A 144,179-nucleotide genomic window follows, 5' to 3' on the forward strand; every position below is an offset into this window, starting at 1 on the left:
AAAAAGGTGTATTAGTAGAGCTTCTTGTTAAAAATAAAATATTGTGAAATGTTTATACTTTTGACATACTCTTAAATTATTTTACCAGAAATTTCCTTCGCTTTGAAAAAAAATATTTTTAATTATTGTTACTTACTGCTTTTACATTATCAACTTGCAAAAATTCCTTACATTTAAATACTTCTTACTTATGTTTACATTTTGTCTCTGTTAAGTGTTCTTTGTTTGGCCTTTCCCAATTTGAGAATAATAAAACTGCCCATGTGTCTTTTACAACTAAAAGTTCTTTGGATTATCTTGGAATGGTTACAGTGTAACCTGTGATTTGCTTCTTCATCTTATAAAAAGAACGGAAACAACTGAATATGTTTGGTACATCAAATTTTAACTAACTTAAAACTATTATGAGAGATCTTTTTCATTTCCCAAACGTGGGCTAAAAGAACAAAAACTGACCAATCCTAAGAGAAATTTTAAGAAGCGATTTGTTGGCAGAGAAAAACTACCTTTGTGTCTTGATGAAATAGACCCTTCCCAGGAGATCTTAAGCTCTTCACTCTTAACAATCCTCTGGGAGATGATCTTCAGATGAAGATTGCTAACTGCAGGCCCTCAGACCAAAGAGACGGTGGCACAAAGCAGACAGCTTCTACCCAACATGGCAGAACAAGATTAAATTTTTCATAGCACAGATTTTCTTTTTCCTGCCTCACTGGGAATCTTATTTGTTATCACACTTTGGTGCCCCCTAGCAATCACTAATGGTTGCACAGAATGCTTTTACATATTTTCAATGGTGTATTTTCATTTCATTCTCCGGTCTTTTTTGATGTAAGAAAAGGCAATACTCTCATGTTTTTCTCAGTCCACTGCTACTGCTCTAAATCTGACTGACTACTAGGTTAGTTTCACCCCCTACCTGACCTCACCAACGCAAAATTAACAACTATTACTTTACATACATAAAAGGGCAGGTCCCTTCTGATATCTAAATTTTCCTCACATTAACCCCAACCTTGTCTTTTAAAACTTGGAACCTAACCTCAAGTCTACAAAATACTCTGCTGAAATCATTACAGTGCAGATATTACAAACTCACTAGGAGTGGGAACAAATACCTGGGATATCCTTGTGGCAATGGCCAGTCTGTTCTTTTTGGAGACTCTCCAGCCTAATTTGGGTTCCCGTCTCTTAGGGAATCTGCCTCCTCCAGGGACAAGCGGCCGGCTCATATCTAATGTGATAAATGTTATTTACACACCCATATGGTCTATCCCCATCCTTGTTTACAACCAACTTTGTTTTCACCCTTCTTTTTAACCACTTATCACGATTTGTAGGATACAGCTAAAGCAATACAGAGGAAAATTTATGGCACTCTGTATAAACTCTTTCAGAAAACAAAAGAGGAAAGAACAGTTCCCAATCCTTTCAACGAGCCCTCTATTACACTGATACCAAAACCAAAGTTATTACAAAAAAACCCACAATCTGAATCCAAAAATATATAAAAGATTGGTTCAACATTTAAAAATCAATCAATGAAATTCATCATAACAGCAGATGAAAGAAGAAAAACCATATGGTCATTTTAGTAGATAGAAAAAAAGCATTTCACAAAATTCAACATCTATTCATGATAAATCCTTTTAGGAAACAGGAACAGAAGGCGATTTCCTCAGTTTTATAAAGGATGTCTAAAAAAACCCACAGCTTACAGAAACTTTATGGCAAAGACTGGATGCCTTCCCTTTAAGTTCAAGAATAACCAAGGTTTTCAGCTTTCACACTTCCATTCACATCATAGTGGAGATCCTAGCCCATGTAACAAGAAAGAAGAAAGAAGGTAGAAAGGGAAGGAGGGAAGATGAGAGGAGGGGAGAGAGGGAAAGAGAAGGGGGAAGGAAGGAAAGAAGGAAGGAGGAAGGATGAGAGGAGCAAAAAAATAAAAGAAAAAAGAAAACCAAGTAAATAAAAGAAACACAGACTAGAAAGGAAGAAATAAATGACCTATTTGTGGACAGTATGATTGTCTAAGCAGAAAATTACAATCTACAAAAAAAGCAACTAGAATAAGTGAGCTTAAGGGGATTATGGGGCTAGCTCCAAGATGGCATTGTAGATAAAACATTGTGCCTGCTTCTTTCCATGACCACAGTAAAATGACAACTAAATTACAGAACAATCAACCTGGAGAACCATCTGAAGTCTAGCCGAACAGAACTCCTATAACTAAAAACATAAAGAAGCCACTTTGAAACAGGTAGGAGGGGCGGAGAAGCAGAATGGGCCCCAAACCTCCGTGCGGCGGCGGAGAATCAGGAGGGATATCTCGGCCGCCGAGTTTCCCCCAGAGAAGCGAGGCTCCCCAGCTTAGAGTACTGGTGCAGGGAGGAGGAGCCCCCACAACATCTGGCTGTGAAAGACAGTGGGGATTCCGAAAGTCTGGACTGGACAGAAGGCTGTGGGAAACCCAGGTGAACCCTTGAATGGCCTGTGCACAGACTGACTTGCTCGCAGCACTCACCTGGGGCTCCAGCATTGGGACTGTGACTCGGGGGGGCCTTGCAGACATACGGAGGCCAGACTGAGGAGTGTGGTGTCAGCAGGAGACCTGGAGGACAGTTGGCATTTTCCCAGCATCTTCCTGGTGAGGTCTTCTGAGTAGTTGGCAGGCAGGCGGCATCTTCCTGTGTTGAGCCCGCCCCCCACAGGCCAAATCTGAATCTGATTGGCCTGGTGAGCTCCGAGGCTCTGCCCTGCTGACTCTGCTGGGACCCCCGCCCCACCCACCTCCCCTAACCCCAGAGCCACTATCTCCCAGAACAGCCAGTCCCGTCCACATTACTCTGTTTCTTGGAAAACTACTGGAGTTCATGGGCCCCAGGCAGGTAATGACCGGCCTTGGTGTGCTCTGAGACTTTTGCTGAGTAGCTCCAGGCTCAGCACTGGCACTAAACCAGAGTCTGCATTAACCAGGTGACTACAACTCTTCCCACTCTAGTGACTTTCTGAGACCCTGTGTCACTGGGGGGACAGAGGCCCAGAGAGCAGTTTCCAGGTTCTCGGCCTCACATGGAAAGGTGCTGGCTCGGTTATTAGATGGCCATCAGGTGCTGGCTCGGTTATTAGATGGCCATCAGGTGCTGGCTCAGTTATTAGATGGCTGAGTGGCCATCAGCTGTAACCGGTTAGCCATTAGCCACTGATATAACTGCCTGGCTGAGTGGGGTTGGTTGGTTGGCAGAGAAGTGAACGGCAGGTTGCAGATCGTGTGGTTCCTGCTTCCTGTGTCTCTAACCCAGCCGCCAGTGAGAAATAGTGGTATGAACCCCTTATCCATGGCTCCGTTGGTGTTCCTTTTTGGCCTCGCCATAGCCTGAGTTCTTATGCGGGGAGCAGGACCAGAGATCCTGCATGACACTCACCCAACACACATAGTATTAACAGGAAAAGAATAAATGAATAAATCAGACTTCATCAAAATTCAAATTTTGCTTTCAAAGACCCATTTAAGAAAGTGAAAAGGCAAGCCACAGACTGGAAGTATTTGCAAATTATATATCTGATAAAAAATTTATATGCAGAATACATGAAACATGCTTATGGCTAAATAATATGCTGCACAACCCAATTTGAAAATGAGCAGCCCCATGAGACATCAGGAATAACTGGGGAAGGAGTATGGCACATTTTCTCCCCCAAAAAGGAATGATAAAATTGGACAAAACTATCAAAACAATCATTTCAGAAACATTTACCCAAGAAAACCTACTGAGCCTTGGGATGTGGCGTCTCAGCCTGCAGCATCTGCCCCCGCACCCCCCACCACCTCTGCGGCACTGTAGTTCTACCAGAGAGGAGCAGACTGTGCGGGCCTACAGCCTCCCTGCTGGAGGGGGTCCAAGGGATCTTGGGGAACGTGGGAAAAACACATGCTCGGGGTATTGGAAACGAAATCGATCTCAGTAGCAATCGGGGAAGACCCACGCTTCGCAAACCTGCGGCGGAGACGCGGGTTGTGGTCACCCACCGAAGGGCAGGACAGCAGAACTTTAACACAGGGGATCAAGGGAAGAGACAATGGTGAGTGAGCCTCCAATGCATCCCAGGATGGGACGGGATGTAAGGCTGCGTGCACATAACCCGGCCATTCCACGTCTAGGTACTGACCCAAGACGAATGGGAATCACAGGTCCACACAGACTTGAAGGCAAACGTGCACAGCAGCGTTACCGTAATAGTCTAACAAGTACAGACAATCCAAATGTCCAGCAACTGGTGGGTGAACAAATGTGCTACAGTCATACAATAAAATACTATTTGGCAAAAATAAGTAAACAATTACTAATACATGCTCAGCATGGGTGAACCTCAGAAACATTATGTTAGGTGAAAGAAGCCGGGTGCAAAAGACCCTATTTTTTTTGTAAAATGAAACCTCCAGGAAAGGGAAATTATGGAGATGCAATATAGATTAGTGGTTGCCTAAGGCTGGAGGGGGAAATGGGGTGTGTGATTGCTAATGGGTATGACGTTTCTTTACAGCGATGAAAAATTTCCAAAATTAGATTACGTTGAGGACTGCACAACTTTGTACATAGATTAGGTGGGTGCAAAAGTAATTGCAGTTTTTGCAATTATTTTTAACCTTTTAAACCGCAATTACTTTTGTACCCACCTAATATTAAACGCCACGGCACCGTACACTTTAAATGGTTGAATTGTATGCTACGAAAATATACCTCAACAAAACTGTTCAAAGTAATGGGATAAAGATTTGAACAGACTCTTTTCCAAAGATATAGGAATGACCAGAGAGTACATAAAAAGATGCTTAACATTATTAGTGGCTACATAAATTCTAACTAAACGAGATACACACCAGTAGAATTTAAAAATTTAAAAAGGCCAAAATTTAAGACTGACCACAGCGTGTGTTGGCAATAATGTGGAGGAACCTTCACACAAAGCTGGTGGGAATATAAGACGGTACAGCCACAATGGAAAACAATTTGGCAGTATCTTATACAGTTAAACAAATATTTACCATACGACTCAGTAATTCCACTCCTAGGTAGGTATTTATTCAAAAAGAAATGAAATCACACATTCACATAAAGATTTATATATAAATGTTCACACACTTTATTCACAACAGCCCCAAATTAGAAATAGCCCCGGTGTCCACCAATAGGAGAATGGATAACAAACTGGAGAATGTTCATACAATGGAATACCACTCAGCAGTAAAAAAACACTGATTCAAGCACAATGCTGATACCTATCACAGATAGGCTGAGCGAAACCAGCCTTCCACAAATAAAGCACATCCTGGATGTTTCCATCTAATCTGCAGTGACGCAAAGCTCCTCAATGGCTGCCTGGGGCTGAGGCTGGAAGGATGGTAATTGGCTGGAAAGAGGCTTGAGGTAACTTTTGAGGGGTGACGGCAATGCCCCTATCTCGGTTGTGGTTATTGTTATAAAAGTATATATATGTATCTAAACTCATCCGATTGTTCACTTACAATGGATGCTTTTGTGGGATGTAAATTATAACTTCAGCTAGAGTGGCTTTTAAAAAGCTGTGAAGAGAAAAATTTGGTGAGAAATGTAACAGTTCTTATTGAGGAAACAGGCCTCTAAAGATGAAACCAAGCGAATACATCCATGTCTGGACGTCTCTGCTGCAGTCCTAGTGCTTACAGTGCTTTGTTTCATCTGTTTCCCACTTTTTTTGAGCAGCATGCACACACACCAGGGTCTAGCAGAAGTCATAAAACTCTTACCAGATGCACAAATAAACTTTTCCAATGACTTCAGTCATCTTACGCCTTGACAGATGACACGAGAACTAGGTTCCACACAGCCGTTCACTTATGTTTGCTATGTTGTATCTGAAGGAATACTGAGCCATAAGCTCCATTAGGGCACGAACTCTTTTTCCCCCATCAGTGTACGTGCAGTGCCTCAGACAGTAGCTTACACACCTATCAAACATTCAATAAATACGTGCTCAATGAATGAACCAACACTTCAGTTCACCCTGCGTTCTCGTTCAAGCAACTCCCACCTTCTCCTTCTGCGTGAGGAGACCTCTGAAAATTACCAACATAAAGAATGAAAATCAGACGCCAGTAACTCACATCTCAGCCGCGGTGGCTTCTCTAGTGACTGATGGGAAGGTGGTAGAATGCTATTTCTGAATTAATGGCTCCATTTTTCATTCCTTGCGTTCCTGGTTGCTTACGGCAACTTACTCAGTGACTCACTGGCAGTTGCCGCTTCAGTAGGGAGAAAATGAGGATAAAACATAGACCTCGCGGCTCGATTCTGAGAGTCCAAGTCGAGTTTCTGAAAGCTAAAGGAAGAGACAGGAATCTGAAAGTCAAAGGGCTTTTGATTTGTCGGAGCCACATTCTGGAGGCAGAAGGGGTGTTTAGGAAGCCACACATCCAGCTGTGCAAATCAAGGATCTGAGTCTGGCTCAATCGGGCCATTTAGTCTTCCAACTCTGCGGTTCAGAGTTTAGGAGAATGCATAATGATATAGGAGCAGTTTTTTCATTCAGAAAGAGCCAAGAGTTCGATCAAGCAGGAAAGAGAATTGGAGGGGCTGTAGCTAGTGCTTAGCTGCAGAGGTATGAAATGTGCTTAGCACGCTTCCCCTCCAGGGCTGACACTCTTTTCTGCGAGGTGTGAGAAAACCCTAGATAAAGGTTATATCCTGGCTACAGAACAGGATCGCACCAGAACAATTAACCCAGATGCTGGGGTGGGGACAAGGCCATCATAGCTTGAAAAAGCTGCCTCTGCCCTTCCCTTTCTACCTCCTGAGTTGGTCTGATTTAGCCAAGTGTTGAGAATCACTGGCTTCTGAGGACCCCCAAGCAGAAGAGTGTAATATCTGTCTTCGCAGGGTATTGCCCATCCTTGTGGACAAATTCCCTGGCAATCCCACCTGACTCTTTCTTCAGGGCTCTTGAGCACAGAATTCCCACAAACTACGGAGCATTTTACTGAAGGCAGCTTACATTTGACCACTGGTGAATGACTCAAGCCAGATTTGAAGAGTCTCAGTTTTGGGAATGAGAGTCTGGCGGACACATTTAGCAGTTTCAGCATGGATGTGCTAAAAAGTCAAGTACTTTACAAAGGCCTGGAACTCATGAAACTGTCCCCACAGAGCTCCACATAGGGGACAGCTTAGACCAGGGCAATTCATTAGCACAACTCACCATTCCTGCTGGTCGTTTGGCTAAAACCACACAAAGACCACCCACTCCTAACTGACAAGTCATTCAGAATGTGCGTCTCTTTACCCAAAAACTCCAAACACAACAAAAGCCAGTGACATCTGTGACAGCACATGGAGAGGATTCATTAGACTATCCACCTTCTCAAGATATTTCCAGCCCTTTTCATTGAAAAAAATTAGGAAACTGCCTCAATGTAGTAACAACATAGGGCCAGTTCTTCTCATGCATAGTAGTTAATTAACTCTGAGAGACTCAGGTCTTCACAAAGTTCGAATTGTAAGACCTTCAAAAAAATTCAGGTAAGGATAGTTAGGAGTGGAAAAACCAACCTCCCAGAGTCACCTAGACCTGTATCCCAAAAGGTAGCTACTGGTCACGTAAGGCTCCTGAGCAGTGAGTATGTGGTGAGTTCTGAATACAAAGGTGATCTAAATATAAAATATATACCGGATTTCCAGGACTGAAAACAAAGAATGTAAAAAAGTTCATTGATAATTTTTATACTTAGTATGTGCTAACATGGTAACAGTTTGGCTATTTACATGCCTTGCAGTGCTTGAGTTCCAAAAAAACAGATGAACTGTTTGACTTCCTTGACGGATATCCTCTGAATATTTCGATAATAAATTTATTTAATATTTACAGATTTATTAACATTTCAATTATTAATGAGCTACTCTGAACAGTTCGTGACATACAATTATTTGATACTTTTCTGAAATATAAATTTACATTGCTAACACTACAGTTTGTTTTCAGTTCCACAGCTACTAAAAGATCGAGCCAATCAAAAAGCATTTAAATCTTAAACTTACTTAGTTGGGGAACTATTTTTTGGTCATGCACTTTTTAAATCTTACAAAATAACGAATACTGAATTCAAAAGTCCATGGAAAAGAACCCTAGGAATAAGGCACTACATGGCAGAATTTAACAATTCTGTCTTAATAATTACAGCCTCGTTAACATATTGCAGAAAAATTGTTTTACTGTATTTTATGTGGGAACTCAAATTTTAAATCATGCAATGATTTTTATGAATATGAAGGGTTTTTTTGTTTTTATAGTTTAGGACCGTTCCATTAGGTGTTACGTTTCTATTATTCTCACAGGCCTTGCTTTGTTAGAATTCCTGGTCTAGAAAGTTCCAAGTTATCTACAGGAGCACCTTTGAACCAATTTGGAGAAACTTGTGAAAGCTTGAATTGGTGTCCCCATGGATATGTTGTATGAGATTACGTGATTTGTGGGGAGAAGTAACTCCTTGATCTAATCTAACACAAGGATATCCCCGTTTCTCCTGCTTCTCCACGAACAGGAGAGTTTACCAGTCCTCGTTTTCCATCCTTCGCTAAACAATGAAGTTCATGAGGCAGCCATCGGCAACCTTCCGTCTTCCAGGGACTCACAAAGCTCGTCGGTCCTCCTCTTGCCTAGCCTAGCACACCCATCCCAACTGCAGCTCCCACCAGGCCTCATCCTTCCTGTCTGTCTACCTCTACGAAATCTCTGCTGCCAAGAGTAGCTTTCTTCTGTTCTGAAGGTCTCTATTGTCACTGCTTTAGATTTGCCTCTCATCATCTGCGAAGGCTGGTATGATAGGAAGGGTATGGGACAAATGAACCGGAGAGAATCTCAAGAATGTTTCAGAGGGCATCTCAGCATTTCACTGAGCAAAAATGGGAAAGCATGGCCCTACTGCCACAGGCATCTGAAGAGAAGGGGCGCGGGGAGGTGAGGGGGTTCCTGGCAGAGGTCCAACTCAACCAAGCTAGACGTCATTAAACTAACTCTGCTCTCTACTTATCATGCACTTACTAACTCTTCTAACAGTGTCGACAACAATTGTGTTTAGACACCTCCCTGAACCCTAACAGCCACGCACACATACACACATACACACACTTTACTTTCTCCCAACTTGTCAACCATTTCTGTCTGGTTTCTCTCTGAAGGCTCCGCCTCCCATTTAAGATCCAATTCCTTCATGTCAGAATTGGTACTCTTTATCTCTGGTTCTCCAGCAGATACTTCTGGCATAATCAGTTTTCCCCAGGTAAAGATATTCTGTCTTTAAGATCTAACCCTTCAAAATGTGGAAAAGGTATAACTGGGAGTTGTCCTGATATTGTCTTTCATCTCTTAACATCTAAATAACTACCAAGATGGGTAAATTCTTCTCCTAAAGCTCTTCCATCTTTGCTTTCTCTATAGTCATTGCTTTAGTTTTGCCCCCTCATCATCTTGCCTGAATTACTATAAATTTCCTAACAGGCATCTCTGCCTGTAGTCTCATCCCTCTCTACACTGAAGGGTAAATTTGATTGTCTTTTTCCTGCTTAAAATCCTTCAATCATAGTTTAGCACATACATCTCTTCCTAATTTTGTCACTTGCTTACCTCTCTAGATATAGCAAATCTCCAAGAGTGGCATGCTTTATGAGCTATGCTTTCTGCCTGGGGAATACCTTCCCCAAACTTCCCACTCCACATGCCCTTTTATCACTATCTCCTAGAACTAGGATCTATTTGTTCTTGAGGACTTACTCATTCTCTTGCCTCGTGAGTTTTACAGCCCCCCTTACCACCTCCGCAACCCCCTGCGTATGTCTATCACAGTATTTGTCACTTTCTTATATGCTCGTTTAGTTATGTGCTTCACCCACTAAAGATCAGGTTCTTAGAGGTCAGCTACCTTTGATTTACATATTCTTGGTCCCTAACAGTCCATAGGATCAAGTAGGGCTTCATATATAATTGTCGAACTAGTAAATCTCTAGATTTTAGCAAGAGGGAAGATCAGAACCTGTTCTGTTATATTTAGGCTTCTTTAACACATCAGTTAAGGTCTAAGGCATAGTCCTAACCTCATGACTGGAGAGAATAACCAAAATTATTTATTCAGAGATGGGCACACATATTCTTATTATGATAACCATTAACATTAGTAGGTGTTTACTCTGTGTCTGGTGCACACATGCACCTTCCCATCCAATCCTCACGACAACCCGGAGGTTGGCAGCAGTATTACCTCTTTTTATAGGCGAGGGCGAGGCACAGAGAAGTGAAGCATGTCGCCTAGTGTCACAGAGATGGCGAAACTGGGCAGTCTGAGTCCTGACAGAATCCGCATTCTTATTGACCTCTATGCAACAACACGTAACACCTCTTACATCATGAAAATTGTGCTTCAAATATGAATTATTCCACTTTTTAAAATATAACGGAAAGTTAATAAATACAACCTACATTTTAAGTTATGATGACGCACCGACAGACCAGCTCTCCCCAAAATGTAATAGCTCTCCAATCATATTTCAATTACAAAATTTACAAGTAGGTTTTACATTAGAAATTTCAAAGTATATCTTTACATATGGTTAAAGTAATGAAGAAAGAGCTCTTTTATCCATTAATAACACAAACAGTCATCTCTTATGCAATTACAAAATTTGAACTAATACTTTTGGATTCAATTTTGTGGTAATGGGTATACAAAAATAGATAAAGAAGCTGTGACATCAGTTAATTCATGGCAACCTTTCAGCACTTAGGTAATTCCGTTTCACTGTAATGTACTGTCAACTTCTAGACATAAGGGTAGAAATGACAAATTTCCTTGAAAGCATTCATCTCTTATATTCTACTTCTAAATAATGGGATAATTTGGCAAGATCATTTGGAAGTTTTATTTATTAAAAATATCAATCATGAATTGTTCCATTTTAGTTAAGAACATACTGATACAAGTTGTTCCTAATACATTTTCTGTATTTCTTGTGATTGATGCTTTTGAGACCTTATTGAACAGAAAAATACTTTCTAATAGAGGAAATTAAGAGGCATTACAGACGAGTTGTGGAAACTGTGAGCAAAGCAATAGAGGCAAATATCTATTATTACCTTGATTTTCAAACAATGAAATTCACATAGTCATTGCAAAGAAATAAAATGTAATGGACTGCTGTAATAATAAAGGTCAGTAGCATCATAAAATTCCACAACTTCTTTTCTATCTCCCTATAGAGCCCGCTAACTGTATTATATGCACACAGGTACTCAAAATGCCACTGACTAATAATGAAACCTTTTCAAGATGCTGGCACCAGGTTCACTGGGAACAGGGCACCAGCAGAACTGTAAGTTTATACACATAAGTCATCAGTACAGATCAATCTAAGCATACCAAATCAAAAAGGCAGGCACGAAATGTAGGAATAGGAGAAATCAGTCACTCCAATTCTATTCTGACAGGTGCCTCACCGTCCAGGGCAGAGCTAAGAGTTACAATGTTGGTTAATAGATACTACAATACCACTTTTAAAAATTTATTTCTGGGATGTGAGTTTATGCATGCTGCTCTTTGCCTCTCTAGAAACAACCAACAGTCTATCTTATTATTAGCCACTGTTCTAACATTAATGATGGCTTAAATATCTGAAAATATACAAACTCCCTAAGGATTTTCAACTAAAATTAAGTATTAACATATCTGGTTTTCTTCAATGCATTTTACTTTCCATAGAAAATCACCTGACTTAAAAATGCAGGTATTTCCCATTCAATACAGGAATTCTGTGACTTAAAAAGGACGTTCAGTTTCCTACCTTAAGCACAGCATTCACAGAATATGGTACTCAAAGTTTTATCTGGGCAAGACATTACCAAAAAAGTTTTCCCAGCAGTTCCTGAATCAGAATCACTACTAGGAGTATGTAACAAGTAGCAACTTCCTCTAAAGAAAACTAAGCAGCAATTTAGTTTCAGGATGAAAAAAATCTCAGTAGAGATGAAAAGTAGACAATAAAACAGATAACTACTGTTATTCACAAAATAGCAAAGAAAACATTAGATGTTACATATTTCAGAAAAAAAGGGGAACAGGCCAAAGACAGAATATTGGCATGCTAGAATTTTTTTTTTTTAACTTAGAAAACATCTGTACAAGACAAGGGACACCTCACGTTTAACCACTCATTGTCATGACGTACTGAGTTTACCTCAGGATAAATCAAATTGCAAGAAAATGGCCCAGATGAACTAGACTTCCTGTAACTAACAAACTATACTCATATTTAATCAGCAACATTTACCTCTATAGTTTTACAAAGTTCCCAATAACTGGGTTTATATGGAAACTTCCTCTGAGAAAGAATAAGATGATTTAGCTATTATTATCAATGCAGAATGTAGATGTCAATCACGTGGTAAATTCAATTATTGTTGAATTTCAAAAGAGTTTCATGCTTTGTTCAAATGTAGCTTATTGTTAGGAAATTTCCCTTCTTCCACTATCCAACTTAGCAAATAAAATCAGGTACTATTTACATTTAATTTACAATCTTTTTCATGTAAAGGAATATCCCTCGGCCTTGCTATATTAATTTAAATGACTGCTCTCAAAAGTCACTAAACCCAAATTTAGAAAGTAAAATAAGCTCTGAAAAGAAACCTGCCATTGTCATTAAGTCATTTACACTGAAATCTTTTCAAAATACATACTGCAATTATGCTGAGGTGCTCCTTAGGCATGTTTGGGCTATATTCCAGTAATGTTTTGTGGGTGAAAACTGATATAATTGTGTAACATTGAAAAGAAATATAAGACTTGTACTAAGAAACCAAAACCATTATATAGAGTGTCAAAAAAATGTATACAAATTTTAAGGAAAAAACTATTGAAATTATAATACTCAATAAAAACCGATAACAAAAGATGAATACAAGTATGTTTGACTTCTGCAATTGCAAGAGGTGCTCAAAGTACCATCAGCGTCCAGACACTTCTGACTACCGCAAACTACAGCTTGAGCAACATTGACTAAAGTGTCCTCTTGTATACATTTTTTTGGCACCCCCGATAGTATGCAACAGTTAACATGACTTTTTAAATGCTGTTTCAGCTACCACAAAAAAATCAGTTATAGAAACCATTATTTATATTTCAATCACAGACAGTGCTCTTAGAATCTATATCTGATTTATAACCAGATCTGAAGAACATAGATTAGGACTATGCTTACTTAGTCTATTTCTCTGGTAAAGAGTCAAAAGTAAGACAAAATGATTTTGCTATTTCTTGTATATTCTGGGGGGAAAAAGCCACATCAAAGTAAGATGAGGAGTCAAAATTGGCAATAAATCCATCATGAAGAAAAGAGTGGCACAAAAGTGAAATTTCAGAACATATTGCTTTCTATATTTGCAAACGTGATCTTATTTGAAAACAAGTATTTACAAAGATTCTAGAAAGCTGTAACCAACCTGATAACTTAGGCTTTCAATCTTTTGTCTCCATATTCAGTTGTCAGTAGTTCCAGCTATCTAGTTAAACATCTAACATGATTTTATGTCCTACTTACATTATTCAGTGTCCACACAGAGATTTACAAATATTTTAAGTGATATTACGCAGAATATTACTTATAATATTCCCCAGAATGGCAATTTTGAATAAAAACTGGAGCATCTGGGCTTTAAAAGCATTTTTCCCCAATGTTTCAGTTCTTCTTTTTAGGAAATCATTGGTGGAGACTGAATTTAAAGTAAAAAAATGCTAACGGTTGTAAATTTTAATAAAAAAGGGATTGCTATAAACACAATTAAGTAAATACTCTCCTAGACAAATATAATAATTAAATAGCACTCGACACTGACAAACACTGAACTTTCTTTTAAACCACAGGAGCTTCTATTGCAGCAGCTGCAGCACAGAACCTTATGACAAAGAATAAGACTGAGGATAAAGAAGGAAAAGTGAACTTAAGCCAATACATTGTAAAAGTCAATGAGTATATCATAGCAGAAAATCAACTTCCAGCTATACATTTCTTCCTTTAAGAATGGAAGACAACAAAATAACATTATACCAGTAGTAGAAAAAAAATGAATTATTCACATTTTAAGGTTTTTCCTGGGGTTGGTGGGGGTGTTGTATGTTTGAAAGCTTACAAAATTGAAAATGTGAAATAAAATTAATTCATGTTAAGATTTCAGGATAACATAAGAAATTTAAGGAAACGGTCTTTTCCTTGAGGGAAAAATATTTTCCATAAATGGTTTAAGCACCCATGAAACTGTGCTGTCAGCTGTCACAATGGAGGTTTGGGATTTTTTTATCAATTGCAGCATAACAAAAGGCATTTCACAGCATAACTTTAGGGAAAATGTTATCTGGTCTAGAATCACACAGAAAGCAACTAAAAACTATTTTAATTGTTTATAACACACAAATTTTTTCCGGTAGCAGCAGTTGCTCCTGTACGTGCCCTTTAAAAAAACAAACAAACAAACAAACAAAAACAAAACCAGAAGCAATAGAGAAAAAATTTGAGAAGAACAAGAGTAGCAGCATTAAACAGGAAAGCAAATACTTAAATACATGATAGTAGAAAGCTTAAAATAAGGAAACAGTACTTTGCAACTTTCAATTATACTGAGTAAAGTGCACTGTTTAAACGTTCACTGATAACATTTTTCCCTGTGTTGAAAACATGAATCTACTTATTGGTATTTTTGATATTAATAAAAAGAGGGCACTCACTATTGTAGCCCTGATAGCTCTCTTCCAGTATTTTTTAACCATTCAGATATATTTTGTGGGAATATTTATTCACATAATTTTGCTTAATACATTTCTTTCTACACGAGACTGAATTTAAAAGTTTTATAACATTTTCAATTACAGTAATAACACAATAAATTATAATTAACAAAATCTTCATATCTGCTTTAAAAAATCATTTATCAAACGCTAACCTCCAGATTATCTGGAAAATTAAAGATGCGAGTTACTATAAATCTGGCATCCTAATTAAATTCTGATTTTTAAAAGTATATAAAAGTCCCTCAAATGATTCCAAGTTCCATTCAAGAAAATTTTATTTTACCCTTTTCATAAGTTATTAAGTTTACAACCTGCTAAAGCATTTTACCCAAATATGGGAAACTGCCTGGAGACGCAAAGCACAATAAAATAATTACATGAAAAGAACAAACAAAAATACCCGTTAAAACAAAGTTATTGTAGCTGGCAGCACTTAAAATTGGTAATTCGTATTTTTTTTAAAAGTTGCATAGCTGCAAGATGACTCATTGCTGATTAACTGTTGAGCAGTTTATTTAAGAGGAAACAATATACTTAACAAATTGTAATTCAGTGGACAATCCTAGATTTAATTAATTAGAATGTAATTATGTAACCTGATTTACTCTGGATTGCATTCTGATGTTAAAACCTTTAATTTAAAATACTAACATAGTTAAGTTTTCCTATGTAAAAATCAACTTTCCACTGTTGGAAAAAAAATGGAAGAACTTGAGATCATGGTCTACATTCAGAGAATGTTTTACTGCTTGATTACATTTCTTGGTTTCACATTTAAGACTTTAATTTATAAGAATTAAATTATGTGATCTTCAATTTAAGAATAGATGAAAGCAGAAACATCATGTTGGGGAAAATAAAGAAACCCCAAACTAAAAAACAAAACAAATCAAAATACTAGTTGTGCAGCTCTAGAGAACTTAATAAAAAGTAAATCAACTTTTAAATCAGTTACTTTGGCTTCTGCATACAGAATGTTTACCAGTATTACCTACGTGGATGACTAGTAAGGGATGTGCAGCATTTTCAAAATCCCTGTGTGTCCTTATGTGCATGTTTGGTACACTGAGTTCTGTGGCAAATGTCCTTGCTCCAGCAGGATTCTTTTCCCTGTATGATTGTCCATCTCTGCACTGACTGAGTCTCATAGATCTCAGATTTCTGGCTGAGTAATGCCTGTATTTTTTTTGTTTTTCCAGAGACAGATCCTCACATCCTCTTGATTTTTCAAGCATCTTGAAAATAGAAGAAAACCTGTGTAAAAGCAGATACATTTTATTTAAGCAGTGGTCCATAATAGTAATACAAACCAAAACACAACACCCATTTCCCCATGAACAGTGTTTTAGTTACTGTAAATTTTCATACACTTATTATTCTAAAAACTCGTAAAATTAGTGTTCTGCAGGAGAATAGATCAAGGACACAGGACCAATAAAAGCTTAAAATAGTCAAAAAATAGTCACTACATAACAATTACATTTTGATGTAACTGTTTTGGGGCACCACCAAATCATTCCCCCGTCACAATCAAGACTATACCAGAGTACAGAACACACATACCCAACACCCCAATTTACTAATCTCTCCCCAAATAATTCAAGACCTCAAATTAAAAATAGTAAACAATCTTGTAACTAATCGAGACCTTAGATATTCATGGATCTCTATTTACTTGGGACTACTAAACATGTATGCTGAAAAATATGAGAAATGCTGCATTTGCTGCTACATGTTGCCTTTAAAAAAAGTTTTAACACACTGAATCCTCTTGAAACCCATATCCGGTTAATCTGATACAGCAAGAGAGATAAGAGGAATTTATCATATGACATACAAGAGCAGTAAAACAGAAGCAAATATGTAAAAAGTCAAGATATTTTGTGTCTATACATTCTTAAATTCATTCAAGAACCATAGAAACTGATTTTCATTTACATTTCTGAGGGCAGCTGCCACCAAACTCAGACCCTATATACAAAAATACAGAAAAAGGTAACACTGATATAGCAGGTAAGAAAACTGAAATGCTCTTTAAGATCAACAGACATGCATATTGCCTATGAAAGGAGCTGCATGTTCCATACCCATCTCATAAGCTCACTGTGACACTAAAGGAAAAATTTAGCTGATTAGACCCAGAAATCAAAAATTTTATATCCTAAAATCCCAACTCACACACAAAAAAGTTTATTGACTCTAAAAAAATCTTTTACCTACAGGTGAAGGATTTTGACATATTACTCTGGTACGCAAAAATGCTAAGATAAAAATTTTGTTTTATTTGCATTGGTTCTTATTCACATCGTTTATTCGCAGAGTACTTCTCTTAAAACACTTCTGTAACTTTAGCCAGTTTTACTTTATTGGCCCAGACATAAGGTGATGTTGAAGACATTCCAAAGCATTCTCCCTTTTAAAAAACCTTTTCACAGTGAAATAAAAACATATGTACACATCTGCTCAAAGTTCTACTCCATCACCACTTTTCACTTACACAGCAGTATTACCCCAGTTCATACTGCACATGTGTCAAGGTCTGATCTGAACACTCTCCCAGTAAAAGGTGCATAAGCTGACAGCCCTAGTGCTCCACAAGCCTACTCTTATTATGACAGAGGCCTCATTTAATGTTGCATTTCTTATTTCAGTTGCCATAGCTGCTATGAAGTTACAGGCAGACCTCATTTTATTGCGCTCCGCTTTAGTGCATTTCAGATATTGTCTTTTACAAACTGACGGTTCGTGGCAACCCTTCATGGAGCAAGTCTATCAGAGCCCTATTTTCCAACAGCATTTGCTCACCACTTGTCTCTATGTCACATTTTGGTAATTCTTGCAATATTTCAAATTTTTTCTTTATTATTGTATTTGTTATGGTGATCTGTCATCAGTGACCTTTGATGGCACTATTGTATCGTTTTGGGGCATCACCAACTGCGCTCCTATGAAGACAATGAACTTCATCTATAGATGTGTGTGTTCTTACTGCTCCACCAACTGGTTGTTCCCCGGTCTCTCTTCCTCTCCTAGGGCCTTGCTATTCCCTCAGACACAACAATATTGCAATTCGGCCCATTAATAACCCCTACAGTGGCCTCTACGTGTTCAAGTGAGAAGATGGAGCACATCTCACTTTAAATCAAAAGCTGGAAATGATTAGGTTTAGTGGGAAAGGCATGTTGAAAGCTGATAGGCTGAAAGCTAGGCTTTTGTGCCAAACAGCTGAGTTGTGAACGCAAAAGGAAAGTTCTTGAGGACATTAAAAGTGCTACACTAGTGAACATATAAATGACAAGAAAGTGAAACAGCCTTATTGTTGATATGGAGAAAGTTTTGTTGGTCTGGATAGAAGATCAAACGAGCCACAATATTCCTTTACGCCAAAGCCTAATCCACAGCAAGGCCCTAACTCTCTTCAACTCTATGAAGGCTGAGAGGAAAGGAAGCTGCAGAAGTTGGAAGCTAGCAGAGTTTGGTTCATGAGGTTCAAGGAAATAAACTGTAACATAAAAGTGCAAGGTGAAGCAGCAAGTGCTGATGTAGAAGCTGCAGCAATTTATCCAGAAGCCCTAGCTAAGATAATTAATGAAGGTGGCTGCAATGTAGACGAAATAGCCTTCTATTGGAAGAAGTTGACATCTAGGACTTTCACAGACAGAGAGGAGTCAAGACTTGGCTTCAAAGCTTCAGAGAACAGGCTAACTCTCTTATTAGGGGCTAAAATAACTGGTGACTTTAAGTTCCAGCCAAGGCTCGGTTACCATTCTGAAAATCTTAAGGCCGTTAAGAATCATGCTAAATCTACTATGCATGTGCTCTATAGACATAAAGCCTGGATGACAGCACATCTGTTTACAATATGGTTAACTGAGTATTTTAAGCCCACTATTGAGACGTACTGCTCAGGAAAAAAACGTTCCTTTCAAAATATTACTGCTCACTGACAATGAGCCTGGTCACCCAAGAGCTCTGATGGAGATGGACAAGATCAATCTTGTTTTCATGCCTGCCAACAACATCCGTTCTGCAACCCAAGGATCAAGGAGTAAGTCTGACTTTCAGGTCTCATTATTGAAGAAATACATTTCGTAAGGCCACAGCTGCCATCATCATTTCTCTGATGAATCTGGGCAAAATGAATTGAAAACCTTCTGGAAAGGATTCACCATTCTAGATGCCCCTAAGAACATTTGTGATTCGTGGGAAGAGCTCAAAATATCAACATTCACAGGAGTTTGTAAGGAGTTGATCCCAACCCTCATGGATGACTTTGAGGGGTTCACGACTTCAGTGGAGGAAGTTACTGCAGATGTGGGGGAAATAGCCAGAGAACTAGAATTGGAAGCGGGGCCTGAAGGCGTGACTGACTTGCTGCAATCTCAGGATAAAACTCTAATGGATGAGGAGTTGCTGCTCATGGATGAGCAAAGAAAGTGGTTTCTAGAGACGGAATCTACTGCTGGTGAGGAAGCTGTGAAGACTGTGGAAATGACAACAAAGGATGGAGAATGGTACATAATTTAGTTGATAAGGCGGTGGCGGGGTTTGAGAGGACTGACTCCAATTTTGAAGGAAGTTCTACTGTGGGGAAAATGCTATCAAATAGCGTCGCATGCTGCAGAGAAACTGTTCATGGAAGGACAGTCAATCGAAGCAGCAAACTTCACTGTTTTAAGAAATTGCCACAGCCACCCAGCCTTCAGCAACCACCGCCCTGATCAGTCAGCAGCCATCAACGTGGAGGCGAGACCCTCCAGCAGCATAAAGATTGTTATGACTCACTGAAGGCTCAGATGATGGTCAGCAATGTTTGGCAATACAGTGTTTTTTAATTACGGTATGTACATTGTTTTATAGACATAATTCTATTGTACAGTTAATAGACTACAGAATGTGTGAACATCACTTTTACGTGCACTGCGAAACCAAAAGTTCCTTGCGACTGCTTTATTGCGACATTCGTCTTACTGTGGTGGTCTGGAGCCGAGCCTGCGCAATCTCCGGAGTACACCTGTATCTCAAATCTCCTTTGTCAACATTCTAACCGGCTGCGACCAAATGGTCCTTATTAAGAGTAACAGAATCCCTTGAATGTATTTATCACCTCAACACTGATTTAAGACCAGGATTTACTGAAATAAAAGGAAATCGGAGGACAGCTCAGGACTAGACCTCAGTTCCCTGTCTCCAGTCTTAGCCATTCAGAAGATTGTTTTCCGTAACTGTCTTGAGTCTCTGAACATAGAGATTCTAACTCCTTCTGAAACAATTGCAAGATTGGCTAAAATGTTCTGTCTTGATGTAAAACCTCAATGTTTTATTTCATTTCTGCAAGTCTTCTCATAAGAAAGCTTTTCATATATATAAGATAACAATCAACTATTTTTTCAAAGCTAAATGATGCCAATTAATTCACTTCATGGAATACGGAAAAAGGCAAGACTCAAGCGAGGTTACCATTCAATTCAATTCACTAAACGTTTTCAGATAATGCAGAATCATGAATAAACTAAATCAGCACAGCAAATTCTGTATTTGGTTTAAAATTTAATTTATTATTATTATTTTTTGGCCTCCTACAGAGGTTGCCAAAAAAAAGCGTACACATTTTAAGCGATGTTAACACTGATCAGCGTTGCTCAAGCAGTAGTTCGCTGTCATCAGAAGTGATGACGACGATGGGAACCACTCTGAGCACCTCTTGTCATTGCAGAAGTCAACGTGACTTGTATTCATCTTTTGTTATCGCTATATATTAATAGATTTTTCCTTTCTTAAAATGTGTATACATTTTTTTGGCACCCTCTGTATACAGATAGGGACTATATTATATTATATCATATGCTAAGAAAACAAAGATAAAAGATTAAGTTGAATGAATGAATCAATGATGTAACTTTTTGAAGAAAATGCTCCTGCCTAATAACAACAAAATAGCTAAGAACACCATCTTTGGAACCAGAAGGCCTGGGTTCAAATCCCAGATCTACCAAGGAACTAGCTATGTGACCTTGACAAGTCAGGTGTCTTAACCTTTCTATAACCTAATTTCCTCATCTGCATATTGAGAATAGTAAGCATACTGAGCTCAAGGGGTTGTTACAACACTTATGAGAATTATAATGTTATACTGCATGATCTAAAAACATACCTGGAAAGTTATGGATAAGAGTATGGAACTTGATTCTGTTCCTTTACTGCATGACCTCGGACTGCTGGTGCAACCTGCTTCTTGAAGTCATGGAATTTAATTACTCTGACCCTCAGGTTACTCGATGGTAAAATGGGGTCATGATGTGTACTCCATGGTGTTTAAGTATTAAACTAAAATTAAATAAGCTAATGTGTTTTAAAGTACCAAGAACACAGAAATTACTCAATATATGATTCTTTTCAGGAATCAAGAAAGTTGTTTTTATGTATCTTAACATGAGTTTAATATATATAGTAGCCTAACACAGAGTCTGGAACACAAACGCCTCCATGAATAAACGAATGAATAAAAATGGTGGGTGACAATGTATAATTCAGACAACACTTTAAAAAGCAGTTAAAACGGAAAAATGGAGAATTACCTACAAAACAGGAAGCTGATGCTTAATCTGAAGGGTGCTCAGGGCAAGATCTATTTACTTCAAACCATTCATCTATGCAGCTAGAAAAGAATAAAACCAGAAAAAGTGAAACACCTCTGTTTAATTATTTATATCATGACAACCATAATAAAAATGCTTACTTCCTGACTTTAATATATCTTTGCAAAAGAAAAATTAAATATTTTAAATGATAATATTTGGCACACATAAGTAAAAGATAAAGATAAGTGTTTATTATATTCTGATTATTCTAAGCAGTTAAGGAAATAATCTTTGCAAAATTATCCTGTAAAGTACTTTCAAGTTTAAACAACAATCATCACCACAAGAGAATCTAAAGAACTACCACTTTATCAATATTCAAAATTAAATGACAAATCTGGAAAGATATGTCTCTCTTTAAAATAGTTATTCACTTATGCAAATATCAACCTGTTCATGCCACCTGTCAATCAAAAACAGCTTTTAAATTTTAATTCTTGATAATATTGCATCACACTTTAAAAGACCACACTTATGAATATTAAATACATATTTGAATTCTATGCCATCCTGCAATACATATAGATACACATAGGTATAACATTGTCCATTTCCATTTATAAAGTATTTCATGATTTTATTAGAAGTTAAATATTAGGGTGCATCTAATTAGCCTCATGTAGATCTGTACTGTTCCATGCAGTAGCTACGTGCCACGTGTGGTTATCTGAATTTAAATTCACTCATTTAAAATAAAGGAAAAATGCAGTTCGTTCCTCAGTCACACAAGCCACATTTCAAGTGCTCAACAGCCACATGGCTAATGGCTGCTCTGCTAGATAGTCCAGACACAGAACATTTCCACCACTGCAGAAAGCTCTGTCTCACTGTGATAAATGATAAACTCAAGGCCTTGAAAAGGTTAAGTAACTTTCCCAACAGCTAGGAAGTTGCCCAAGCAGGATTCAAACTGTTCCACATTCTCACTGTTGACACGTCAAGTTTGCATGTACCACAGAGCAAGAAGGCTTGGCTAACATGCTGAAGGGCAAAGTTCATATTCATCATTCTCGGGTCCTGACAGGATGGTTTGGTAGGTAAAAATGACAGACAAAATTAAACGGAAAAAAGGTAAAATGTCTCATACACATGATATTCTTTCAAATATGTGAAACAATTTTTGTTGCCATTAGGACTTTTGTTGTCTAAATAAACATGTCCAAATTGGCTTATGATGTTTTCAGCCGGCTCTCTGCTACCCACTTGGCTCTAGAGGTCCCCTGGTCTGCCAGAACACCTCTGAAAACAAAGTACTGAGAACTCAACAAAACACTCCAGATACTTTAACAATTCACAGTAGATCAAATAGTACCTATATGACCTAAACTGGGTGCATCTTATTTTACAGCCAGGTAATTTTGGCTCATCTTGAGAAAGTAATCACTTAAAACCCCAGGTTCGTCTTGCATAAATTACTATGCAGCAACCCACATTATTTAAATATTGTATTTCCTTCTCCTAACTCCAGCAGGAAATCACTATCCTGAATTTGGTGCCTTTCATTCTTAGGCATTTTCTTACTCTGTAACTATATGTGTACATATTCCAAACAAGATATAGTATTGTTTTGATCTTTTCAATTTTATATCAACACCACTGTAATGTATGCTTTTTCTAACTGCTTTTTCAAAATCAATTTAAGATTTGCAATTGTTAATAAGTAAGGCTCTGGTTTTTACATCTGCGTTGTGTACAATATTCTATTATATAAGCATATTGGCCTCTCCTTTGTTTTGTTGTCCCCTAAAATAAAAAAATACAATTTATGTATCCATTCTTTTACTAATGGACACTTTCAAGGATGCTATAAACACTCTCGTACATGCTATACATGCCTTCGTGTGGCGTTACCCAGAGTGTGGTCCACAGACAGAGCTAATCCACGAGCTGTTCGTCACCAGTCCTCAATGAGACAAGGGGTTTGAGCCAAAATACACAGTAACTTTGCCATTAAACACACTGTTTTAATTGACTTTTTTAAATCATTGTAGAACTTTCTCAGTGAAGACAGCATTGTAGTGATTTCCAGTCTGACGCAAGCTTCTTTATCTCGCCCTGGCCCTGCACGTTGAGCGACTGCACTGTCCTAGAACACAAGACCAAGGACGCCCCCAAGGCATACACCTAGGAGTGGAATTACTGAGCTGTAGGACATGTACAGTTGTAGAATAGCTGTACAGAGCTATTTGCCAAGTATACCAACTTTTATTCTTATGTTTACTGGCCATTTGGGGTTCCTTTTTTCTGAACTATTAACAATTTTTGCCAAATTTTCTATTTTGATTTCTTTTTAAAAATAGATTTGTAGGAAGTTATTATCCAGATATTTCAGCTGTAATATAATATGTATTTTTTTGATAAACATTTTTTCCTACAAAATCGTACACTGAAAGTAACAGGGCTTATGGGAGAAAACAGGGTAAAGGCAGAGCAATGAAACAATACAACCTGGAACTAGAACCTGGAACTAGAACAAAGATGTGTTTGTTCTAAATAAATAAAGTACCACTGTAAATATAGGATTTGTTTTAAAAGGGTGAAGTTAGCTTGACATCAAGAGGATTAAGAAAGAATTGATAAACTGAGTCATGAAGACAAAAGCCAATGCACAAAATTTGAGGACAGCTATGAAGTAAGCAAGCCCTTGCCAAAGAGCCCAGAGCCTAACTGAGCTGGGTGTAAGGATGTTAGACCATCTTTCCATGCCTTGTTTCCGTTCGTTTGAGGGAACAAAACATTGTGCTGAGAAATACTCTGTATGAACCAGGAAGACCGTGTCATTCTTTATATTGTCAACACGCTCCCAATTACCAATTGCAATGAACTAACTGCATTCTAGAAAGTTGCTGAAGAAGAGTGTTGTTTCAGATACCAAACCTTTGCTGATAATGAGTATTGGAAAAAACTCTCAGTCTACTTTTCTAGCTTTTCATAGTATTATGATGCAAGAAAGTTCTATATTTTAATATAGTCAAATTTATCAACTTTTTAGGTTTTTATGGGGGAGCGGGAGTGTACTTTATCTCCTTCCCCTCCAAATTCCTTACTAAGAAGTCAAGAACATTTTGCTATATTTTTTCCAACACTTTCGATTTTGGTTTCTGTAGGCAAATGTTTAGTCAATCTGGAATTGATCCTCATTTCAAATGTCAGATAGGGATTCGATTGTTTTTTCTTATCAATAACCAATTGATCCCAGTACCATTCAATGAACAGTTCATCATTCTTTTTGTACTATACTGTAATACCACCTCTGGCAAATCAATTTTTTCATTTATTCATTTATTTACTAAACACTAATATACACATTATGTGCCCGTACTTTCTAAAATTTAACCCATTTAAAATTCTTAATAACTCTATGAGGTTGGTATTTTTGCCTCATTTTGTAGACAGAGGGAGAGAAAAACAAAGTAACTTGACCAAGATCGTACAGTGACATCAGAGTGGGGCTGGGATTCGAATCTTGGGAGTCTCGACCCCTGCAGCCCATCCTCTTACCCGTGATCTGCCTCTCCACAGGTCTCAGCAAGCGTGTTACGGACTCTATTCTGTCCCACTGGCCCCCCTCTGTCCTTTCTCCTCTGTCTTAATATTCATAGTTTTGTAATCAATCGTGCAGGACAAGTCCCACCAGCATGGTATTCTTCGGCGTGAGTGTCTTGACTGTTCTTGGCCTTTTACTCTTCGGTCACATGTATTTTAGAATCCACTTGTCAAGTTACACTAAAAAAACTGGTTGCGACCTGACTGGGGTAGCCTGAACTATACAGACCCATTTGGGGGAGCGACATTTTCTGACATCAGTCTTCCTGTCCACTATATGGTATGCCTCCACATTTATTTTAGATCTTTCAATAAGTTTTAAAATTCTGAATATCTTTTGTAGCATTTATTTTTAATATACCTTATTACCGTTGTAGTTTCTGTTGTTAATGTTATCGTCCTACCAAAAAAAAGTTACATTTTCTTTTTTTCTTACTTGGATATGAATGCAACTGATCTTCATAAGGTGAGCTCATATCTGGCAATCCTGTTAAATTCTTATTAATTTTAATAATTTATCTAATATTTATTCTTCACCCTTGTTTTAAAATCATTAATATGTTATTACAGAATTTTACTGAAAGTTTTCTCACATTTATTGAGCAATTATGGACTTGCTCCTTTGTTAATGTGAGTCACATATATAAACTTTCCAATTTTACAGTCTTTGCATTCTTAGCACAGATATAATTGGGCCATGAGGCATTATTTTAGATAGACGAGGGATTAATTTGATTTGGTGATGTTTCTGGATTTTTGCACTGGTGTTCATAAGTGACTCTAATTTTCTTTCTTATACTGCTCTTATCTGATTTTGGCATCGTATATCCTATTCTCATAAAATAAGCGGGAGAAACTTCCATCTTTTTCTACTTTTGGGGGAATTTATGATTGTTAACATGGTGTTCTTTGGAAGTTAACCAAGTTAACTTTTGGTTAACTTCTTTGGAAGTCTAGTAGAACTTGCTGTCAAGCTGTCTTTGTAGGCCTGTTTTTAGGTTGTTGTTTTTAATATTTGTTGTTTTTCAAAGTTAGTCTTAATAACTACTTGTAATTGTTATTAGTTGATTCAGGTTTTCTATTTCCTTTTGAATCACTTTTTGATAACATTTTTAAGGAAACTGCCCATAATTTTTTTAAATTAGAGATTACAAAATTTTTCACAGAATTTCCCAACTATTTTTAATTTCTGTCATGTTTGAAGTTATGTGTTCCTTTTCATTCTTACGCTGTTATTTTTTTCTTCTGGGGACAATTCTGCCAGAGATTTTCCTGTTTTACTAGTCATTTCAAAGAACCAATTTTTGACTGTTGGTCTCAAGGTCAGAATTTTTTCATTTCATTATTTTCTTCTCTGATCCGTATTATTTTCTTTCATTTTCATTGTGGTTTTTTGTGCTGTGATTTTCCTAATTTCTAAGTAAAAACTTGGCTTATTGATTGCCAGTGTTTCTTTACACTCTAACACAAACCTTCTGAGGATAACTCTAGAAAAATATCAAAAAGGTTTTAATTATTATACAGTTCCAACGACGAGTATTTTCTAAGTTCCACTATAATTTCTTCTTTGATCTACAAGTTACTTACAAGCATATGTTAAGATTATTTATCTTTCATTACTGACATCTAATAGTGGTCCAGAACAGTTTTCTGTGTGGTAACAATTCTCTGTGGTTTGCTAAGACTTCATTTATGGCCTAGTACACAATCCGTTTTTATAATACTTCACGTGTGCCTGAAAATAAAACGTACTCTCTAATTGCTGGTTACACACACACACACACACACACACACACACACACACACACACACACACACACTAGATAAAACCTGTTAACTACACTCAATTTTTCTAGGTCCTGACTCATTTTGGGTGTCTGCTTGACTGAATGAGAAATGGGCTGAAATTTCCCATTATGATGAATTTGCAATTTTTCTGACACTTCTATAAATATTTTACTTTGAGACTATGTTTTTATGTACATAAATATTTGAATTTTATATACTTTTATCATATCATACTAATAAAACCTTTTGAAACAAAGTTTATTTTGTCTGATACTAATTTAGCTTTGTCAGTTTTCCTTTAGTTACAATTTGCCTGGATATAGTTTTCTACCCCTTTACTTTCATATTTTTCCATATCCTTATGTTTAAGTGTGTTGCTAATTATTAATAGCCTATCCCAATCTTTCAATCTGTTTTTGACTAGTGAGTTTGTTCTATTTAGCATTATTATAATTACTGATACTGGATTTATTTTTCTTTCTTTATTTTGTACTATTTCCTGTTTTTCTCTATGCTTTCTCCCACCCGTCTCCTGCTTTCAAATGAAGTTCCACCTTATTCCTTTTATTGGTTTGAAAGTTATAGTTTTCTATTCTTTTTTGGTTAACTTAAATTTTTTTTTTTTTTTTTTTATTTAAAATTTTTCCTCTGTTGCTTTGAAACCAAGAATGCTTTATGAGAAACCAGATGGGCTTCACAGTTAAACAGCACCGGCCGGAATGTCAGCTCTTCCGTTTACTAGCCATGGGATGTTGGAGCGATTTCCTATGGTCCCTCAGCTTATTTGCCCAATTGTGAGATGAGATTATTACAACGCTTACATGACATAACCTACGGAAGAAGCCATGGACAACACCTGGGTCGTAGTGAATTCTGAACAAACCAATTTTTGGATGCAAACAGATGTGGGCTTAAATCTTAGTTCTAGCAGGAAAAAAAGGCATATTTTTTAAGATACGGGGAGAGGGAGTTTCAGTGAAGAAGAAACTTTTCAGCCCTAACTACAATGTCTGAAACTTTGAGAAAGACCTTCAACTCTAATACCAACTTGATGAACAGAACAACAAACTTACCCTTTATGATATATGCATAGACAAGGCAGTCGTGCTATCGTATCTCCCTGCTGCAGTTCTTCAAGGCATATTGCACATTCCCCAGCATCTTTACTCAGGACATCCTCTGAGGAAAGAGAAAATGAATTCAGGACAATAAACCTGAACGGAGAATTATGTGAATGCTAATTTGTAAAGAGTGGTGACTAGCATATTTTGTCAGAAACACATAAAATTCAGCACCTGTATTTGAAATACTATTCATCAATCAATGAGTAATGTTTACCTTTACTTATAAATAGTGTCTCTCATTTCCATTTCACTGAGGTATTACAATAAGCAACAATAGTACAGAATCCTCCAACTTGCACAGATTTTGCTATGAAACTTTACCAGTAAGTCAGTTATTTGTCTTTTGGAATTCACTTTCTCCTACTAATCAATATTAATTTGGTTCCCAAGATAGTTAAACAAAGTTTAGAGTGCATGTGGCTGAAAAGACATGAAATTACTATTATAATTTTAAAAATCCTAAAATAACAAAATTGGTAAGTTAAAGAAATCACCTTGAATATGGGACTTTAAAAATGTACTTAACTCAAGAAAATACAAAGGTTGACAGATCAAAGCTTTTGTGTAGTTTCTGAAAGGGACTTTGGAATCATGAGGATTTCTGACACCAATTCTTCTGAATTCTGTTTTATGCCAATGCTAAGCGAGGTAGCAATTAGAGTAGCTTCCAGAGCCCCTCTAGCAGTGTTTAAAATACTAATCTTTCTAAAGTAAAAATTCCTTTTCCTTTTAGAAAAACAAAGGTTTCTCAATTTATGTTTTATACTGAAATATTAAATTATACTTTATTCATGTTAAATTCACATTTTTAAAAGGATCTTGCCTACACGGAATCAATAGCCAGATATGCTATGTTGACTCTTTTAAATGAGAAGTAACTAAAAACATGCTATTACTGAAGAGTATGGGAAAACTAAAGGAGATACATTCTCAGTAAGTTTACAGAACGGAAAGCTAAAGCAGGAACATGCGATATGAACTTATACCACAAATAAATAATGTTTCCGGAAGTAAAAATCAAATAAGCGAAAGGGGAAAGACATACCAATCTCTACCTAAATGCTAAAAGACAGAACAAGACAGTTTCCAAAAATTAAGTGTTTGGTAGTCCCTTACCTACTATAAAAAACAATAAATTTAGTTGTGCACATAACTATAACAGTTCCTTGTAGAAAAATTCATTCTATAAGTAATAGATCCTCTTTCAGTTATTCTTTTGAGGCAGCATACTAAGGGGAAATACAGACTCTATCTGGTCTATAAAAGAGAAGGTACCAGCAAACGATTTACCTGTAAGGCTGTAGGGGGTAACAAGGCAACTTCCACAAAAAGGAACGGCCTTCTCAAGAAGGGTTTATGCTTTTGGAATCTAGGGAATATGGCTGACGTGATTTTTAGCTAACTATTGGGTAGCTCACAAGCTAATATATCACAATCAGAGACTTAACCAGAGAAAGATTTCTGGACAAGTAAAGCTGGGTAAATGGAAAATGCTATTAATGCTCCCCTGCCCCCCACCCTACACACACACACACACACACACACACACACACACACACACACACGTGTCCTTCCCCCATTTTTCTTTTCTAACCCTGAAGGTCCCACCCATTTCCCCCACTCCATCCTATCCTCCACCCCAAGTCTTATCTCCTTCTCTTGATCTCCATTTTTCTTTTATTATTCTAGATAGCTTTCCACAGATAGGAACCAGTTTAATGTAAAATACCAAACTAGTGATAAAGTTAACTGGAGTACAGGGGCCCACAAAATGGAGGCCACCCAGTAGCACCTGCCCCTGTCACAAATCTCAACTCAATTCAACCTTTACTTATGGGGAACACCTCACTGCCAAGGAAACCTAAATCCAATCACAATCCTCCCACTCAGCGTTAGCTAGCTTAGCTTATCCTACAAAATAGGACCTGCTAGCCTTAGGAAAGGCCCAACCTCCTAGCCAATCATGCCCTTTCAATGTTGCCTCTTCCAGCACTGTAAAATTCGCTCTTGCCCCAAATCTCTCAGGAAGTGCTTGTCAGTACTCCCCCAATCCCTGGACTGGTTTCTCGTGAGTAAAGAACACCAAACTCATTACTGAATTGTTTTAGTTTTGTCATTTGACACTAGGATGACAGATAGTACTGAGTACAAAAAGAAAAGCATCTGAAGGAAGCACTAAAAGATCTTAGTAAAGGTCTATAATTCCAAATAGTATAGTATATTCTCACCACTTAGATTTTTTTCACAACAAAGGCATACCACATCATAATAAACTTCAAAAAAAAAACCATCACTTTTTACCAAGCCTTTATCAGACAGTTCACTCTCACTGCAAAAGCTCAGATACTGCCTCAAATAGCAAATGCTTAATTTTCCAGTTTGAAAGTCTTATTTCCAATGGAATTTGTCTTTGTATGGTTAAAAACATTTTTAATTTTTGAAAATTCACTATGCAATGAGATTGTTGTCTATACGGGGGTTTCTTAGAGGATTCACCTATCCCACCCCATATGACACTGTCTTTTCATCGGTGATTATCCATTCGTTTTATATACCACCAAATAAGAAAAAAAATGCCTCCATTACACTATGATACAATCAATTTTAAGACGCATATCATTTTTCATAGCTGTCAAAGTATGAAAAAGAAGTGAGTCTTAGAATTGATGAACTAGGATATCACATTTTCCAGGTTTTGGAATATATTAACAATGCATCTAGATTTAAGTATTAATGAACCATAAAAATCTCGATTATCAAAAATTAAGAAAATGAGATAGACCAGCTTTTAAAAAATGAAGAAAAAGTATTGTCACATTTTTGCCATATAAGTCTATGTGAGATTTTTCAACACAAAATGAACTTAAGTGGAAATCCACTAAATACAGGCTCCTGAATCCATTGTTCACACACACACAAAATAGCTGTCTTACAATACTTTTTATGTTGACCTATGACTACCAAGTCTCATTTCTTTATAGCAATAGGTTTTTAAAAATCTTTGAGTTGGGAAAACTTGAATGTCTTAAAACGTCTTGGTTTTATCCTGTTTATAAGAAAATTTATTTATTGTACAATAAAGATAAACACAATCTCCACATAATTAACAGAATGATATTTACTTTAAGACTATAATGTTACCCTTTGTAGGTACTTAGTTTAAAAAAATCTTTTTAGTTGAATCTAGAATTACCCTGTTTCCCCGAAAATAAGACCTAGATGGACAATCAGCTCTAATGCATCTTTTGAAGCAAAAATTAATAAAGATCCAGTCTTATATTATATGGATCTAATATAAGACCGGGTCTTTATTATTTGCTTCAAAAGATGCATTAGAGCTGATTGTCTGGCCTGGTCTTATTTTCAGGGAAACACGGTAAAGTCAGTCATTTTAATCATAAATTCCCTAAACCTTATTAATGAAAAATAATCAGAACTGTATTTTCTATTATTAAGAAAGGTACACCTATATACAAGAACTTCCTAAACACATTAATTTCAATGTAGAAGCAGCCCAATATCCATTGTAAATAGCTTCTAGTGAAATGATCTTAGCTCAGAAGATCTAAAGCTAATGTTAGCATATTACCACAGTTCAGCTCCATTTTGAAAAGCAACCCTGAATTTAAGACAGTTCACTCTCACTGCAAAACCTCAGTTAATGCCTAATTTTAAAAATCAAATGCTTAATTTTCCAATTTGAAAGTCTTATTTCCAATAGAATCTGTCTTTGTATGTTTAAAAATATTTTTTATTTTTGAAAACTCTCTATGCAATGTGATTGTTGCCTAGCTGGGGGATTCCTAGAGTATTCACCTCTCTCACCCCACATGACACTGTCTTTTCATTGAGTTTTGAGCTTAGTAACGTGATACATTCAGAATTAAAGAGGGCCTGGAAATACCACCACACTGAAGCATCTTAAGATAACTGCGAAAAGATTGTTAAAAGCTTTTAGCCAATCAATGGGAAACATTCAGACGTTATTACCTACAGGCAATGAGGTGTCCACGCTGTAGGACCTGTCAACATTGAGAGCAGACTGCTAATGGCCAAAACAGATGCTAGGGAAGCAGAAAAGGGAACACTAATAGATTTAACTACCATAGGTGGCTAGTCTGGAATCCCCCATTGCCACCAGCATGGTCAAATGGAGAGACACTCGAGATTGAGAACAGGAAACTAAACTGCATTGCTTTTTCAAACCTGTTGCTGATGATCTACCTAAATATCTGGAACAGTAAAGGTTAAATGAGTACGTTATTTATCAGTCTAATTCTTTGTTTTATTCACATGGTCTATGCATTAATTTATATGTAGTGATACAGGAAAAGAAGAATTAAACCTGGATGAGAGCAATACTTTTTAAGCGAAGGTTGGCACCAGACTCACTTAGGTATACATTCTGTCTCAACACAGGGGAAAAAAAATGACATAAACTTGGGCCCCATCCCTAGAGATTCTGCAATATACACCTGCCTCAGAAACAACTGCTTTCAAGGGAACAGCGCACTGAAGGAGACAGAGCGTAAGATTCAAGTTGGAAATGTAGTATGAGTTTCCATTCTCACTGTTAGCTATGCACCTCAATATGTTGGTCATATCCTGGAATTTCCTTTCATTCTTTTAAAATATTAGTATAATAATGGCATTCGAAATATTATGGAGCATAAATTTTAAATAATTATATAAAAGACTTTATGTTAGAAAAACACTATATACAATACTAGTTTTTATTATCATCATTATCAGAAAGTACTTCATGGACTTCCCCAAAAACAAAGTTAGTCATTTTTCTATTTCTTTTTCTGTCCCTTCTGGTTTTCTAGTTCCAACTTTACACAATGTGATAAATAATTCCTTAGCTACCAGAAACTTCCACAGAATACTCCTGACCTAGCCATTTCTAGAGACCTATTAGAATTTCCAGGTTGGCAACAAGTCCACACAAATGCAACTGCCTAATTAATTTTTAAATGTTTTGGCTTTATTCTATATTTAAAAGTATTATAAATGTCCACTCTGTTACATGCTTTTAGATGTATTTATGTCTTTTATTAATCTTATGAGGTAACTGATGTTACGTCCATTTTACAGATAAGAAAACAAGGCCTCAAAAAAGTTAAGTAATTTACCAGAAATTACTAAACTAGTAAGTCCTGGGGTCAGGATTCATATTTAGGCTAAGCCCTTGGCCTTTTTACTACTGTATGAATTTTGATATAAGAAACAAATTCACTCTTAATAAGATAGCATAAATACCGAAACAAATGAATGGTTTTAAGGCAACTTCAAGTTTGAAATATTCAAGGTGGAGGTGGCTATCTTACTTAAGAGGAAATAGCTCAAGACTGGTCATAGGCTTTATGTTCTGGAGTTATTAGACTGTTATAAAAACTGGTATCAGAAATGAGCTTGCACTTTACTACTTACTTCCTTCTATTGGATAGGACAATGGCCCTGTCCAGTAGAATTTTCTGTGATGACAGAAACAGTCTCTTATCTGTGCTGGCCAAAATGGTAGCTATTAGTCACTTATGGTCTGCAAAGCACACTTGAAATGTGCCTACTGCAATTGAGGAACTATAAACATTATACATTTTAAATTTTATTTAATTTTAGTAAAATATGAAGCCTTAAAATATAAGTAGATAAGGAACATACATTCATAAACTAATTAAAAACTTCTGTAAATTGATTTCACACATAGCCTCAAGCTCTTACTTTGCATTACCCAAAGAAATTATTTAAAATCCGAGCAGCCAAATATGCAAAATTAAAATATTTAGCAAGTACAAGCACATATTCATATAGTTATTACAAATCAAGACAACATGAGAAAAAGCAGACAGCCAAAATCCTTTTCGAAAAAAAAAAAGAAAAACAACAAATAAAACCAAATTTGTTAGAGGCAGCCAGAAAAACTCCATGCGAAAATTTCATAATCATCACAACTTTATTTTTAGATCAAGCATCCAAACAGATGATCTTTTCAGCAAAATACAATGCCAAGCACTATTATGGATCAGGCATTTTACCTGAAGACTTATTTTTTGTTCTTGAACCCTCAATGATAGCAGTAGAAAACAAAAGCAGCTGAAATGTGAAATAATCCCTAGAAAAATCAAGAATTAAAAGAATTCCAACATTAGTAAGAAGCAATCACTCAAAGAATGGAAAATCGGGACTCACAAGGTTTGTTAATAAATACTTTCAGATGTAAAGTTCTCTCTAATGGACTTAAAAGAAATGAACATTAATATTCTAGATTATAGGTCCATGAGCTGTTACTGTACTCAAATATTTTAAAAGGAATTAGAAATGATACTTAACAAGAGGAAATTGCCATTTTTACTATAAGACAAATATCAACAAAAACATGGGAACATCCTTTATTAAACTGTCTAAAACTCAAAGTTCCTAGTCGGTGTCAGCTTTTATCTTTTTAGACACTTATTCTGGTTTGACCAGGAATTACTGGCTTCCTCTGCCCAGATGCCACTCATAATTACTGCATCAGCACTTTCTGTAGTTTAAATATAACTGAAAATTGACTAAACACATAGCCACCTTTCATCTGCATTGTTAGAAACTTGATTTAAAATTAAGACTAATTTTTCAAAAGGAGATAGAAGTTGTGATGCTTCTGATGACTTTTAAGGAAAAATGTGTACTCTTGGGAATATTATATTAATAGAAATCAACATTTGTGCCTTCTCTAAGAAAATATAAGTAAAGTAAAATGGAACCCAAACTATAAACTCTAAAGGGTAAAATATACAAAAGGAACACTTAATACTTATAAATTTAGCTTCCTTGGACCTTTTTGTTCCTAACTTGCCTAAAAAAAAGTTAGCTCAGGGTTAAGTATTTTATAAAATTAGGTATCTGACAAGCTGCCAAAAGTCATACAAATTACCTAAGACATTATTACATTACCAAATTAGTCCCCATCTTCAAACCAAATTAAGATAACTCTCCTATGCCCCCTCCCTGTCATAAATCAACAATAAACCAAAATTTAAAACCAATTATGCACACTGATTTGCTACACCCTACACAAGTATTTTCCTAAATGAGTTGTCCACATTAAAAGGTAAAAAAATATATATATTTTGAAACTGCTGAATATATACAAAAATAGAATAAGACATACTCTGAACTAAACTTAAGTTTCAGGTACATTTTTGTTTTGAATAACTGCTGAGAGAATAACATCAGTCCTAAAAAAACCCACAAAAGCTGAATGACTCTTAACAGCAACAAAAAAATGAGCCAAGCAATCTGGATAATATAATGTAGCAAACATAAACAAACAAAGAAACAAAAAAGTATCACTTATATAGACAGTTCTAGGTTCAAATTTCAACTCTTCAATTTATTTAGGAATGTAACAGGGATAACAATAGCTACACTTCATACTGTAGTGGTAAAAATTAAATAAGATAATACTTGTTAAATGTCTAGCACCATACATGGCAAGGAGCAGGTATGTTCTGGTGACCAGATATGTAATTTTGTCAAGAAAGGACTCTTCCCCTGAGTTTGTTTTCTCCAATCTAAAGAAATGATGAAACCTGCTCTACCTGTCTCTGAAGATCGCTGTGAAGATGTAACGAGATAATGTGAACGGAAGGCAGTCTCGTGGCAAAAGAACTTTGGACCACGCACAAACCTCTTTGCGCCTCATTTTCTTCAAATAAAATGTAGATCATAATACCTGTATCTCACATGGTCTTTAATATTGATAATTAAAAATGCAAGAGCTAATGAATGTAAAAATACTAAAAAGGCTCTAAATAAATGTTAGCTGAATACAAACAAAATTTTACTATAGCATTATTGAAGTAAACCAAAAAACATCAACTCGTGGCATTATAGCATGCAACAATATATATTATGTTATGTCAGAACTATCATCAGATTTATGAACTAGGATGCTATCATTTTGTATGAATAAATTTGAGGAGTAGTACAATGTGTATGCCCTACGGCTTTTGTTGATTAAGGTTGAAGTGTAATGGTCCTTCCCTTTCGCTTTCTCTTCATCTGTAAGAAAATTAAAGGCTGACTGATTAATAGTGTACCAGGGTCACAAACTCAAATGCCTAACGGGACATAGCCAAAAAACATTCAAGAAGTAGCTTATCTTTCAGAAACTATTTTATAAGAAAAAAGGACAGCACAATTGTGATAATAAATGCCAAGTGATTTTGGCCCTGGTTTTAGGGATTAATAGATAATTGTGACAAATTGGGCTTTACATATTTAAAGCAGCTGCAAAGTTAGGTTTTTAGGTGAATTTCTCATTTTCAAAACATTGCCTCAAAAAGACATTTTTGATACTCTGTAGACCAAACAAAAAAATATCTGTGAGTCAGATGTAGCCAACACTTTGTACCCTCTGTATTAAAAAAAACAGAGTAAATTCTATGAGGGCAGGGAACCTAATAGGTTTTGCTTACTCCAGTGAGTAGCACAGTGTTTTACACACAGTAAGTGCTTGATAAATATTTTTTGAACAGCTAATGATGTAAAAGATGTCAGGAGACTGGAGAAGATGCCAAATAACAAATGAACAGCCAAAGGATACAGAAAATGCCCCAAAGCTATGGGGTTGCTGCTTCCGGGACCTGGGAAGTTTGGTGGCAGTCTGGTGACTCAGCTGAGCTCAGACCTATTTTATTTTTTAACTGAATTAACTTCTTTATCCAAGACGTTCATATCAGCCAATCAACCAGAAAGCACTGACTATATGCCGAGTTTGCCAACAAATACTTACAGGTTGATTCGCATGTATGGATAAAGTATTACAAGTATATATGCACAGGAAAGATATTTAACATGTCTGCTCTTGAGATAATAAAGCAAAGTGTGAAACACAAACGCATCTGGAAAAAGCAAGCTGAAAACCAGTAGCTCTGCATGAACAGTCATGTAACATGAACGACTGAGGGTGGTTTCTTGATTCCCTTTCACCCAGCTATTAAATTACTAAAATAACTGACTAATTGCTGGATCCTGGAGACTCTAAGTCTTGATTCATCTGAAACCTCATGTAATGGAACCACATGAAAATAAAGAAAGTGCAATTGTGAAATGGATTTTTTAAAATATTGTTCTAAGGAGAAGGAAAAGAGACTGACTTGGGAAGAGTTTCTTTCTTTTCAATGGGCCTGCTCAAAGCCTACCAATCCTTAAGTTGCCCCAGAGAGGCAGCAGTAGCAGAGCGAATCCCACCGGAAAAAGGGAAGAAGGCTGCTCTGACAGTGAAAGAACGAGACAGAAGTTCCGTGAGGGGCTGAGGATAGAACTCTCTCTGCATCCGCGAACAGGTAACTATCTTTCCCCAAAGAGGGAACTGTCTTTCCTCACACCTTCAAACAAAAAGGCCTTAGTGTGTGCCAACCTAATGACCACTGGGCTCACAAAAAATATCTTGCATTTTACCTTCTTCTATTTGAGAAAGAGATAACAGTATGATATAAACGTGTTGTGAGATTCTACAACTCCTAACATTATGCAACAGAGAATGGCCAGAACCTATTTAAGTATCCACAGCCATGTGAATGAAGGTGAACCAGGCTGAAAAACTAAAACAGACATCTACTACCATGTCACAAAGACTGGAAGGGAGGGAGGGAAGGAGAGAGGGATAACTTTACAAGTAAAAGTTTCTAGAACCAAAAAACATAATTTTTAATTTAATATTTCAGAGAAAGGTAAAAAGAAAGATCACTGCAGAAAACTAAATTAGTAATCTAGAATAAATAACACCCCCAGCCCTGAAGTCATGAATGAAAATATAAGACACAGAAGAACTTAACAATGTAGAATGTAAAGTCTGCATTATTTCATATTATCCAAGAGTTGGAGGTAGAGGAAAGGGGAGTGGAGGTGAGGGAAGAAAGTAAGAATAATATATTGGGGGAAGAGCACAAAGAAAACCTCCAATATAACAGGTAGTTAAAAGGATATATATTTAAGTAACAGTTTCAAAGAAGCAATAGAGTTATAAATAAAATCACTAATTTATTAGTATTAAATAAAGCTACTTAATTTCTTTTCAGTCTTTTGATTTTGATAATAAAAGTACTTTAGAAATAGAATATTTTCTAGCAAAATACAAATTTGCAAAATTGACTCAGGAAGTGGAAGAACATAAATTCACTAATAATCGCAGAAGTTAAAAAGACAGTCAAAGATCTACCTAAAAAATGGTAGGTGGTTTTATAGTCGAATTCTACTTGATATGAAAAGAACAGTACTTCCTGGGTTATTCATATTATTCCAGAGCAGAGAAAAGATGGAAAGCTTTCCAATTCATTTTACTAGCAGGATCTTTAGCGAGTATAAATTTGGTAGCAATGTTTTAAAAGAATTACAACCCCTGATTAAACAGAGTTAAATCTAACACCGTTAGAAATCAACACAGTTCAACTAAAACATTAAAAAATCTATCAACATAATTTATCAACAAATAAAAAGGGAGAAAAAGCATGTAACAAAGTTTTTTTTTTTTGCTTTAAGTGAAAGAGAAAGAGAAATGACATATTACAATACAGATGATTTACCAAAACAAAGCAAGCATATTAAACAGTGAAACATTAAAGCCAAAACAGGCACGCCACGCCCACTGGCACCAGATGAACAAAACAAGCGTAGACTCTAGAAGACATTATCTTCATTTGCACACGAGTTATATATTTAGAAAACTCAAGGACTCACATACAACCAATAGGTTCTCTTTATACCAGCAAAACCAGTTTGAAGATGAAATGGTAAAAATAAATGCGATTCGTAACAGTAACAAAACTATAAAATACCACACATAAACTTTAAAACAAATGTAGAGACAAACCACGTTCCTTGATGGGTAAACTGAAAATCTTAAAAAAACAGCACTGAGCAAAAGACAGTATACACCCTTCTTAGAGATGTAAACACATGAAGCCCAGTTGGGTCTTATGTTAAGGAATAATCAACTATATATTCCCTCATCTGTACTCTGTATATAAAAAACATAAAAAATCTAAAGTTAGAGAGGAAGACTTCACAATAGGAACCCTCACTATGAGAATTCCACCATATAAAACCTAACAAATTTAACTGACCATTTCCCTCTAAAACCTGGGGAAGAGAAAACTATCAAGTCTTTTGTTGCTGAGGCTAATAAACTAGCTCTCATCACCCTAAATCCCTTTCATCCACTATGGTAACGTTGATAATAAACTAAGATTATGTATTTCAAATTATACATGTGCCACATATAGTAGTGTGTTTTAGTGTGTCCTGGGGGTATTGAAAATCAGAGCACACATAGGGCACATTAGAAAATTTTGGAAGGAAATTCTTTTACATCACAACAAATGGGAATGCTAACATTAAAAAAAAAAATTGAAGAAATGAATGGTCTGGCTCCTAAGGATTAAGTCTCCAGGTTAAACTTTTATTCTTCTGTCTGATTTACTGATTGACTGATGCACTCAGATCTCTTTACTTTATACTTCGGGTTGTAACCCAGTACTGTGCTTCAGTAATTCTGACGCTCACATTGCTCCCCAGGAGCACTTTAAGGTTGACTCCGGTGTCCCCCTGACATAGACTCATCTTCTTTGTTTCTGAGCAGCACCACCTGACTTTCAGATAATACAAGACCTCGGGGCTCTTCTCTGTTGTCTCTGCTCCAGCCCTAGAAGCCATCATTTCTCCAAGGAGCCCTGGTTCTCTCTACTGGAGAATGGTATTTGGAAACCAAAGATATGGGTGTCTCTCATACTAAAACAGCATTACAAGGGAAGACTTTGAAACTGAGGAGTACAGTTTAGAGTAACTAAGATAAAAGGAGATCCAAGTAACAATAATCTAGGAGGTGCTGAGGGTCAAGAAGCCTGCAGACTCCAAAATCAGTCTAGTGGTGAATAGAAGAAACCAAGCAAGTTATAAATACTACAAATATTCAGATGGCAAAGCAGAGGGGCTGTCTAGAATATTTTTCTTTATTACGTTTAATCTTATATTACCTTATACACTATTAAAATGTTAAGAGTTAAATACAACTCCCCAAAAGGCAGAGAGCTACTGTGTTCCTATTGCTATTCTGAAACCAAACCACTCCGTGGCTGGGAAGACACTTCCCAAAGCCACCTCTGAGGCAAATCCAGGGCAGTGTTTTGAATTATCAGGGCCAAGATGACTTAAAGTGTGTGTGTGTGTGGAGGGGGGAGGGAAATATTTTTAAAAATGGTCATTGAAAAAATAGTCACAAGCCATTTCTTTAACAATCCTCTCTAAAATCTTTCTTGAATTCAACAAAATAGTCAATGACCCTCTGTAAAAACCCTTACTCCTCTCTTTTGGAAAAATCTTTTTAAAAAGAAAAATCACATTTCCTAATTTTTCACACTTTAAAGATCAACATCCCGGCTACTGTTTGGAGCACCCAGGTCCTCTCTTACACTCTTTACGCTAAATTGAGTCACTCCGTTGTCAACCCTCAAGTCACCTGTGACTTCTCCTTCCCCATTTCCACCAAAACTAAACCAATTCATCTTTTATAACGCCTCTCTGTGATATCTATCTCTTTCTCCTCATGTCATGTAACCACTTCCCACAGAAAGTTCCAAACTATTCTCCAAACTGGTCGTTGAAGAAATTCTTTCCCTTACAAGCCTTTTTGCATATGGATGCAAGATTAATCTTCCAAGTTCCAAATAATTTATTTTAAAAACCCTTCATTATAAAAGCCCTAATTTACCTTCTCACCTTCAATTCTCTTTTATCATTCTCCCTTGCCCCAAGCTATACCTGCCTAGTTGTTATTTCTAAACACACTCTCTATTTCTCTCCAAATCTTATTACTCCTTTCAAGGTCTAGATTAAGTGTCTAAATAGACTAATTTATCTTTTACTATGTACATATGAAATGTGTTGTGAAAGGGCAAAACTGTTGACAGATGTGGGCTGAGTCCTAGCTTTGCTTACATAGAGGAAACATAAAATGAGGTAAACTTGGAAATGCACTTTATAAATATCAGTATTAGAATTCCTTTAAAGTGAGAGTTTATCAGTTTCACATCTTAGCCAAAATAAGAACTGTGACTGGGGAAAAAATGCTTTTTCCTCTGAGGGCAGAGGTTCACGTGGATTTTTTTTTGCACTCAGAGCCTTTTTAAGGTCTGTTTTATTTCTTTTTCTGATTTATTAAAACCAAGAAAGCTTACTTTGAATGTTGGAATGAAAAAAAAGTTATTGAAAGTGATAGAAGGATAAGGAGAACACAAGAAAAGTCAAAGCTTATTATAAAGATCTATGAAATGATGAGACAAATTAAGAATCAGTAAATAAAGAAAAAAGATGTCATGTCCCTTCTCAAATTTTATTAATGCAATCAGAAATGCAATCTGAAACCTACTTCATGCTTTAGAGATTAGATCTGTCTTCCTTCTTGCTGAACTATATATTTTTATTTCAATTTCTGTTCTATGTATCTTTTTATAATAAGCCACAGGACAAAATGGACCTCAAGATAAACATTTATCTATGTACAGTAATCTTTTTACAATATTTCTATTTCTATACAGAATATGAAAGGATCTGTGTTTTTATAAAGATTAAGCAATGTGCCTATCATCAAATTTAGACTCCAGATTTTACCTGCATAGGTAGGTCACCATGTTGCTTATTTTAAAAAGAAAATATTCTTTCATAAATTGCACTTTTAAATCGTCACATCATGAGAGCACGTTGTTTTCTAATTATCCTCCCACCTCCCATCTATAATATTATAGAAATTATCATTGCCATGTAAGATTTTTAGATATTTAATTTGGAGTTAAATTATGGGCTTTTAGAATATCAAAAATATTTTAGACTTATTCGCATGTTAAATATGGCACCTACTATATGTTTACCTCTCACAGTCAGAGGTGAAATTTCTTAGCAATATCAACAGGTTTTGTTATTTAGCACTCACCACCTACAAAGAGCTACGTATGATTTCTCATTCGAGTCTTATAATAACTCTGTGGAGATAGGCACTACTTCTAGTCCTAAATTTACACAAAAGAAAACCAAGATTACACAGCCATTAAGTGACAGAACAGGGATCTGAACTCAGCAAGCTGATTCAAAGTTTGTACTTTGTACAACGTACTATTATTCTTTATAAAGCTTTAAATGCAAGTTGGTGCTTTTGAGCAGCTCTATGTTAACAGAAGGGCAGTAAAATTGATTTCAGCGCCATATAAAAGAGGTGTACAATTCTGGTAACTGGGTAAGAATGTAACTATGGTAAAGTTTTTTGTATGATCATTTCTGATCCATTACCTTTACAAAGTAAATACATACTATATTTTACTTATTTCCTGTTCATCCTTTTATGATTTTAATGATTTCAAAATAAACATATTTACAGTTTTACAGTTCTTGGGGTGGTAATTCTAATCACATCTGCTGACTCTCACTCCTCATATATTTTTTATTTTTCATCACAAGTTCACTTTTATTTATTTTTTATTTTTTTACAAGTTCACTTTTAAATAGAAGGTGACTGTATTTTCCTATAGGAATCCCATGGGCGTTTTAGAACAGTTTTGCTTTTGTTTTGCTAACCTCTTCTGTGATATCACCTACTTTGAAATTTCTATAACATAGGATAAGGGATTTTGACACTTTCCACTGCATTTAATTTCACCAAAGGCCTCAGGGTCGATTTATGGATTTATGGTACAAAAAACAACTTCACTTCAATGCCATCGCATAATGTATCTTTATGAGGTCATTTAAAACTACAATCAGGAATCACACTTAAGTTAAAACTCAATCACACGAATCATCAATGCAAATAAATGAACAAGGACATCAAATCAGACTAACAGAAATCTTCCAGAGAAGGCCAAGTTCACAGAATCTCAGGCAATAACTACCTCCTTACTTAAAATTCTGCTTGGTAGTTGTTGGCAACTTTTTTTTTTTTTTTTTAACCTCAATTGTAAGAGACGTGCCTATTCGGAAAGCATCCTGAATTCAGAAAAATTAAAAGGTGGGAGCAAAATCTTAAAACCAAGAAAATGTATTATGGAAGGCAGAAAGCAAGTTTATAACTTCAAATGAGACCCACAACTGGCTGAAAAGCCAAACAGTATCCATAGGGAAAAAATATGTTCTTTCCTGCAAACACACTACCTGGAAAGCCCGGTCATCAGAAGGCCGCACATGCACACTGGAATGAAGTGCTGACTGCCTGCTGAAATCTATCTTCAGTGTTTGAGTGAATATGATATTCTCCTGCAGACAGCACACAAGTTGGGATCCTTTTCCTCATTTTCATTACAGAACAAGTTCCCTTCCGACTGACACTATTTCTTCCAATATGTTTACTTTAGCAGAGTAAGAGTCACATCTTACTCTGCCCACAATTCTTTCTGACTCTGCAAAGGCTCCGCTTTGATTCACCACAGGGGTTTACAATAAACTCTCAGAAGACCCACTTATTTCAAGTTACAGCTCCTCCAGATAACTACAGACACGAATAGTACCAGCTACAAATCAAACACAGGTCTCTCAAATACAAATCCTACTGTCCTTCATCACAGAGTCTAAACTAAACACTGAGCTTCATAGGATACAAAACATGCTGTGATCCAGGGAAGTTTAAAGACCAATAAAACCAAGACTAAGAATTTGCTAACAATCATTTTATTTCATTTTTTGGTTCTGAAACATTTAGAAGATAGGGAACAAGGAAATGAAGAGACTCTAAGCTCATAAAATTTATATTAGGTTCACAGACTACACAACGAATTACTAGGTCCATAAACTAACAATGAAGCACATGAAAGAGGGGAAGTATATAAAGTAGGCCGTCCCTGACGTAGGGCAAACTCATTGTGGCATTGTGAATTTTCTTTCATCCTGCCAAAACACCACCTGCAACAGATAACGACTCACATCATTCTGAATCATTCCCCGCCACCATCATCTGGGCCTCCTACCTGATCCTCTGCTGAGCCAGCTGCCTAACCCCTGACAGCTTCCACCTAGCCAGTTCATTTTCTTCTTCAGTTTCTAGGACGTGGGTACGTAGATATATTACTTTTTTTTAAAAAAAAAAAGGAAAACAAAAGTTGTTGTGGACTAGTCTGGAAACCAAACCAACATTTATAATACCATCTCTGTGATATGAATTTGAAACTCCAAATCACCAACTTATATTCAAATTTCAATAGGAGTTCATCCTATTCTGGAATTTGACTATAAATAGATCCAGACTGAAAAACAATTCCAACTATTCTTGCTAACTATGAAATGTTTATAGACAGTTAAATTAATATACATTTAACAAAATTCCAAATTTCAGATCCACTTTAGAAAAGACTGCAAAAAGCATAAATTAATAAGCCCTGTGCTGAATAAAACTCTCTTGATAGATGTTAAAAAAGAGGCAACAGGCTGCTGAAAATGGAGTCACATGTGTTAAGCCCCAAATCAGCAAACCAAGACTTAATACCCAACCTAAATGCAGTTTCAGCCTCTCCCGGGAATGTAACCTTTTACCAGTCAGTGTGGAATTATCTGGTTAACACTAGTGTCATGCAGGGTCTCTGGTCCCGCTCCCCACATAAGAGCGCAGGACATGGTGAGGCCAAAAAGGAACACCCACGGAGCCATAGATAGAGGAGTCAAACAAATATATTCTCGCTGGCGGCTGGATTGGAGACACAGGAAACAGGAGCCACACGATCGCAACCCTCACTCCGCCGCTTGCTAGCTCAGTCCCCATCTTCTTGCTACCCCCATTTGCTGCTAGTGTAGCCACGCAGTTATATTAGTGGCCAATGACTCACTGGTTACAGCTGACGGCCAACTAGCCACAGCTGCTGGTCAGACAATCACATGTGATGGCCATTTACTACCTGAGACAGCATCTTTCTATGTGAGGGCGAGAGCCTGGAAACTGCTTTCTGGGGTTCTGTCCCCACACTAGTGAGATGATCTACCAGACAGACCCTGCCTTCCCCTAAAGGAAGGTGACCAGCCTGAAACTGCCGGCTATTTATTAACGACTTCCTTGTCTAGACCCCTTCTGCCTATAAAAGCCTTCCCGTCTGCACAGCCCTTCCCAGCTCCTTTCTATCTGCTAGATGGACTGGTGCCCGACTCCCGAACTCACTGAACAAAGCCAATTAGATCTTCAGATTTATTCAGTTCAATTTTGTTTTCTCAAACATATTATTAACACAATTTAGAGGCCCAATCTCTCTGATGCAAATCTCTCCGTGAAATCAACTTCTAGGAATTCAAATGTGAGGACTCCAGGTGACTAAAAAGATTGTTTCAGAGATCCTCTTATTCACCTTGTTTTAAATGTTATAATAATCCCAGATGCCTTACCTAGGCATTAAAGAGGCCAGTTTTCACAGCCTCAACACTTGTGATAGATGATATGTGGGGGTGAAGGATAGCAGAATATGTAACCTAAGATATGCCTCTTTGGCATAAAATAATAAAGATTATTTTAAGATGACTGAGAAAGAAAAGACACAGGAGAGGCTCTGACAACAGAGTAGGAGTTACCCTTCTGTAAGGGAAATTTACATACATTTATGAAGGAAATCTTCGTACATGAGCATGTCTCCCCTCTGTATCAGTCAGAGAAGGAAGACTCTAAATCACAAGAAAGTATTTCAAGAGGATCTTACTCAATGAAAAAGGCACCAACTTAAATCAGCATAACAAACCCCTTGTTTACTGTGATTTCCCTGGCAATCTCCCACAACTGGCCTCCCCACCTTTTATCCCCACCCTCATTTTCTTTGTCTTTAGGTGAAGATGATATTAAACCCACATTCTAAACCACCTCAGAGATTTGCTTATTTTTCCCTGGGTATCTCTCATGTATGCAGCAGGTATACATGTTAATAAACATTTGCTTGTTTTTCTTTTGTTAATCTTGTCTTTTCTCACAGGGGTCTTAGCCCAAAATTCAGAAAGGTGGAGGATGATTTTTTCTTCCCCTATAGGGGTCTGCCTTTAAAACAGAGTGGTGTTAGAATTCCCATAAACACGTAATGGGGAAGCACAGTACTGATATGTCACCTCTCTAACCTAAATCAGCCAATCAAAGGTCCTCCTCCTTTCACCTATAGTTGGTCCTGTCCAAGTTCTAAAAGTTCAAGAACTATATATAATTTTTATGAGGAAGCTGTTTTTGCTTCTTGTGAATATTTATAGAAAGTTAATATACACTTAAGTTACAAATTACGTATCTACCTACCTTAAAGTAGGTAGCCATTCTTAAAAATGACTGCAACTTAACTTTTTGCATTAAGTTTACTAACTTCTGAGTTAGAATACTGTCAAGTATTTAAACCCTAAATCCTTGGTTTACAGTATTCCCAAGCAGAAGGTACATATTAAATCTTTAAGATACCAAGTAAGTGATTTAGTAGAAAACTTTAATGACTTGAGCACAGTTAAATCAGGAAATAAAAAACTGCCAAAACACAGAGAGACTATATTCTGTACATTCAGCATGCAAATATATTATATGGTCAAAGGAGATACATTTCTGCTTTTAAAATTCAAGGCCACAGTATTAAGATGTAAGGATATTTATTTTAAAGACACCTGTGTAAACATAATAATTATGGGGGGAGGTAATGATAAGATAATGGAATATACGTATATGAAACAAGCCCAATCATTTTTACCTCCAGTTTTGAACCTGAATTTGAACACTTTTTATTACTTAAGTAACTGAATTCCAACTAGATTATATAAAGTAGCCAGTTCAATTTCATAATGCAAAAAAGGTTTGGCTATAATCAACAGGTATAGTTAGCAGGTCCATTTACTGAAAGCCACTTTTATTTATTCACTGGAAAACATGCTCTACTGTCACTAATTTGTATAAATACGGTGGGTGAAGCACTACCTTATTAGACAGATTCCTAGATCAATTTTCCAAAAAAGCTATTCAAAGTAACATGTTCGTTTCAGTGTAAATTCTCCCCCCACAACATTTTTTTTTGAAATCTGAGGAGCAACCTCAGATTGTTAACTAAATGCTACTACATGAATTAAACTTTTGGATGATCCTAGGCTTGCAGGATCCATCTCTGTTTTATTCATTGTTAGATCCCAAATTCCTAACCCGGTACCTCATATCTGAGAGGTACTCAGGACACTTGTTGCCTGAAGTCAGTCTTTCAATCGGCTTCATTGTTTACTGGTATTTCTCCAACTTATTCTATTTCAAACTAAATCTTACATTTGAAAAATCTGAAATTTTTCATAGGCTTTTGAAGTCTGTCTTTTTATTTATGAAATTTTGAGAGAAAACAAGCTCTCATTTTTTCCTTTATTTTATTCTATTTATTTCAAGTCAGGAATGAACTATTTCTTTCTTTTTTTTTTTCAAAACAGAGTTTTCAAATCTATTTCAAAATGTACCAAAACATCCTTGAAAATCTCTCCTAGGGTTTTGAATATCTAGAGACTGTGGTCAGGAAATAACAGCACGGCCAAAGCACCAGACCTAACTGCGATACCAGCTGGCCTCTAGGGCTCAGAGATGATCCTTCCTTGCCTTTTACATTCTACCTGAAACATGAAATTCATAACATCCAAGGTAATTCTCATTTAAAATGGTATTTGAAAGCACCAGACTTACCATTATAGGTTATTCTTGGCTTTGTTAAACACATCACAAGATGCAAATCCATTTCATCGGAGGGTACAAATTTTGAGCATACAGGGCACTTAAATCCTAAAAAGTAAAAGAAAATCATGTTACTTAACTATTCTGAATATCCAATTATATATATTTTTGAAGCATTGAAGACAAAAAGCATTTCAAACTTCAATATTATACTTCCAATAATATACTACTTATGTGCAACTTAAAGTTGCGGAAGACTTTGTGACTGGGACATCTGACGTCAATCAGACTGTGTATCATCTCATTTCAAATAAAACAAGTTCAAATGAGGAAAACAGGCTTCACTACAAAACTCCCATCTCTTTTTCTAATATATGGGTCCAATCATTCTCGTTTCTAATTTTTCACATTCATCTGAACTTACGATTTCGTTATAACAGCTTTGTATTCTGTCCATCCTTGTGGAAATGACCTTCCCTGGCTCAGTATCCTACAATTTGAGTTTTATAGCTGGACAATACAGTACCTTAGAAACTATTCTACTCCGCTGACCTTTTAAAAATGTATCTGATGAAGAAAGTGAAACCTTTCAGCACAGCAAAGTCAGGTTCAGAATCTAAGACACCTGACTTCTAGTGAAGTGGTCATTCGGCCATATCATGCTTCTAAAGTCACAATGCAAATAGAAAACATCACAGAACAGGGCAAATTTCTCCATTTTTGACACTGAAATACTAGCTAGTTTCCTACAATATTCAACCTGCTCTAAGTCTGTGCTAAGTACTCTATTAAACATAAACTGGTACACTGAAGGGGAGAATATGTTATGTATTCAGCTCTATCCTGCCGCTCACTTACTGAGGGGACTGTTCCATCCATGGGTCCTTGCTGTCTCCCTGTCACTCTGCGGCTCCCTCCCGGGACATCCCTAAGCTGCTTACTTAACCCCTGATCCAAGAAAGCCAATTTATAGTTTGGCTAGGAACAACAATCAGAAGCAGCACATAAAGATGGTCTGAGCCAATTCGTGTTTCTTAGAAATGCAACTAGAAAACAGCAGGAAAGTACACTAGTCAGCTGGGAAGCGCTGAAGCAGAAAGTCAACATGTAGGTAAGATAGGCTGCAGTATCCATCCTGGCTCATTTGTAAGCCAGACTTAGAGAACAGAAACTATCAGCAAACAGAGGGAAATGGTTCACATGGAGATCTAGAAGCAGATGTGCAGAGAGCGGAAGTGCCACGAGACAACAGCTAATAAGAAGGGTGGTGAAAGAAACCAGCCTCTAAAGTGGCCTCAGATTCTGGCAGCTCGCTACAACCAGTACACAGGTGTTCGTACAGACACTCGCCTCCCTTTGTTGTGACATGAAGCTCCCAGGAAACAAATGAGTCAGAGTAGAAAACCTGAGGCAGAACTTTATACAAATTAGGACGGGGTTTTGGCATGGGTACTTAATCCAGGTATTTAACTTCCTAAATGAAACATATGATTTTGAACACTGTTTTTTACACTGTATTAAATGCATTTTTAAAAACTAAAATTTCAGGTGGTTCTTTGTATATACTGTTTTCTCTCCCTAGGCTTTCCTTTATCTCTACATTAAGCTATCATTACTCATCCCAGACTGGCAAAAACTGAAAAGCTTCACAATGCATTGGTGGTGAGGCTGTCGGGAAACAGGTACTTACACACGTTGCTAGTGAGAGTGCAACACTGGACAACTTCACAGAGAGTAATTTGACAGTATCTAACTAGATTATGTATGTATTTATCTTAGCAATACCTTTACTAGGATCTCACCCTGAAGGTAGGTCCCAGACAATACCAAAAGACAAACACACAGATCGAAGATTCTGGGAAGATGGCCGAGTAGAAAGCACTGGAGAAATCTGTCTCCCCATCTAGACAACTGCACTGGCGGAATCTAACTGAGATGACTATTTTGGAATTCTGAAGTCTATTGCAGGCTCACCACTTCCAGGGGAAGACTTGGACAGTACGATGTAGTTAATTTCAGCTCTTAGCACTGTAGCAACTACCCTTCCTCCATCCCCCGCCACCTGACAGGCAATGCTACACTTGTTACAGGAGCAGCTTACACATAGCTTGCAGGAGCCAGGGTGGGCAAAAAGACACTGTTCTCCAAATACTGGGAATCTGTGCTCTGATCACTGATTGCTGCTTCTGATCCAGGAGGCACAAAGAGTAGGGCAGTCACTGTTGTTGGACCTCCCCACTATTGTTTTAAGCTCCTACCACTTTAGCTGAAGAGACTTCAAGGGGATTTAAAGGGCCTGCACTCTTTTTTCCCCATTCACTTTTCTCTTTTTCCCTTTTTGGAGCCAAACTTTAAAGACTAAGACATTCAAAAACAACTGCATATAAGGAAAACATGAAAAAGTAACTGTGTATGTCCAGAGGAAGACTCAGAAAAGATCTTAGAAGACTTCCAGTTTGTATGTCAGGCTGATGATCCTCGGCACAGGGACAGCTTACAACACCCCAAAAAACAGTAATAAAAAAACCCAGCAGACCCTGGGCAAGAGGATTAATCTGATTTCCAGAGTTACTACTGTATTAAAATTCAAATGTCCAGTTTTCAACAACAGAAAAACACAAAGCATACAAAGAAACAGGAAAGTATGGCCCATTCAAAGGAAGAAAAAAATCAACAGAAACTGTTTCTGAAAAAGACCTAATGGCAGATGTACCAAACGAAGACTTTTAAATGCCCGTCTTAAAAATGCTCAAAGAACTAAAGGAAAATGTGGAGAAAGCCAAGGAAATAATGTATGAAGAAAATAAAAATATCAACAGATAAAAAACCTAAAAGATTTCTGGAGCTGAAAAGTATAACTAAATTGGAAGAATTCAAAGGCAGGCTTGAGCAGGCAGAAGAAAGAAATCAGTGAACTTGACGATAGGACAATGGAAATTATGTCTGAAGAATAGAAAGAAAAAAGACTGAAGAAAAGTTAACAGAGCCTAATGGACCTGTGGGACACCAATAAGTACACCAATATATGCATTGTGGGAGTCCCATGAGGAGAAGAGAGAAAGGGGCAAAGAGAATATTTGAACAAATAATGGCTGAAAACTTCCTAAATTTGATGAAAGACATGAATATAAACATGTAAGAAGCTCAACGAACTTCATGTAAGATGAGCTCAAAGAAAGCCATACCAGGATACATTATAATTAAACGTTCAATGGACAAAGACAAAGAGTGAATCTTGAAAGCAGCAAGAGAGAAGTGAATCATCACATACAAGTGATCCTTACTAAGATTATAAGCAGATTTCTCACAAGAAACTTTGGAGTCCAGAAGGCAATGGGCTAATATATTTAAAGTGCTCAAAGAAAAACAAACAAACAAACAACTAAGAATCCTATATTCACCAAAATTTTCAAAGTGAAGGAGAAATTCCCAGATAAACAAAAGCTGAAGGAGTTCAATAGCACTAAACCTGCCCTAGAAGAGATGCTCAGTGTAGTCCTATCAGATTAAATGAAAGAACACTCGACAGTAACTCAAAGCCATATGGAGAAATATAGATCTCAAAAAGGTATTCAGCTCAAGGGGAACTGTTCTCGAGGAGCTGTGCTGGAGGAATTGTACCTGAGAGGCTTCACCCATATCTGGACCTGACTTAGATAAAATATCCTGGACTTCAAACTGATGCCTAATGGGATGATACTGTGTGGGTCTTGGGAAGAAAAATTCCTTTTTACAAATGGAAGGGATGTGAATTGTGGCTGCTATAAGGCAGACGATGGTATAGGTCTCCAAAGATGGTTGCTGCCAATTTCATGCATCCTGCTCCTCACATTAAGAAGCCTAATTCTCCTCCCCTTGAATCTGGGCCAGGATTAATGACTTGCTTGATCAACAGAACGCAGAAGTGATACTCTGAGATTTTTGAGATAAATCTTAAGAAGCCTTGCAGCTCTCATTTGGACCGCTTGAGAGACTCACTTTTGGGACACTCCCTCTCAGAACCCAGCTGACATGCTCTGGGAAGCCCCAGCCACATCGTGAAGCCATGAGTAGGCATTCCAGCTGAGAGCCTGAACTCAGAACTCAGAACTAGCATCGATTGCCAGCCATACTGAGAAAGCTACCCTAGATGCTGAGTTACTTTGGACATTCAGATGACTCCAACTCTAACTTCCATCTGCAAATGCTTGAGAGACTCCAAGTAAGAACTCCAGAACCCCATCAGCGGATCCCAGTCTACTCATAGAACCCTGAGAGATAATAAATTTATGTCTTAATTAAAATATACACACACCATAACTTACTGTGGCACTCTGAAATAGCACAATATTGGAAACACATAACAGATCTAGTGAATAAACCATTATGCATCTATGCAATGGAGTACTTACACAGCTATAAAAAAAGTAACGAGGAAAGTCTCTATAAACAGATACAGAGGGGTATCCAGGCTTTATTAAGTGAAAAAGAAATATGAAAAAGAATGCATGTTATGCTGGCTATTATGCAAGAAAGAAGAGTAAATAAGAATACATGTATACACTTGTATCTGCAAAAAGAAAAACAGGGATAAACTAAGGATAAACTAAGGTTTACATACATGTTACCTACAGGTGGTGAAAATCATTAGGAAGAAGGTACCCTGAGTAGACCTTTTAATCAAGTTTTTGACTTTTGAACAATACTGAAGATATATGAATTCAAAAACAAAAAAATAAACAAGGATTGGGGGAAATCCCTACTGAAATTAAACATAAATGAAAACAAGTGAACTTAAGTATGTATCAAACAGATACCCCACCACGCAGCGTGGGTGCGTGTGCACACACACCCACAGCACAGTCCACTAACAGGGCCTGGAAGCAATAACACCTCAGTAGCTAAAAGCAGACGCAACCCCCAGATCCTGGGTTTCTAAATATCATTACCCCCCAAAAAGCTACCACGGCTCCTTGGAAAAATGGCTGGTTCCCGGTCTGGGGCAGGGACAGTACAAGGTGACCTTAGAATACTTTGTTGTGCCAGACAAAGGAAGTGCTCAAACATCCACAAACACATAAAAAGAAGTCAGCTTGAAAGGACTTCTCCTGGTTTAATGTGGACAATCTGAGAATCAAAATGGATAATGACAAGATAGACTTTACTACTGTACATTTAAGAAGAATGCAAAAGTGCATATGAATAAATAACACACTCTGAAAGTTATCAACCCAAGACCACTTACTAACAAATATAAAGAGGTACTTTGAAAACGAAGACACTGGCTGCGGTCACCTTAAACAAATGCTCAAACTTAGTATCACCAACAATTGGGCAAAGTGACATCTGTGCTCCCTGCTTTGACTCACTGAGGACATGATACTTACATACATTCCTTGAAAATATAATTTGAACCTAATTGTGAGGAATTTTTTAAAAGCCTCAAACATACAGGATACACACCAAAACAAATTAATAGAAAAGAGGTACTATGATAAAATAGTCAATGTGGGAAACAGAAGAAAACTTCAGCACTGCCAACCCCCCAAAATCTTAATAAGATTTCTATACTTTTTCTATTTACTTGCTTTTGTTTCTATTTATTTGTTTTGGTGTCCACTTTAAATGTTGAAGGTTTTTCCCCCAAATTTCTTCAATTGTCCCAACAATTCAAGATGACATTGTATCCATCAAACAACAGAAGGCTATAAATTAGGAACAGAGAAGCAAACAAAAAGATCTTGAAAATTAAACTTGTGACAGAAATCAAGACTTCAAATAGACAAAATATTAACTTGAGGTTAATGATACCAAATGATAAAAAATAATAATTAACATTTAATATGTACCAGAAAATCAAGCACTTTGGCTAAATTAACTCATTTATCCCCACATCTTTGAGTTAGGTACTAATATGAACCTTATTTTACCGATGAAAAACAGAAAGGGCAAGTAACTCCTCACATAGCTAAAACCTGGCAGGGCCAGAATTCAAGCAGACCTTCTGGCTCCAGAGCCTGAGTTCATAATGATTCCCCTACACATCTTTTTTAATCTTCCAGGAAGGAGAACCAAAAGTCAAATGGGAAAGTAAGTCATAAAATCAGAAGATCAACCCAGGTGGTTTAACATTCCAACCAACCAGAAACAAACTTGAGAGGAAGAAACTGCAATATCAAGGACAGAATTTCCCAAACTGAAGTGCATGAGTACTATGGGCCTAAAAGAGGGTGTATAATAAAGCTGACAAGTCCAGTGCCGGTAAGTGAGCTCACAGGTGATCTGATCACAAATGCCTACCTGGGCAGGTCATGGTGGTCGTGGTCACGCCGCAGCCTATCAGCTAATCTTTGCCTTAAGCAGCCCTGTCCATTGTTTCTGTGCATCTATGTTAACAACACCTTTGAAATGCCAGAGGGATCTTCATTTTCCAGACCCCTGAAGTATAACCACCCTCAAGGGAGCACACAATATTCTTGTTATCTTGCAATCCAATCCCCACCTGGCTTTCTCCCACCTTCATGTAATCTTCCTTACTTTCCCTTCTTAAATCCAATGGTATAAAAGAAACTGCAAACTGTCATTCTCTGGAGCATCTGGGATCTTGTTTCCTGGCAACTGTCGTTGGCTCAAATAAACTCATAAAAATTCTCTACAGATTTCGCGATTTCTTACATCAACAGTATAGAGAATGTGCCGATACAAAAAATGAAAATAAATAGCCACACCAAAGATACCACTATGAAATAACAGATCATAAAGAATAAAGAATGAATCTAGTGTTCTCAAAAAGCAAAAAGATCAATGTAAAGTATCTAGACTTTTAAATTGTTCTGTGTTTCATGATTTTAATATTTCTGTCTAGTTCTGTTCAGAATCAGAATGGCATCAGCCTTCTCAACAGCAACACTTGAAAGGAGAAGGCAAATGAAGCAGTAACTTCAAAATTATGAAAGAAAATTATTTCACTTAGACTATATACCCAAATGATTATATATTCATTCATTTATCAATCAAATGATTGATAAATACACTCTCCCCCCAATAGGCAACACATTCAACTTTCCTTTCTGGGCACACTCTTGAGAAATTTTTAGGACGTGTGCTCCACTAAAATAAAGGAGCAAAGAGAGAAGAGGAAAACAGAAAGACACCAAGATCAAGGAAAAAGGATCTCTTATAGGAGAGAGGTGAAAGAAGTCCTTGGATAATTGTGTAGTGGGTCTAGAAGGTATTAGTTCAGATTGGAAGAGGAGAGTAGAGGGTTCAAGAAGGGAGAGAAAGACAGAGGAAGACAGGGAAAGGGAGGGGAAAGAAAAGGGGTAGAGGGGAAGGGGTGACGAGAGGTAATATGGAGTGAACTGATAAGTATTTAATCATGTGGAAAACAGTATTACATTAAGACAGTTTTATAATTCTTCAACAAGTTTGGGGAAGAACTGATAGGAACTCAGACAATTAAGTGAGCAAAACAACGAGGCAATTATTAACTGAAAATATGAGACAAATACAAAAAAGGAAATGTAATCTACAGTCATAAACAATGAGTATCGATTGAAGCAAATCATTTAAAAAGTCACTCAAAAGGTGGAAGGATAAAAATGAAAACAGTGGAATACATAAATTCTCATCTCCTGTAATAGGCAGATAACAGTTAACGTCTAAAATAATTAGAAACAGGAATACAAGCATATTATTTATAAATATGGAAGTAAATGTTATAATTAACAGCTACAGGTGTTGAAAAGTTATCTCAGGAAAATAAAAACTGGTTAAAGAAAGGGAATAATAATTTTTATTAGAAGATTGGAAGTACTTTGGTTCCCCCCCCCCAAAATATATACATATATTCACTTGCTTTAATTTTAAAAACTATTTTCAAGGAAGAAGTGCCTAGAGAGCATAGGGAACATTAGCTTACTGGACAAGTATTCTGTGAGAACGTCTCTCAAGGGAAGTTGTTGGCTGCCCCATCCAGATCACTTCCTCTGCCCTTCCCCCCAAACCGTTCTTTGCTGACAGGAGGCCCAACTAGAATTGGTCCCACTCCTCGATGGATGCTAAGAAAGGATTCACTATGGAATCTAAGCATTGAATCTACTGCATAAGGAAGACAAAAGCATGACAAAGGCAGATGAAGCAGACAATTAAAAAAATTAACTCAGAAACAGAGCTGACGTAGTTCAGCAAATAGATTAAATACGACAATAAATTTATTATAACAGAAATAAAGTTTCCACAGAATTTATGTAACAGAAATAAAAACCACAGAAGAATCAGAAAGAAATAGAAAAAGCTAGTGATAACATCACTGACATGGAACGCAGACTGGCAAAAATCAAAACAGAGATGACAATGATTTGAAAAAAGATTAAATTTATGGAAAACAAAAGGCCAACTGGTCCTCTCAAAATAAGAGAATGGAATCAAAAGAACAGAAAATTATCAAAAATAGTAAAAAAAAAAAGTCTCAGTAAACATCTAGACAGAAAATGTAAGGCATGTACAATTGAGGGGTGAGGGTGGCAGAAATTTTACTATCTGAAAATTATCCACAAAATAATAGATATTATTTGGGACACACTTCTTGTGTGCGCCACAGTGGGGGTATCTTCAGAACGCTTAGAAGGGAAAAAAAGTGGGTCTCAAAAAATTTATACCCTTAAATATTAAAGACTCAAGCCCCAACCAAAAGATTAATCAAAATAAAGAATTCAGGAATGGACAAGCTGTGGTGTTATACAACACACACACACACATTTAATTGAAATCAGTGTAAATAACTGTAGAAATTATTGCTACAGTATAGCATATAAATATCACAAATGTCAACAATGTGAATATGATGTAACTAACAAATAGGGAAGACTGTGTTTGCTTATCAGAAGGGAGTCTGTGATGGAAGAGAATGAAGAGTAGAAATGAGCCAGATCACTGTTTTTTTAAAGCAAAGCAAAAAGGTACTAAAACACCATCGTATTACCCCCTCTTCCATCCTAAAGAACTCTTAGACTGTCATCAAAACCCCATTCATGTGTCACCCTTCTCTAGGAATCTTTCTCTATATGTTCCATCTCAAAGTTGATTTAATTGTTCCCCTCCCTTTTGTATTTCTTCTGTTTGTCCATGATATTTCCAATACTGCAATGTAGCACATGGTATTGTAATTACTTATTTACGTGTCTATCTTCCTTAGTAGTTTTAATTGTTTAGTGAAAATACAGACTTTGAAATCCGAAAGACCTGGGTACAAATCCCGTTCTACTACATACAAACTGAATGATACCGAGGAAGACACTGAAGCGCTCCAGCACTGATTTCTTCCCTGTCAAATGCTGATAATATCACTTACATGTTGGCAATCGGGTGCTGGCTGCTGTAAAGATACTTTTGGACCCCCACTGCCATACTTCAGGACTCGTCTATTTCAACCTGTATAATAACCCAATCTGCTGAGCATAATATATGTAAAGTGCTTGAAACACAGTATTCAATAAACAGTGGCTATTTATTGACATTGTCCCTTTTTCAATTTTCAGACAATTCCCTTATTCTTTATAAGTTCTTAAAACAGTAGTTCGACATTCTTTAGTGATAAACTCCAGGCCCTTTAAAGGAAAACTTCCTGTAACAATTCCATGAGAAGTACCTGCTGATCAAAGTTACTTTGTATAGTAAAATAAATACCCTCAGCACCAGAACATGTGACTACCTTGTCCTTTTTCACTGCGGATGACTAAGGCAAAAAGATTCTTCTTTATATCTCCAGGGGCCAACCTGACTTTTACTCACTATTTGTACATTGTTTCCTTCTACCACTTGAATCTGGTAAATACACCTACTGGCAGGAACAATTTTTCCTGCAATCAGTCAGAATCTGTTGGGCAAGACAGAAGGTGAAAGTACCAGGCCCTATCATGAGATTTACCTACCAGATCGTCACTGTACACCTGCAAACAAGTCACCTAAAAGCACTTGCTTAGTTGATATAAAGCGTCACACTGCAGAAGCTACCCTGTCAACTACCCCAGGGTCCAGAGAGAGAACAGAAAGAACCTGTGCTGCCTGCTGGGGAGATACAATAGATGTCAGACTTTAGGGCTGTTCTATTTCAGCCTTTATAATAACCCAAAGAGTCTGCCCCTTTCCCAGATGTCAACCTTCAATTATCCTGTTACCAATGTTCTCTACCCAAAGCTGGCACTCCAAGTTTCCCCCAAATCAAAACTATTTCTCTACACCTTACCTTAAACAAAGCTCTATTCCTTTTGATCTCAATTAGGTAATTTAATTGACTAATATAAGTAATTTCTAGAGGAAAGTGAACAATAGGCTTGAAACTCCCGTAAGTAGGTATATGTGCACTGAATACAACAATAGAATGAATCAATCATAGAGGAAGGAGTTCAGATTTTTACAAGTGACCTCTACCAGCTACCCCAAACTCCCCATCCAAGAAATACAAAACAGAAGTTGCCATTCCCTATCTTCAATGACGGGGCTGAAGAATACTCCTATTAGGGAAAAGGAGTCTACAGCCTCTTGGTTGAAACTGCTCACTTAAAAAGAACAGCAGTCTAAGCGCGAAGAAATCAGAAGTGACAGAGCCCAGCTCTTCCGATTTCTAAGCTATCAAGCTTTCTCCCACAGTAGCTGGCTCTTGATCATGTTATATTACTATACACACAAACCCTATTTTCCCCTGTACTCAGCTTTTCACAAAAGCTCTAATGCAAATTTGGTACAGCCAGTTTCACCTTTTTCTTCCCATAGAACATAATCATTCACAGTTCTATGCCTCTGCTCTTAAGCCAATATGCCTTGCTTTTCTCTATTTTATTAAAAATCTACTCCCATTCCTTCAAGCCCAGATCAAGTCTCACCATAAGGAAAACTTTCAAGAGAATTCAAAACCATAATGTCTTTCCCTGTCCTACTATCTTCCCTTTATTGATAACACCCCTCATCATTTCTTCTGTGTAGATTTTATCTCCCAAATGTGATGGTATCTGTGGCGTAGAAATTGTATATTCTTCTTAGTATCCCGTTCAATCACCCTGCCCCAGCATCCAGCCGGGCCTGTAGTCAAAACTCAATAAACAATATAAATGCATGCGCGAATGAATCATATCGTTGGCCTGTGTTGTATAGAGGCAAGAGTGGCACAAGGAAGGGCAGATTAGAAAATTCTAATTACTGGTAATTCTAACTGCAATTAATAGTCTTAAGCATTGCTTAATGTAACTCTAGTACCCATCTGACACCATACATGGTTATTACAATATTATTGACTCTATTTCTTTGCTATACCCTACATCCCCATGACTATTGTGTAACTATTTAAAAGAACTATTTCCGATGAGAATGGAAATGAAAAAAGCAATTTAAAGTGAAAATTAGGAATTTTTTTTTGTAGTCACAAAGCCATTAGTACACCTATTACGACACATACCCTGTTTCCCCAAAAATCAGACCTACCCGGATCATCAGCTCTAATGTGTCTTTTGGAGCAAAAATTAATATATGACCCAGTATATATTATATCATATTATATTATATTATATTATACCCAGTTTTATATTATAGTATAAGACCAGGTCTTATATTAATCTTTGCTCCAAAAGACATATTAGAGCTGATGGTCCGGCTACGTCTTATTTTCAGGGAAACACGGTAGTAGGCACTCAAATATTGGAATGAATGAAAGGCGATCCAAGGAAGTGTGGTTAACATTAAATATCAGTATACTAAAATGATTCACAAAATGTTCTACAAGGGTTTCTTTAAATATGCCTTAAAGGTTTCTTTGTAATTTTTTAAAAAAGATGTGTGGTAGGGTAATTTCTTTTCCCCTCTTTTGTTTATTGACTTAAAAAAGCAAAAATACTTACGGGATTGGACATTTTTATATCTTTACACTAGGTGCACCTAGCAATGTCCTCAGTGTCATTTAAAAAGAGCTACTTCTCTATGATCACTGTCATTAACTCCCACACCGTTTAGGTGTGAGTTGATAAGAATGTGAATGGGACCTAAGGGAGTATCTACTCTCATCCCCTTTTACAGATAAGAAAACCTCACTGAAGTAAAAATTTTTGCCCAAAGTCATAAAACAAGGCTCTTCATTGCACTCTGCAGTCCACTCACCTACCAGACCTCTCTCATAAGCATTTGTAACCAATTAAACTAACAATTTACAGTATCTTATACACAAAAATGTTACAACCATGCAACCAGTATAGGGGATCTATTTTGAGAACTATTTGTTTTCAAGAAATAATATTCCTTGGGAACAGCAACAAAATTCTACAAAATGAATGGTCACGATTGAGAACATATATCAGCAAGCACTTCAAAATCCATACTGGTGTCAAATCCTGGACAAATGTAATTCTTATATCTGGGAAACAATCTAGGAACCCACAGAGATTAAATACTGGAGATTCAATAATTTCCCTCCACCCAGTTGGAAAAAGAATTACAGCCATTTTTAGTCATAAAACGCAGTAACATGCATAAATGTTTGTCTGGCATATTCACAATCTTAAAGACAACCCTGCAAAGATGCCCATTACTTTGCTTTTGTCTAAGTATTGCTACCCAGTTTTTTTTGTTTCCATTTGCATGAGGTAACTTTTTCCATCCTTTTACTTTCAGTCTCTGTGTATCTTTGGATCTGAAGTGAGTCTCTTGTAGGCAGCATATGTTAGGGTCTTGTTTACTTATCCATTCAGCCACCTTATGTCTTTCGATTGGAGCATTTAATCCACTTACATTTACAGTAATTATTGATAGGCATGTAGTTATTGCTATTTTATTATTCCTATCTTTGATCTTCTTCTTCTTAAAGAAGTCCCGTTAACATTTCTCATAATACTAGTTTGATGGTGATAAACTTCAGCTTTTTCTTGTCTGGAAAACTCTTTATCTGTTCTTCAATTCTAAATGATAGCCTTGCTGGTCATATATATATATGTACATATATACATATACACATATATATGTATATGTATGTATATATATATATATATACATATATATATATATATATATATATAGAGAGAGAGAGAGAGAGAGAGAGAGAGAGAGAGAGAGAGAGAGGGAGAAATCTTGGTTGTAAGTCCCTGCTTTTCATAACTTTGAATATTTTTGAATATTTCCTGCCACTCCCTTCTGGCCTGCGAAGTTTCTGATGAGAAGTCAGCTGACTGTCTTATGGCGGCTCCCTTGTAGTTAACTGCTTTTCTCTGGCTGCTTTTAAGATTCTCTCTGTCTTTAACCTTTGCAATTTTAACTGTGATGTGTCTTGGTGTGAGTCTCTTCAGGTTCACCTTGTTTGGGACTCTGCGCTTCCTAGACTTGTATTATCTATTTCCTTTACCATGTTAGGGAAGTTTCCATCATTATTTCTTGAAGTGGGTTTTCAATTCCTTGCATTCTCTCTTCTCCTTCTGGTACCCTGATGATGGGAATATTGGCACGCTTCATGTTTTCCCAGAGGCCCCTTAAAACTGTCCACACTTTTTTATTCTTTTTGCTGTTCTGACTGGGTGTTTTCTGCTACCTTGTCTTCCAAATCACTGATTTGATCTTCTGCTTCATCTAATTGTTCATCAATAGATGAATGGATAAAGATGATATACACACACACACACACACATACACATATACAATGGATATATATATATATATATATATATATATATATATATATATATATATACATATACACACACACAATGGAATATTACTCAGCCATAATAAAGAATGAAGTCCTGCCATTTGCTATAACATGGATGGACCTGGATGGTACTATGCTAAGTGAAATAGTTCAGACAGAGAAAAGGACAAATATCCTATGATTTCATTTTTATGAGGAATTAAAAAAACAAAATAAATAAAACAAACAGAAACAGATTCATAGATACAGAGAACATTTTGACGGTTGCCAGATGGGAGGGGGGATGGGGGGATGGGTGAAAAGGGGGAAAGGATTAAAATGTGCAAACTGCCAGCTTTAAAAACAGTCACGGGATGTAAAGTACAGCATAGGGAATATAATCAATAATACCGTAATAACTATATATGGTGTCAGATGGGTACTAGATTTATTGGGGTGATCACTTTATAGGTTATACAAATGTCTATCTAATAACTAACAATCATTATGTTGTACACCTGAAACTAATATTGTATTTCAACTGTAATTGAAAAAAATATATTTAAAAAACCCAAAACACTAGGTTAAAAAATAAAGTATATAATTGAAATACTTTGTTTTCCACTGAAAGTAATATGGCTTTGATGTTGTAGAAATTTGTTATCAACAATAAATGTTAATATAGTAAATCACAAGTGTGTGTATTTAACATAAATCTATGTATCAAAAATACTACATCTTTTACCAAATAACTATTTTTAGATACTCAACCAAATGCAAAATGTACCTAACAAAATTTGACAGGATTTTAAAAAATGCTCTTTTGGAAATTGGGACTTTAAAATCTTAAATATATTTGGCTAAAAATGTTTTCTGTTATTGTAAATAATTTAATTTTTTTATGGCTACCATGACAAATAAAGAGGTAACTATGAAGGCTAAACAAACATTAGTTTAATATCACAATTAAAATAATGTTAATTGTAGCAGCTGGGCACCTGACTATAATCGTATTGCTTTTAAGTAGATAAAACTTTTGCCACTACATTTGTATTCAAATAATCGGACCAAATGTTGCCAGCATTTCCTAATCCCATGCATACATAATTTAATCCTTAGGATTTACCATGCCAAATTTGAGTTATAATTAAAGGGCTGGTTCTGTACGTTTTTAAGTTTAGCAGAAGATGTAAAATCACTAGTATGATATTCCAAGAGCCATAGCTCCCAAGTACAAATCAAGTTCCCAACTCCTACATTATAACCCAACTCCTTGTTTTTCACAGTTCACTGATGACGATTTATTATAACCTGTTGGCAGCACATACAGTATTAATTAGAACAGAACTCTCTCCATAGAAGTGGACAATGACATGCAGCCCTTACACGGGACTGTGTGCACTTCATCAGCACCATGCTGTTTTAGTTTCTCGAGGGTCTGCTTGTGCCACTCTCTTTCTGCAGAAGCTCAATCTCCTTTATACGATGGACAATCGTATCTTCATGGTGTTTCTTCAAGGCTGCAGTAGTTTTCCAGTCTGCGCTGGTAAGTATTGTTCCTCTTCAGGCTGCTGTCTTTCCGAAGGTCCCATCCGAGCCTGGGCAATTGAGCTCTCTGACCTTTAGGAGCGAGCAGAGCTGAAGCCTCGGGCTTGCACGGCCATTGAGCCCCGCACAACGATGGCGTCTGAGCCGCATCCCGGCGGCCAGACCGGTGACTGCCATGGTTGTCAGAGCCACACCTCCCCACCAAGGGCAGTGCAGCCTCTCTGTCCCAACTCCACTTTCTTAACACATCTGTATTTAGTCTGACAAAACTTACTGACTTCCTTTCCTGCAGGGGAGGACCTCTAGAAACTACTTCTCATTGGTAGGTGTTAATTACCTTCTTAAAGATACAGTTCTTCCGGGAATTCACTCTGCATTAAGTATTTCCCTACAGCAAGCTCATTTCCCTGAGCTTGCTGGTAGTTCCTTGTTTCTATCTGTATTCCTGTCTCTTAGGTCTCCCGAAACTCACAAAATAGAAGGATCAAACAACAGCATTACAGACTTAACGATTTATAACTCCATAGGAATGTAAGAAATTATAACTCACAACCTATTTGCTATTTATCTTGAAAGTTTTTTGTAAAAAAACTGTATTTGGGGTAACTGGCGAACTACTGGCCCCTGGGCTAAATGCAGACCACCGCCTGCTTTTGTACAGCACTTGAGTCATGATCAGTTTTATATTTTTAAATAGCTGGGGAAAAAAGAAACAGAATAATATTTTGTGATACACAAAAATTTATGAAATTCAAATTTCAGTGTCCACTAATAAAGTTTTATTGGAACAGTCATGTGCATACACCTACACATTTTCTATGGCTTCACACTACAAAAGAGATGAGATCAAATGGCCTGCAAAAACTTAAAATATTTGCTGTCTGTCGCTTCACTGAAAGTTTGCTGATCCCTGGAATAAGTCACTAAAAGTTATTCAAAATGTCTGAATATTTGTTTCAAAAGGGGGAACTAGGAAAACCCCTTTGAAAAAAAATTGGTTATGACAAAAATTGTTTGTAAGCTACCAGTGAACTTGGTTTTAAAAATTTAACTCTATGAAAGAGTGGAGGAATAATGATGATGTTCCAATCAGGCCAGTATTATCACTGCTTCCCTGAAGCCACACCTGTTTATTCTCAATCTATTACCAACCCGGTAGATTTCACCTCCCAAGTAGCTGTCAAATTCAACCATTTCTCTAGACATCCATCACGCATTCATCACCACTCTGTATCTAGCTACTGTATTTTTTTCTTGGACCTGTAGTAACCTCTATACACATATGCTCTAGCCCTCCCCCTTTCCAAACTGTATCTTCAAAACACAAATCTGATCTTGTCACTCTTCTAAATACACAGAGACGCGTGCAAAAACACATGCAAATACGCGTGTGCGCATGCGCGCGCGCACACACACACATACACACACACACACACACTTTCTATTCATTATACAAAGCCTTCCATTGTCTGTTCCCTCTCACCTCCAGCCTCATTTCTTTTCCAACCACTAATCGACATTTAAAAAAAAAAAAGATACATTACACGCTATGTATCTGTAGTTTCCTGATCAGCACGTTCAGTATTTAATTGAATCATTATAATGAAAGTCAACCAACAGCTACTGAGCTCCTTTTGTACGGCAGTTACGAGTACACGCCAGGTTAGAGTATGTCATCTCTGTCTTCCCATCTACCCTGAAATTCACCTGTACTTTCACTTTTATCCAACAATGACCAACATCATAGACCCACTCAAAGATACGCACTGCTGGATTCCTTATAAAACCTTGGCTGTTCTGAATTCTGCTGGAAGTGTATTGAGACTGCGATATGCTGAGTCCAGCAGTGACCACAGCACACTCAACAGCAAGCCGGTGGCAGGCGTGAAAGGCTGTGCGCTGGGACTTGCAGGTTATTTCTAAGAACAAAGAGTCAGAATAAAGTCTCATTTAACTGTCTACTCTAATCATCACCTGGACATCATCATACATGTTGAGTTTTATCAGAGAATTGCTGAGTACTCAAAACGTTTTACCTCTAAATGACAAACCCAGGTTAATCAATCAAGCCAAGAAACCTCAATCTGGGCTCTGTTGGTGAAATGCATTACATCCAGTATGATTACCTAACTGACTGCGTTAGAAGAGTGCAGACAATGTTGAAATATTTCACTCAAAATCTCACTCACAGTATCCCAAACGATAAGTTTATAAACTGTGCTCTGTCATTATTTTAGAATTTTTAATGTTTTAAATACGTTGCTCTAACTTTTTTTATAACTCACAAAATAAAAAAGGCCCTCAGTAACAAAGACATCATCATGTAGAGAAATAATATGTACTTCTGATGTGCACATTTAAATATACGGGTAAAAGGATAGGGAATTTGCAATAGGCTTAAAGTATTTCAGGGAAAAGAGAGATGAAGCAAAATGTAATTAACTGGTAAATGTGGGTAGTAGGTGTATAAACTTTGTTAGTTCACTGTACTCTTTTTCTCTACTTCTGAGTACGTTTGAAAATTTTTCTAATAAAATTTTTTAAAGGCTTCAGTCACCCTAAGTAGTCACTTTTGTTTTTCAATAGATCTGAATAGGCAAAATTCAACTGCTGTGAAAAGTGAACTCAGGCAATAATGAAATTCTAATTTTAAAAAAACACACAAAACTTTAACCGTACTAATTGTCACAGAGAATGCAGGGCCACAAACACCTGGAACACCACCAGCTTAAGTGCAAGGTGATATAGCCACATTCGAAACTCGAAAGAAAGCGGAAGGCATGTATAACCTAGTGTTCAACAATTCCCCTTCAAGGTGTATATCCTAGGACAGTGATTCTCACATTTTAACGGGCCTCAGATTCTTCTGGAGAGCTTGTTTCAGTTCCCTGGACCGGAGATGCTGATTCAGTAGGTGAGAGCGTGGCCCACGATTCTGCATTGCTAACAAGCTCGTGGTCAGAGGCGCACCCTAAGTTAATAAAGAACTCTGTGCACATGCGCACCAGAACACGTTAACAAAACAGTGACATCAGCAGTGTTCTTAATAGTGAAATGGAAACAAATATCCAACAATCGAATGGTTAAATGAATTGTGGTGTATTCATAAAATGGAATTATAAAAATTAAACACAGATGAGGAAGGGTAGCAGAATGTGCCGCCCAGAATGTGCCGCTTTGGTGTACTGATTATTTTTAACTGTAAAGCACTTGAAAAACAACAAATGCTCACAGAGGCTTTCTCTGAACTCCTCTTATCTGCCTAAAGACAGATCCTCGAGAAGGAACTCAATTGTCATAAATTTCCTCCTTGGGAGTTTCATCAACCAGGGAAGACGACTCATCACAGGAGAGGAGACTAGCACTTGACACCCTATCTAGACAAACTTGGTCACAAACTAGCATAACTCCCCCATCTATTCTTCTACGGGCCCATTCATCTTTCCTAAAAATCATTTCCTCTCCCCTGAGAGGTCTACATCCCCTCTCTCCTTTCCCTATGAAGGTGGAATTCTCAGCCATCTTGGAGAGTTACTCACTTTCCCCTGGGAATCTCCCACATACACATCAAGTATATATGTTAATAAATATACATATTGTTTTTCTCCTGTTAATATCTTTTATTACAGGAATCTGTAAATGATAAATGTAAATGACACAAGAAAAGGAAAATTATCATAAAAGATTATGATGACTTTAAGAGAAAGAGAAGGTTTAATAATCTGGAAGACGCAGAGGAGGGTATCTGAGGAACTGCCAATGTTCTGTCTACTTCTAGACACAGGCGACAGTTACATTGGTATTCATTTTGTAAAACTGTATTGTTTTATGCATTTTTCTAATGTATAACAAAAAGAACTTTTTAAAGATATTTTCTTTGATAGACTTTTATGAAAATGACTTCCCAAAGTTTACTAATTGAACCTCAGTGCTTTAAATCTAGCCTCATCCTTTTAATCAATTAAATTACATTTCATAATCTAAGTTCAAAATATTAAATCCTAGGCTTGCTGTTAAGTGCAAATTTCATGAAATGAAAGTACAGTTTTGAAGCAACAGCATGACCAACAGACACTGCTATGATAAAGCATAAAACATTTCTACCTTTTAAAAACTATGTAAAAGGCTCAACTATCTTTAGATTTGAAGCAAGAAATAAAGTAACAGAATCTGAAAATTTAGCAGTTAAGAGTCAATGGGTGAAAACAAGTATTAAGAATTATTTAATAAACTCGAACTCGATCTATAATTCTGCCCAAAGATGACAGTAATTATGCTTTTAATGTGTGTAGAACAAACATCTCACAGATGTGTAACTGGAAAAATTTGGAAAGATTCCAAATACTGCAGGAAAAATAAAAGTGCGGGTGTGAGGAAGATTTGTCTCCTTCCCACCCTAATGATATCCCCACCCGACCCCAAAAAACAAAGAAAAAACAAAACAAACAAAAAAAACCAGCAGCAAGAAAAGGAAAAAGAAGAGTGCAAGCTCCAAGAAAAACATCACTATGAAACACACAAATGATGGATGCCATTTGACACAGCATGCACAGACAGGATACCTCAAACTAAGTTTTATCAGTCTACACACATAGAAGGCAACAATGAAAACCTGGGAAACCACAGAGATCATCTAGAGTCTACAAAGTTTTCACCAGGACCGGTGAGGGTAAAAAATTCCTCACTAGGTCAAAAACTTTGTAAATTTTGTTTACATACTTACCATTAAACTACTGGTTCCAGAAGGAATAGAGGTAGCAGAGTAGAAAAAAGAGGGAAAACCCAATCAATACTAGGAATAAAAAGTGGCAATACAATATCAACTCTAGGCACTAAGAATAAAATAGCAAATAAATACAAAATAGTTTAAGCAGCCAACTTTCTAGTAGCATTGAGACGTGGGTTAGCAAAACCCCCTTCTGACTCTTATTCCTGTTTTGCTTATTCTTTGGACAAAAAACAGACTTGGGAAGGCAAAGAAGGTAAAGTCTGTAATTTTTATTATGACCAACAAGTCAGTATGCACCTTATATTACTAAAGGAACCAAGAATCTTTTTCGTACTTAAATTCTATTCTATAGTAATTGGACTATCCAGAACCTTAGGAAAATCACCTATTTTTATTCAACATCTAGACAACTGAAGTAGCCGTTAAGCATTTCAGTGAATAAAACAGATGGGTTTATTATTCCCTGGTGTGGTTGATACCTAACCATCATCCTGAACCAGTGAAAGGTGACAACAATCACCTTACTCATATACATCTAATATGCCAAAAATATTGATTTTTACTCTTCATGACTTTACTTCAACAGCTTTTATTATTTTAAGTAGCTCATGTAATCTTTTACTTACTACAAGCTTTCATATGCACCATTTATGGTAACGTGCAGACAGGAGAATTTATTGTTTTAATAAGAAGGATGTTAGCTCACATTGGCAGAGCACTTTACTATGAGCCAAGCAATTTGCTGCGTGCTTACATTACCTCATCTAATCTTCAAAACCACTCCATGGGGTAGGTACCACTATTACCACCACTTTAATATTGAAGAAACGAGACTTAGAGAATTTAAATGATTTTGCCAAAGTCACAAAGACCCAACTGTAGATCCAAAAATTTGAGTCACTATATTATTATACAGATACTAATAAACAACTTAGAATAATATTTTCACAGTGTTTCAATCTTGTTTCCTTATTCCTGTAAGTGCTGAAAATAACATGAATCACAAGTCTCGTGGAAAATTTCCAAATTCACTGATTTTCTAAAGTACCAGAACATAGACACCTAATATACAAATGGGAAGTAAAACAACAACACTCTAATCTTACAAAAATCAAATTCTAGTCATAAGTAAAAATATTTAGAAAGTGATGTTTCTCAGTGTTAACTGTCAACCTGATCTATAAAGCTGCTGTAAGAATTAAATCTCACACACACGAGTCCCATTTTAAAAAGAACAAAAAAATTATACAGTCCTTCTTGATACAAGGAACTCTCAGTAAATGAAACCAATAGCTTACAAGAAAGATAAATTCTGTGTGGTTATTTGTTATACTCATAAAGAAAGATTTTTCAAAGATACCCTTAAGTAACAATGTTTTAAAAGACCCGGAGAAGAAATTTGCAAAAATACAGTCTACATACAAGTAAAAGCTAAATAAAAGAAGATATATCTTCCTTCAAGTTTAAGATACTCTTTAAAACATTTGAGTGGAACTAGGATTTCCCTGTTTCCCATTTGAGTGGACTAGTAAAGTCCCCACTTTCCTAAGAACAATCAAAGCTTTATACATAAGATCAAAAGCCTAAAACTTCAGAAATAAGTACAGTTACAGAGATGGAAGGCAATGGGTCTCTCAAACAGCAAAATGTTATGCCCAGTGGTGTTCTGGTAGATAGATGTTTAACAACTGTTCTGGCGGGAGGGGGTGGAAATCCAGAGTTTTTAACTATCTGCTGATTTCCATAGTACAAACTGTAATAAAATAACTTAGGAAGTGGTGAGTTTGAATATTACCTTTTTAAAAATATAATTTAACTGTAAGTTTATATAACTTAAGTGATGGTTGTTAAAACAATGAATTCAACAATCGACTCCAAGAGCTGGTTCTAGCACACTACTGGCATAGAGTTCCTTTAACCCCAGTCCTTTACTTCCCTCATTTTCCATTCCATTTTGGTGGATTAGCTTGGAAGAAAGCTGTAATACTTTAATCAGTCAGCTCCCTCAATATTTCTTCTCAGCCTATGTGAATGTCCCCTAAGTCCACCTCTTCCTGCTCTTCAGTTAAGCAAGGGCTACCCTCCGTGCCCCCTAAATTAAGAGGCCGGTAACATTCATATTTTTCTTCAGTCCTCACCACAGAAAATGAAAGCAATGAATGGCCAGCTGCATTTGCTGCAAACATCCTTTCCCAAACCCATTCCTTTGACACGACAGTTTTCGCCTGCCATAAGCTGTTTTTAAGTTTCCTAAAAGTCCAGAACAATTTAAACTTACACCAGTATCATTTACAAGCCATATCATCTCCAAAGGTATGTTATTACTTTACTTTCTGCCAATCTGACAGGCATCAAGTGCTATCACATTACTACTTCAGCTGAGATTTCCCTAGAAAGCAGTCTAGCAAAATCTATTGAATTCAGTAATAGAGAATGCTGTTCATGGAGTATAGTGGAATAGGTACTTAGACCTCCTAATAGAAACAACTCAAAATCCAGATTAAAAAAAAAAAATCGTAAAAAATTAAGCTGGCAAGAAAACTACAAATTCTTAGACCAACAAACAAGAGAAGGCTAGAAACCCAAAGCAGGAAAGTGAATAGCAGCACAGGCGTGTGCCTGCAGCTAGCATGCCCACAAAGGGCTATGATTTCAGTATTAGGGTAAATTAGAAATAACCCACCTCTCCTTACCACCACCCCCAGGCAACTTCAAGGAAGATCCACTGAACCTTGACACGGGGAGGGGAGAGGTGGAAAAATCACCACTAAGAATATGAAACCACAAATACAACTCTTGCTGCTTTTGGCATCTGAATTCCTAATTCCTAGGTGGTCTAAAAACACTAAGCTGAAATTCTCACACTTTAGCAAGCACCAGAATCACCTAGAGGGCAATTTAAACACAGATTGCTGCTGCCCCCACCCCCTTCCAAGTTTTGAGTAGGTCTGGTGTGGGCCCAAGAATCCGTGTAACTATGCCCAGGTGGTGCTGATAGAGCCGGCCCAGGATAACACCCCTCCAGAACTACTGATGCGCAGGCCCCAGGCCCTGCGAGGAAGTGAACACTTTCTAAGGGCGGCAGTGCAGCTCGGAGGAAGTCATACACGGTGCTGGGTCAAAGGGTATCCACACGAGCATCCAAAAATTGTACCCTTACCTTACATCATATGCAAAAATCAAATCCTGGAGGAGTGAAGTGTTCATATAAAAGGCAAAAGACCTGGGAGAAGGGAAGAGTTAAAAAAATAGGAAAAGACTGATAAGTGTGACACGAAATAAAATGACTTCTGTTCATCAAAAGTCTCCATTAGAAATGACATGTCTGGAAATTGCTTTAAAATATTCCAGGGGAAAAAAGGGGCTATAGATATATTTAATAAAGTATAGCAACAATCTTGATAAATGCTGAAAATGAGCGAGGAAGGTTTATTATACTATTTTTCTCAACCTAAGAGAAGAAATTTGGAACTTAAAAAAAGTAACATATAGCATATATGAAGAACTCCTACAAATCACTAACAAAAATACAATAACTCAACAGAAAAATAAGCAAAAGACACAGACACTCGATTAGAAGAAATGCTTATGAACAATAAATAGGCATCATGGAAAAGAAACAGTGAAATACCATTTCTTACCCCCCAAACTGGCAAAAACTAGAAGTCTGACAAAAGTAAAAGACAGTGAGGATATGGAATAACTGAACTATTTATTCACTGCTAGAAGGGATGTAAAGTGGTTTAGTCTCTTCAGGAATCATGAAATTCTCCAGTAAAATGAAGACCTGTCTAGCATACAACTCAGCAGTTCCTTATGTTAGAATTCTCTTAAAAAAAAGAGCTATCCAAAGATGTCTTCCCAAGACATCAATTTTCACATACCCAAGTTCAGAATGTATCTTTCCTTATATTGACTTGAAAGTGGTACAGGTTCTCCTTTCCCATGTCCCATTTCACATGTGCCTTTCTCCCATTTTATAAAAGGAAGCCATATTCGCTCATTCCAAATCTTACTATGATGCACTGAACTATAATATCATAATATGAAAACCTCCTGGCACCACAGGGAAGTATGTGACAATTACTTTAATCAAAGCAACCTAAAATAACCACCCCATCCTCGGTCCGCCTCATTATTTCCAATAAAATACTCCCAGTGCTAAATACATAGGACATTTTTATGTCAGTTACTTTTGATCAATTATGTATTAGAAACTACAAAAAGTGTTTAATATATCTAGAGCTTGATGACAACATAAAATACAATTTAAAGTGTATTTAAAATACATGAAATTGTATGTATAAATACTACAAAATATACATGTATGCCTATCTATACACATACACGAAGGGGAGTATGATGAAGTGATCAACGAACTTTTACGCATAAAAGTGTGCTCCTTTGGGATAAAATTCTGTGAAGGAATAGAATAGAAATCTGATTTCAAGGTGAAAAAGGAACAATGTAAAATTTCCAACAATTACAGACTAGCCGATTCATGGGTGTTTTAAAGGATGCTGGCAAATCTTAAGACACTGGGGTATTTATATTCTTTTGGATACATTTAAAGAAGTGATATAAGTATTTTAAAACACGAAATTACACCCTTTGCAACTATTTAAACATTATGATAAAAAAAATTAAATGTCAACTTAAAAATGTACAAGGAGGTAGATAGTTAAAAAAATTACCTTGGGTATAAAAAAGCAAAAATGTTTCCAAACCACTGCCCCAGAGTACTGGTGCACATGCTCACCAGGAGTCGAGTATAAAAATGTTCATGACATTGTCTATAATAATGCAAAACTGGAAACAATACCAATTTCCACCAATAAAAATTGATAAATTGTGATATAGTTATTTAATAGATGATGTCAACGAAGATGAATACACTACAGCTATAGACAATAACTTGGATGAAATGTACAAATAACGCTGTTGTGTATTTAGAATGACTCTGTTTATATACTATTCAAAGCCTATGGTTTGAGGATGTTTACTGTTTAGGGATTCATAGCAGGATGGCAAAGCTCTAAAGAAAGATAAGGAAAAGAGTAGTTGGTTATCCCATGAGCGGGGAGACTAAAAGGGCACAAGGGAGATTCTAAGAAACCGTGAATGTTCTATTTCTTAGCATGGATAGTGGGACAGGAGGATTCACGTGGTTAGTCTTTATGAGGTATATGTGTTTTATATACTTCTCTGTAAACCGTATTTCATTATAAAAATGATTTTTAAAAATTACCCTTTGATCCAGCAATCCCCAGCTGGTAATTTATCCTAGGGATAAAGACCTCAGTATACAAAGAACATAAGAACAAAGAATTTTTGTTTGTGGTAGCCAAAATGGACCGTCAATAAAAACATCTCAATAATGTGTCCAACATCCCTACCAGGGATTACCACGTAGTCATCAGAAAGAATCTGAAGTGTACTACTTGAGGAATTTTCACAATACCTTCAGTGAGAAAAGAAAATACAGACAAGTATCCATAATTTAATCTCATTTTTGTAAAACAGTGACCACAAGATCCCTATAAATGTCTATTATTATACCCATGCACAGCACAAAGGTTCTCAAGATGAACACCAGGCTAGTTTATCAGGCAGGTGGAAGTGTGAGGGATAAAGAGGAGGAAAAGCCAAAAATAACGAGGGTGCACATATTAAACGTATAAAGAGGAGCAGCGACTAATGTACCACAGTCTCAGTGCTATTTACTCCAGGGAGTGGGTTTCAGATCATTTTTCTTTTCTTTGTGTTGGTATTGGTAACATCCATACAGAAACAGCCCTGGGTGGGCGTTTTACAAAGTGGAGAATCAGGCCCGTACCACAGAGGGGTGGGTGCTACCATTAGCGCTTCTCACACAATGTGCATACAAATCACCCGGGCATTTAAAAAATGCAGATTCTGTACTCCAGTAAGTCTGGGATGGTGCCTGAGAGTCGGCATTTCTAATAAGCTCTCCAGTGAAGGTAGTGCCATTGGGCCACAGGCTAGCAAGGTGGTAAGCACGTGGAGTGTGCCAGGCCCTGTCCCAGGCACTTCGGCAAATATTGTATCATTGAATCCTTATTACAATCTTTTGGGGTTGGTTTAATCATTTCCATCTACAGATGACCACACTGGAGCTCACAGGGTAGCAGAGAAATACTGCTGCTGACAGAAGGGAAATAATACCGTGTGGGTAATTTAGTTAATAAAGCCCCCTTTGTCTGCTCTTTCCATTGCTAAACTACTACGAAGATACCCTCTTTTGGCGGGAAAACACTAACATAATCTATCATGAGAGTACTATACCTCCAGGCAAAATGGGACTGTAACTCACATAACAACGGAGAACAAGGTGTGGTTCCTGGGCCAGCAGCATGAGCAACACCTGGAAACACGTTAGAAATACAAATTATCAGGCTCCATCCCAAACTCAACGAATCAAGAACTCGGGGGGTGGGGTGATTCTCATACCCACTAAAGGTGGACAGACACATAATAAAGAATTAATGGGAAAAAAGGAGTTAAGTGGCTGTGAAATTAATTGCGGAAACATTGAATTAAAATAATTTAAGCAGATTTCTTAACTATAGAAAATAAATAGGTTACAAACTTGCGTGTCTTCCTTTCAGGAGAATCTTATGGGACCAGACTAAACTCTCAATGACACTGTTCAGTGTCGATTTTGCTCTTGGGGCCTGAGGTCTAAGGGTACACACCCAGAGTCAAATAGACCTGAGTATGAATCTGAGCTCTGGAAGTGTGAGGAATGATAGCACAGAAGTAGGAACAGCAAGAGTAGTGATGATGATGATGATGGTACCAGTACCAATTCTTTTCTGTTTATAAGACTTTTACAAGTATTAACTATAAAAAATATATGGCAATACATAAGAAGAAAATGGGAAGTATTCTTACTAGCCAGAAACAACCAATTTTTAGTGTATGGATATTATTATCTTTTTTCTTCATGTACACATTTGCACACTAATTTGATAACAAAATTACCAAAACAAAACCTGTATCACTTTTGTTATAATCATTTGTTTCTAAGCTATCTATCCACTAGATTATGTACTTCTTAAGGATGAAACTGCTTTTCACCATTGCATTGAGTACCAGAAAGCCTACCTAGCCTACTTCAGCAGGCAACCAATGTATTTTGCCAGATAAGTACAGCAATACAGAAAAACCAGATCCACAGATTAGGTATGATAGTAAGAATTCAAGTTTCCTCCATGCTTCGTTTTAAAGCCAGCTGAAACACAAGCGTACCTAAGCGCTATGCTGCTTCTGCTTATAAGAGTCCACCATCCCATCATCATACACAGTATATAAGGATTATTTTTCTCTAGTCCTTGCCACATATAAGACTACTTTGAAAAACAGTCTTAAGATATTAAGTGTGTGGATACACAGAAGAAGCAAGAATCATGTCAATGGGGTGGTAGACAATTTGATGTCCAACAGACCCCAACATTTTGTGGAGAAGTTTGTCAGATTTCTCCAGTTCCTCTAGAGCGCCTGACTCTCAGATATAGGAGGACTGCTCTCAGCACAGCAAGGGGTGATGCCGCCAGCACTAGTTCACAACAGCCCACGACACCCCGAGAAACCACATCCTTCTCTGAACAAGCAAAGCGCACCCTTCCTCCAGGCATCATGCTTCCGTGTCCACCAGCCTCCCAGAGGATGCTTCTCCAGGCTGCTGACCTGATCATTTGTTCCAATACAATACATTTAATTACCTTGAGTTTGTTAATGGGATTTGCTTGTACTCGTATATTCACATCTAAGACACAGACACAGTTAACAAAAAGGGATAGGGGCTCATTATTTAGTCTACCTTGAAACTGAAGCCCAAGAAAATGAAAGGTATCACTCATTAAAGCCAGTTTTACTGACCTCAAAGTAGAACCTGATCTCCTCATACCCAGTGACCCTTCCAAAAATATTTAATACATCGAAAGTCAATGCAGCTACGCATGCCTCAGTTTGCTTTCAGGAATTTAGTCAAGCCCATTTACTAGCTTTTTAAAAACACTGTTCCCCATAAATACTAAAGGAGTCCCCAGGCTGAATCAAGACTTGGTACAGTCTGTCTCACTGTCACAACAGCCATGAACACTCCCTTTCCTGGTTCCTCTTGCATAAGGCTGGAATTTCTTTTAGGCCCAGCTGTTATTTTGGGTTATGGTTAAGTTGTACACAAAACTTAATATGATCTTTGACTCATTTATACTTCCTGAACTCATACATGAAAACACATTATGGACAGAAAGAAAATTATGTCTAACCATTGTTTACTTAATTTTTCAAAAGATTTAGACTAAACCAAAAATAGAATAAATTCCCAACTCTTTGAATTTGTGTTCAACTTCTCTACATTCCTTGGGTAAGTGAAATTTCTCCCACACTTGGAAATACTGATCCTAAAAATAAAGCTCCCTGAACTTTGTCCTTTTCCTGAGAATTGATAATATGCAAATAAATTAACCACTATATCCCACTTTGCTATAGCGCCTACCATATAAAACATTTAATATCATCCCAAAACTATGCCAATCAGATAATTTAAAATGAAAACATGAACAAAGTAGGGATAAATTTAAATGTAAGTGTTAATTTTTAAATTAAGTTTATCTTTCAGATATTTACACACTCTTCTACTATGTAGCTGTCATTAAACACTTTGGGTATTCTTGGTTTTCGTGTCCACACAGTAAGTACGGTGTTACTGTAACTGATTGGGGAAGGAACAGTGGCATGAAGGGGACTGAGCAGGGAAAACAGGAGTGGCAAGAAAGAATTTCATTAACTTTCCCAGTATCTCCCATTTCCAACTTACTTTACTTAGAATTACCCCAAATCCTGCATGTGAAAGAGTACATGTTGTATCACTCCATTTATATGAAGTCCCAAAACAGGCAAAACCAATCTCTGGTAATAAAAATAGGTAATGTTAACCAGCCTTTTAGAAGTAGAGTGGGAATGACTGGGAAAGAGCATGAGAGAACTTCTGGGGAAAAGAAAGTGTTTCCATTTTGACAGTGTGTTGGTTACACAGTGTCAAACGTATTTATCGAAACTCTTGAAACTGTCCACTTAAGATCAGTGCATTCTAACATATGCAAATTAATCTTAAATTTTTAAAAAGGAATAAAAGTATTTGCTTCCTTTCCACAAAGAGGTCAGTTCCCAACGACAATAAAATTAGAGAAGGCTCAGGAAAAAAAATATTTTTAAATAGTTAAGAAAAAAAAAGAACTGAGATAAGATCATGACAATTACCCAGGTCAGTTAGTCTGTTAGTCACTACTATCCACACCTAGCATACAGCAGAGCTTAATAATTTGCTCAATGCAGAACATTTCAAGTATAATATAAAAGTACTATACAAAATATCAAAGAACTATACCAAAAAATAAAGAATTAGACATGAAAAAAATTTGTAGATCAATGGTTCTTAATCAATTAAGGGTGACAGACCCCTTTGAGAATCTGGTGAAAACTATGGATTATTCCTCTAGAAAAATGAACATAAACCACAGAATTTTGTATATAATTTCAAAACTTTATGGACCATCTGAAGTTTATCCATGAACTCCTCAAGGACCTACTGACTACACACAAAGAACTTCTTTCTCTAACTAGATGTGATTTTAACACTTAATTTACTGTGAATAAAAATAACAGACAACTCTACTTTGAATTGTTTGAGACGACACCAGATGACCATTATCAGCTTTTTAAATTCTACCAGGACACTCATTTTTATTATTTCATGGAAGATTTGAAAAATAATCATTTAACCATTTTTTTTAGATAAAGAATTCCTTATAACTTTCTTTTAGGTACAAGAGCTAATAGCTAATTAAAGTTTATTTAAAATATTTCTTTTTTCAGTTTGATCTCAATCATTGTTCTTTACTCCTATGTATAATCATTACATAACCAAAAACACTGCATTTTCCTTAAACAATAAGGATATTCAAGAGTTATCACAGTGTGGTAGGCAGAGTTATGGGCCACGAAAATGTCTACGACCTAATTTAATCCTTGGAAGTGTATTAGGTTACATGCCATTACATGGCAAAGTAGAATTAAGGTTACAGATAGAATTAAGGTTGTTAATCACTGATCTTAAAATAGGGAGATTATTCTAGATCATCTGGGTAGGCCCAATTTAATCACAAGGCTCTGTAAAAAAGGGGGAAGAGTGAGGCAGAAGAGTCAAAACCAAAGAGATGGCAGTTTGAGAAAGACCTGGCCCAACGCAGCGCTCACTTTGAAGATGGAGGAGGAGTTATAAGGAGCCAAGAAATGCACATGGTCTCTAGCAGCTGGAAAAGGCAAGGAAATAGGTTCTTCCTTAGAGCCTCCAGGAGCAGCCTACCAACTTTGATTTTAGCCCAGTGAGACCTACGTTGTACCTCTGACTTCTGTAACTGTAAGAAAATAAATCTTACATATTTACATATTTACATATTATTAAAATGTTCATTACAACATTGGAAAAGTAGACAAGTATACACAGCCTAAATGCTTACCAACAGAATGGTTAAACTACAGTATATGCATGTTGTGGAAATTAAATACGAAGCCATTAGAAAAAATTACATTTACATGTTCTTCCACATAAAAACCTTTTAAACATTAAAGAGAAAAATGCAGGTTTTAGAAGAATATAGTATGACCACATTCTTGATAATAACAGTCTCCATCGAAAAATCACATACAAAATGAAACTGTTTTTCTCTGTACTTGTAAGTATGTAAATGATTTTATTAAAAAGTTTGGAAGCATACATCTGGGGAGAGAATGAGATCACCAGAGAAGAATTCAAAGTGACTTTCACTTTATCAGAATTGTCCACATTTCATAGAAATTGATTCATGTTTCTTCTGCAATTAAAAAAAAAAAAAAAAAAACATGATTTGCAGTTAAAGACGACTGCCTGATCAAATTTATCCATCACTACTCAGTCCAAACATCCTAATGTGTTTCCCCGAAAATAAGGCCTAGCTGGGCCATCAGCTCTAATGCGTCTTTTGGAGCAAAAATTAATATAAGATCTGGTTATTATATTACATTAGGTTGTGTTATGTTATGTTACATTATATAAGACCCAAAATATATATATATTTTGCATATATATATATATATATATATATACACAAAGTAGATAACATATTAAAATAAGACTGGGTCTTATATTAATTTTTGCTCCAAAAAACGCATTAGAGCTGATGGTCAGGCTAGATCTTATTTTCGGGGAAACACGGTACTAACATCATTAAAAATGTATTTTTAAAGGGAATGAGCCTATAAAAGGACAGAGAAAATGGGGGGTGGGAAGCACTACCATTAGACTATTCAAAGGAAACAAATGATTGGAACTTTAACTGCAGAACTAGGAAAGAAAGTAGAGAAGAATTACAACCTGATGAACACCAGGCACACAAAAGAGGCCTAAAAAGAGAACTGCTCACTGCAAGTCTGCGTAAGACAGGCAGAGCTCCCCAGCTGTCTTCCCTGACTTCGGAGAGACCAGCCACTGTTCCTGCCCAACCCCAGCATCGGAGGTTTGTTATTTGGAGAGGGCCGTTTCTGTACTTGGGAACAACAGAAACAGCCAAAGGCAGAGGTATTTATTGATATTGAATATGAAGATTAAATGAAAGTACCATATTGAGCGTTAAGACTCCCAACTTTCTTCTCACTCTGTTCCAAGAACACTGGTATTTAAAAAAGTATACCCTCCAGGCAAGAAAAGAGAAAACCCATTCAGGAAAATGTGACCAGCCCAAGGGAAAAGACAGTAATTTAATATTCCTAAGAAAAGTGCCTACAGAGATGACCCTACATGCACAGAGAGCTTCTAATCAGCTTTTTTTGTGTTTTACTTATTTGAAGTATGAGTAACCAGTCAAAGATCACCAAATATTTGAAGAAAGAACCTAACAAAAGACTGAAACCAAACAAAGAGAAAAAGCAACTTGGAAGAAATTGAGTAATAAGGGGGAGGAGTGAAGCATATTTATACACACATATGCACTCCTAAGCACTTATCATTAATATTCTTAGAAAAAAAATTATGCTCACAAAAAGAGAACAGAGTGTATGAAAAAAATCCAAAGGAAAAAATATTATTAATCTCTTGAAGATTAAAACAGATTAGAGAAATAAAAATCAATTAAAGAGTTAGAAGATAAAGTTGGGGGAAATCCCCCCAAAAAGAAAAAGCAAAGAGATTTTAAAAAGAAAAGGAGGGGAGGAAAAGGAGGAAGAAAGATAAAGCAAAGGATTGCTACAGGTGTCCAATGCTGAAACAATGACAAGAAAAAATAATTCAAAAGCCACCCAAACATGTAGTGCAATGGATGGACACAGATAACATAACAATGAAATTTTATAACACTAGGATAAAAGAAGATCCTAAAAGCGGGGTGGGGGTGGAAGAGACATTTCATAGAAAGGATCAAAAGCCAGAATGATGTCAGTGTGTTACACAGCAACACCAGAAGCCAGAAAGCAACAGAATAACACCTTTAACATCCTGAGGGAAAATAAGTTCCAACCTAGAATTCTCTAGCAAGCCAAACTATCCAGAGTGAAGGCAGAAATAAAATATTTTCTTTCAGATGTTGAAATCTCAATGTCTTTTACTTCACACATATTCTTTCTCAGTAAAACATAGGAGATTGTGTTCCACTAAACACAATAAAATATATCAAGAAAGGAAAGACATGAGACCAAGAAACTAGAGGCAAATGGGACCTCAGGATGACAATGAACAGACATCTCACCAGACAGCTAATTCAGAATGGAGTTGGTCACAAGGCCCCAGGAAAGACTTAAACAGGAAGATGAAATTCACAGAATGTGTAGTTTATGAACTGGAAGGAGATTTATACATCTGTAGGAAGGTATAGGGACTACACACAAAATTAAACAAATTTTTTAAAATTCACAAAATTGTGCAAGAAAAGAAAAACACCAAATGTACAGAGGATGCTAAAGTAGTAAAATAAAGCTAATTAGGTTCCATATACTTTACAACTAAGATACAGAATAAATACCATTTAAACTCCAACTGCACATCGTTCGTGTAACTTCTGATTCTCATCTCCAAACAGCCAATTACCCTCCAGACTTCTTAGGAGACACAAATGAGGTAATGCCTGTGAAATCATTTCCTAACCCATCAATTACTATACAAAAGTAATGGTATTAGTTCAACATTTATGGATACTACAAGTGGTCTATAATATTAAACAGTCTTCATTTGCTTTTTCTCCCTTTTTTAAAGAAACTAATGACATTCCTGTGACGAACTCTGCCCATGGCAAGATGGTAGAAGGAGTGGACAACGCAGGAGTTAGTAAGGAATTGAGATTTTAAGGCGCCCTGATGTGCTGGTTTTGAAGAAGTGCTATGATAGAAATCTGGAGAACTCCAAATCAAGACCTTAGAGCTCTCAGACTAGAGGGTGCCAAAGCAGCAACAAAGTAGTGAATTGCGTTACCAGTTGTCATAGTCATAGTAACTATAAAAATGCTACGTTTTTCTGATTCTGAAAAACTTCTGCCCTGAAGAATCAGCACACACTTAACGAAGACTGACCTGCCTTAACTTCTCAACAACCATCTCCCCAAATATCTCCAACTGCCCAAAACATAATCAGATTAAAAATATTTTGTAGCACATTCAAATGGTTCTAAAAGAAGAGCTATTAAGCACAGCATAATTTTGTTTCTAACCAATTTTCTAATTGTCCCCATTTGTACAGTCCACGTTATTTTCTTTGGTTCAAAATTCAGTTTATATATATTTACTTTATGCTAATGAAACATGACATATATTTCATCCTGGTGCAGTAAGTTTTTATATATGATTTAAATAAACAGTAATTTGGTGCTCAATAACCTTGTTACCAAATACATTTTGAAGAACACTGAATATTTACAGTTTTTGTCATGTGACTAGCACAGTAAACGTACTATAAAGCTTAATTCAAATATTCAGGGCAGACTCTTGGAAATAAAAGATGTATTATAAAAACAGTAATAAAAACTAAAACTAAAATTTTGAACTTGAGCAAAATCTGTGAAGTTGAGAAGTGTAAAGTACTTGGTCTTCCGAAGTGGGTGAGAATTGGGAATATGAGTCTTGAATGTCTTCATTTTGACAGACAGGTTCAAATGAAAACTAGAAAGATATAATGTACCTTATGTCACAACACCAGAAAGCAAGTATCCTGATCTTAGAGGTGAGACAGCTAAGGGATAGAGCTTCAGGAACTTGCTTCAGGTAGCACGGCATCCCTGAATGCCTGGCTCTTCCTCCACACGGACGAAGCCGCCTGCACATGGCGGGCACGCCACGTCCCCCACGTCAGTGACTGGAGTGTGGAGAGGCACACGACTTAAATTGGGTTAAGGAGGTGGAGCACAGCACTTCCTTCAAGCCTCTCAGACCACAGGCAGATGGAAGTAACAGTCAGCCCGCAAGCCTTCAGCTGAAAGAAGGCCTATCCTCAATAGAAAACTAGAAAAGCGAAAGGAGGCCCCGGGGTGGGGGTGGGGGTGTGCACACACAGTCGCTGCATTTCAGCTTTAGGGACCCTGGTTCCTCCACTTGTTCCTTCAATTCTGTGAGCTATCCTGGGATCCCTTCGAATAATTTGAGGTGCCAAAAAAAATGTATACACATTTTAAGAGACGTTATCTTAAAATGTGTATGTGTCCTCTGTATAGTTTGTCCCCTTTATACTATTTTAAGCTGTGGTCCTATCATTTGCAACTGAAAGTCTTAAGATTCTCTGACCACAATGCAATACTTTTAGTTAACACTGGAAATAACAACAAGGATACCAAGAAAACCGTAATTTTACCACCTAAAAATATTAAAGCCACACTTAAAAGTGAAAAATAAATGAACTAAGAAGAACAAAATTAACTTTACAAATGAGAAGGAAACTAAGGGACGAGAACAGAGCTAGTGAAATAAAAATCAATAATAAAAATAGTAAAATGTATTGTTTAAAACAAGAGCTGGGGGCGGCTGGATGGCTCAGTTGGTTGGAGCGCATCCTCTCAACCACAAGGTTGCCGGTTCCACTCCTGCAAGGGATGCTGGGCTGCGCCCCGTGCAACCAGCAAAGGCAACTGGACCTGGAGCTGAGCTCCGCCCTCCACAACTAAGACTGAAAGGACAAGAACTTGACTTGGAGGAAAAGTCCTGGAAGTACACACTGTTCCCCAATAAAGTCCTGTTCCCTTTCCCCAATAAAAAAATCTTAAAAAAAAAAAAAGAGCTGGCTCCTTGAAACAAATTACATGTAATAACCCATTATGTATATATGGTTTCTTTGTTCTTTTGTTTCTCAGCTCATGGTTTCTTTTATTTCTCAGCTCACACGTATACAAAGATAAAATAATGAACTATCACAGACTAGTCACAATTCAAACAAAAATTAGGATATACAAGATGGTCAGAATTTATTTATTTATTAAATTCAAACGATGGAATGTATTTATTCTTTGACATACTAAATTTCTTGATTGTAAAAAAAAAAAAAAAGCACTGATTAGAATAACGATTCTGCCAGACATGAAAGCAGAGACATGTGTCTTATTTCTCTACTCTCTATCCTTTGGACAGTGCATGGCAAAGTAGGTCCTCATTAAATATTTACTGAGTGAATTTTGGAATACCGGGCAGTCATTTAAAAAATCAGGTTATAAAAAAATTTAATGTGATGGAAGAAAATGATGAAGTGGGAAGAAATCACAAGGGAAATCAGAAGATATTTTTAACCGAATGTTAACAAAAATAGTTCAAAATTTGTAGAATTCAGCTAAAGCAATTCTCGGAAGGAAATTTGTAGCTTTAAAATCTTACATTAGAACATCAGAGATTTAAAATCAAAAGAATATTTTTAATGAATGTCTCAAATCTAACATATATATATATATATATATATATATATATATATATATATATAAATAGGCATCAACATTTTATTCTGATTATTTCTGGTGGTAAGATTACAAGTAATTTCCTATTTTTTATAAGTGATGTTTCGTATTTTACTTTTCACTAATAAACACATATTATTTTTATAATAAAAAACATTTTAAACAACTTCTTTTCCTTGTGGTTCAATTCTAATTAGCGGCCTCTTATTCTGCCTGTCTCTTAAAGTTCTCGTTCCCCAACATTTCACATGGTTGCTCCTCTATTTATATCCCTCCCTTCAGTAATCTTATCTACTTTTTGGCTTCATTTATAATCGGCAAATTGATGATTTCTCAATTTTGAGTAATGTCCTAACTTAGAGATTCATTATTTCCAACTGCTTGAAGGATGCTTCTAGATGGAAATCCTAGAGCCACTCAAAGTTTAACAGCCCTACAAAAAGTCATGAACTTGTTCTTTTCTTCTTTATTTTTAATACTGGTTAATGTCATCACTACAGGTTCGCAATCTTATCAATTCTACCTTAGAAATCTCAATCTAACTCTACTTTTCCTCTCTCTCACCAGTGCCATGATTTCAATTTAAGCATCCACCAACTATATCCTCAGAGTCCTAGCTTATCTTCTTGCTACTACTCTCCACTCCTAAGAAGCAATTTAATCGTGATTAGGGCTACTGTATAGGGTTTTGAAGGCTGAGCATGGCACTACTCAGGAAAGGTGTCATCCACACAAACTATGATTGCAATGGTGCCCTCTGGCCTGACCTGCTTTAAAACTTGGTTAGGTGAAACAAACTTACAGCATTATAAAATTCTTCAACTACAGGTCTGGCTTCACGTTCCCATCATTCCTCCTTGCACCCCTACAATCCTGTCACATTTACCTTTTTAAGTACACTCTATCAAAACCCAAGGCTTTTGTGGGTGCTTCTTTTAGTCTGTAGTGTCCTTACATAAAACTTCTAAATCCTTCAAAACACAGTTCAAATGTTACTTTCCTCTGTGAAGTATTCTTTGACTGCCTTAGACCATGATACCTTACAAAGTAGTGTTAACAGTCCTATTACAGCACTTGTTACAAGGTATAACAATCCCAAATCCAACTGAGTGCTGAGCAACAGCAGAAAGCAGCCCCCCATTTGTACCCCGAACAACACAATGCCCAGCCCCAGAAGGGGCTCAATTCATTTTACTAAAGCAACACTTACCACATACAACTTTTTCAAAGTAAATAAGAAATGAGTTTAAAGTTAGAACAGTTGCATGTTTAGCTGACAACCTAAGTCAATAACCAATATGGTTGACAGACGTTAGATTGGCCACACGTGATCTCTGCCTCCTGATACATTTACACTGTTCTGAGTGTGAGCAGGACACGAGACTTGCTTCTCCCCAATGGGACGCAGCAAAGGCGAAGGGCTATCCGAGCATGTGATCACCTGCACATATTTACATGAGAGCACAGCACCAGCCCATCCTGCCTGACTCTCCTTTGCTGGCTATGGAGACACAAGTGCCACGAGCTGAACAACCACCAGGAAATGAATTCTACCAACAACCTGAGGGAGGGAGGGAGGAAGGGAGGGAGCTTGGGAGCAGACCCTATCCCAGTTAAGTATCTAGATAACAACCTAGTTCTGGCCAACACCTTGCTGCAGCGTTGCAGAGAACCCAAAGAAAGCTGCTCTCAGACTCCCGACTGATGGAAACTGTGGGATAATAAATATGTGATTCATTTATAATAAATAAATCTAGGCAGCTAAGTTTGTAGTAATGTAATAGGCAGCATAAAAATTAATGTAATCAGATTCTAAGGTATTTCTGACCCCTCTGTTCACACAAAGGGCATGTTTTCCCCAATTTCTAAACACTTAAATAAGTATTGAACAAACTTACTTCATTAGTTACTCAGTCAAGTACATGCAAAAATCAAAACATTATAAAGTACTTTGCTACATAAAACAGTTCCTATACATCTTTTAACCCACCGGCTAATATACCTAATTGTACATATACCCAGTATATGGAATAAGTCTAACATTAAGGCAATTCTCCTATAAACACAAGATAAATAAATATGATAAAAGCTGGTATCTAACTAATGGTGTCGGTAACCAGAAATAAATAAGAACCTACTAACTGGTCAGCAGGCGAAACCATCAAATTGGAGGAGGCTGGAGGAGTTGCTGGAGACAGTCAGTACTACAGCTCTTACCAGCAAAGCATCAGAAGCGCTTCGCTCAGGCAGCTCTCCTATCCCAAGATCCTCAGTGCAACACAAACCACCCTGCCCTCCAGCTCTCCATCCACCTCGCAGTCAACAGAACTTTCAAAATATTCCCGTGAGAGTCCACACTTGAGCATAACAGAGTACAACAAAAGGCATCTCCTCTAGTGTTTAAAGGATGAGGGCTGCAAGTGAGAAACATTAACCACCAGACTCCTTGTTTTGGTGAGTGACAGAGGTGACGGTTAGAAGTGTCATTTTCTTCTGTCTCACCCCATAAGTCTTCAATTGAATAAAAGAACATTCAGAAATAGGAAGTAGATGAATCACAATATCCCAAATTCAAACATTTTGGCACTAGATACTGGTTAAGAGGTAATAACAGAACAATAACAGTTAGCTAATAGAGATAATCTCTCATCTTAAAAACCCCACGTCTGTTTTGAAGATTAAGAGAAATAAATCTGTCTAGAAATACAGATTTAACATACTCAGTTTTAAGAGATAATCCACACTCCTTCAACATAAGGAAGCACATTTCTTAAGTAATAGGAGGCACCTGAATTACAACCAGCCTACTGAAATACTCATGGGCACACCACACCCAAACAGACTCAAGACAAAAGCAACCCAACCAGTTAATGGTCTAGGTTAATTCATTTCACTTTCAGACTCATGGATATTTTGTAAGAGATGTCCACATAATTTCTCTAGAAATCATCTCCATTCGCTAGTATATTTTTATAGTCCAATTTACCTCCCCCATTCTTGCTGGATCATTGAAGACTGGATCATTACCACAGATAATAATTGGTTTTATGAACATTAGCAACTTGACAGTGGGAAAAATGTAGACATAAAAGCCAAAAAAAATCCTAAGATACTACCAAGGCTCTCAATTATTAGGCTACACCCTGAAGACCAGTTTTAAAGCAAAGGTGATAGACAAGAAAAGGCTTTTGTTCAGTTTAATAGTATTAGACTCAGCAGTCTGAAAAGAATAACAAAAACATGACAAACCTACTTCATCTAAAAACTCCTGTATGCATTATAATCATATTCTGATATCTACCAACTCAGTCCTAGGAAATTCCTATAAACTATCTGAATTTAAGCACTTTTCTACTGGTTCTCTCCAGAGAGAATTAAATAAGAGTGTATACAGCCAAAATATATGTCTAAAAGAGAGCAAAACAAATTAACACAGAAAACCTCATTCAATTTGGTAATTTATTATGATGGAACTAGTAACAGTTCAACTTGCTAGACTCCTAAACTAAATAAAAAAAGTGGTACTGCTTTACGTTTTCCTTTTCTATAAATTACATGACAGCCCACAAGAAAACGGTAATTTTGAATCTTATTAGAATCATACTTTATTAGGAGATATGATTAATATTATAGAAATGTCAATTAAAATAACAGTATTACAAAATTACAGTTAAGAACTTTCCACTGATTCAGAAACATTCCTTTTCTCATTATTCAGATAGTTACTTAATATGTGCCCAAACATTTGTACAATTTGTAACTGAATAAACATATTAATACTATAATACATACTAAAAATTAAATCAATGTGAAGTATAATCAAGTCTAATTTTTAAAATAAGATTCATCATCCGTCTCCCTAAATCTCAGGATAAGAACCATGCTTCTATTAAGTTTCCCTGATAAACCCATCCACTGAAATCGGTAAAAATCTCATTAAAGCAAATGCCACTAGAAAGTTGTTTTTACATGTGTATTTCATCTTCCTGTCTCAACTAGGATTTAAGGTATGACCACTATGATCTGTTCTCATCATATAACAGGAACAGGTAATTTCTCTGATCCCCTTCCAGCCTTTTTCTCCTAGGGTTCCTCATCTGACCCACTGAACACACCTTATTTGAGTAACTGTTTCTCAAACTTTGCAAGAATGATCCCTAACTAGAATCATTTTAAATGCACAGGCAGAAAACATTAATCGCATACAATAGATGTCTTAGGACATCAGGGCTCATTCTCCAGACACGGGGTTTAAGAGAGGCTGCCCGAAGTTCCTCAGTGTCACTGTGCTGCTACTAGGCCCCAAGCATCCTAACCCCAAAAGTACTAAAAGAACTAAGTGCACAAACCTAGAAACTTAGATAAGAGATAAATGCTTTAGGTCTCTCACTTTGAGCAACCGCGTCTTTTTCATGTGCTAATTTACTATGAATGAATAGCATGGGTGTCAGCTATTTGCCCCCTGCTCTTAATGGAATGTAAGAAAATAAACCCATATGGATATACTGACTCTTTGTTAAAGGCTATGAGCCCTTAAAAAAAAAAATAATAAAGACAATAATGAGTTGCTAAAGAAATAAGAACTATTAATTTGGCAAGCCTTTTCCTATTTCCTCTTTAGCAAGCTTTTAAATACACATCTTTTGATGACCATAACTGCTAAATGCAAATTCACTTTAAAAATACAAATATTTTTTAAAACCAGCTTATCTTTTATTTATTGCACCAATCTCCCATTCTCAAGAAAATGTCCCTTGTTATTACTGCTCGATGGGTTGACTACAGAACCCTCAACTATACTTATGATCAAATCACAGTAAGGACAACACTAGTTCTTCTCAAAAACAAAAAGTTTCTTAAATGGCCCAATTTTAGGAAACAATATATTCATGGAGCAAAAATGACTTTATAACAAGAATTATAAAGTTGTTCTACATTGAATGTGCAAAGCAGTATTAAAAAGATGAAAAAAACTAAACGTGACATTCTCATTTTTAATTTACGCTAACGTGAAGGCTGATAGCGCAGAACATCAGAACAGATAAATTACATTATTGAACATTCCACTTTACCAACTCCCTACTCAAATTTCTCACATTTATAAACAAGAGTAAAAGGGGCGCAAAAATGGAGGGGATGGTGTGTGCACTGTTCATCTGTGTTCAATTGTGAAATATAGTATCACAACACATAACACAACGATATGGGAATATGTATATTCTACAGCATCTCTAACCAGATTTAACTTCTATGTCTTTTCATGAACTGGGAAGGGAGGCAGGGTGTCTTGATTCATTCATTTATAAGTAACTGTTCTGCCGTAGAAGAGATCACCTTAAAAAACATGATTCAAGAGGTCGGATTCATTTTCTTCAGTTCCAATGCACCCTCCCTCCTGCTTCTACACAAAAACACAACATTTTGCTATTAAAACTTTCCATTTCTCACAAGTGACTTTTCTTGAACTCAAGTCAAAAGCACCTAGGCTTTTAACCACATCTTGTAGGCAGAGGTGTGCTCATTACTAGTTTCTGTCCTTAAGAAATGTTTCAATTTTTTCAACGCCGTCCAAACTCAGCAGGACTCCCCTTGCCCACGCCCTCAAGCAGTTTACTGAGGTTAATGCACTTTTCACTAACGCATTTATCCAATTAAAGTGTACGCAGTACGTTGGACTGACTATTCGCACACTTAAGAATTGCAGTTTTATATTAACAGTCAGTCCAGAGGCGGCAACTGCCTCCTGTTTCAAACGCTCACGTTTGGAACCCTCTGACTTTTGGATTTTAAAAACTGCTCAGCCCTCCAGTCCCAACAGAGAACGACATTTAGCAGCCGGTCGTGGGACTTCCTGCCACTGGACACCGCACGCCCCAGGAGTGCTGCCTCGGTCGGTTTTCAGCCCTGTGCTTCCACGTCACGGGGAAAGCCAGGTGTGCCTGGGAGCCGCCGGGAGGGGAGGGTGCACACGAGGTTTAAGACGCAAACACTAGGGTCCGGCGCTAGCGGCGCCGCAGTGGTTAAGCGGCAATTTCCCCCCCGGGAGGGGTGACCGGGCGGGGCCCGCGGCTAAGCCCCGGCGTTCGGGCTGCAGGAGCAAAGGCGGGGGGTAAAAACAAGCGCAGCCGCGGCCACGTGCCGCCCGGGGCGTCGCGAGGGAGGGGGCCGTACCTCCAAACATGTGCGGCGAGAGGTGAGCCGGGAGCGAGCCGATCACCAGGCGCGGCCCGCCCGGGCCCCCGCCCGCCGGCCGGTCCCTGCCGCCGCCGCCGCCGCCGCCGTCCTCCGGGCTGCTGTGCACCGAGTCCTGCGAGCCGTACTGGCCACTGCCGCTGTGGGGGATGCTGAAGGACGACTGCGCGGCGCGAGCCCCGGAGGCCACGGCGCCCACGGCCCCGCCGACCGAGCGGCTGCGCGGGGCCGCCGAGGCCGCCGCGGCGCCGCCGGGGGCGCTGGGCTGGTGCGCGCCGGGCACCTGAGCCGGGGACCGCCCCGCGGCCCGCGCCCCGCCGCCGCCGCCGCCCGCGGTGCCGTTGGCTCCTCCGCCGCTGCTGGAAGGTAGATCCGAGCCCGAGTACGCGCGGGTGCGGCCGTTAGCGGCGGCCGGGCCGCTCTGCTTGGCGCCCATGTCCGCCCGCCCCGGGCCGGGCCCGCGCGCGGCGGCCGGAGCTCCGGGAGGGCGGGGGCGGGAGCGGGAGCGCGGGGCCGCGGCCCGACCCCCGAGCGGCACTCGGCGCCCGGCGCGCTCTTCTCGGGGGCGTCGGACGAGGCCGGCGGCTCTCCGGGGGCCGCGGGAGGCGAGGCGAGGCGAGGCGGAGAGAAAGGAGTCCCCGCTCCGGCGGGCGCCCTCGCTGGCTCGGGAGGGAGGGGGCGCTCAGGTGGCTGGGCGGCCGCCGCCGGTTTCGCTTCTGCTGCGCCGCGTCCGGCCGCTGCCGCTCCCCGCCGCCGCCGCCGCGCTCTGCGCCCCGGGCCTCGGCACTGCCTCCTCCCGGGCGGCCGCTGCTACCGCCGCCATCCTCCGGCTCCCACTGCGGCTCGCGGGGAAGTGGGAGGCGCCCGCCCAGACTTCGCCCGGGCCACCTTCCCTCTTCCCCCAGCCACCCAGCTGTTAACGGAAAGAGAGGGAAAATGGGTGGCGCGTGAGGGGAGGACGAGAGAGGGAAGGGAAGAGGGACGCGTGCTTCCCGGCAACCGTCGCCGCGCTGCCCCCGCGAAGGAGGGGCGGGGAGCGGTCGGGGCCACCTCGGCAGGGGTGCCCAGGGGGGCAGGGGGCGGCCGGGCCCTCGCACCGGAAGGCCGGGGAGCGGCGAGTCCCCAGGGTGCGCCGGGGCCTGTGTGTTTGGGTCGCGCGGGGTGACCCCGCCCCCGCCCCCTCGCGCCGCTCGGCGGATTGGCTGCCGCCAGCTTGGCCCCGCCTCCCGCTGCCGCGGCCTTCCAGGCCGGGTACCGCCTTGCCAAGGTACTGTGGCGTGGTAGGTGCTGCCACCCGCGGACTCGGTGATGGACAGGTTTCTGGCCCCGCCCTGCCCCCCAGGTCGCCCCCCTCCTCCTCCACTGCGGGGCCTAAGCCCATTGGAAGGACGGAGCCCCTCCGGGCGCCAACCAGAAGGCGGCCCCTCCTCCGCATGTGGCCACCCGACACAGTAGAAGTCAGTGAGTCCCCTTCACCTTTTCCTAGCTGGTGCCAGGTATGGCTGCGTTCTTTGTCCCGAGGCATTCAGCTTGGGTGGGTGTTAACTTCTTCGTTGGTGTTGTTAAATAAGTGGGTCTTACATGAAACAGATGCTCAGCAATGCTAATAATAAAAGACTGAGCACAGTGAGAACCAAAGGACCAAGGTAGCAGAAGCCAACTTAAATTTGAATGAGCTCTATCCAATCAAAAGCCCCAATCCTGGAGGAAGAGCAGAGTTGGAAGAACTAAGGATAATCCAGCCTGACCTTCACGGGCAGGGCGAACACTGGTGCAGAGAAAGCTGCGCCATATTTGGGAGACCTGGGGTCTAGGTCTGGGACCAAAACTAAATTATGTGTGATGAGAAAATTATTTTACCATTTTGGACATTTGTTTCCCTACCTGGGATGTTTGTATTAAGTCCCTAGGGCACCTCTGCAGCTTTTGAATCCAATAATTTCTCTGAAACGGAATTTATTAAAATTCTCAGTAACCAACGCTTCTCCAAGTAAACCGACGTTTACTTGGTAAGCAGAGAAAAGTTTGAAAGGCCAAAGTGGTTATCGTAATAACAAGTTTCAATTCAAGAAGGTATTTAGTGATTTGATCTGATTTACCTATTATTAATTGAAGTCTTCGCTATAAAACTGTGGTTCAGCAGGAAATTGTTACCAATACTGTAAGATCCTCCTGTTAATAGAGAAAATTACAAACACTGGTTTAAAAAAGGAGTAAAAGACTTCTGCAAGTCTCTGGGAGCTAACAATTGGTAAGTGCAAGAGTCTCACACTCATCATTATACATGCATTTTTAAAGTTTAGATAACTATGATATGGAACAAATCCTATTCAGTAGTTAAAACTATTAAATGGAAAGATTTAACAATAAAACCTGATGACTCTTAGTTGTGTCTAGATTTATATATTGTGCTTCATCACACCCAAACTTGGTTGTATTTTTAAGTCATTTTTACCCAAATGGTAATTACACCTTAAAAGTGTTCCACATTTATTCCTAACAAAGAAAAAATCCCCCTCTAGTGCCAGGTTTCCAGCATTCATACCACTCACAGCAGTTGGAAATTTTACATTTGTTTGAGTGATTGATTAGATTTATGTCCATTTCTAACAAGACCGTAAATTTCATGAGGGCATGTAAAGCATGTGTTTTTTGACCACTGCAGTGCTTGGCACCAATAGCCTATAGGTAAATATTTGTTGAATAAATGAGTGGTGAGAAGGCCACTCACAGGCTGAATGTTGGATGTAAGATAAACATTGGAATTGTAATGATCATTCATTCGGCATATAAATATGTTTTGTGTTTCTCAGTGCCAAACACAGCATATTAGGACATGCATGATAAGCTACACGGAGGAAAGAAACCCCTACACCTCAGGGCCTTGATGCAGTGAAAGCACATTGCGAGTTCCCTTGGTACACCCTCTCATCTCTCTCTAAATAGTTCCCCACTTGAGTGTCAATTCTGTGTGTCACTCCTCCAAGTAGTACCTCAGGGACTCGGGCTCTCATCTATTGACTCAACAGGTCCCTGGACCCCTCACAGAGTCTGTCATTAGACTTGTGCATCTGGCTGGCCAAAGAAAGGGCAGGTATTCAATGAAGTTTTGGCCAAGCCTGGAAGGGTTTGCGTCTCTCCTGCCTACTGTCCATGTTGGCAGAAATCAGTCGCATGGTCTGAACTAACTACAAAGGGATCAGGAAATATAGTCTTATATGTGTGCCCAGGAAGAAAAGGAAGTAATTTTGGCAGGCACATAGCAAACATGTCTTTGCCACACACGAGAACCATTGTCTGACAAATACCTAAGCTAAATATTAAATCTTCGTAAAACATTTTACAATAAAAGTTGTTACATGAAAAAGTTTTAGTGAGAGTTATTAATACTAAGCCATCAAAATGTAGGAAAAGAAAAAAACAGTAAAAACCACACCCGACTTGTGTGTATCAGCTAAATTCTATCTGCTTTGAATTGTGTTTCTAGAAACACCATCTTGCACAACTCTTCATTCCACCATTTAGATCAGTGATCCTCAAAGTATGGTCCCCAAATGATCGACGTCTGCGTTACCTAGGAACTTGTCAGAAAGGCAGATTTTCAGATCCCAACCTTATCTGCTGAATCAAAAAGTGCCCAAACAAGCCATCTAAAAGATTCTGATGCACGCCCATGTTTGAGAACCACTGATCTAGGTAATCACTGATTACTTTCAAAAGAGAATACCATATTCACAAAGAAATGATTTATAAATGGATGAATAAATGAGTGAATGAATATTTCTTGTCCCTATCCTTGATACCTCTACTGTGGTAGATGGATGCCCCTTCCATTTCTTCTCTGGGTAGGCCATTTTGGTTTTTTTCCTACTAAGATTCTGGAGTTATAAAACTTCAGCCTGCTATGTTCTTTTTTTGGCCCTCTTCCCTCTCTCCTCAATCTCTCTCCAAACAGAAATCCACATTAAGCTATCAGTATGTTTTATTGTCAACCAAGCAGTTCTGACTTCATTTAAAATATGTAGCTTCTTTAGTATACCATACCAGTTCTTCAAAAATGAAAAGTGCTGCTTCATCCAAATCAGTATATACAGGTGTGTACGCACATAGACCAGAAACAGGTCTTATGAGATCATACCCATGCTTCATGGGATACACTCCATCTTTCATTCCATTTCACTTTCGTAAAATGCAGGTCACTGCCCACTGAATTGATTTTACAACCCACTAATGGATTGTAATCTGTAGTTTAACGAGCGATGATTTAAATCGGTACTTTGCAAACTTCAGTGCACAGAAGAGTCATTTGGAGACCTTGTTAAAACAGACTGCTGGGCCCCACCCTTGGTTATCCTCATTCTGTAAATCAGGGTTGGGCCTTGAGAATTTGCCTTCTAATAAGCAGCTGGTGATGCTTATGCCACCAGACCTTAGGCCACACTTAGAGATGCACTGGTCTAAATGACACATTCCTGTACGTAATCAGAACTGTTGTTTTATTTCTCAGTTACTTCAAGAAACTAGAAGCCCAGCTCTTTGAAATTCCTAATATTTGGAGCTTTTTCATAGGCTTTATTTTTCTTCCTCCTACATGATTAAATGATGACATTTTGACCAATGACTTTTGGGTTCAAAATTAGTTTGTCTTGTTAAAGCACTTGGTGTTGACAAAAATTGGTGGCTAGAAACCCACACTGGAACAAAGAAGCTAGTTGTGAGTTTATCAATAAAAATACCGGACTGATGGGTTTGCTGTTATCTGATTCGAAATTCAGTTGGGGTGAGTCTCTTCCCTTTGGCATTTATTTAGTGTGTATTTGTGTGTGTGTGTGTGTGTGTGTGTGTGTCTTTTCTCTCTTGCCCACTCTTTTAAAGCTGTGCCAGGTCAGATCTTGGACGTGTGGGACAACACATTTGCAGTAATTTGCTAATAAGTATGTACATCACTAATCTTGATGACAATATGACGTGTAACGATGACAAACCTACAGCTTTCTTCCATGGGACGTGTATGTGTATATATATGCAGAGGGTGCCAAAAAATGTATACACATTTTAAGAAATGAAAAAACTATTGGGCCAGCCGGAGGCTGCCGGTTCGATTCCCACATGGGCCAGTGGGCTCTCACCCACAAGGTTGCTGGTTCGACTCCTCGACTCCCAGGGGCTGGTGGGCTTTGTCCCCTGCAACTAGCAACGGCAACTGGACCTGGAGCTGAGCTGCGCCCTCCACAACTAAGACTGAAAGGACAACAACTTGACTTGGAAAAAGTCCTGGAAATATGCACTGTTCCCCAATAAAGTCCTGCTCACCTTCCCCAATAAAATCTTTAAAAAAATAATATTAAAATTGTAATAATATATACTGATAGCAAAAGAATGACTACAAGTCGTATGTATTCATTTTATGAAATTTAATTGTCATGAGGAGACCAGAAGCTATTTGAAGAGTAGAAGCTATTTGAAATATCTAATATTTAAAGCTTTTTTAAAAAAATTCTCTTGATTCTACAGGGTAGTTAAATTAAATTACACTTTCACTAAGAAGTCTTTGGGGTCCTAACAGCATTTCACGTGACTCAGTCTGTGAGCAGACCCCTAAGCTATGTCAAACATAGATTCTGAAATCACTTTCCTTTCTAAAAACAGCTTGAGACACAATATTAGCATCTGCTAATAAAAATGGTATGGAGTCTTAATTAGAGCTTAAATACTTATACTACGCTCTATTCTCAATAATCCCCTTTGGCTTGCAAACAATATATTTTAAAAACCTTATTTTAAAACCCTTAATACAAAACAGCCACAATCCATGATGCTTTTCCTCCACTATCAAGAAATCTCTCAGATTCCACACAGAGTAGAATAAAGGAGTCCCCGATCAGTATTAGGGTCATGTTGTTGAAAAGACAAAGTTTCATGGAAAGGTGTGTCACGGGGTCATTACCAAGGGGATTTTCCCAGCCTACAGAAGTGAAGAACAGCTTGGAGAAAACATAACTCTCTGCTGCATAATGCATATGGTCCCTCTTCCAGGGCATATGCTTTCCCCCCCTCCTTCCTGTCACTTGTTTAAATCACTGTGGTTATACAGGAATGATTAAAAAGTAATATAAGACCTCTTCCTTTACCACCTCCTCCCCCAAAAGTCCCTATACAGGCCAGCCCCTTATTTCAGGCCTAGATTGCATAAGCCTCCCGAGTACAGGAACTCTGTTTTATTTCTAACTCTCTACAGACCCTGTGTCTAGAGCTCTAAGACGATCTGCACACAGGAAGCATTCAGTAACTGTTAGATCACGAGGGGCAGCAGTGACAAATATGCCCTGAATAACTACTGACTTAACAGGCTGTCATTACCACACTAAGTCTGTGTGTTTCAAACTTGCTGTCTTCTACACTTTTCAGCCCGGACAGTCCATACCTTAGGTGGCCAATTCCCTTTGAGTTACTGCTGATTGATGTAAGCCCTCAGGTTAGGCCAGGTTGGAGATGGTAAGCTCCTAATCACAGGACCAACCCTGGCAACAAGACAGTATTGAGCCATAAGAGCTACTGTTCAACATGCTCCACCTCTTTCCCAGAAGCTAGCTGGGTTCTGGCTACATTCTGGGGACATAGATCTAATCCCAGCAGGTTTTGGAACATAGCCCTGAACTGGGTCATCCCCAGTGGGAGGAAACATCAGGATACCTTGGGACCCACACTGGAGGTGTTTTCATTCATTAAACAAAAAGTGACTGAGCATTTGTAACGTACCAGGTCCTGGGCTTAGCTCTGGAGATACACAGTTAAACCAAACAGGGTCCCTGCCTTCAAAAACCTTAGAGTTTATAGTCAGGGGACATAGCTATAGATAACAAGATGAAATGTGGTAAATGCATGCTGGAGCCGAGTGCAAGGATGGGGGTTGGGTGAAGGACAAAGACACGTTCCCAGAAGTGATACTGAACTGAGTCTTGAGAGGGTTGGCGTAAGCAGCCACAGGCATTCCAGGCTGAGGGAGCGTGAAGCAAGGCAGAGAGCTTTGATCATCTGAAGAACTGCAAGCAGTTCATTATAGCTGGAATGAAGAGGAGGCGGCGATGAGGGGAGCAGATCGGCTGGAAAAGTAGGTTGAGGCAGAGTCTAACTGGCTTGGTGTGCCGGGCCAAGAGGTTGGAGTCAATCCAGAAGGCAAAAGGGAACCACCTTCATAAACAGGAAGTAGCATGATTGTATTTACAGTTTAGGAGGATCACAGGCAGTAGGTTGGAGAACTTATTCATAGGAGGGAGGAAAGCAGAGTGAAGTAGAAGAGTAGGGAAGTTTCAGCAGCTATTAAGAGAGTAGCCTCCACAGGTCTTGGAGACCAATTGGATGTTGTGATTGGCTGAGAAGGAACACTCAAGGGTAACAGTTAAGTTTTCTGGTCCTTGGTAGGACTAGGTAGGAAAGATCAAGTTTGAGAAGTTGGGAGATGAACTCAGCTTTACAAGGCAGGACGAAACCAGCCTTTAGGTGTGGCAAGGCGTGGGGTTAAGTTCTGCTGCGTTAGGCATCCAATCCTATGTGGAATTTGCATGGCGGTATAAACAGGTTCCCCTACCCAGATTTCTCAGAGCCCTGAACCTCATTTTGCACAGTGCTTCTCGGAGCTGGAACCATGCCTGCTGCTCTGTGTGTGTGTTCTCCCTGTGCCAACTTGGTGCTGTTCCTAGGACAGACATCCTGAAAATGGAGAGTCACGAGGGGCAGCAGAGTTAGTGCTGTGCGATCATTGGAGGGTGACCACATTTCAATGCTGGGTGTGGCAAATTTATTTTTCTTCATTGTTAACATTCCACAAGCAAAGGAAATTTAGGCCTTGTTATTTTCCAAGACAGCAGTTTTCTATTACACTGAATTAGGCTATTAAGTTCATCACCTCAAAAATCATATCATCTATTATCTTTAAAACAATGACTGTGATAGGCAGAAAAATGCCCACCTAAAGATGTCCATGCTCTCATCCCTGGAACCTGTGAATGTGTTACCTTACACGGCAAGATGGACTTTGCAGGTATAAAGAAACTAAGGATCTTGAGATGAGATTGTCCTGGATTATATGAGTGGGCCCAATGTCATTGCAAACTTTCTTATAAGTGAAAGGGAGGAGAGGCAGAGTGATAAAGTGCAAGAAGGACTCAGCTAGCCATTGTTGGCTTTGAAGACAGAAGGAACCCACTAGCCAAGGAACGCTGGTGCCCTTGAGAAGCTAGAAAGGCGAGGAAATAGATCCTCCCCAAGAACCTCTAAGAGGAACACAGCCCTGCCAACATCTTGATTTTAGCCCATGGAGACTCATTTTGGATCTCTGACCTCTAGAACTGTAAAATAATGAATTTATGTTGTTTTATGCAACTAAGTTGGTGGTTATTAGTTACAGCAGCAATAGGAAACTAATATAATGACTGTTCTTTAAGATTTCAGAAATGCCCTGATTACAAGCTGCCTCAAAAAAAAAAAAAAAGTCTAGTAAACATGCTATGAATCCTCATGTGAAAAAATCACACGTATTTTTTCTTGGCTTCCTGCCCTACTCTTGAACCATGGTAGCACAGGACGCCATGGTTTCCTGAAGATGGGCATTACAGGTAGCTGAGGTAACATGCTGCTTTTCAAGGACCCCACGTGCCAGCTGGGATTTCCCATTATCTGCCTTAAAACAGCCTTGTGCGCTGCCTTCCAAATGCAATCACTGAGATTAGAAAGTCATGGCATTCAAAAGAGCAGCCTTTAGTTCAGGGTTTCTGTTTTAAAAGAACACTGGCAAGTCAAAATATGTAAGGAGACAATATATTCCGTGAAATTACGGTTCTGAAAATAGCCCTGTGTTTTGCCAGCACTTGAGGAAGGATCCTGGGTGACGTGTGGTACATCCCCTGCAGGAGAGAAGGTGGCAGTTGGGAAACTCCACACTGACATCTGGTGATACAAAACTGCACTGCCCAGGACTCGAAATCTGAAGCAGTTTGCATCAATAGGCTCCTCATTTGGATGCCCCTACCCCTGCCCCCCACTCCCCAAGAGGCTCAAGACGTAGTGCAGACCAGGTGACTTCAGCTGCCCCAGGTGCAGCCAAGGCTGGTCAGACTTTATGCTCACGTGCACGGTTCAAAGTTTAACCATCTAAGAGTTTTTGCCTCTTGACTTTTTGAAATGATGATTTCTGCACATTTGAAAGCTAAAGATTGTGCTTCTGAAAGCTTGTTTGTGCTTCTGGCAGCCAGACACTTGAATGTCAAATGAGTTTAAGAGCATTTGTATTTTCTAGGTTCACAGAACAATTGCTGTGGCTGTGAGTCCTGAGCAAGGAATAACCTGCCTCGGGGATGGAACCGGTGAGGCAGGTACATGCCCTTCTGCGCCCCGAGAACTTTATCTGCATTTGATTCTCATCAGCCATGACGCCTAAAGCATAGAAGAAACGGCAAAGAATGTCCCTTCCATCTCACCCTGTTTCTCCTGTGCACATGGTGAAAATCAGTCAACAGGGATTTTTGTTTCTTCCCTTAACGGGGGCAAAATTAGAAGCAAGACAAGACTGGATTTTGAAGGCTGTTGCAGTAACCCAAGTGAAAAAGGATGAGGGGCTTGCACAGCAATGTGAATGTACATAATGTCACAAAGTTGTACACTTAAAAATGCTTAAAATGGTTAATTTTAGATTATGTGTATTTTATCACAATAAAAAAATTGATAATAGGCTGACCTGCAGCAGGAATAGTGGTAATGTCAGAAGATTCTACAAGTTTTAGGAAATGGTTGGGTGCAGATACATTTTCAAATCATTCTCATGGGCAAATTGTGCAGATGAACAAATATTAAACTCCAGAACACTAATGCCAGAAACACTCTTACAACCTTCTCATTGAAACAAACAGACCTACACATCATGAAGTCATTCAATCAGATTTTACAACGAAATGTTTTTCGCCGTACATTTAGAACATTTTCTTTTATGAAATGTAAATATCAAGCTTTAAACAAATCATACAAATGGGAAAATGAAATGTGCTGCACTAAAAGCACACAGATTTAGCAAAAAAAAGGGCAAAAAAGGGGGGAACCACTCCTCGAGACATCTCTGGTTCAGTTTTGACTGTCAGAAATACGAGAGAGATAAAAGCATTTCCAGGATTCAGTTGCGTCTGTGAGTTGAGCACAAAAGGAAAAGATAAATAGGAAGGAACTTCAGACATGACTTGTGCAAACAGCAGATTCATAGGTTTTGGTAATGACAATTTACATTTTAGAATTTGTAATCTGTTGACATGTGATTCATTGACATTCCATGGAGGAATTAGAAGAGATCTGGAATTCTTTTTCAGAAAAATGTAACATTTCAATTTAAACTTTCAGATGTATATCTATCTGATTTTTCCAATATGTCTTTTAACAGATGGCTTACTAATAATACATTTTACTCTATTCCTTCATCTCCATCCCCACCAATGATTGGGTAAAGAAGTGAAAAATACTGTCAAGACCAATATTAATGAGGAGTATGACAGCTAGAATCAGGATTTCATTTTAATACAGCATGATTCTTTTCTACTGAATTAAAGTTATTTGATAATAGCTCATGAGTTTCAATAACAAAAGAGTTTCTTCTAGAGCTCACAAAGAACTTAAAATGTACAACTTAAATAAAAACGATATACTTTTAAAGCCCCACCAACCAGAAAATTTACTTAGCTTGATACAAACAGACTTCAGAGAAACCTGAGTTTTGGAAAGCCAGGCTATCTCCTCTAGGATTTCTATAAACTCAATCATACAGGGGAAAAGCAAGCGTCTGTTACCTTAAGTTCACAATACTGGAGTGACAGTGACCCACAGCCAAATTTGAAATGGTGGTGGCTTCATACATTGAATAATAGAAACTGTCTTGTTTTTCATAGTTAGTGCAATCAACCTAATGGCTTTTGTATAATTTTCCAAGCTACTTAATGGACATTTTGTGGTTTAAAATAATTATCTTTCCTGTCAGGCAAGATAAAGACTCCAGATTTCCTCATTTGAAGAGTGAATCTCCTCAAGAAGACGTTTTATGTTTGTTGGAGCAGTAATTCCAGGCACTAATCTACAGACCAACACCAGTCTGTGTTGACGTGTTCGCAGTGAAATAAGAAAAATTGGGGCAATGCAGTCGTTGCTCTTGTATATATGAAAAAGCTAAGTGTCTTCAAACAATATGATGGTTCCTCAAAAAATGAAGCCTACAATTGCTGTATGATCCAGCAATCCCACCTCTGGTATGTACCCAAAATAATTGAAAGCAGGGACTCAAAGAATTATTTGTACACCTGTGTTCATAGCAGCATTGTTCACAATAGCCAAAAGGTGGAGGCAGCCTGTGTCTCTAAACAGATGAATGGATAAACACAATGGGGTACATACATACAATGGAATATTATTCAGACTTAAAAGGAAGAAAATTCTGACACATGCTACACATGGATGAATCTTGAAGACGTCTATGCTAAATGAAATAAGCCAGGCACAAAAAGACAAATACGGTGTGATTCTACTTATATGAGGTACCCAGAGAAGTCAAATTCATAGACAGGAGGTAGAATGGTGGTTGCCAGGGGCTGCGCAAAGAGGGAAATGGTGAGTGGTTAACAGGTACAGAGATTCAGCTCTGTGAGGTGAAAAGAATTCTGGAGATTGCTTGCACAACAACTGAATGTAATTCACACTACTGAAAACCTTAAAAATGGTTAAGATGATAAATTCTATGTTGTGTATATTTACCATAATTAAAATTTTCTTTAAAAAATTTTAAAGCAAAATGTCTTCAAATTGATAAGACTTTCCTTTAGTTTAAGATCATGTCTTTTTTACTCTTATGATAGTTGTAGATGGCAGTAGATTTGGGGAGATTTGCTGTTTTGTTTATGAGTTTTTTTAAATTTTCTTACTTGACACAATGAAAAATTGGCAGCCTGATATTGATCCCTAAACTCACTTTGAATTTGTATTGGCCTCTGAAACCTCAAAGGTGGGGAACCATTGCTCAAGAGATCAGTGTTCTCACCTTTGATTTCCTGCCTGGCCCAACACACTGGAGTGATAGGCCTCCATTGACCAGAGCAGTGGGACTTATGGTCAGCTGGAATTTTGGCCTGGAAGGGGGAGGGTGCTTATCAGAATGTCTGGGAGTCCTGTCTGCTAGGGAAAGGCTCCAGGTGGTTATAAAAGGGTCCTGCTCCCCCTCCCAAGTGGCACTGACCCCTCCCCAAACCGAGCTAAACTGAGAATTCCTTCTCAGTAGTACAGACACCTCCAGGATACTTTCATGGGCCTAGGAAGGACCTGGCCACCTCCCTGATTACGTCACCCTGTGGTCTTCTGTAGACGGCTGTGCCTAAGCCTCCCAGAAAATGGATAGGACTCCCGGGGAAGGTCAGGCCTTTGGAAATGTCCAGCAATCAATACCATAGAAAGGTTTATTTCTTTCTAACATCAATCCTTCACGCTGGACTTGTGCGTTCACATTTTTCTTTTCTCTACCAGGCCAAGTCATTTAGTTATTCTGGGTTATCATTTCCTCAGAAAAATCGAAGGGATGAAGTCAGGTCTTTCAAACTGCAGCTTGTGACCTATTAGTGGGTCAATTAAACATGACCGGTATTTTTTTTTTCGTAAAGAAAGAGTATTGAAAGACTAGAACACATCAAAGTGTTTCACATGTAGTGAAGGTAATTATTGTTTCGTGAAACCTTATATATATTCTGGGCTGGAACAAAATGTTTCTTCAAATGTGGGCAGTAGTCAAAAAAGTTAGAAAACCATTGGATTCATGAAATGACCTCTATAATCTGTGATAGCCTAAAACTCTATGACTCTCACTTTCATAGTAAACACAGAACTCTCCCTTCAGCGGCACCAGCTCACCGTTCCCATCAACAAATCCAAGAGCTCCTATTCGTCCTTGAGACTATTGTGGTGTCCTATGAGCAGTCTGCTTTAATTCCTGCATGTAGACTTGGACGTCAGGGCTTCCTCTGGGTCTCCCCTCTAGATAACGATCTTCAAGTGTTTATTCTCCTATATTGGTATTGTTCGTTTGTCCACTTCCCCAGCAAGCTGTGCTTGTACTTCAGTGAAGTCAGCTCATAAGAGGAATGAGTGAAGGGAGGGAGGAAGAAAGGAAGAGCTGTATTAGCTTAAAGCAGTGCTTTTCAGGCCTGGTGTCCCATCAGAATCCCCTGGGAAGCTTTAAAAAAGCCCAGTACCCAGACCACACTCAACTAAAGCAGAATGCTATCAGTGGAGCCCGGGCATCAGGGTTCTTTAAAGCTCCCCCGGGGAGTCCAACATGCAGACAGGGTTGAGATCCTCTGGTTTGGACAGGACCTTGTCTCTTCCAACAGATTCTGATTCCCTGGGGCAGGAGTGGGACTCAGGATTCTTTCTAACATACTCCCAGATGGTATGCATGCTGCTGACCTGCAGATTACATTTTGAGGAGGAAGGGAAGAGTGTCTGATGGACACTGGCAACAGACAGTGAGCTGAGATAGCAAATCCAGACAAATCTGGAAGACAGCGAAGGTAGTGGCCAGGCGTGTGGTTTCTGGAATTCGCTGCCTGGAAGTTTCTTACTACCTATGTGACCTTGGGCTGGTTACTTAAAGGTTCCCCACCTGACAACAGAGATATAACAGTATGTTAACCACAGGGTGGTTGCGAGGAACAAGCGGCATACTTCATAGAGACCCTGGTACATATATGCATTATTAGTATTTTGATTATGTATCCCAACAACAGTTACTGGCTTTGTGCCCTTGATAAGTTGCGTTACCTCTCTGAGCGCCAATTTCCTCAAATTTAAAATGAGAAATCATAATATCCATCTTACAAGTTTGGTTTTACATGAAGAGGTATGCAAAATTCTTGGCATGATATTTGACCCATGTACATGGTCAATAAATGGTTAATCTTCAAATGAGTTTCATTTGCATTGGGATAAATCATTCTGACCTCCTGTAGGTACATTCTCTATTTAACCATCTGCCAGGTCTCAGAATCTCCTGCCCCCACCCTCGACAGGCCCTAGGCTATGGGGACAGATGACAGGAGATGGGAGGCTCATCTCATTCTTTATTTCAGCATGTTATACTTCAACAGAAGGACTTGTTTTTATTACCCTATTGCGTTCACATGGGTAGGTGCCGGCAGGAGCAATTATTCTCCTTATTACTTTACAGATGAAGAAGAAATAAACTTGGCTCTGACATATTGGATTTTCTCAAGCAAGTCCCATATGGAGGATAAAAGCTCTTAATCTAATCAAAGCCAGAGAAAATAATTCTGGTTTCATGCTTCTTTAAAGCTTTTCATTCAAAATGCTTTGAAGACCTGCAATGGGCCAGGTGTTGTGCCAGACTCAAAGTAGAATCTGTAACAAAAGTTTGAACAAATTACTACAGGATCACAGCCCCCGGGGCCTGGGGGGAGGCAGGATAGGATGTTTCCCAGAACAGGTGCTATTTTGGCTAGGCCATAAAGGTTTAAGGAGGAGCTGATAAGTGGGAAATGGGGGGAAGGTGTTCAGGAAGAGAGAATAGCATGGACACTGACGAAGAGCTGGGAAATAGCTTGAAATGTTTGGGGAATGGCTGGTGGCCATAGTGGAAGAAGATGGAGCTAGAAAGTTAGCCTGGGGCTAGATGGTAAGCTAGATCAAAGAGTCTGAGTATTATCCTGTTAGCTGTGGTAAGATGACCACATAATTCATCATCCAAATGGGTTACTTTTGAGAGTAAAAGGCATGCTAACCAGATGCCCCACCATAAAACTGTTCCAGGCTAACAGGGACCTTGCCTTGGGAGACATCTAAGGTCTGATACTGATCAGATTTGTATATTATGGGGGAATTCTGGGAGCAGTGCAATTGGAAAGGAGAGGGGGTGCCTACAGTCAGGGAGATAGCGAGGAAGGCAGTGGGGATGGAGAGGAGAGACATCTAGAAATGGTTTCACCAGAAATACAATGGATTGGAGAGAGGGGGGAGAGGGAAAAGAAGACGGGGTCGGGGGAGAGGGCAAAAGAAAGAGATGGAGGGGAAGACGGAGGAGGAGGAGCAAGAGGAGGAGGAGGAGGCTAGGAAGGAAGGAAGAAAGGAAGGATGGAAGGAAAGAAGGAAGGAAGAAAGGAAGACGTAATGACAGCATTTCTAGGCTGGGTGGTGTGGGGACTAAGGAAGACAAGAAGAGGAGCAGGTTTGGGGACAGAGTTTGTACAGTCTGAATTACGCTGTGTGGAGGTATTTGCTAAGTACGGATGTCCAGCAGGCTGTTACAGCTCAAGGCATGGAGACTGGACATACAGATTATGTTATTGTAGGTAACAATAGTAGGAGGAAATTGCCAAAAATCACCAAAGGAATGAAGGTGTAGAGGGAGAAAATATAAAACCTAGGAAATGACAATGGGTTGATGGGAGAAGAGGAACCAGAAAAAGGAAGAGGGAGTCAGAGCAGTAGGAGAAAAAAATGGAGGGAAGGTCTCCCAGAAGGTGATGGCAGGAGAAGGTTTCGGGAGGGAAGACACTCAAACATGTAGAGAATGATGAAGATTGACATGTAGTAGACAGGAGAGCATCCATCATTGATCTTTTCAGAGTGACAGAAGTGGAAGCCAGGTGCTCACCGCGCCTTGAAGACTGCATGGAAATGGGTGCTAGGAGGCAACTGTAGATGGCTCCTTCCAGGGCCTTAGCAACCACTGCCAGGAGAGAGAGTTACAGCAGTTTGATGGGGAAGCCGTTTCCCGGCTTCATTTTCCTAATGCTGTTTACGTCTCGGTCAGGTGTCAACATGTGATTAGAAAATTAAAGAAAAAGCATTTGAGTTTCCCCCAGGCCTGCTGGGTCTCACTTTCATAATCATGGGAGCTGACCTCGAAGTGCTTTTCCTTGTCCAGAGTGATGGTGGCTTGAAGCAAGGCTGTTGAGAGTATGTTTTCCAGCCCCAAATCTTGATGAATTGGCTTGTATTTAGGTGTAACTTGGTAATGGCCCAGTTAGGACATTTCAGTGTATATAATGTTTTTGCACATCACTGTGCAATAGCTTAGCCACTGTAGCTTAGCTATTATAGATAATGAAAAGATCAATTAAAAAAATTTATACGTGAATATTTGTGATTCTATGTAAGACCAAAGATGGCTGAATCAGTGCCCTCAGAGCCTACAGAAAGTAGTGACTTTCCAAAGACAAAAGAAATGTGACTCCTTGGAATTCTCAAGGCCTTGACTAACCTTGGTCTAAAGATATGCAGGTCATCAACCCAGGTGGTCCTCATGGTGGGTCATCTCCAGCAACAGAGACTTGTGGGCTCCACTATGACATAAAGCTAGAGAGGAAACCAGGTAACATAAAGTTCAAAGAAAGGGGACACCCTTGAAGAATGAAGAGAGAGGGCAACTCCGTGAGAAGATGCAGCTATCAAGGACTAAATTCTTGCCTTCACTTTGTGATGCATGAAGGGATAAGTGAAAATAGATTTCTTAATGCTGGCATTAAGAAATGTTCTGCCTGGTATACCATATTACTTATATTGATAACAGCTCTCCTTTTTAATCTTGGTATGATTTCCATATACTTGGTTTTTTTTAAGCTTTTTATTAAAAATATAGCTAACATACAACATTATATTAGTTTCAGGGGTGCTCAACATTTATATACCTAAAGAAGTGATCACCATGGTAAGTCCAGCAGCCATCTGACACCGTACCACGCTGTCACAATATTACTGACTATATTCCCCATGCTGTACGTTACATCCCCATGACTTACTTGTTTTATACCTGGAAATTTGGACCTCGTCTTCCCTTTCCTCCACTTTGAAATTTATCAATCACAGTTGACATTCAATATTATATGAATTTCAGGTGCACAGAATAGTGGTTAGACATTTATATAATTTAAGAAGTGATCCCCTGACTGGCCTAGTACCTACCTAGCATTATACGTAGTATTACCATATTATTGACTATATAATATTGACTATATTCCCTGTGCTTTACTTTATATCCCCATGATTATTTTGTAACTACCGATTTGTACTTCTTAATCCCTTCAACTTTTTCACCCAGTCCCCAACCCCTCCCATCTATCACCTCAACAAATCTAGGACCCATCTGACACCATGCATAGTTATTACAATATTATTGACTATATTCCTTATGCTATACCCTACCTCCCCATAACTACTTTGTAGCAGTAAATTTGTACTTCTTAATCCCTTCCCCTTCTTTCACCCATATGCCCAATCCCCATCCCATTTGGCAACCATCAAAATGTTTTCTTTATCTCTGAGTTTGTTTCTGTTTTGTTGATTTTGTTCTTAGATTCCACATATAAGTGAAATCACATTGCATCTGTCTTTCTCTGTCTGACACTCCACTTATCACAACACCCTCCAGGTCCATCCATGCTGTGATAGATGATAAGAACCCATTCCCTTCCAAGGCCGAGCAATATTCCCCTGTATATATGTACTACCTCCTCTGTATCCATTCATCCATCGATGGACACCCAGGCTGCCTCCACATCTTGGCCACTGTAAACAATGCTGCAGTGAACATATGGATACACATGTCCCCTTGAACTAGCGTTTTGGGTTTCTTCTGATAAATACACTGAAGCGGGATTACTGGGTCCTTCATCGTCTCTTCTTATAGCCTTTGTTTTAAAGTCTATTTTGTCTGGTATAAGTATTGCTACCACAGCTTTTTTTGTTTGTTCATTTTCTTTTTCATGACTGGCTAGGGGCTACGTGGTAGGAACTACAAAGTGATCCACAGTAATTCACTGCCTGTGCTAAACCTGGAGGCATGTGGGAGAGGCCACACTGCCAACCAAGGACGTCTGCCACCAGTACCAGACCTGGGGTAGCTCTGCAAAAAGCCAGGACACCCCAAGGCCTGCTGCCACCTGCCAACTCTCTTAAGTCTCAGCCACTGATAAAGCCTGGTACAGTACATGAGTTGGATGAGTCAGGGTCTCAGGGAGTCACTAGAGTGAGAAGAGTTGTGGTCACCAGGTTCATGTAGACTCTGGTTTGGTGCCAGTGCTGAGCCTCGAGTGACTCAGCAAAAGTCTCAGAGCACACGGCAGCCAGTCACCACCCACCTGGGGCCCATGGACTCCATTAGGAAAGAGTGTAATTCCGGAGGGACTGGCTGCTTGCAGAGAAAGTGTCTCTGGCTGAGGGAGAGTTGGGTGGGGCGGGATCCCCGCTGAGTCAGCAAGCAGCAGCTGAGCTCACCAGGCCAATCAGATTCAGATTGGGCCTGTGGGGACGGGCTTGACATAGGAAAGATAACGTCCACCTGTCAGCTTCACAGGAGAAGGACCCCTCACCAGAAAAATGCTGACTGTCCTCCAGTTCTGCCCCTGCAGCCACACTCCTCAGTCTGCCCCCATGTCTTCAAGGCCCCCCAAGTCACTGTGCCTTCTCTGGAGCCCAAGGTGAGTGCCTGCAAGTGAGTGAGTCTGCGTGTGGGCCATTCAAGAGGATGCCTGGGTTTCCTGCAGCCTTTTGTCCCACCTGAATTGTTGGAATCCCCACTGTTTTTCACAGCCAGATGTTGTGGGGGTTCCTCTTCCCGGCACCAGTACTCCAGGCTGAGGAGCCTAGTGTAGTATCTTCTTAGCAGCCTGGCCTGAAAATCCATTGCCTGCTCCCCTACCCCACTTACACTCCACTCCAGCTGTCCATTCCCATGATCTTACACTGGACCTCATCATGACTCAAAAGGATTCCACCTCTGAGAGTGTGTAACTGCAGCACTATTTTTTCAAAACACTCACTCTTTCTCCCCATCAAGAAAGACCTCGTTGGAGTAATGTCAGTGAAAATGGCAGAATAAGGATCTCCAAAAACTCTCTCCTCCATAAAAGCAATGAGAAAACGCAAAAATTGTCAGAATTAATTTTTCAGAACTCTGGAAATTAATCAGACTTGCAGCCATCCAGTGAGTGCTTATTCAAGTTGAATCTCATTAAGAACAGCGAGCTCAAAAAAACAACAAACAACCAGCTTAACTTGCTCTGTGCCCGTTGCCAACCTCCCCCAGCTGTGTGGTGGCTAAATCAACAACTCACAATCACCGTGAAGACCAGCAGGCTGGCAGCCACTGGAGGTGGTAAACAGGACTAGAGCACCATCAAAGCCTCATTCCCAGAGAACTGTCATGATTTGATCTGTCTGGTAGTTCCCTGGAAGATTCCAATTGCAAGTCAGTCTTTATTTGACTGATTTGGAGCTTTCCTAGTATGAAAAACCTTTTTCCTGAGACTTCTGCTAAAAATACCTAGGGGTAATTATTTAATTTCACAACTACCTGAGGCAGTGGTTACCGGTTGGCAAACAATAGGCTAACTGAAAAGCTTAAAAGGGAAAGCTGGGAAATGAGATGCCCCTAGGGACTTTGAGAAGCGGTAACATATGTCTGAGAAACTAGAAGGCCATGTGCATAAGGCGATGCCCGTGCCCAGGGCTATGTGTATGTTCAGGAAAGACCTGAGAAAGCTGGAAGTTCTCACTTCTATGCAAACTAACCTTTAAGCTGTGTGCAAGCACAAGTGAAGGATAAAGCAGACTTGTCGATTGCCTGGCTGGATGGTGAAGTCACGCCCCAACATGTACACATGCAAAGTCTCTGCAAAGACTGGTGGGAGTCTTATTCGTTCCTAGCGTTTAAGGAAATCTCTTCATTTTCATGGTACTGTGGTCCTACAAAGGAGCTTGACCAGTGTCACATATGGATGAATATCTGTCTAATTATTACCTGACCATTAAGCTAAATGAGCAGAGACTTAAGTGTCAAAAACAAACAACTGAAAGAAATGAAGGAAGAAATAGACTATTCAATAGCAGTAATTGGAGACTTCAATATGACACTTTCAATAAAGGCTAGAACAACTAGACAGAAGATCAACAAAGAAACAGAAGACTTGAACAACACTATAAACCATCTAGACCTAACAGACATCTGTAAAACGCTGTCGAACACAATACACATTTTTCTCAAGTACATATGGAACACTTTGCAGGATAGACAATATGTTAAGCTATAAAACAAATTTAAAATAAATTTAAACATAAAACACATTTTAAAAGGTTAAAGTTATACAAAATGTCTTCTCGGACTACTACGGAATAAATCTCAAGAAATCAACGGAAGGAAATTTTGGGAACGCAGCAATAAATGAAAGTTAAACAACATGTTCCTAAACAATCAATATCCAAGAAAATCACAAGAGAAATTAGAAATACTTTGAGAGGAATGAAAATGAAAACACTGCATACCAAATCTTATAAGATACAACAATGATTACAGGGAAAATTTATAGCTGTAAACACCTACATTAAAAAAAAAGCGATATCAAATTATTAACATAATCTTCCACCTTAAAACTAGAAAAAGAAGTGCACACAAAGCCCAAAGAGCATAAAAGGAAGGAAACAATACAGATTAGAGTAGAAACAAAGGAAATAGAGAGAAAAAAAAACAACGGAGAAAATCAACGAAACCAAAAGTTGATTATTTGAACACATAAAACTATTATTACTCCCATTTTACAAATGACAAAACTGAGGCCTAGAGAAATTAAATAATTAACCCAAGGTCATACTGCTAATAAGTGGTAGATTAAGATTTGAAATCAGAGGTGGCTCCTGAACTTCTAACTTATATAGACAACTCAGCAAGCAGAATTGTCAATTCACTTACCAGAAAAGAGGTTAAATAGCCAAAAATTATCTTCCCCCATCCTTACTGCTATTTTCTCTGTATTTCCCTCCTGCAATTCCCCGATGGCATTTTTCTACCATTAGCATGAGCAATCACACCATTCACTGCTCTTTTTAAAACTGAAAAATACCATTATTTCTCTAAATCTTAATAATTTTTAAGGCTCTATACTCTCAACCCAGGTGATGGTTAATTTTTATGTATCAACTTGATTGGGCTAGAGAGGCGCCCAGACAGCTGGCAAAACATTGTTTTTAAGTGTGTCTGTGAGGGTGTTTGTCGTGTGGGGTCTCCTGCGGAGTCTCTGCTCCCGCTCCCCACATAAGAACGAAGGATATGGTGAGTCCAAAAAGGAACACCCACGGAGTCTTAAGTAGGGGAGTCATACCACTATAGTCTCTCTGGCGGCATCCACCTCTCTGCAATCCACTCTTACTAGCCCAGCCACCATCTTCTTGCAAGCCCCCAATTTCTGCTAGCGTAGCCACGGCAGTTATATTAGTGGCCAATGGCTCACTGGTTACAGCTGACGGCCAACTCGCCACAGCTGATGGCCATCCAATCACAGTTGATGGCCATTTACTAGCTGAGCCAGCACCTTTCCATGTGAGGCCGAGAGCCTGGAAACTGCACTCCTGGCTCTGTCCCCACAGTGTTTTTGGAAAACGTTAGCATTTGAATGAATAGACCAACACAGGTAGGCATCAACTGATCTGTTGAGGAACTGAGTAGAGAAATGGTGAAGGAAGGGAGAATTCTCTCTCTTTGCTGGAACTGGGACATCCATCTTCTCCTGCCATTGGACATCTCCGCTTCTGGTTCTTGAGCCTTCAGACTCAGACTGAATTACACCACCAGCTTTCCTCGTTCTCCAGCTTGCAGATCGTGGATCGTGGGACTTTTCAGCCTCCATATTCACATGAGCCAATTCCTCATATATATGATATATATGTATATATAAAATATTTCTTTAGGCCTTTTCCAAAAACACCCTCACAGACACACCTAAAAACAATGTTTTGCCAGCTGTCCGGGCGCCCCTCTAGCCCAGTCAAGTTGATACATAAAAATTAACCATCACCTGGGTTGAGAGTATAGAGCCTTAAAAATTATTAAGATTTAGAGAAATAATGGTATGTTTCAGTTTTAAAAAGAGCAGTGAATGATGTGATTGCTCATGCTAATGGTAGAAAAATGCCATCGGGGAATTGCAGGAGGGAAATACAGAGAAAATAGCAGTAAGGATGGGGGAAGATAATTTTTGGCTATTTAACCTCTTTTCTGGTAAGTGAATTGACAATTCTGCTTGCTGAGTTGTCTATATAATTTAGAAGTTCAGGAGCCACCTCTGATTTCAAATCTTAATCTACCACTTATTAGCAGTGTGACCTTGGGCTAGTTATTTAATTTCACTAGGCCTCAGTTTTGTCATTTGTAAAATGGGAGTAATAATAGTTTTATGTGTTCAAATAATCAACTTTTGGTTTCGTTGATTTTCTCCGTTGTTTTTCTTTTCTCTATTTTCTTTGTTTCTACTCTAATCTGTATCATTTCCTTCCTTTTATGCTCTTTGGGCTTTGTGTGCACTTCTTTTTCTAGTTTTAAGGTGGAAGATATAATATATATATGTCCTATTGGTTCTGTTTCTCTGGAGAATGCTAACTAAAACAACACAGTACCACAAACACACCAACCTGCCAAAAGCCCAAAGCACAAAACTTACAGGTCAAACAGCAAAGCAAACTCTTTGGTGTTAGAAAAGTTGGTTACCTTATCAAAGTCTAGGATTTTCCAATGAAAACACATCTTCTAGAAAGAAGGGTATCCCTGAAGACAAGATTATTTAACATTTGAGGAAATTTTATTATATATATATATTTATTATTATTATTTTTTTTTAATGGCCAAAATCCAAGCAGTGGCGTGAGAAGGAAGCAAGGTGCGTGCCTGTACATTTCCCATCCATGCAGCTAGACACATGGGAGCATCAACACCATCAAGTGCTACAGATGTTTCCAGAGACCTCAGTAATGAAGGAAAGTGCTGGTGATTTTACAGTCATAATTCATATTAATCTATCATGTCTTCTGTGTGGAGCACAGTGACAGATGTCGTACATCTGACCACGGTCATGATCCACTCCAGGGGGCCTGGGGGGTGACAGTTGGTTCCAGGGCATGGGAGAACCTGATGTGTTGGATATCTGGTGCAAAGAGAGTAAGTGACTACACAGGGAAAGTCGACCTATAGGGATTTCCCCGTTCATAGCTTTTAGAGACATATGTAGAGTGGCATTTACTGCTCATTAGCTCAGACACCTCTGAGAGATTCTGCCTAAACTGCTATAAATCCCTTATTCAAGCAGCATATAGATGGCTATGTATATTCATGAGGAGAGACATAAAGATATTGTTTTTGAAAAGAAAGATCAGCAAAGGCCAAAGAGTGTAAAGTGAAGCCCCATGTCAACTAGAGCAGGCCTAATGAGTATAACACACACACGTACACGCATCCGCACACACCTTCTTGAGCCCTTGGCAGGCATCAGTAATCAATCACCGTGGATGATCGCTGCTGAGACTGTGATCTCTGAATCTTTTTCAACTCAAGGCTCCAGGGAGCCACCACCTGTCTTTCAGCCTTGACTCTCTCTCCTAAAGAAACTTTGCCATCCCTGGCCTAGTTTCCGTAATTAGTTGGGGACAGCATATTAAGTATTTTTAGCTGGATTCCCCGCTCTTCCTCCTGCTACCTTGCCTCAGGTTCCAGCTTTCTTTTCCCAAGGCATCCTTTCTGCCCTTCACTCTTTATGACCCTCCATGGTTACAACATGCCCAAGAGGCACTGGCACAGTTAGGGACAACATTCAGTATATTTAACAACTGGTTCAGCCCAGGTGCTGATCAATCAGAATGGCTCCCTGCCTAGAAACAGCCATGAAGACAGCCCCACATATGGTGTGTGTTACCTTGGAGAAGCGCGGCAGCCAGCCAAAGCGTTGGCATTTTCAGGCAGCAATTGAAAGATATGCTGTCTTATACACTGAATAAGAACAGAACTGTCTGGAAGCTCCAAAGTACTTTTGAATTAGGGTGACTGCTCAGCCCAGATGTGTGGCTTTCATGCTGACGGGCCCAGCAACATTCCTTGTACTTATGGAGGGCTTGTGTGAGAGATCGTCAGCATTCCTTGATTGTGCCCCTCCCCCACAACAACCTTCTGGAATTCTCTACAGCTAAGGATTCTTCTCTGTGGCCCATGTTTTATATGGAAACATACCCCGAAGAAGAGTTGTTATTAGGAGATTTGTGCAGTTTCTTCTCAGCACTAGGGTCAAACAGTGCTTGTCCTGTCTCTCTACTATCTGAAAAGAAAAGGAAAACCTTCATCTAGCAAATGAATGATGATATCCCCTGTGAATGAAACGTATCTGAGGACTGTTTCCCAATGTGTGTTCTTTGGATCTTTGGCCTGAACTTAATCCACTGATTTGTTTGTAGAAACATTGATTCCAGGATCCCAGTCCCGACCTACTGAATGGGAACTGCTAGGCAGAAGGGCCAGGACTACATTTTTAACTAAGGTTTGCAAACCTGGGGCTTGGAGACTTTGGCCTTCCCTTCTTAACCATGGAGTCATGACAATTTAGAACATTAGCCTGTCGTTGTCATCTTCATAGTAGAATTCAATCACAGATAAAACATGGTATCAGATACAGAAAGAAATATATCACCGGATACAAGGTGACAGCCCTGAAGGGCAAATGAATTGTTTGACATCCAGTCAACATTGATTAGTCTCATGGACACAGCGATAGATCATCAAGGAAAGATGATACCAAAAAAGGGATAATCCAGAATATTTTACATCTAGCTCTGGAATCCTCTCAGGGCCACAGTGTGACTCGGGCACTTGGTCTCACTTGGTCCCTGGTCTTGGGACCCCTTCAGATTCCCTTACACACTCTACAGACAGGAAGGGGCCCTGGGGTCATGGGTTAACCAATCCTGGTCAAGCCAGATTGTCTCTGCTAACAGTGAATCCCTGTGCCCCTAAAGTCTTTTCATGATTTCTTTTTAGGTCTCAGGATTAAAATGCCAGTCCCCAAATAGCCTTCTGTTGACATCAAAAGTATATCCCAGATTAAAATATGTGTCTTGTAGTTTTGTTTTGGGAATAGACTAGTGAGGTTAAAAGACTGCGGACTTTGGGCTCAGACAAATGAAGTTCAAATTCAGACTTTGCTGGTTATCAACTCAGGAACTTGATCAAGTGACTTGTCTTCTCTGAGCTTCAGATTTCTCCTATTTTAAATGCACATAATATTTCCAACCTCCTAGAATAGCTAAAAAGATTGAATGTGATAATGGATATGAAATGCTCAGCCAATGTTAGTGTCCTTTCACTTAAGAAACTGGGTAAATTTCCAAAGCGTGGCATTATCTCTCCTAGCCAAAGTAAGTTAATCATTGACTGACAAAACCAGGTCACAGAAGACCTAGGAAACAATAACAGGGTTGTCCTTCAGCTCAGTGTTTTCAAAGTTGACTTCGGAAAATTATGGACAAGTACATTTTATGTACATTAAAAACACCAATTTAATGCCCCTAAATAGGAAGGACATAATCTCAGAGGAAAGAACAGCTGGCAACAATACACACATTCACATAATCATACACAGACACACACACCATGTTTTCTCTTATTTTGCTCATTGGCTAAAGATCAGACCTGATTGGACTTGGTTCTTTTAGGAGCCACTGTTCTAGGAGTAACACCATATCTGTCTTCTCAGGCCACAGAACTCCATGAGTTGGTGCCTCACTCTAGACACCTTCCGTGTGACCCAGCTACAGAGGTGCCACAAATCCCTGGCAAGTCTGCTTCCGTGTGCTGCCCCGAGGTCAGACCTCTCCATGGAAATGGCCTGGTCACAGCTACTAATTCCAACAGCCTTTGCCAAATTCCTTGGGACAGGAAGTAGAGACAGGTATTCTTTCCATTTCACTTGTGAAAACACTAAGACATAAAAGGGGTCAAATGATTTTTTTAATTCACATTGTTTTAGTGGTGAAAATAGGATGTGAAAGCATATTTTAAAGCTGAACCCGATGCTCAAAGATTTGAGGGCAATTTACCAGCCCCCCTCTCCATCCTATAGGTGAGACAAATAGAGCAAGCAGGGCATTGTAAATCTGCCAGGGTCAATGGCATTGATCCTTTTTTTTAAAAAATTTCCAAGAATATGTGTACTCTACAAGCCAATTATTTAAAGTAAAGGTCACATGTGAGTGATTTTTTATTAAAGATATAAACATGAATATTTATTAAAGAACATAACAAAATTTTGAAAGCTGGTAAAATCACAAGCATCATAAAATCTAAAAAAAAAGTGTATTAATTAAATGGCTGACATATTTCTAGACCTTTTTCTTTCTTTTCTTTTTTTTTTTTTACACGTGAGGGGTTTGGGAATTACTGATGTCAAAAAAGGAGTTGCATTTAAATCAACGAGTTCCAGTATCCACTGATGAGTGACGTGGGGGAAGGAAGTAAATCTGTCAACAGAGGAAGAAAACTGAGGCCCAGAAAGGCAAAATGAATTGACGGACAAAAATTGGATTATGGTCCACGTTCTGCCAAAACTTCACGGTGAGATGGGAGCAATTCTCAACTTTTCTATCTCAGCCTAACGTCCCTACCATCCTGCTTCATATTCTAAGGGTTGTGGTCACCAACATGTTTGCCCAAATACAAAGTAAAATGCTTTGCATTTATGTAAAGAAAGGTTTAAGAGTGAGTCAAAGCCTTACTGTTGATACACAGGTATGGGCCAAGCTGGTCCATTTGGGAGTAATGATGTTTTCTGCCACTGGTGTCTGTCCTTCAAGAGCCAGGTGAGCACTGCAAATAGAGATGAGAGACACATTTTACCTGTTCAGAAAGGTGTCCTCCATCAACACGTGCCATGACCTGAAATTCCCACCATTTGCCTCTTTTCTCGGCTAAGACAGTGCTTTCATTCATTTGCTCATCCATGCTCAACAGTTATTAACTGAGCTCCTCCCTGGGCAGGCACTGGGTGTACAATGACGCAGGGCTGTTGTGGATCTTATCATCTACTGGGGGAGATGGACATTAAACAGTTACTTTTTGGGCTTGGTGATAACATCTAAGAAGGAAAAGAACAGAGCAAGGGTTCAGCTGGGGGGAGGGGACTTTGAAGCTGAGATTGAAGGGTGGGAATGAGTTGGTAGAGGGCTGTGTGCAGGAAGGGTTCTTCTGGACAGTGGCAGCAGCACTGGCCCTAGGCCAGTGCCCCGGGCAGGGAAAGAATGTGGTGAGTTCCAGAAATTGCCCTTGAGGCTGAAGCAGAGCATGTGAGAGGGAAAGTTTGTAGGAAATAAATTGGAGACTTTTCCAGGGTCTGGTATCCCCAAAAAGTAATTTTACAGTTAAAGAACATTGTCTTGACTGTCACAAATGCAGCCACTAGAGAACTTGGCCTGAATGACAAAGGCCAGTCAGATTTGATGAAAGCAGAAGAAGGTGAGTCTGGAAGGGGCACTTGGGTAGGAGCTCCATCCCATCCCAGGGGCCAAAGCGTTGGGTAGGGATGGGGTGTCAGACCTCACCCTAAGCACTGCTGAGTCACTGCCTGGACTGTGGGCCTTCCTAAGGCTGATCAGTCAATCATACACGTCCATAATGCCTGGCTCTGAAGCTGAATTAGAACCATGGCATCCTGGAGCTGAAGGGAACAGAGTGATACTCTAGTTCCAGTTGCTCATTTTACAGGTTACGATTCTAGGGCCTAGTTCAGTTGAAGTGAAAGCCCACAGCTGGTGGTGAAATCTGAGGCCAGTTTGCTGACTCTTCCCCGCTATGTGAGCTCACCAGACTTCCAATGGATCATGAGATTCTTCATGTCATCAGAATCAGCTCTTGAGGGAACTGGGTCACCTCCAGTCAGACTGTAGGTGCCCCCAAAATATGTGTTGGGATAGATGGCTTCTCTGCGTCAGAATTGCCTTCGTTTCTTTTCAAGTTTACTTAGATTGAAAACTAACCCAGACAACTACAGTTCCTTTCTCATATGAACTTGTCCCTCATCCATGTTTTTCCAAAGAATTGCTCATTTGATAGTTAAAAACAGTATTTTGGGTAGAGAATACATAAGGAAATGAAATACATGAAATCATCATTGTACCCATCCAGGAGATTGAGTAGAATCTGAAATGGGTTTCTTTCTTAATTAATACACTATGTGTATTGAGATCTATAGTATGTTCATTTAAGGAGTGGGAGAAAAGTTGGGAGTAGGTGATGGGGCAAATAATAGATTATCTTACTTCCAGGAGAGATTATGTTAAAGAAAAACCTAAAATCAGAGTTTTTAATGCCAACAAAGGAGATGATAACAATTGGATCGTAGGAATTAGTACAGTTTAGGCTTTGAATGTGTCTTTTTTAGAAGCATAAAGAACACCAGAAGGGGAAGACGTAAAAGGCATTTCCTTGAGAATATATTAACATATAGTATGCATGTGTGTGTGTGTGAGAGAGCTCCTGACACATGAGCACAGTGCTGTTTCCATGGCAATAGAAGGAAATGTGTGCTTTGCCATGAAGCGGTCTTCTTAGATTCAGATACACTTACAAAGATCCAATGCTATGGGGGAGATATTTTGAAACCAAAAGAAAATTATTCTAATATCCTTTCAGATAACCCCCAAGAGGTCAGGCTGTCCTCCCTGGCCCACCCTGCCAGCCACTTGCTGTGCTGGACCTGTCTGCTACCACCAAGATGAGTTTCGGTACATTTTTAACCCATGGCACTCTATTTCCCCCAATCCAGCCCAGGACAACCTTAGTCACTGCGACCACCTACTGCATCCTTTGGGGTTTCTCAAACCTGGCTGTAGGAGAGAACCGATTTTATTATGATTGCTCCTGAAAACAAATAAACTCATAGGCTGGTATCATGAATTGGGCTGTGTATGTGTATGTGTGTGCAGTAATAGAGGGAGGGATACAAAGAATTATCAGGGAGTTAAAAAAATGTGAGAAATTTGACTGTATATTCAAGGTTCTTACACTGGTAGTCCTTGGTCTGGCATGCCTGGCTTCCTTTTGAGATGGTTAAAAATAAGGAAGCGTTAGTTTTCACCCCTCCATGTTTATTTTGGGGCATAGGGTGCAGAAACTTTTCCTTTCTTCCGATCTCACTTTGGAGTGTAGACAAAGTTCCATGTAACAATTAATGTCCATTTTGCCTTAAGTGAGCAAGTTGATGTCTGAGGCTCTGCCCAGCCTGGGGTGGTCCTTTCTGAACTCTTCCTCAAACATGCTTAATGTGATTTCTAGCAGTGGCTCCTTATTGAACTTTCGTTATTTCTAATTAATTCTCACAAATAACAATGGTGCTGTTTACTTGTTTCACTTTCTTGTCTTTTAGTGGCTAGCATTTCCAGAAACAGTGATCCTGATGGATAAGAACGCCTTGAGTGTTTAAACATCTTTTTGAAGAGAATAAGCTTAGACGTTAATCCATATTAGCTTCCTCCAGGGAACCTTGCACTGTCCTTTCTTAAGCGGCAGTCTGACATTGGCTATACAATTCGCCTCCTGGCAAACAGGAGTGTCTATATCTTCCAAGCTAGCTCCTGACGTTCAGAGCTGAATCCAGCATCACAGTCCCCTTTTCAGAGTGACCTCCCCTGAAAATAATGTTCCCTCAATAGAAGACCATTAAGCATGTAGCTGAGCAGAAAGCAAGATCATCACTCAACCGTGAGCATTAAAGATGGTGTGTACCTCAATAAACAGCAATGTCAGGCTGAGCTGGAAGTCTGTAAACGGGGTGTACAATGCTGACTATGGCAAGCAGAGTGCTGGAACACAGAGTCTGTCAGTAAATATTACTGATGCTCATCCCCCGCCCACACTCCCTCGTGATAAAAGATCAGATGATCTCCATCCATTTCGTCTTAACAGCAAAACACTTTCTTTGCTCTAGTCCGAGAGGATAAAAACACTAAGCTATGGAGACTGCCTTCCTCACTAGGTGCAATTCACCCTCCTCCTACGAACTAGAGATGTCGATCAAATCCACCCGGCCACTTTGGTTTTCTGATTTAATATCCTACAGATGACATCTATAAGGAAAGGAAAAACCAACCTCCCTTGAATTCTCAAAATCACAAGGTGTCCTAGTCATACATCTATAAGGAAAGGAAAAACCAACCTCCCTTGAATTCTCAAAATCACAAGGTGTCCTAGTCATAGGGATCAAGAGCAGTTAAATAACACATGACTTCTTTTGCTTCCTTTTCTCCTTTTCTTTGCATTTCCCAATGGATTAACATAGTTTGACTTCAGCTTGGAACACAAAGAAGCAATAGTTCCTAAAATACTTTTACTTTCTCTATGGACTGTACTCAGTGCAATCACAAGGACACAGTCATAAGTGATGGGGCTTTGCTAGAGAGGTTCGCTAATTTGCATGACTACCTTGAATTTAACGATATAACGAAGAAAAACAAAGACGTTATTATGCTTTCTAGTTTTACAACTGCCTTGCTTTCTCTTGGGTCACTGCTAAGTGTCGTTCATCCCTAGCTAGCACCATTTCTCAGTGTTTTAAATCACCATTCATGAGTTCCTAGGTCATGGCCCGCTTTTATGAAAACAGCTTTCTTTTCACCAGGTTGCAGCTGGTGTACTGATTTGGTAAAGCTGCAGTGTGGCAGATTCCATGCAGAATCTGACCTCTTCTCACCATCGCAGCCAAATGAGCCTCATCTCTTACCTGGATCGCTGCAGTGGCCTCCTGACGCACCTCCCTGCCTCCATCCTTGCCGCCTTAGGCTCCATTCTCAAAACAGCAGCCAGGGCACTCCTCTAAATACAGAAGTTAGCGCAGGCTGCTCCTCGGCTCAGCGCCTGGCTGGACTCTCCATCTGACTCAGAATGAAAGTCAAAGGCTATGCAATGGCCCATGAGGCCCGCCATGGCCTGGCTCCCACGTGACACATCTATGGGTCTCCACTGGGGTCACTGTTCTGGCCACACTGCCTCCTTCTCTTCCACTGCCTGTTCCCTCTGCCTGGAATGCTCTCCCCTGTGTAAGGGCAGGATCACTGCCTCATTTCCTTCAATGTTTGCACTTCAATGTCACCTTCTCAATGAGACTTCCCCAGACCACTTACCCCCACTCCAGCGCTCTTGCTCCCTTTTACTGTGCCCTGAGGTTTCTTTTTTCCATAGAGCTTATCACTTTCTAATAGGCCACATTATTTCCTTAAACATATCTTGTGTATTGTCTGTCTGCTCCAGTAGAATACAAGCTTCAGCGGGGCAGAGAGCTTTGTTCACCGATGTTCTCCAAGCCCCAAAACAGTGCCTGGCACATAGGGAGCACTCAGGAAATATTTGTTGAGTGGATAAATGCATCCCTAGTGTCTAGAGCCATTCTTGACACACAGTAGGCTCTTAATGCTTGTTGAATGCCTCTCCTTGTAGGAGGAACAGAGCTAAGTGTCAAAACAGGGGACCTGGGCAGCATAGCACAGGGACTCTGCCTCAGAGGGCTTAGAGCTTCAGCTCTGTCATGTCCTAGGGGTATGACCTGGGAAATTCACTTAACCCCTCTGAGCCTCTGTTTTCTCATCTGCAAATTGGGGATGATAATACTGTCTCCTTTGTAAAGTGGTTATGAAAATTAAATATGAGAATTCCGAAAAGCTGTCTTGAAAATGCTCAACACACTTGAGCTGTTATTTTTGAGGTCTTATTCTTTACCCTCCTCTCAGGGAAATCCATTCCACATCCTTTCTTACAACCGCTTAAGTGAAAACACTTCGTAAACAATGTACTGCACTACAGATGCCAGGGGTTATGATGGTGGTTCTTCTGAATCTTCCCAGAAGACAGAGCTTGGTGCTGGTGGCCAGTGAAATCTACCGACTCTGTGAAGTCTGTCAGCAATTGGGGAAGGGTCTTAAGTCTGAAAACAAGATTCACTGGCTCCAGTCAATAGCTAGGATCCCTTCTGTGGGCAGAGCCCCTTCACGTGGCAGTACAGAGGCGGGAGAAGGGCTATGGCTGTATTTCTAAGTCCTCCTCCTTCTCCTACCACTTCCTCCTCAGGCTGCCAGAACTTCTGCTGGAAGTGAGATTTGCAGTCTGCCCTGTGGGGTGGTTTCTGCATGTGGGCTATCACTAGTGTTCAAAGCATTAAAATGTCTGCAGGAGGATTATTTACAGGACTTCTCTCTTCCCAGAATTGCTTATATGTTGCAACTCTGTACCTATTTGCCCAAGTGCACACTTTCTCTCACTCTGCCCACCAAGACCCTTTGTTTGCTGACAGCATCGGGCTATGCTGGGTACTTACCTCACTGACCACAATCCTCTCCAATCCCTAGAAGAAACTGTCCTTCTCCCCCACATACTGGGGATGAAATAAGATTTCTGCTTCAAGCTGGCAACCTTTCTCTGAAGGGATGTCACACAGAGACAGAAAAACAAGTATTTTGTTTCTTTTTTTACATGGCATTGGATGATAAGCCAGTCTTTCAGATAGACTTTTGACACATGGAGCCCAGGTATGATTGCCTTTGAGTATTTCTTGCTGGAAAAATAGCTCCTAATTGGACAAATGAGAGAAAGGAGCCAGCTGTTGCTAGCAGGATTATTTAAACACCCATCTACCGTCAAAAACTGCCTCATTGTTTCATTACCATTGAAATGTGATTGACACATTTTCTACTGGCCTCCTCTCTATGCAAATTGGGGAGAAAAAAAAGAAATGAACAGGCACCCATTTGGTTTTTAAATGCATTGTTTGCATACAGACATCAGGAACCTGAAAATATCTGAGCCAGAAATGTCAAACTGACAACATTCTCTTTTTTCTATTGTTCTCTCCGAAAACATAATTTTTAACACACCCATCAAGGCAAGCCGGATTGTGTTTTATCAGTGTTTTAGCAAGAGCCAGGAGGCTTGGTGGTTCCACTGTGGGCATTGGACATTAATGGAAACCATTTCTGGGAGAGTTCAGTTTATAATAGATTTTAAAAATTCATCAACTTGAAAAAATTTTGTTCTCACCCTCTCTGCTGACAGTTGATGTGTGTGCTGAGGTCTTCGTGTTAGATAATGATTTGTATGGCACTTTATAGTTTTCAAAACATTTCGGCCTCCGGGACGTCACATGACACTGCCAAGGACCTGCGAGGGAGGCAAGGGCAGTGTTCTTATCCTTATTCTACAGATGAGAAAACCGGATCTCAGAAAGATGGGGACTTCAAATTGTCACAAAACACGCCCGACCCCCAGCACTTAATTCACCGTGCCTATTTCAACCTTACCTGGTTGGCAGATTTCTTCCTGTCCTTCGAAGCCCTTCTCTGTAGCTTTTCCCGTTCCCTTCTGCCTGCCCCCCCGAAACTGTTAATTGTTTGAATGGCTATCAGTGAGCAATCATCATGTGTGTCACAGGAAGAGATGTAACACTCTTGACATAATCGTGGGTCCCTGGGTCCCGTGGCAAGAAGCTTGTTGTCTAGAGATATATAATGGATAACTCGTGGGGTCCCTGAGAAGGCCAAGAAATAGTACCCCTCTGTATTGAACAAATTCCAAACTTATTGAAAAATAAATCAGAGAGTATTCGCCTGATGGTGCCCAAGACCTTATCATGTTTTTATTACTGATAAAGGTGAAGTAGGAGAACGTGCCTCAGTGGGAGGGCCAAATGGGTCTGCGCACTGAACCCCCAAACTGGCCAACCCCCCACGCTTTGCAGGCAGCACTGGCCTGCGCAGGTTGCCTCATAGGCCCTGGGATGCGCCGGCAGGAGCTGCCCCTGGAGTTCGGCATAGAGGGCCCATTTCTGCCTTTGGAGGTTCCCGAGAGGCAAGCCCAGGGAGCAGCTAAGCAGAGCACCCAGCACCTAGTTGTTCTCCCAAATTTGCTCCTCAGGTCACACCAGGAGCGAGTGAATCTCTCCTCAAGGGAGACAAAGTGGGGAAGGCGTGCTGATTCTGTGGGCTCCAGTTCAGGCCTACTGGGTGGAGAGGCTCAGGTAACTCCCACCGGAGCTGGCCGGGGCTCCTCTGTGTGGGGCGCTCAGCGCAAGGCCTGGCCCCACGCAATGCCCCATTATTGCTTGTTGAATGCAGGTGCAGCCTGGTGACTCTGTTCAGGTCACCAGAGAACAGGGTCAGAGCCCACAGCACGACTCCTGACCCAGTGCTCTTTCTGCCCTGAGCTGCCTCATTGATAGCTACACAGGGACAGAACCTACATTCCCCCAACCAAAAAGCGGGGGTGCTAATAACACTAATACGATAATAGCTAATGCTTATGAGGGCCTGCTGCGTGCAGGTCCCTGTGCTCACACACACCTGCCTCCCACCACCCCTTTGCACTGCATGCTAACGTTCCCTCCTCCTCTGGGTCAGGAAACGTGCTTAGAGAGCTGTAGGCAGTGGCCCAAGGCCACACCATTGGTAGTGACTCTGACTCCAACCTGTGCTCTTAACCCTCGCAGAATGTGCTCAGGAATTTCACAAGAACAAGGCGACTAAGCACTTGCTGGTAGGGATATCCAGCGGTGTTTTCCTGGTCATCAGTCTTTGTTATAGAGTCTCCATGATGTGGGGTACAGGGCTACTCAAAGCAGGTGGGAAAACTGGAACCAGCTGTGACAAGGAAAGAACAGAACTGAGAGTAAGCATTTAGAAACGTCTGTGGCAACGTGACATAGCTCCTACCTCCAAATGGCCAGCCTTTGTCTCATCGATCAGGCTTATTTCCTTGAGCCGGGTGAGACCTTCTGGATGATACGAATTCTGACAATGAGTCACACGTGGCCTGAGCTGTGTATTGATATCAGATTGTAAATGTCTAACCATCGGTTCTTTATCATTGTTTTTGAAGCACCAATACAGTAGTACCATTTCAGTTAGCTTGAGAGTGGATGATGGAAAAGGAGTCAGGATGACCTTGGATAACTCCCTTGGAACTGCTGTCAGGAGAGGGGTTGGCTAGAGTGTGTGTCTCTCAGGCCCTTTGCAGTGGCATATCAAGTGTGTTTCCTGTGAAGCAAATCTCTTTTTTTTTTAGATTTTAAAAAAATTGTATTTATTCAAAGAGCATTCTTATACTTAGACATTTATCTTCTTTTACTCTTTGCATTCATACATCAAAATAAATAAATATGTAAATCTGTTCAAGGATTCCTAAAATCTCCCATTCAAAGTTTGACTCTTCTAAGTCACTCCTCATTGTCCAAATCCTTCCCTTCTACCCTCCTCAGGGTATTGTTCTTTGTTCCATCAGAGCTGGAGCTCTTTAAGCATTTCTTAAAGAGAGGCTTCATTCTTGTCCCCAGGAATTTTTTCCAATCTGCCGCTGGTTTTGATGCCCAGCCTCCAGCAGTGACCATATGTACAACTACTCTCCCACCAGGGGCAATTGAGAGACACATTCTAATTTCAGATCGGTTAAGATGTGAATAAAAATACACATTTTAGGACTGATGAACTATGGCCGTTTGCTCATATTCCTTCACCTTCTCTCATCGTTGCTAATGGCAGCAAAACTCCATCTAATCAGAGCAAATCATTTTTAACATCCTCCTCTATATAATGAAATTATTTTCGGCAGTAATTATGTAGTAATCAAAAATTAGCACCATCTCCTTGATTTGTTCATTTTAAAAACACATAATCTTAAAAGCATGATTTCATTTTAAAAGATCACAATGGTGGTAAAATATATCACGTATGAACTAAAATTCATGTCTGCCAAACCAAAATATCCCACCTCACCGGGGACACACGGTTAGCTCTTTTAACTTTCAATACAACCAAGAATCCCCAGAAGTCACACATAATTGAAGAGTTTCCTTTCTCTGTCTTTGAAGGTCCTTAGCGCTCCTTGTTGATTCTGTGTCTTGTTTACATGTGGGAGTGTGAAGGGTTTGCAGGCGTTGGGGACAAACCGAAAGAAGCACAAACACTTCAAACTGTGAGGGCCTGAGTCTGCAGGGGCCAGAGGCTGACTACATAACTGGGCTTCTCCAGCAGAGTACAATATTTATTAAAGGGTAAGTAATTAAAAGGTGCTAGCTTGAAGCTCACATACCTATTATTAAAACTCAATTGCTGCTATCCTACTGAATTCAGCAAACAAGATGGAGGGAGGAGATTATTTTATCCCTTATGGTGTGTACAGATGTTGGCACATGGAGATCATAAAAAGCAGATACATTTTTTTATTGGACGTGGGCTTAAAAAATTATTTTGAAACATTCTCTACAATGTTCCCTCTTGTTGCTTAAATCCAGGGCAGACCGCCCCACCCCAACACCTTACTATTGGTATGCTGCTGCAGTTTGGGGTTCCAATAGTTTGTGTATTGGAGAAGATTGAAGACAACTTGATTTTAAAGAGTTTCAACAAGACACTTGTTTGTCTAGTTCAATAGTTTTTAGATCTGGGCCAAGGGAGAAATAAAGCAATCAATATGAATCATAGCCAGTACTTTCCACATGTGTGCTTTGTGCCAGGCACAGTGCTAAGTGCTTTCTGTGCTCTATTACTTCTTTTCTTCCAAATGCATCCTTATGACATGTGTTCTATTAGTATTAATATCTCCAGGTTACAGAGAGGGGGGACTGAAACTCAGAGAAGCTGAGTGATTTCTCCAAGGTCACAGAGCTAATATGTGGCAAAGGATGGGTCTGGACCCAACAGCCTGACTTTGAGGTCAATGCTTTTGACCTTCAAGCTATTATGTGTCCACTTACCACACATCCATCAAAAAGGAGACAGCACACTACAATAAAACAGTAACCATTCGAGGGTATCTCTTCAGGGCCAGGAACTGTAAATACATTATCATATTTAATCTTTATAACAGCTCTGCAAGGGAGGTATTTAGTACCCTCTTTTACCTAGCAGGAGAACGACATTCAGCAAGGTTAATTGCTTTTACGTTACACAGTCAGTAAATGGTGGAGTGGGTATTCAAACCTACACTTTTTTTCTGTGATTTTTTTGTTTGTTTGTTTTTCGTTACCTCATACTTCCTGCCTAAGGCACCCAGTGCTGTCTGGTACATTGAACAAGAAATATATAGATGCACACACCATATGAGAAAATCCCTATGCTTAAGAAGCAAGGTGCTGTCCATCTAGTTGGAGGTCTAGGTACTTGATTTCCCAACTTGCCTTGCAGCTAGGATGGCACAGTCCAGGCCAATGAGATGTTAAGGGGAAGTCTACTGCTGGACGTGGGTGGGTTCTTCCAAAGCTTTTACTCTCCTGATAAAAGGGGAAATCTGCGCTGTCAAGGACCTTGTTGCATTCTTCCTTCCTTGCACACAGCAATGCTGAATCTGCAGCGGTAATCTTATAACTGAGGTACAAGTCAAAAGAGTCTCAGAGAGGGCTGCCCTAATATCACAGAGGTGCTGAACCAATGCTAATAACCACCTACCTCTGTACTTGTTGCGGGAGAAAAATCCATATTTACTTAAGCTACTCTTACTTGGGTATTCTGTTACTTGCAGACAAATATAACCTTAACTGATACAAAAAGGAGACTAAGTTTGAGTAGCTTTCCTTTTACTTGGGAGTTAAGCCTTTGAAATCTATGCCTATTTGAATGGATTTTTTTCTTCCCTTCATAAAGAGAGTACCCTGAATATAATTTAAGATATCTCGGTGCTGTGGACATGACACTGCAAGTATCTGCCATGCCCTCCTTCTGAGAAGAAGCCCTCCTTCTGAGAAGAAACACTGGTGGTTCTTCACAAATGAGTCCCTTGCTTTGTGCTAAGTGGCCATGATTCTCTGGCCAAAGCTAAGTTGACAGTGACATTTGGAACTTCACCCAAAGCACCCACTATAGGTCAGTGAGTAGCCTATGAGAAGGTTTGGCATGAGAGCTCTGCCCAGCAAAGACGCAGGACAGGCTCCTGTGTTCACCAGCTCATCTATGAGACAGATTTTGAGTGACGTAAGACGGCAGAAGTCATAAGGCAAGACAAGTCATGAATAAGCAGTGCTATGAATCACTATAAACCAGGAATAAGCAGAGAGGTAGAGAGAAAGTTGAAAAGTTATAGGGTAACAAGAGGCGAATCATAACTATGGTACTGGGCCGGCCCGGTGGCTCAGGTGGTTGGAGCGCCCGTACTCTTAACGCCGAGATTGCTGGTTCCATTCCCATGTGAGCCAGTAAGCTGTGCCCTGTAGGTACTTGAGTGGCAGCCTCTGGCAGAAAATTGCAGAGGTGGTCAGGTCACATATGCCGCCCGTGTGTGTATTTCACTCGACTGACTTCCCCTGGCAGCAGCAGACCCATGCATTAAGGAAGGGCAGGGAGCTGCTGCTTCCCCAGAGTCTTCCTTGTTTCCAAGGGCTATTGCATTAGAGGAGAGAGCGAGAGCAAGAGCAAGAGAGAGAGGAAAAAGAGAGAGAGAGTGCTGTTGCCACCCCCACGGACCACAGAGCTGCTTCCCTCTGTCGCTTCATCAACTTGCTCCTCTACTGCAGTGCCAGTTGACCTTAACTCCCCCATTGCCACTTCTAATCACATCCAGCACCACCACTCACCACCACAGCTTTCTTCTCTCCCGCCTTCCGTTGATTTTTATCATGCTTGTCTTACCATGTGTTCGCGTGGTTGACCTTTGTGGTCATAACCAATTAGTGGGTGCTTTTCCTTCCGCCCAGCAAACCATGAATCTCGGCACAACGTGGTTTCTGGGACAGTGGCTCTGGCCACAGTGTTTGTGAGCTGGCTCCTCGGGGGCCGTGCTTTACCATCAGTTGCTTCTGGTTTTGTTTTCTGAAGACTTTTGAGTCCAGAGGGATTCTAGAAGCCTGAGGGATCCAGAAAATGGGGCTAGTGTAGAGGTGTGGCTTGTCTCTGAAAAATAACAGCCTGTGGAGAGAGTGAAAGGAGAGATTACTGTGGGCTAGTATCTGAGGTAGTAAGCAAGTTTTTCTCACAGGATGGGTTAAAACAGACAAAGAAAGGATTACAAAGAATGTCCAAAACCACAGAGGAGGCAGCTACAAGTAAAAGGTGCGTGATGGTGCCGAGCATGGTATATACACACAGCAGTGTGTGTAGAGATGTCCAAATGTGTGCGTCCACATCTGCTCATGTGTGTGTGTGTGTGGATGAATTAGCACTGCAGAGCTGTGAGAAATAAAGTTAGGTAGGAACAAATTATACAGGATCTTGAAAGGTGGATGAACAAATTCACAAGCATTGCGGTAGATAGCTTAGAGCTATTGAGAGGGAGATAGATTTGGGCCCCCGAGATCCCCATCTAGGTAAGGATCCAAAGGCAAACTAGAAATGGAGAGGAAATCATCCTCGGGTATTTTGAAGGCTTAATTGACAAGCCTGAACGATTGGTTCAATTTGAAGGGCTGAAGGGAGGAATCAGTGTGTTGATTCCAAAGCTTGGAGCTTAGGGGCACACTGGCATGAGCCATAGAACGGAAAGGTTGAGAGTGTTGAAAGGTCATGAGTTCTCTTTTAGAAGTGGCATTTCATTCTTCAGAAAGAGACTTATCTTTCTCAAATATTTACGCGGCTGCCTATGTGGTAGCCCCAACAGAAGTGCATCTGGAGTGCAATGGGGAAGCCTGAGGAACAAGGACAGGCCTCTGTCTTACCCACATCCCTGGTGTCTTAGCCAACAAGACAGCTCAGAAGCTTACTGCTTGATGTGACTTCAGAGGAATGTGCACATTCTTTGGTGACAAGAGGTACTGACCAAATTTGGCCCATCGTCACCCTGGGAGGCAGCCAGCCACGTTGTTAAATGCAAACTGACCCATCACAGGAAAAAAGTGAAGGGCAAATGATCATTCCACTCCACCTCTTTGCCGGAAACCACAATCCCTGATCTCTGTATTCAGAAAACTTTAAATATCAGCAGCCCCCAAACTACATCAAGTTGTGAGGTCTCCCCCAAAAAGGCCATGGCTCTGAGGCTGTTCAAACTTCAGCCAGGAGTTTGGGACCCTTTCTGCATCCCAAAGACCTAAATGGGAGCTCCCTGGGGCGGCAGTGCCTGGCATAACCTAATGTTCACAACGTATCATGCACTTACTTGGGTTTCACACTGGCTGTGGATTTTAGAGCACAGATCAATAGCTGCCTGTTGTGCCTGTATAATCCTTAATGCTAGCTAGCATCCAAACCTCACTGTAGCAAGACCAGTCAGATCATCTGGGCACATCTGGCTTTTCTCTGCTTCCAGGCATTCTGGAAATCCCAGGTGGGGCTACATGGCGCGCAGGATAGCGGGAAGATGTTCAGTGCACAGGTTTTGCATATGGAACGAAGCTGGTGTTCCCGCTTTACTTCTACCAGCTGCTCTGACCCTGGGAACATTAGCTAACCTTTCCAAGCCGTGGACTCCTTATCAGTAAAACGGGGATAATAATACCTCGTTCAGAGTACCGTTGTGATGAATAAATTGTATGTAAAGGCTGTATTAGGCATCTATCGCTACATAACAATTTCCCCCCCCAAAACATCGTGGCTTAAAGCAACAATAACTCATTGTCTCATAGCTTCTGAGGATCAGGAGTTTAGGAGTGGCTTAGCTGGGGGTTCTAGTCTGAGACTTCTCAAACAGTTCTGTCAGACGTCCGCTGGAGCTGCAGTCATTTGAAGGCTAGACTGGGCCCAGGATCGATCCACTTCTAAGGTTGGTCCCATATGGCTGGTAAGTTGGTGCTGGTTTCCAGCAGGCGGCCTCCGTTCCTCTCCCTGTGGACCTCTCACAGGACTGCTGGCATGTCCTCAGAGCATGGTAACTGGCTTCCTCCAGAGCAATCAATGCAAGAGACCAAGGCAGAAGTTGACATGCCTTTTAGGACTTAGCTTCAGAAGCGACACATCACCACTTCCATTGTAGTCTACAGGTCATGTAGGTCAGCCCTGATCCAACGTGAGAGGGGACGATACAAGGGCGTGAATACCAGGCAGCAGGGATCACACAGGGCTCTCTTTGACGCTGACAAACGCAAGGGCTGGCATGGTACCTAACTGGTGGCTGCTAATAGGATTATCATGTGCTTCTTATCACTTTCACACAAAAGAACCACACCTTTTCCTTTGCTCTAAAGTGGCCAGTCATTGCTTTTCTCCTCTCAGCTCTAGGGGACCCGCCAGTGCCATGGTGATGTCCGAAAAAGCAGCACCCCACAGCTTCACAGGGGTGACTCAAATACCTTAAAGATGTACTCTTGACCCTTTGGCCTCTTCTATTTCTTTCCTCAATTATATAATTAGAATCCTCACAGCCACTTCTTGATTTTTCTGATGAGTTGAATGCCACCGTCAGCCAGGATCTGCAGGACATAAGCAATCATTGCAGCAGGAAAGATGCTGAATTGTAGTTCGTGGTCCAGCTCTGCTAGGCAGAGTAGTGACCCAAGTCACCCCTGGGACAATAGCAGAGACTGTGCTGGAAATGAGAATGTGACATTAAGGGGCAACTAAAGAAGTGTGTCCTCCCCCAGGAGGCATTTATCAGCAGCAGGCCAGGCACCTGGTTAATTGTAACCAGGGGCCTTAACTGTGGGGACTTAACTGTACATCGTCACAGCAGATGGCTGTACATTCCATGAGGCTCGAGGTCCCTCGTGATACGATGGCTGAGGACACCTCATGGCGGAAGCTGCCAGCTGTTTCCCAGTGTCCGTTCTGCTCTTCTTCCACAAGAAGGAAACAAGGTGGGAACAAGGCACCCCAAAATAAAAACCACATTTATCAGGTTCCCTTGACAAAGTTCTGGTGAATGGGACATAAATGGAGGTCATACATGCAGTTTCTGGAGAGGGAGCCTGACTTTCTTCTACTCTTACTCTTTCCTGCTCGCTGGAATGCCAATCAAATGACTGGAACCCCAGGAGCTGTTTTAGGCCATGAAGTGACCTTGGGGATGGAAGCCACTTGTGGCAGAGCAAAAACATGGAAGAAACCCGGTCTCCGGCATCGCAGGGCTTCCTTCCAACTCTGGACTGCCTGGCTGTAGATTTCTTGAACATTAAAAAGAAATAAACTCTTAATTTTTTTTTTTGAAAGCCATTCTTACTTTGTTTTCTCTCTTTACCTAACCCGACTGGCACAGTTCCTGTTGCAGTGGCCATTATTACAGTTTTTGAACGTGGTACGCATTTCCCAGCTGCGGGAAAGTCTGCAGAAATGATTCGCGCGGAAGAAGAGAAACCAGGATGTATAGTTTCATGAGCTCCCCTACTAGGACGAGGCACTGTGAGGTGTTCAATGATGAGTCTCATTCCGTGGAGCTCAACTGCCAAAGTTGCATAGAGGAGGTCAAGCAGTTGTGTACCAGGTTTGTTGAGAGTTTCTCCTCTATCTCGGGCCCCCTGTTACCACCACTCTGTTCATCCATTTGTTCTTTCATTTATTCATTCAACACATATTCATGAAGGACATGCATATGTCAGGCATTTTACGAAGGGTTGCAATCACATTGGCACACTGAGAAAGATGTGGCACGTGACCTTGTGAGGCTGCCAGCATAGGAGGAAACAGTGTAGTATGGGCCTGTTTTGGGTTCCTATGCCCTTAAAAAAGTAAAATTGGAATAACATTATTTATTTCTTATTTCAAAGGTGATATATACTCAATAAACAAAGAGCAGAAAATAATCACATGCAGTTCAGAAACAAATATTATTAACATTTTGCTATTTCTCAAAAGTCTGAGTATATGTATACTTTTGCTTTTTTTTTTAACACTGGGATTATTTTCTTTGGATACCTGCTTTTTTCACTTAATATCATATTGTGAACATTTCCCCAGGACAGTAAATATAGGCCCACAACAACATTTTCAGAGGGGATCATGTGCTCCATTAAATGGAGCTGATATAATTCATGCAATCCCCTATTGTTGGACATGTAGGCAGGTCATAATTTTCACTATTATGAAGAGCTACTATAAAGCATATTCACATAGCTAAACATTTTGTATGCTTTCAATTATGTCTTTGGAATACATTCTTAAAAGTAGAGTTGCTAGGTCAAAATGTATGTACAATTACAAGAGTTTTGGTACAAGTCTCAATTTACGTTAAGTGGTTAGACAAATTTAGTCTCCCTCTAACAGGCCAAGAGTTTCACCGAATGCTTTTATTTTAATATAAAGACTTTGCGAGGACTCCCGTAACATGATGAATCACTTACACTTTTTAGTGAATCATTTTTCCAGACTGCTTCCCTTCCCAGAAAAAAGAGCAGAGCTCCGGGAGAAGGCAGGAACCCGACAAAAGGCACTGGTAACAGCAGCTCTGGCAAAAGTCCTACTCCAAGATTAGAACTGCCTGACTCCTGCAGAATGTTCTTGCAGCTGATCAAGGTGAGTGTTAATGCTCCCCTGAAAGGCAGAACAGTCTAATTCAAGCTCTAGGTCCTACCGGTAGAAGTTAGCTCTGGAGAAGATGATGGCACACTGCCTTCTCTAACTTTATCTTCTCTCCTTTTTCCTTCTTGTCCTCATGCTTTGTCATTTGATTATTATTTTCCAAAATGAAAAGCACTCTACTGGATTTTCTATATATAAAATAATATAAACCCTTTGAAGTAATTTCTAAAAAATACATAAAAGGAAAAAAGGAAAAAAAATAAAAATCACCCTCATATTTTGCTATCCAGCAGTATGATCCCTGTTAAGACATCCTTCTGACGAACATCCTTCTGGATGTCTGCATGTGCAGTAGCTCCCGTTTATTATTTAGCCTTACAAAAAATTCATGAGATAGGCAACATTGTCTCTCTTTAATAATTATGGAAACTGAAGTGTTAGAGATGTCAAGTTACTGGCCCAAAGTTATAGAACTGGTAAGTGGGGAGCTGGGATTTGGACTTTACTCTCTTACTCCAAAGCCTACAAATCTTAACCGTTGCATGATGATTTCTCCAACTCTTCTGCTTTCATATATATACATATATATATGCCAAAAAAATGTAAACACATTTTAAGAAAGGAAAACTATTAAAATTGTAATACTCAATATATACCGATAACAAAAGATGAATACAAGTACGTTTGACTTCTGCAATGACAAGAGGTGCTCAGAGTGGTTACCATCAGTGTCCAGACACTTCTGATTACAGCAAACTACTGCTTGAGCAACGTTGACCAAAGTGTCCACTTGTAGACATTTTTTTGGCACCCCCAATATATGTATATATAGAACACATGTGACCAAACTTTAAAGCAGAAAAATATAAGCCGTTCTTCTCAAGTCCCAGGATGACAATTTCTTTCCTACAGAAATATTAAGTATACCTTTGTTTTTTCATGTTTACCAATACTACGGAGTGCTCAAGCTTTATATTCCTGATTTTGATCGACATTGCTGATCTATGCCCGGCATTTTTGAAACAAGCCTGTGCCATCAAACGAGAATAGGTGAGGGCTGCGGTCAGAGAGGCTCAGGGGCCAGTGGAGCGTTTCGCATTGATTAAAAGGTGAATACTGGCAGCCAGTTTCCATGTTTGATCTCCTACCACCCTCCCCTGGGAAAAGGTCCTCTGAATACAGAAACTCAGCTACTCCTGTCTTTGACTTCATACCCGTAAAAGAGATGCACAGAGGTTTCGATCACTTCTTAAAATTCTGCTTTACCTCTCTGAAGGCAAGAAGCCATGCAGGAACGAGTTGGGATGATAAAGTCATCATCAGCTCATCTGGTCTGCCCGGGCACTTCCCAACAGTACGTTCCCTGGAGTTTTCTGGTTCGGAGTCAAGCCCCTGGGACACTGCCTCACAGTTAAGTAGACCATGCAATTAGGCAGAGGAGAGCTCTCTCTGTTTTTTTTTCTTCCTTTTTTTTCAATGTACTTGCATCTGTGGTTTGTGTCAGTTCTAATGAGGCTGGTTAGATGTGAAGCCATCCCGCCCTGAAGCCAAATGTTAACAAGGAGATAAGGTGGGAAGTCTGTATTATTTCCATTTTTAAACACATCGAAAATGTTCAGAAATGCAATTTAAGCTGTAGTGGAATCTCCACTCCCGCCTAATACTTCACCAGATTCAGAGTTTTCAGACATCAGTTGAAAAGAGCTGAGTATCAGGAAACCTGTGCAAGTCCTCGGACTGATGCTAACGAGCCAGCTGTTGGGTCCAGTTCACTTCATTCAGTGTCCTCTTCCTGTGACGATAATAACACACGCATTTCCCATCTAATTCGTGGACTTGCCACGCTCAGAACCAGTTGAAGTAACATGAAATTATTTTGGAAATGTACAAATGCAAGGTATTTACTACTGCTGGCCTGGTTTATTGGAGTTGCTTGAGAAGATACAAAAGGGGAGGGAAAGACTGATTTTAGTCAACTACCTGTTCTCATTGCCCTCCTGAGCAGACACAGGCTAATTCTTCTCTCTTCTCCAAAGCTTACGGGGGCCGTAATCCTGCTTGTCTCTTGCTCCAGCTTTTAAATCCCTCAAGGGGAGGAGGAGATTCTATTCCACTCAGGTAATTTATTCCCCAGTTCAGAAATCCTCATTATCTGGAAGTTCTTTCAATCTCTACCCACAGCCCCTTGCACAGCCAAGGAAATTAATTGCCTCTTATTTTGATCTCGGACGAGATAAAAATTACCTCTTCCACCCTGGCCTGACCTTGCAGGCGGTGCAGATTCTTCCTCTTGCTGTGTTTTCTTCTTTCCCTCTCCACTAGAGCAAAGGCAAGAATTGATTTGGTATGCAGTTAAGAGAAATGTCAACAATTTATCTGATATTCAGTTCAAACGATAATCCCGCAAGAACGGAAGTCTCAGAATGAGGCTGAGGACAGGCTTCTAGATAAGGGGAATATTTGAATGTGGCTAACATAGCACCATACCACTATGGCATTTCCTGGAATTGATCAGACTCCCATCTGATGCCCAGGAAAGAATACCGAGGGAGGGCAGACAAAAGAAAAACAGTGTTTCACAGTGACAGCTATAGAGTCATACGACCTGAGCTCTGAAAGTCATAGGACTTGTCTCTGGCCCACCAGCACAGGGGCTCTGCAATGCTCTGTTTTCCAGAATCTTCTTTGCTAAGAGTTGAGAATACTCTGAAGGCACCTGAGCACACAAGACTCGGGCATGTATTACCACCATCCGTATTGTACAGGAGAAGAAATTCAAATGCAGTCATGGGGATGTGTACTGAGACAGGAGTTAGATGGTACAGACTCCTACCCACCTCGGCTGTGTGGTGCAGCCTGTGGCTCCTGGGCTGCAACCCTGTACAGCATGTTACTGCACTGAAAACTGCAGGCAATTGTACACAGCGGTACAGAGGAGGTACAGTCAAAACGCAGTATAAAAGACAAAAAACGGAACACATGTATAGAACATTTAGCACGAATGGGGCTTACAGGACCGGAAGTGGCTCGGGTGAGTCAGTAAGTGAGGGTGAGTGAGGGTGACGGCCCAGGACACGGCTATAACTACTGTAGACTTTATAACACTGGACACTGAGGCTACACTAAATTGATTTTTAAACTAGCGTAGTGTTGTGCTATGACGTTATGATGGCTACATTGTCAGTAGGCACTAGGAATTTTTCGGCTCCATTGTGATCTTCGAGAACCACTGTGGTATACGCGGTCCATCCTTGACCAGAACGTGATTACGTGGCACATGACTGTATACCCTCGTTCTTCCGTTTTGCACCTACATAATGAACAGCGCAGCAGTTTTTCGGTGGCATTGAAGTATTGACATAAGTCCCAGCACTGTGATTTCTACAGTGAGGCTTTCAGTTTTTGCTTTCCGACACAAAGGGGCTGCTTTCTAGAAGGCAGATCATTTTGAATTTGAGTGTAAAGTAGTCAGTTGGGAGGCCGGAATGGGAAATTGCCACCCTCAAAAGTCCAAGCTGGCTTACACCAAGGCAGAGAGAGCAAGGATTTCTGAAAACCAGAATCCCATTCCCCTTTACTGCAGTAGCAAGGCTTTCCCGTGGCTGTTGTATGTGAGGGTGAGTGTCCAAGCCCACAGTGACCTGCAAAGTCTTGGAACACAGCCCGCCTTCAGCTTTGTGATGCTTTCAGCCTGTGGGCCTTGGCATCAGGTCCTGGCACGAAGCCTGCCCCAAATATTAGAGGGGCCCAGAGCAACAGTACAGCTGGAAGCCCCGAGCACTCAGCCCTGGATCCATTTTGCACTGAAAGGGATTTTTGCACCCACATTCCATCCATACCTCACAAATGGCTGCCTTCAGCCACTACTCAGACCAACAGGGAAACTCTCTGTGGGTACAACCCATCCTTGGATGGATGGGTTCAGGGAAGGCCTTGAAAATCAGCCTCTGACCACATGGGCAGGGAATTCTGAGATTCTGGGTAACTGGAGCGTGTTCTAGAATAGGGGTGGGGACACGGGCTCCAGGAGGCCATCCTCTTGGCCTCATGGTCTCTTTGCCCCTTGAGAGGGCACCAAGGCAGAGAGGGTTCAGAGCAGGGCCTTCTAAAGCTCACTACGCTTGCTAGCTGTACCTACCTTTGCCTCAAATCCCCCAGGTGTTAAATGGGGATAATAGTAACACCTCACGGGCTGTTGTGAGCACTAAATGAGATAAGTCCATAGAAAGCTTTTGGAATAGTCATAGCTCTTAAGCACTGAGTGAACAGCAGCCAGATCGTTCTTACTTAATACTATGGACGCTGAGTTCCAAGCAAGAAAGCAACCCCTCAACATCTCCATTTACGTCCAGTTCCATTTAAATACTCTCATCACTGTGCAACTGCCACAGAGCAGTGAAGAATATTCTAGATGAGTGCTGTGCAACAGAAATAGGATGCAAGTCAATAAGTGATTTTAATTTCCTAGTATCTACATTAAAAACACTAACAAGAAACAGAAAATAATTGTGTGCTGTACTTTATTTAACCCACTATAGCTAAGATATTATTTCAGCATGCAATCAATGTAAAACTTACGGTGTTGAGATATTTTACATTTCTTTTGTACTAAAGCTTTGAGTCCAGTGTTTATTTTATACTTACAGCACCTATGTACTCGGAAGAGCCACATTTCACGTGCTCAGTTGCCATCCATGGCTCGTGGCCACTGTGTTGGACCTTGCAGCGCTAGACCCTTGCTACTGCACGTGTGGCCTGCTAACCTGCTGTCTTTGTACCACCTTGTGGCTGCCTCATTAGAAATGCAGAATCTCAAACCCCAGCCAGACCTACTGCATCAGAATCTGCCTTTCAGCAAGATCCCCCGGTGATCTGTGCCCACATTAAAGTTTGAGCAGCACTAGTGGCTGGAGGCAAACTTGGAGCTTGTAGAAAGCAGAAAGAAGCTCTCTCTTCTCACTTTTCCTTCTTTGTGCCTCTCTCCCTGTGGCTTTCCAGAGGGTGCAACCCTGGCCCCACTCGAGACCCCTCCAGAGAGCTTTCAAAATAAGATACCTGGACTCCACTCCAGAGATGCTGATTGAATGGGTCCCCGGGGGCGGGGGGTGGCACGGGACCTGGGCAACATATATTTTTTAGAAGCTGATCAGGGGATAGTAACACGCAGCCTGGGCAGAGTCACAGGCTAGCCCAACACTCAACACGTGGCCTCATTTAGTCCTGTCATGTGACAGGGTAAACACAACTGAACTTGTACCCTTGAGGGTTTTGGAGCAAGTCAGGTTGAGCAAGAAGGATGGTATAAGCAGTCAAATCTTTGTATAAAATTGTACATACAGTCCTAATTGCTTCACAATCTCCCAGACATTGTGAAAATCGTATCCCTTTTTAGAAACTAAGGCATTCTTGGCTGTTGCTGTCCCTTCTAGGATGAAGTTTGCTAGCTTAACTAATTCTCCTGAGGCGACTGAGATCCAAGAGGAATCGAGGATTCACACATCTGTTAAATAATTAATTGTCCTAGTAAAAGTGCCCATGTTCAACATACTGATATTGTTGGTCCTTTCCAGGAAACAGTGATTTATTAATAAACAAACAGATATGTATTGAGTCCTTACTGTGTGTTGGGCTCAGTGGGGTTGCAGTGATGTTTCAACATGACAGACTCTACCTTTTAGCACCTCACCACCTCGTGGAGACCGGCAAGGGCCTAACATGTGGGAGATTGAGACCTATGTGTCCTTCAGTTTCTGAATCTGTAAAAAAGGAAACAAAATCTAAAATCTGGATTACCAGTCCTTCGGGTGTCAGGGATTTCAAGCACCATCACTTTTGACATTATAGAGTAGCATTTTTTAACTTTATAAAAGTAATCTTGACGTATAAATCTAGCTCCTTCTGGTCACCCAGTTTCTTCTTGCAAAGAAAGCTTTCTGGATGAGGCATAAATGTAACTTTACATCACCGAGGGCTCAATTTCGTAACTGTTCCCCTATTGTTTTGCAATACTGTATACAGTCTGCCCTCCCTATCAATGGGTTCTGCATCTGCAAATTCAACCAATTGCAGGTCGAGAATATTTGGGGGAAAAACTTACGTTGTTGTCGACATGTACTATGTAGTTAGATCTAAGATGGTTGTGTCTGTACTAAACACGCACCTGCCTTCTTTCTTCTCATTTTCCCTAACCAATACAGCATAACAATATTTACATAACATTTACATTGTATTAGGTATTATATGTAATCTAGAGATGATTTAAACTATGGGGGGAGGGGAATGGCACGTAGGTTATATGCAAATACTCTGCCATTTTACATGAGGGACTTAGGCAGCCTCTCTGGTTCTGGAACTGACCCCCTCTCCACAAGGAAGACCGATTATATTTAGCATAATAATGAAACATTTGTTTTATTATGCAAATCATGAATACTAAAAAGGAAGACGTTTGGTGTTCTCCTTCCTTCCAGAGTGTATTGTGGGCAAGTGGCTGTGCACCCTTGCCCTTGCTGGCATTTTCTTGCCTGACAGGAATCCGGGAAAGAGAAGAGGAGAAAGGACAAAGGATCCCTCACTGCCACCTAGCAGATCATCATATGTTCCTTGGCATCTCTCACTCAAGCTCTCCCCCCGCATTGGAACTGTTAAATGGCAAGTGTCACTTGCAAAATGTATTTCTGCAAAAAGTTGTGTGCAAACCTAAAGCAGAAAGTCAAAAAGACAGTGGGAGAGGCAGAAGGTAAGCAGGGAAATATAAGAGAAAGCAGGGAAATATAAGAGAAGGCCTTCTGCTGACAAACAAATTCCATTTTAAGAACATGATCAATTTGACAGCACATTGGCCATTCCTTTGTACTGGGTGGACTCTTAGCCTGGCACCGTGGGCAGCAGCTTAACAGACATCAGGCTGCCTGCTTATAGCCAAAGAGCCTCCCAGACGGAACACATGGCTGGGGTGGCAGGCAGATGTGGTACCTCTGCTCCCTTGGCGCATTCCCCCCTCCCCCCCGTCATCCCACATACAGGCAGGTGACAGGGAGTTGGTAGGCATCACTCTGGCTCTGGCTTGAGGTCCTTCATCATGAACCTGTTTCCCACGCTTCATTCTGGGGATGCAGACAGTAGTTTGGCCCACGACACAGTAAATGTCAGCCTGCCATTGCTTGTCTTTCATGCTCCTCATCCTGAGGGTCTGAGCTGACATAAAGCAGCCAGCGAGCACCATCATGGCAGGTACAATGGGTACTTGGAGCTCATAAGGTGTGATTAAGGCCCGACCCCCTTCTCTCTCCATTTCTGGGCACTGTCCTGCTGAGCCCATCTCTCTGGAAAGTTGTCTTTGTGAGTGTGTGACACCTATGAAAGAATAATTGCATGTTTCCCCAAGTGGCTTCTCTGTGCAAAGATAATACGCCACGGGGGAGGACGAGAGATAGTGGGGCAGGACAGAAACTCTGCAGCTGACACTGGCAGTAGCTGTCTTCCCATCTTTGGCTGCCAAGGTAAATGAAGCCTCGTACGCTTCTGCTAAATGGGGGGTGATCAGCTGGAGCCAACAGTAGGGAGGGGGAAGCTGGCGGTGATTCAGACACACAGAGCTTGCTAAACCAGTGTGCTTTATAAGAAGGTAGCAGAAAAGGGAAGTGGGAAAAGAATGACTAATAAGGAAGTAATTGTGAAATAGAACCTGTCTAGCTTTGGAAGCCTGAGTGACAGCTCCAGGTTGGAGAGGGAGCAAGTCTTTGATTAGGACTGATGAAGACGGAAATGCCATCTCACTCTGCAGTAGTACTGAGTGTCCCCATTTAAAGTGCAAGTGGCTCTGTGTCAGGAGTGACACACGCTGGAACAAGTGCTTTAGACACAGGCGGGTCTTGCACTGCTAGGGAATGAGCTGGAGAGGCTTGACATGTGGATAACTGAATAAATGCAAAAAGAAAGGACCAGGAGATTAATTATAAAGAAAACACAGCAACATAGCAGAAAATTTAGACATTTAAAGGGGAAACATCCATGGTATTCTCCCTCCTTAATGAAGGTATTTTCATGCATATGCTCTTCTAGCTTTGCCCTCACATAGACATTTTTACAAAATGTTCAGTGCACCCAGGATTTCATACTGCTGGTTTCACTTATCTTTTTTTTCCAACTCAGTCATTTCATCACTTATTTATTCAATCATTCATCACCCATTTATTGATGGTACAGACAATGTACAAACTTTGGGAATACAAAATTGAACCAGAAACAGCCCTTATGAAATCCAGATACATCAACAAATAATTGCAATATAATGTTATAAGAGCTTTACTAAAGATATATACCAAGCGGTAAGGGAGCTCAGAAGAAGGAACTATAATTTTTTCTTAGAGGAGTTGGGAAAGGTTTCACAAAGTAGTGGAACGAGGTGGATATTCACAACAAGCCGAATGTGAGATAAGTAGAACTTAGGGAGAAACTCATTAACTATAAATTCAACAATTAAATGAGTAAATATATAGAAGAGATTCAGATCACTGATTGGGACACAGTAAGTGCCACAGAAATGTTCGGTGACATTAGCTGCCCTATCACACCCTTATCATCAGAGCGCTTATCAGCTCCAGCCCCTCTCAGGTGGTGATTGGCTGTGCTGCCATCCCTGTCAGCTGCCACAAATTCATTTCTAGTTTCAATAAAAACCCAGCAACACCAAGGCAAAGCATGAATAATAATCACCAGCCTACTCTAAGTCTAGCACACTTTCTTCCTCCAACTAAAATATTGGGCCATAAGCAAAAACTTTGTAATAAGAGAAGGGGCTAGATAGATGAGGTTAAGGGGATTGATAGACAAGATTAAGGTGAAACCCCTGAATTTAATTTATAAGGGAAGGAATTGAAGAAGGAGGGGGAAAGTCAGGGCAGTAACTTTTCCCAGAACAAAATCAAGGTGCATAGGAATTTTGACCCAGGATACCTGAAGGCAATATCAATGGAATGTCAGATATTGGCTGTTTATCGGTCACATAGGATAGGTTATGCTGCAAAATCACAAAGAGGATGAGCACATAGCAAATCTGCCATGAGTCTAGAGGCTCTTTAAGCAGCTCCCCTCAAAATGGCAATTTGGAGACACAGTCTCCTTCCCTTTTACAACTATGCCATGTAGAACACATGGCTTCTAGGTCACCACAATAGAAAAGAGAGCACCCGAGAGTCACACACCTGTTAATAAATGCTTTGACCTAGAAGTGATCCACAACAATTCTACTTCTACTCATATCTCATTCACCACAATTAGTCATATGACCTTATTTAACTATATGGGTATTTGGAAATTTGTGAAAGTACAGGGGTATTTGGAAAGCAATGTCTCTGCACAGTTAGTCACAAGGATTCAGATATATAATATATGTTTCTGATTTACATTTTTTCAATTTATTTTATTTTTTAGAGATTTTTAATAAAATATAGCTAACATACAATATTATATGAGTTTCAGGGATACACCATAGTTATTCAACATTTATATACCTAAAGAAGTGATCACCATGAGAAGTCCAACAACCATCTGACACTGTACCACGCTGTCACAATATTATTGACTATATTCCCCATGATGTGTATTACATCCCCATGATTTATTTGCTTTATACCGGAAAATTTGAACCTCTTATTCCCCTTCCTCCTTTTTCCCTGTTTTAATTTTTCAATTACAGTTGATATTCAGTATTACTTTATATTAGTTTCAGGTGTACAGCATAGTGGTTAGACATTTGTATAATCTAAGAAATGATCCCCCTGAGTAGTCTAGTAGCCACCTGGCATGATACGTAGTTATTACCATGTTATTGACTATATTCTCTGTGCTGTACTTTACATCCCCATGACTATTTTGTAACTATCAATTTGTACTTCTTAATCCCTTCACCTTTTCTCCCTGCCCCCAACCCCCTTCCATCTATCATCCCAACAAATCTAGTACCCATGTGACACCATACATAGTTATTACAACATTATTGACTATATTCCTTATGCTGTGCCCTACCTCTCCATGATTACTGTGTAACAACCAATTTGTACTTCTTAATCCCTTCCCCTTTTTTCACCCACACACCCAACTCCCCTTCCATCTGACAACCATCAATATATTCTTTGTATCTATGAATTTATTTCTGCTCTGTTTGTTTATTTTGTTCTTTAGATTCCACATCTAAGCGAAATCACACTGCATCTGTCTTTCTGTGTCTGACACTCCACTCAACATAATACCCTCCAGGTCCATCCACGCCGCCACAGATGGCAAGAACCCATTCCCTTCCATGACTGAGCAACATTCCATTTTATGTATGTACTACCTCCTCTTTATCCATTCTTCCTAGACAGACACCCAGGCTGCCTCCACATTTTGGCCATTGTAAATAATGCTGCAATGAACATGTGGGTGCACATGTCCCCTGGAAGTAACATTTGGATTTCTTCAGATAAATACCTGTCGTATGGGATGTCCGGCCGGGCGGCCTGCGGGGTCTCTGCTCCCGCTCCCCACATAAGAACGCAGGACATGGTGAGGCCAAAAAGGAACACCCACGGAGCCATAGGTAGGGGAGTCATACCACTATGGTCTCACTGGAGGCTGGGTTTACACGACGTGCGACCTGCTGTCCGCTTTGCTGCCAACCGACCAACTCTCCTCGACTCTCCTTACTCTCCTTCAGTCTCCTCCTTCACTCTCCTCGGCTCCCCTCTGTAGCCGCGTCAGTTATATCAGAGACCAATGGCTTAATGGCTACAGCTGACGGCCAACCAGCCACAGCTGACGGCCGTCCACCATCCCAGCCAGCACCTCTCCACATGAGGCCGAGAGCCTGGAAACTGCTTTCTGGGGCTCTGTCCCCACAATACCCTCAGGTGGGATTACAACAAAGTCCTTCTATGTCTCTTCTTATAGCCTTTGTTTTAAAGTCTATTTTGTCTGATATAAGTATTGTTATCCCAGATTTTTATTTGTTTGTTTTCTTTCCATTTTCATGAAATATCTTTTTCCATCTCATTACTTTCTGTCTGTGTGTATCTTTCAATCTGAAGTGAGTCTCTTGTAGTCAGAATATGTAAGGGTCTGGTTTTCTTACTCATTTAACCCTCGTATGTCTTTTGAGTGGAGCATTTAATCCATTTACATTGAAAGTAATTCATAGATGTATAGCTATTGCCATTTTATTATTCATAATTTTGATCTTTTTTTT

The 144,179-nt window shown here is 39.6% G+C and overlaps 1 protein-coding gene across 3 annotated transcripts; it reads right to left on the reverse strand.

Annotated features, from left to right (window-relative positions):
• Nucleotides 1-5,069: 5,069 nt before the first annotated feature.
• On the reverse strand, nucleotides 5,070-90,276 carry ZNRF2 (zinc and ring finger 2). Of its 3 annotated transcripts, XR_013995319.1 has the most exons (6): nucleotides 89,696-90,276; nucleotides 47,641-47,736; nucleotides 34,004-34,080; nucleotides 27,915-28,020; nucleotides 21,445-21,524; nucleotides 5,070-16,120 (listed from the first exon to the last, which is right to left on the reverse strand). XR_013995319.1 is itself a non-coding variant. In XM_081079387.1 (5 exons), the coding sequence occupies exons 1-4, from the start codon at nucleotides 90,150-90,152 to the stop codon at nucleotides 21,467-21,469; spliced, it is 717 nt and encodes a 238-aa protein (XP_080935513.1). In that variant the 5' UTR covers nucleotides 90,153-90,276; the 3' UTR covers nucleotides 5,070-16,120; nucleotides 21,449-21,466. The 3 variants fall into 3 exon arrangements, 2 of the variants coding, with proteins under 2 accessions (XP_080935513.1, XP_080935512.1); XM_081079387.1 differs by lacking the exon at nucleotides 34,004-34,080 and having other exon boundaries at nucleotides 21,449-21,524; XM_081079386.1 differs by lacking the exon at nucleotides 34,004-34,080.
• Nucleotides 90,277-144,179: the final 53,903 nt, after the last annotated feature.

Source organism: Rhinolophus hipposideros (genome assembly GCF_964194185.1).
Source record: "Rhinolophus hipposideros genome assembly, chromosome: 18".
Classification (NCBI taxonomy): domain Eukaryota; kingdom Metazoa; phylum Chordata; class Mammalia; order Chiroptera; family Rhinolophidae; genus Rhinolophus; species Rhinolophus hipposideros.

Bases quoted from the DNA above. Each gene is read 5' to 3' on its own strand.
- ZNRF2 (XM_081079387.1), bottom strand. From the start codon at position 90,152: ATGGGCGCCAAGCAGAGCGGCCCGGCCGCCGCTAACGGCCGCACCCGC. The intron at 28,021-47,640 runs GTAAGTCTGGTG...CTCTTTCCTCAG, and splicing joins GCCAAGAATAACCTATAATG to AGGATGTCCTGAGTAAAGAT. The intron at 21,525-27,914 runs GTAAGTTTGTTG...ATTCTTTTCTAG, and splicing joins CTATGCATATATCATAAAGG to CTGCATAGATGAATGGTTTG.